We start from the raw sequence: 144,179 nt of genomic DNA, 5'->3' as shown, positions 1-144,179 counted from the left end.
CACGATTCTTGTATGCTCTACAGAACCACTCATATTTTTAGGCCATCGAGGCCACACAGAGAGAGCTGTTGTGGTCTGGAACACCTCGTATATCCCTCCAAAAACTGACCCTGGGGCGGTTTGACGGAGGCATAGTGCTCCCGGACATCCGTAAGTACTACTGGGCTGCCCACCTTGCGGCCATCAACCAGGGCACGTACTGCGCTGGCAATGACCCAGGGTACGGCATAGATTGTTGGCAACTGCCGGGGGGAAACTTCGAGGCGGCGCTCTACTCTAGGCCTGGCAGGTACCAACTTACCCGACCCACGCAACACTCGGTACAGCTGTGGCACATTGTGCAGCGAAATTTGGGATTGGCTGACACCCTTACAATGGCTACTCCCCTATGGGTCGCAGAGAAGTTGGGAATGCTGAGCCGCACCAAGGGGTTCCGGAACTGGGACCTCATAGGCATCTCCCACATTCGGGACCTATGGGGCCCAGAAAGCGTGGTGTCCTTCGCCTCGCTCCAACGCACTTATGAGCTGGCCCACACAGAATACTTCAGATACTTACAGGTTAGGCACTCCCTCCAGGCGAACATCCCTGCGGATACACAACCCCCTGACTACTCCCCCCTGGAGGTCAGACTCCTAGACGGCCACCTCCTTGAACATGCCATATCGCTTACATATAAAAAAAATCAACTCCCCAGACCTCCTGCTCCCCCTCAAAGGGAAATGGAAAGTGGATGGGCTGAAAATAGATGAGGAAGAATGGGGGAATGCACTGGCCTCCCCTAAGGAGGTGGCCATATCAGCAAGGGTCCGGCTGATTCAGCTGAAAATCTTGCACCGAGCATACTTCTCAGAAACTAGACTGCAACGCATGGGCCAGAGTGAGGATGGGCTTTGTAGGAGGGGATGCGGGGAGGTAGGGACATACTTCCATATACTGTGGGAATGCCTGCTGATTAGAAATTACTGGGCCCGAGTGACCCGCTGTATGCAGGAGGTATGGGGGGTGGAGCTCCGAGTGGAAGCAAGGAGGTGCCTCCTAAACATTTGGGAACCCACAGATTTATCAGCCCGAGGGAAGCTATGGGCGACACTAGGTTTTGCCATCGCCAAACGTAATATAGCCAGACAATGGGGGGCAACCAGACCTCCTAGATTGGGTCACTGGAAGACAGATATTGATTGGTGCATGCTCCGGGAAAAAATGGTGTATATGGCCCGTGGATGCCCGCGGAAATAGATAGAAGTATTGCACTAAGTATGTAATGTCTCTTTTGTGATTACCCGAGATGCACATGTAAATGATATTTGCCTTAACTGTGATGACCACCACCTATTTATGTTTATAAAACAATAAAAAAAGTTAACAAAAAAAGCACTAGAGTCATCATGATATTTTTATTGTTGCCGAAAATTGCTGGAGACCAGGAAGGAGGTAGCAAGCGCTTTTAAATCCTTAATATACTTGCAAACATAATGCCTCCACCCAAAGTCAGCACCGGGTGCGGTCACACTGGTTGCACTGCCCTAGAGCTGGCCCTTCTCAAGGGTCCAGTGACCACAGTGACAGAATCACTGTTGTTCTGGCTGTGCTGTTTCATAGGCCTGCCTGCAGGACTGGAGGTGAACTTCAGTATGGATTGTGGTGGACAAACCTTGAAGGTTAAACCCACACTTGCCAATGCTAGAGTGCATCTGCTGGTGCTAAGACGCCAGGGCTTCTAAGGTCTGGTGAAGCCTTCTAAGGTCTAGCATGGGATTGTGCTCTCTCAGGAGAGTGGTCAGGTGGACTGATTATTAAGGCTGAACCTGGTTCCCCAGTTCCAAATTCAGCAGTTCTGGCCATAGTGCCACATCCTCTCCCCCACTGAGCACCATGCTGCCCCACTGAGAAAAACTCACACTGCCTTCAACTACAACCCAATTGCTGCCGGCTATAAACACCTGGATGCAGCTCAATTTAAATGACACACTAGACAAGAGCAATATGTAGCCTAAAAAAAAAAGTAACAACATGCTGGAAAAAGCAAACACTCCTAGGGAATGCAAAATTTAGCAAACCATGTGCAATGTAAGCAGGAACAACATGGTTACCTTAGCACTTTTACACTCACTATTCAGAAATCAGTGAGTGCTTTTGCCTGGAAAGTTAAGGGCATGACTACAGGGCCCTGAATGGACCCATTTTAATGTCCATTGCTTATATTCTGACAAAACGTAAGCAGTATGGTAAAAAGACCACATCCCTGGATGCAGAGCAGAGGTACACATTTTGTTTTCCAATCCACACTGTGCAGTACCTCCAGGATTGGTGCACTAGTTGCAACCCTGGGAAAACAAAAACAAGAAAACAAAAATAGCGCTTCACTGGCAAACTCTGTAAAAGTGGCGCTAATGTGTCTGGGTGTGAATAAAATCAATCTGGCCAGTTTGCTACCACTATGTCTTCCTTTATTTAGTTATTTTTCATATTTTTAACCTTTTATTCCAGATGCTGCACTTTGGAATTAAAATACATTTGTTGCAAAAAAAAATTTCTTTTTTGGATCCATTTCACAGGGGAGCAAATAAAAGGGGCGAAAAGAGAGTGAGAACCCCGTCTTGAAGTCACGGTTTTCAGTAAGAGAAGAACTGCTAGATAGAAAGAGAAGAAAGAAGGAAAGAGTGGGGGGTGGGGAGTGCCAGCTGAGGCAGCAGAGCAGAAGTGGACACTGTATTTTTCTTCTCTGGACAAGAAGGAAAAGACATTTATGGTGCTTGCGTATCACGAAGAAATAGCAACAAATCCATGTGCGGGAGACAAGCCTTGTGCCAGTCTGGTTTCCCCCTCATTATTTATATAGTAGTTAGAGTGTAAAAGATGGCGACCTTGAGCGCTGCAGAAACTCGGGAGGGCTATCTGCACAATGGGAAGGTCATGATGGATCAATAATATAGGTTTGCAATGACTGTCCTGGGTCCCCCCCTTGGGGAACAGGCTTTTTTTTATTTATTCATGGCCTTTCGCTGCTTGGCACACTCGGCCTACCCTACGCAATTATTCTCACAGGATTCAGCTTTTTCTGGGGTCAGTGGATCTAAGGCATGTTATCCATAAACAGGGTGCAGAAGTGTGAGATTCCTATTTTGGGTCAGATAAACTCGTATATATGTTGGAATGCTGCACGAGGCCGATGTGTATAAAAAGCAGAATCCCAGTATATATGCAAAGGGATACAGTTAACAAGCAGCGGGCAAATGTATTCAACAACTACATTTAATGCAGGGATGACTCAGAATGTGTTGCAGAATGTAACATTCTACCCTGAGGGGGGTTGATTGTGTTTAACATGTCACTGACAAAAGCAATTGGTAATGGGATCCTTAAAAGTGGCATGCGTAAAGTTAGCAGTACAAGCAAGTTCATTGACAGGAATTAAATAATGCAGCCCTCATCCTCCTGGACCTCTCCGCAGCATTCGACACTGTCTGCCACCGCACCCTAGCACAGTGCCTCAGCAACATCGGAATCCAATAGAAGGCACTGGAGTAGATCATCTCGTTCCTCGCCGGAAGAACGCAGAGAGTCCGCCTCCCCCCTTTCAGATCCGAGGCCACCGAAGTCCTCTGCGGCGTACCACAAGGATCATCACTCAGCCCAACCCTTTTCAACGTCTACATGAGCCCTCTCGCAGCCATCGCACGCAAACACAACCTCAACATCATCTCCTACGGCGAGGACACCCAGCTAATCCTCTCCCTCACCAACGACCCCACCACCGCCAGAACCAGCCTACACAAAGGGATGAAAGACGTCGCCGAACGGATGAAGAACAGCTGCCTGAAACTGAACTCAGACAAGACGGAAATCCTCATCCTGGGATCATCACCCTCTGCCTGGGACGACTCCTGGTGGCACCCTGCCCTGGGCACCACTCCCAAACCAACGGACCACGCACGCAACCTGGGTTTCATCCTGGACTCCTCCCTCTCGATGACCAGACAAGTCAACACCGTCTCTTCATCATGCTTCAACACCCTGCGCATGCTCCGTAAGATGTTCAGATGGATCCCCACCGAAACCAGGAAGACGATCACCCAGGCACTCGTCACCAGCCGACTGGACTATGGAAACACCCTCTATGCCGGAACCACAGCCAAACTTCAGAAAAGACTCCAGCGCATCTAGAACGCCTCCGCACGACTCGTCCTGGACATCCCCGACAAAGCCACATCTCTGGCCACCTGAGAGACCTGCAGTGGCTCCCCGTCAGCAAGAGGATCACGTTCAGGCTCCTCACCCACGCACACAAGGCCCTCCACGAGCGGGGCCCCAAGTACCTCAACAACCGCCTGACCTTCTACGCGCCCACCCGCCAGCTATGATCAACCTGCCTCGCCCTCGCCGCCGTACCACGCATCCGCAGAGCCACCGCCGAGGGAAGATTCTTCTCCTACCTGGCAGCCAAGACATGGAACTCCCTCCCGATCCACCTCCGGCTGACCCAGGATCATCTCTCCTTCAGGAAGCTCCTCAAAACCTGGCTCTTCGAGCAGTAGCGGACCTCTCCCCCCAGCGCCTTGAGACCCTTCCGGGTGAGTTGCGCGCTATCCAAATGTCCATGATTGATTGATTGAAATAATGCAATCATAGGATCCATGGTATTGAAAGTCTGTTTGAATTCCCACGAGGAAACAAGATTGAACCTTCTTTACATTTTACATTAATGGTGGCGGCTGTCACATCATACAGAACTAGAGTATCAGACATGCTAAAGGCCGAACATGTTAACAGCATTGTATTCGGACTCAGCCATTAGGCTTGCGAGCCAGATTATATGGAAGAAGTAGTTTCCGTGGCACAATGCCCGGCGGCGCAGTCATTTGTAGACCACCTAGAGTGGCGACAAGAGGTGGCAGGCATAAGTCAATTTTGGATTCTAGGATTCTGGATTCTGGAATACATGATCCAGAAAGTATGGGAGGATATGAGATAACTAACCCCCTGTACTACACGGTTAGTATAGTGTAATCCAACAGGGAGTTTCTGTGTCCACCCAAAGGAATGTTGCTGAATTCAGAAGTTTCCCGATCCAAGATCATTGGTAGGGATACATCTACATGGCATTTCTATAATAGGAGTATTCCCTAAAAGGCAGTAACAAGATGTGCATGATGCACGCCTCGTGTAGTGGTGCTTAGTTTTTTTCAGTTAGACCATCCAATTTGTCAGAAAGTGATGAAGACAAACTTGTGGATCCAGGCTTTGCCGATCATGCCAATGGGCCAGACACAACATTCTCAGTGCCTGAGATTTCCTTTAACGAAGGTGTACATGGTAAGAGCTGAGCTGCTGGCCAGTTGGATTAACACACTAACCAAGTGGGTAATGATTTGTAACAAGAAAACCTGGAAATAGTTAGAGGAGGTTATTTCAATGATAAATTGTGATGCACCAGCACTTGCACAGGGCAAAGAGCACTAAAGGGGTGCAGCGTTTCCAACGCCCCAACCAGGCACCAAATCATCGTGGGCATTTTTGGCAACGGATTAAGGGCTTTGGGAAGGGTGTGCAGATCCGATTCTGGGGATTAGCACTCAGGGCAGCTGGTTTTGGACCCATACAAATTTGGTACCCAAAGTACTTTAGGGTTGGGACCACTACTGAGGCCACTGCAAGAGGCATGTCAGGGGCATGCAGTTCAGAAGAGAGGTCGTGGTCTTCTAATGGTAACAATCGATATGTGGGCCTATGAGTGCTCTGCATACGGCCAGCCTTAGAGACTGTTGGTTTTGGGTTCCAGCAGTTTTCTAATGTCCTGTGCTGCAGGAAGGAAGCTTGCCACCAACTCGACCAGCCCAGGTACCGGCCTGGGGGCCAGGTGAGGTGAGGCATGGATAGTTGGTAATTCATGTGTGAACAGGTTACGGGCCACAAGGCACCGGTGGTCCACTTTTCATTTGTTGGCATTCTGACGTTTACAAACTACATGTGCATTATACCTGCTCTAAATATTATTGCCTAATGGATGGTTGGTTATTTGTTTCAATATTTCACAGTTTCCACGCCCTGTGCTGCAGGAGAGGAGCTAGCCATTGTCTGGCTGTCATCGGAGCCTCGCACACTCCAGGTCCCTGCCTGGGAGCCAGGCCGAAGAGAATTCTGGAACATAGGTCACTCGTATGTGAGCAGGTTGAAGCACTATAATTTCCACCTGTGATAGTTTCCGAGGTGATATATGGAGGATTGCGACTGTGCAGTTGCATAATGTTCTTGATGCTTTGTTTGCTAGGAATCCAGCGCCAACCGCCATAGTAATAGTGCATCTGGGAGGTAATGACCTAGTCTGTCTGGGCAGAAAGAGAGTTATCGAGGCACTGCCCACGGAAATGGGGTGGTTAGCCATGAAATGCCCACGGGCAGTTATAGGTGTGGCCCCACATGATCCAGATGTTTCAACAGCGGGGGGAGCCGGTATGAGTATGGTCTTACATGATCCTGAGGTTCCAAAGGCAGGGGGGGAGTTTGTTTGGGCTTTGAATCACTCCGTAAAGAGGATTAATAACAGGATTGATAGACTTTTCAGGACTCCTAAACTGAGGACAATTCCACATGGGTGCATCCAAGCCTGCTAGTTACTCCGGTCTATCCTCAGCAGAGTATTCTCCAGCGCCAGGAAGCCTGCAAGGTATCAGCCGCGCTTTATAAATACTCAAAATAAAATAAATAAAACAAGGGGCGTGATTCTTTTACCGTACAGTGTTCACCTTTCTAAACTGGGTAATGACTTATTCCTAAATAATGTACTAGCCTAGATGGTAAGGGCAACTTACAGGGCATGACCTTTGCATCAGTGGTGATGGGGGGCCAGATAGTCGGTTAACTATACAGGCCTGTGGCAGTAAGGTCATGATTGCTAGGTCAAATTTAACATCTCTTAGTAGGCATCCCATTGTTTAATGGGGACGCCTGGGGTGGGGACATTGGTCCCTAATCACACTCCAAGGGGTTCTTACAGCCGGTAGGGTGAAGGGTGCGGGGATAGGAAGTTACGCTTTTGGTAGGCCGCTTGGGCCAACCCCTGCACAGGCGTATTGGGCACCAACGAGGCATAACATCAGCCCCTGGGAGGTAGGATGGAAGGGCGTAGGGGGAACCCATGAAAAGGAATCTGGTGAGCACAAGGGCCTCCTGAGCAAGGTCACTCTGGTAAAAAAGGACCTGGCAAGTCATTGGGAACAGTCATGACCTTGCACGTAGGTTCATCCAGGATATATGGGAAACAAATTGAACATATTCCAGTTTTAGGTTAGGATTGGCTATATATTAGACCTATGTTAAGGTTAGCCATGAAATGTGTTAAACATCTGTTTTCAAAATGTGATCGAATATGTTCGGGTTTTCTGCGTATATGTAAAAAATGTATTGTGTTATGAATTCTTAATTATATTTCATTAATTTGGAAAAAATACTGCCTGGGTTATACGACCCCTAATCCAAAGAGTTGTGTTTGGATGTTTCATTATCCATGCCTCTGGGAAGAAATGGTTTGGTGGTAAGGGTAAACTGGTCTTTTCATGAGGGAACTCGACAATACCAGGCCATATGCATTATGACTGCTACAGTCTTGATTATTGTCTTATGAGAGAATTGACATTGTGAGGAATAAAAATACCTTTACAGTCTAGGGTTTATGCCTGGTCTGCGGACCGTTATAGTCTTGTCCATCGTGTTAATGAAAGCTCAATACCAATATGACCACAGTCTGTTGTCCATATCTATGATGAATACAAAAGATACGTGTTTATTATTAGGATATGAAGTCCCTTTATTCTAATGCTACTGTGAAGTCCAGAATTTTCCCAGTGAATTAAATCAACATATATGTTTTACATGATTGCAAGTAAGATGATAAAACAGTTCTGCATTGATGCTTTCACTATTTGGATGATTACACAGACTTGAACTGCAGTCTGATTAACTTTTTAGTGAATGTTTATTTATATGGTACACAAATCTGAGCCCAATCATGTGATCAAGACGAGTTGGCATTAAAATGCGTCAAGTATGTCCTGTATCACACAGAGGATTGAAACATCCATTTTGCAACTATATGTATCTATATATATTTACATATATATATATATATATATATATATATATATATATATATATATATATATATATATATATATATATATATATATATATATATATATATATATATACATACATACATATATATATATATATATATATATATATATACATATATATATATATATATATACATATATATGTATATATATATAGATATATATGATATATTATGATATCAAAGCAATGTTTGCCACAGTTTAATAAATCTTCAATAAGCTTTCCGAAAACAAGTGCATCCACCTGAACTCCTTCCTGGAAAGTGTCAGGGTGATCAATCAAGTGGGGGTCAAGGAAAAGGGGGATTCTAAAATATTTATTTGTCATGTTAATTCACATAGGGAATTTTGGAAAAGTGAAACAAAAAAATTACTGAACAAAATTACATCACATTTGGCAGAAAGTGTGCTTTTTGTTATTTAGTGTAAATCCGTTCATCTGTTTTTGAGAAGCTTCTATTTCTACGGTGGTCATGTAAAAGTTGTGTATTTCTGGATGGTCGGTCCAGTGGTAGGGAAAAACGTAAATAATAGGGCCCTCTGATTTGCGGAGAGGCCTGTTTCTCCTCTCACTCTTTTTGGTATTGCAGGACTGATACTGGCCCAATGTACAGAGAGATCTGATTAGCTGGGTGTGACTAGAGGAAAATGTTACTGCCACCTTTCATCACAGAACATGGTAATTTGGATCTACATGAGTAGAGTACCGGAAACCCTTACCCTCTGCCACTGGTCGGGGAACTCACAGGGAATCTCAAGGCTTGAGCTACTACTCAAGATTTACCCCTATAGTACCAAGCAACCATGCAAGTGTCATTGGATGATGCTTGAACTGTACCATGGTAGCAAGGGGGTGAACCTTGAGGGGTGGCTCCCATGGGAGTATCACAGTATGGCAAAAAAAAAGACTATACGGGGTGAGAGTATGCTGAGTGACTGGTGTCTGTGGAGGATTGGGCACAAGGCCTGGACAAAGGCCAGCTGGTGGAGTTAGCCAAATGGAGCAGGGAATTGAGTGCAGGGACTGGACATCAAACTCCCCACTGCACTTGGGCAAAGGTCATGCACAGTTAACAGTTCCGCCAATGTGGTGTTGCACACATTTAGGAGGGGAGGGGTGTAGGGCCCTTCTGCAGACTAGGCCCTGTGGGCAACCTCCAGCTGCACATGGCATATGGGTGAGTGCAGTGTCATTAGGCTAATAACTTGTGGGGGTTTGGAAGCAGTGCCTTTCCAGAGACCAGGCCATAGGACCATCACTTCACTGTGCATGGCCAAAGGCTGTGGGGATTCGTTGCCTTTGGGGGGTACAGTATACTGTGGTAGAGCCAACACACCTGATTTCACTCACAAAGACCCCGTCTATATCTAGGTTGTGAGTTGCAAAGGAATAAAATGTAACTCATGTAAGAGTTGGGCCAAGTACTTCTTCTGATGAGCTCAATTTTACAGTCTGGAGTGTTTATTTCCTAAAATATGTTCACATTCCTTTATCAATCAAACAAACAGGATTTGTATAAAGTGGCTGATCATCCATGAGGGTATCCAGGCACTGAGAACCCTGGCGCATAGTGCTCACTTGAAAAATCAGGGCTTGAGTCCTATCCTGAATACCAGCAGGGAGGATGAGGTTCAGAAGTGGAGGGGGAGAGGGTTCCAGGATTTTGCAGTGAGGTATGAGAAGGAGCTACCTTCACTGTTGCTTTGGCAGATGAGGGCGCTGTGAGCGAGGGAGGCAGAGCGCAGGTGTCTGGAGGGTTGGTGAAAATTCATGCAGTGCTTGATGAAAGCTGGGGCTTGGTTGAGTAGGGCATCATAGGTGTGGATCAGCATCTTGAATTGACATCTCTTATGGATGAGGAGGCAGTGGAACTTATTGAGGTGAAGAGTAATGTGGGTCCACTTTACAAGGTCGAGGATGGCTGTTGCACCTGAATTCTGTATGGCCCAAATCTCTTCAGGAGGTGCGTGTTGACCCCTACGTAGAGGATGTTGGCATAGTCCAGATAGCTGGTGATTAAAGTGGAGTGACGGTGTGTCTGGTGTTGATGGTGAGCCACTTGAAGATCTTCCGGAGCATTTGAAGAGTGTGGAATCAGACAGATGAGACTGCGTTGTTCTGGCTTTTCATGGTGAGCTTGTAGTCCAAGATGATGCCAAGGTCACGGGCATGGTCTGTCGGAGTGGGTGAAGGTCTTAGTTTGCAAGGCCACCAGGAGTCATTCCATGGGAAGGAGTTGTTTCCGAAAATCCACACTTCGTTTTGCCTGTTGTGAGTTTTAGGCAGTTGTCTTTCATAGAGTCTACACCACTCGTCATGAAGCTGAGGAAGTTCTCCATTGTTGTGGAGGCATCTTCTGATAACGAGAGGATGAGCTGGGTGTTTTTAGCTTAGGATATGAGGTTTAGTCCATGGGTTCTGACAATTTTGGCCAAGGGGGTCCTGTAGGTTTTGAACAGTGTAGGGCTGAGGCACGAACCTTGAGGGGTGCCGCAGATCATGTTCTAAGGTTCTGGGGTAAAAGGAGGTAGGCAGATTCTCTGGGTTCGTCTGGTGAGGAAGGTGGTGATCCATTTGAGGGTGTCACCTTGGATCCCAGTGTGGTGGAGCCTCTTGATAAGGGTGTGCTGGAATATGGTGTCAAATGCTGCTGAGAGGTCAAGGAGGATCAGGGCCTCTGTTTCTTCTCAGTGGAGGAGGGTTCTGATGTCATCTGTGGCAGTGATCATGGTGGTGTTGGTGCTTTGGTTGGTTTGGAATCCAGAAGCAACTCCGTCAGCGCAATTGGGGACCCAAACTGAGAAGTTCTAAGTTGGTTGCGGTGTCAGGATAGGAGGTGTTGAGGGCCTCTTTCCACTGGCACTGTGACACTTTGTTTGAGCAGCGGTGTTGGGTGCTGGGTGGCTTGGAGGTGGTGCCAGGGAATCCTGAGATAGTGACGTGTACCATTTATTTCTAAACACAGTGGTCCCTAGACAAGGGTTAATGTGAGTAAACAATAAATACAGACCCAATTAGTACTATACTTAGCTATCCAGCCTGACAGGGTTTTAAAAAAATATTTATTTGCTTAAATATATACAAAATAAAGCAAGTGGGACAAAAGCCTGTATCAAACTTAGTGGAAAGGTCGTACAACATAAAAACAGAAAGGCTCATGCAGAGTAAATTGTTTGAATGGGGCACATTTCGATATGACAAGCAAATAATAGTGGAGACACCATTACACAAAATGAGTATTAAATAAAGAAGTGTATATGGCGCACAAAAAGTCAACGCCGTTTCAATCCTTACAAAAGTTATAGGATCATCATCAAGACCTTATCAATGGTATTTAGGGGGATAGTGAGTGTGTTTACAACAGTTCTTTGTATCATCAGGCTGAATCCTTACTCATATAGATTGAGTCAAAAGTCAATTTTTATGTAGAAAAAGGATCCTTATTGATTCTAGTAAAAACATGAACAGCCGACACGTGTTTCGCCCCCTATGGCGATTCGCGCCAGGGCTTTTTCAAGGCTATTTACATATCAGTCTGCTCATTGCAGTTCTTCATCATTATTGTGCTGTTTTCCAACAATCATCCGGCCTTTCAAAATATAAATTTGTGAGGGGAAATCCCTAAGTTTCGAAGTCGGGAGCCTGTAGGTCGTTCCTTCCGCTTTCGCGTATGCGAAATTATTTATTTTATATTTATTTATATGGTACACAAATCTGAGCCAAATCATGTGATCAAGACGAGTTGGCATTAAAATGCGTCAAGTATGTCCTGTATCACACAGAGGATTGAAACATCCTTTTTGCAACTATATGTATCTATATATATTTACATATATATATATATATATATATATATATATATATATATATATATATATATATATATATATATATATATATATATATATATATATATATATATATATATATATATATCCAAAACACACCTACACTTTGCTGGGGGCCTCCGGTCCTGCAGGGCGGGCTCATGACCAGGAATGGAGATCCTGGTAAGATACGGGTTCACCACAGCACAAAAATGAGCCCAACAGCGATTTCTGCAGCAACTGACTTTTATTCGTCGTCAACGGGTGCACAACTTGCTCATGTTTCTCCTTACGCGTTTCGGCGTTTCTGACGCCTTGTTCACAGGTGGGCAATATTAAAACCAAGTGGTCATGTGCCTGTCAGGAATACTGCAGGTCCCAGAATGCACCGTCATTGTCTCTTGAAATGCACAGCGATTTCAATTTGTGCTAAGTAGCGTCATTTTCATTTTGCATATTAGTTCATGTTCGGTGCATCAAATTGTTGTCACACGTTGATATTGTTGTTGCTGTTTTGGCGCTGTTACCAGAGAGAGGAGTCGCCCTCTCTCATCACCCTTTCTCCACCGCCTTTGCCGTGTTACTGCGGAAATCCATTCAAGCTGGCAAACGGCGGAGAGCGGTCCATGCCCCCTCAATTCATATCCAAAACACACCTCCACTTTGCTGGGGGCCTCCGGTCCTGCAGGGCGGGCTCATGACCAGGAATGGAGATCCTGGTAAGATACGGGTTCACCACAGCACAAAAATGAGCCCAACAGCGATTTCTGCAGCAACTGACTTTTATTCGTCGTCAACGGGTGCACAACTTGCTCATGTTTCTCCTTACGCGTTTCGGCGTTTCTGACGCCTTGTTCACAGGTGGGCAATATTAAAACCAAGTGGTCACGTGCCTGTCAGGAATACTGCAGGTCCCAGAATGCACCGTCATTGTCTCTTGAAATGCACAGCGATTTCAATTTGTGCTAAGTAGCGTCATTTTCATTTTGCATATTAGTTCATGTTCGGTGCATCAAATTGTTGTCACACGTTGATATTGTTGTTGCTGTTTTGGCGCTGTTACCAGAGAGAGGAGTCGCCCTCTCTCATCACCCTTTCTCCACCGCCTTTGCCGTGTTACTGCGGAGGTCCATTCAAGCTGGCAAACGGCGGAGAGCGGTCAATGCCCCCTCAATTCATATCCAAAACACACCTCCACTTTGCTGGGGGCCTCCGGTCCTGCAGGGCGGGCTCATGACCATGAATGGAGATCCTGGTAAGATACGGGTTCACCACAGCACAAAAATGAGCCCAACAGCGATTTCTGCAGCAACTGACTTTTATTCGTCGTCAACGGGTGCACAACTTGCTCATGTTTCTCCTTACGCGTTTCGGCGTTTCTGACGCCTTGTTCACAGGTGGGCAATATTAAAACCAAGTGGTCACGTGCCTGTCAGGAATACTGCAGGTCCCAGAATGCACCGTCATTGTCTCTTGAAATGCACAAAGATTTCAATTTGTGCTAAGTAGCGTCATTTTCATTTTGCATATTAGTTCATATATATATATATATATATATATATATATATATATATATATATATATATATTCCCTCTCGAACCCCCTGAAACAGTGAGAGGACACTCTGCAACATCCCGCCCTCCGGCTCTGTTTAGCAGTCCGCATTAACAGCCTCACTTATTCTCCATGCCGACGCGTTTCGAAGCATTGCAGCTTCTTCTTCCTGGGCTGCCATAAATTTCACACTTGAATCGCATTACTCAATTTGAAGCGTTTTATTTAAACAGTACCTCCCTCAGGGGCGTGTCCTTTCTTACTCGCACATGATGACTTGTGGGGCATGTAGTCTTCTAATGCGATAATGTTCATAACTTTGAGTAAGTTCAAATGGTGAGATTCTGTTGTGGCAATATTAACGGTATTTGTTTATCCTTTAGTAGGTGGTGGGGATGTAGTTGCGGACTCACGTGCTGTATGGATGTTGCGCTGTAAACGCTCCATTTTCCTTTGTAGTTGGAACTGCAGCCCCATTCAGCCAGCGATGTGTTTGTCTCCAGCCAATGGTGGTGCCACTCTCCGCGGCCGGGGCGACCGCGTGCAATATTCCCTCTCGAACCCCCTGAAACAGTGAGAGGACACTCTGCAACATCCCGCCCTCCGGCTCTGTTTAGCAGTCTGCATTAACAGCCTCACTTATTCTCCATGCCGACGCGTTTTGAAGCATTGCAGCTTCTTCTTCCTGGGCTGCCATAAATTTCACACTTGAATCGCATTACTCAATTTGAAGCGTTTTATTTAAACAGTACCTCCCTCAGGGGCGTGTCCTTTCTTACACGCACATGATGACTTGTGGGGCATGTAGTCTTCTAATGCGATAATGTTCATAACTTTGAGTAAGTTCAAATGGTGAGATTCTGTTGTGGCAATATTAACGGTATTTGTTTATCCTTTAGTAGGTGGTGGGGATGTAGTTGCGGACTCACGTGCTGTATGGATGTTGCGCTGTAAACGCTCCATTTTCCTTTGTAGTTGGAACTGCAGCCCCATTCAGCCAGCGATGTGTTTGTCTCCAGCCAATGGTGGTGCCACTCTCCGCGGCCGGGGCGACCGCGTGCAATATTCCCTCTCGAACCCCCTGAAACAGTGAGAGGACACTCTGCAACATCCCGCCCTCCGGCTCTGTTTAGCAGTCCGCATTAACAGCCTCACTTATTCTCCATGCCGACGCGTTTCGAAGCATTGCAGCTTCTTCTTCCTGGGCTGCCATAAATTTCACACTTGAATCGCATTACTCAATTTGAAGCGTTTTATTTAAACAGTACCTCCCTCAGGGGCGTGTCCTTTCTTACACGCACATGATGACTTGTGGGGCATGTAGTCTTCTAATGCGATAATGTTCATAACTTTGAGTAAGTTCAAATGGTGAGATTCTGTTGTGGCAATATTAACGGTATTTGTTTATCCTTTAGTAGGTGGTGGGGATGTAGTTGCGGACTCACGTGCTGTATGGATGTTGCGCTGTAAACGCTCCATTTTCCTTTGTAGTTGGAACTGCAGCCTAATTCAGCCAGCGATGTGTTTGTCTCCAGCCAATGGTGGTGCCACTCTCCGCGGCCGGGGCGACCGCGTGCAATATTCCCTCTCGAACCCCCTGAAACAGTGAGAGGACACTCTGCAACATCCCGCCCTCCGGCTCTGTTTAGCAGTCCGCATTAACAGCCTAACTTATTCTCCATGCCGACGCGTTTCGAAGCATTGCAGCTTCTTCTTCCTGGGCTGCCATAAATTTCACACTTGAATCGCATTACTCAATTTGAAGCGTTTTATTTAAACAGTACCTCCCTCAGGGGCGTGTCCTTTCTTACACGCACATGATGACTTGTGGGGCATGTAGTCTTCTAATGCGATAATGTTCATAACTTTGAGTAAGTTCAAATGGTGAGATTCTGTTGTGGCAATATTAACGGTATTTGTTTATCCTTTAGTAGGTGGTGGGGATGTAGTTGCAGACTCACGTGCTGTATGGATGTTGCGCTGTAAACGCTCCATTTTCCTTTGTAGTTGGAACTGCAGCCCCATTCAGCCAGCGATGTGTTTGTCTCCAGAGTGTCCTCTCACTGTTTCAGGGGGTTCGAGAGGGAATATTGCACGCGGTCGCCCGGGCCGCGGAGAGTGGCACCCCCATTGGCTGGAGACAAACACATCGCTGGCTGAATGGGGCTGCAGTTCCAACTACAAAGGAAAATGGAGCGTTTACAGCGCAACATCCATACAGCACGTGAGTCCGCAACTACATCCCCACCACCTACTAAAGGATAAACAAATACCGTTAATATTGCCACAACAGAATCTCACCATTTGAACTTACTCAAAGTTATGAACATTATCGCATTAGAAGACTACATGCCCCACAAGTCATCATGTGCGTGTAAGAAAGGACACGCCCCTGAGGGAGGTACTGTTTAAATAAAACGCTTCAAATTGAGTAATGCGATTCAAGTGTGAAATTTATGGCAGCCCAGGAAGAAGAAGCTGCAATGCTTCGAAACGCGTCGGCATGGAGAATAAGTGAGGCTGTTAATGCGGACTGCTAAACAGAGCCGGAGGGCGGGATGTTGCAGAGTGTCCTCTCACTGTTTCAGGGGGTTCAAGAGGGAATATTGCACGCTGTCGCCCCGGCCGCGGAGAGTGGCACCACCATTGGCTGGAGTCAAACACATCGCTGGCTGAATGGGGCTGCAGTTCCAACTACAAAGGAAAATGGAGCGTTTACAGCGCAACATCCATACAGCACGTGAGTCCGCAACTACATCCCCACCACCTACTAAAGGATAAACAAATACCGTTAATATTGCCACAACAGAATCTCACCATTTGAACTTACTCAAAGTTATGAACATTATCGCATTAGAAGACTACATACCCCACAAGTCATCATGTGCGTGTAAGAAAGGACACGCCCCTGAGGGAGGTACTGTTTAAATAAAACGCTTCAAATTGAGTAATGCGATTCAAGTGTGAAATTTATGGCAGCCCAGGAAGAAGAAGCTGCAATGCTTCGAAACGCGTCGGCATGGAGAATAAGTGAGGCTGTTAATGCGGACTGCTAAACAGAGCCGGAGGGCGGGATGTTGCAGAGTGTCCTCTCACTGTTTCAGGGGGTTCGAGAGGGAATATTGCACGCGGTAGCCCCGGCCGCGGAGAGTGGCACCACCATTGGCTGGAGACAAACACATCGCTGGCTGAATGGGGCTGCAGTTCCAACTAAAAAGGAAAATGGAGCGTTTACAGCGCAACATCCATACAGCACGTGAGTCCGCAACTACATCCCCACCACCTACTAAAGGATAAACAAATACCGTTAATATTGCCACAACAGAATCTCACCATTTGAACTTACTCAAAGTTATGAACATTATCGCATTAGAAGACTACATGCCCCACAAGTCATCATGTGCGTGTAAGAAAGGACACGCCCCTGAGGGAGGTACTGTTTAAATAAAACGCTTCAAATTGAGTAATGCGATTCAAGTGTGAAATTTATGGCAGCCCAGGAAGAAGAAGCTGCAATGCTTCAAAACGCGTCGGCATGGAGAATAAGTGAGGCTGTTAATGCGGACTGCTAAACAGAGCCGGAGGGCGGGATGTTGCAGAGTGTCCTCTCACTGTTTCAGGGGGTTCGAGAGGGAATATTGGACGCGGTCGCCCCGGCCGCGGAGAGTGGCACCACCATTGGCTGGAGACAAACACATCGCTGGCTGAATGGGGCTGCAGTTCCAACTACAAAGGAAAATGGAGCGTTTACAGTGCAACATCCATACAGCACGTGAGTCCGCAACTACATCCCCACCACCTACTAAAGGATAAACAAATACCGTTAATATTGCCACAACAGAATCTCACCATTTGAACTTACTCAAAGTTATGAACATTATCGCATTAGAAGACTACATGCCCCACAAGTCATCATGTGCGTGTAAGAAAGGACACGCCCCTGAGGGAGGTACTGTTTAAATAAAACGCTTCAAATTGAGTAATGCGATTCAAGTGTGAAATTTATGGCAGCCCAGGAAGAAGAGCCTGCAATGCTTCGAAACGCGTCGGCATGGAGAATAAGTGAGGCTGTTAATGCGGACTGCTAAACAGAGCCGGAGGGCGGGATGTTGCAGAGTGTCCTCTCACTGTTTCAGGGGGTTCGAGAGGGAATATTGGACGCGGTCGCCCCGGCCGCTGAGAGTGGCACCACCATTGGCTGGAGACAAACACATCGCTGGCTGAATGGGGCTGCAGTTCCAACTACAAAGGAAAATGGAGCGTTTACAGCGCAACATCCATACAGCACGTGAGTCCGCAACTACATCCCCACCACCTACTAAAGGATAAACAAATACCGTTAATATTGCCACAACAGAATCTCACCATTTGAACTTACTCAAAGTTATGAACATTATCGCATTAGAAGACTACATGCCCCACAAGTCATCATGTGCGTGTAAGAAAGGACACGCCCCTGAGGGAGGTACTGTTTAAATAAAACGCTTCAAATTGAGTAATGCGATTCAAGTGTGAAATTTATGGCAGCCCAGGAAGAAGAAGCTGCAATGCTTCGAAACGCGTCGGCATGGAGAATAAGTGAGGCTGTGAATGCGGACTGCTAAACAGAGCCGGAGGGCGGGATGTTGCAGAGCGTCCTCTCACTGTTTCAGGGGGTTCGAGAGGGAATATTGCACGCGGTCGCCCCGGCCGCGGAGAGTGGCACCACCATTGGCTGGAGACAAACACATCGCTGGCTGAATGGGGCTGCAGTTCCAACTACAAAGGAAAATGGAGCGTTTACAGCGCAACATCCATACAGCACGTGAGTCCGCAACTACATCCCCACCACCTACTAAAGGATAAACAAATACCGTTAATATTGCCACAACAGAATCTCACCATTTGAACTTACTCAAAGTTATGAACATTATCGCATTAGAAGACTACATGCCCCACAAGTCATCATGTGCGTGTAAGAAAGGACACGCCCCTGAGGGAGGTACTGTTTAAATAAAACGCTTCAAATTGAGTAATGCGATTCAAGTGTGAAATTTATGGCAGCCCAGGAAGAAGAAGCTGCAATGCTTCGAAACGCGTCGGCATGGAGAATAAGTGAGGCTGTGAATGCGGACTGCTATTCAGAGCCGGAGGGCGGGATGTTGCAGAGCGTCCTCTCACTGTTTCAGGGGGTTCGAGAGGGAATATTGCACGCGGTCGCCCCGGCCGCGGAGAGTGGCACCACCATTGGCTGGAGACAAACACATCGCTGGCTGAATGGGGCTGCAGTTCCAACTACAAAGGAAAATGGAGCGTTTACAGCGCAACATCCATACAGCACGTGAGTCTGCAACTACATCCCCACCACCTACTAAAGGATAAACAAATACCGTTAATATTGCCACAACAGAATCTCACCATTTGAACTTACTCAAAGTTATGAACATTATCGCATTAGAAGACTACATGCCCCACAAGTCATCATGTGCGTGTAAGAAAGGACACGCCCCTGAGGGAGGTACTGTTTAAATAAAACGCTTCAAATTGAGTAATGCGATTCAAGTGTGAAATTTATGGCAGCCCAGGAAGAAGAAGCTGCAATGCTTCGAAACGCGTCGGCATGGAGAATAAGTGAGGCTGTTAATGCGGACTGCTAAACAGAGCCGGAGGGCGGGATGTTGCAGAGTGTCCTCTCACTGTTTCAGGGGGTTCGAGAGGGAATATTGCACGCGGTCGCCCCGGCCGCGGAGAGTGGCACCACCATTGGCTGGAGACAAACACATCGCTGGCTGAATGGGGCTGCAGTTCCAACTACAAAGGAACTTGGAGCGTTTACAGCGCAACATCCATACAGCACGTGAGTCTGCAACTACATCCCCACCACCTACTAAAGGATAAACAAATACCGTTAATATTGCCACAACAGAATCTCACCATTTGAACTTACTCAAAGTTATGAACATTATCGCATTAGAAGACTACATGCCCCACAAGTCATCATGTGCGTGTAAGAAAGGACACGCCCCTGAGGGAGGTACTGTTTAAATAAAACGCTTCAAATTGAGTAATGCGATTCAAGTGTGAAATTTATGGCAGCCCAGGAAGAAGAAGCTGCAATGCTTCGAAACGCGTCGGCATGGAGAATAAGTGAGGCTGTGAATGCGGACTGCTAAACAGAGCCGGAGGGCGGGATGTTGCAGAGCGTCCTCTCACTGTTTCAGGGGGTTCGAGAGGAAATATTGCACGCGGTCGCCCCGGCCGGGGAGAGTGGCACCACCATTGGCTGGAGACAAACACATCGCTGGCTGAATGGGGCTGCAGTTCCAACTACAAAGGAAAATGGAGCGTTTACAGCGCAACATCCATACAGCACGTGAGTCCGCAACTACATCCCCACCACCTACTAAAGGATAAACAAATACCGTTAATATTGCCACAACAGAATCTCACCATTTGAACTTACTCAAAGTTATGAACATTATCGCATTAAAAGACTACATGCCCCACAAGTCATCATGTGCGTGTAAGAAAGGACACGCCCCTGAGGGAGGTACTGTTTAAATAAAACGCTTCAAATTGAGTAATGCGATTCAAGTGTGAAATTTATGGCAGCCCAGGAAGAAGAAGCTGCAATGCTTCGAAACGCGTCGGCATGGAGAATAAGTGAGGCTGTGAATGCGGACTGCTAAACAGAGCCGGAGGGCGGGATGTTGCAGAGCGTCCTCTCACTGTTTCAGGGGGTTCGAGAGGGAATATTGCACGCGGTCGCCCCGGCCGCGGAGAGTGGCACCACCATTGGCTGGAGACAAACACATCGCTGGCTGAATGGGGCTGCAGTTCCAACTACAAAGGAAAATGGAGCGTTTACAGCGCAACATCCATACAGCACGTGAGTCCGCAACTACATCCCCACCACCTACTAAAGGATAAACAAATACCGTTAATATTGCCACAACAGAATCTCACCATTTGAACTTACTCAAAGTTATGAACATTATCGCATTAGAAGACTACATGCCCCACAAGTCATCATGTGCGTGTAAGAAAGGACACGCCCCTGAGGGAGGTACTGTTTAAATAAAACGCTTCAAATTGAGTAATGCGATTCAAGTGTGAAATTTATGGCAGCCCAGGAAGAAGAAGCTGCAATGCTTCGAAACGCGTCGGCATGGAGAATAAGTGAGGCTGTTAATGCGGACTGCTAAACAGAGCCGGAGGGCGGGATGTTGCAGAGTGTCCTCTCACTGTTTCAGGGGGTTCGAGAGGGAATATTGCACGCGGTTGCCCCGGCCGCGGAGAGTGGCACCACCATTGGCTGGAGACAAACACATCGCTGGCTGAATGGGGCTGCAGTTCCAACTACAAAGGAAAATGGAGCGTTTACAGCGCAACATCCATACAGCACGTGAGTCCGCAACTACATCCCCACCACCTACTAAAGGATAAACAAATACCGTTAATATTGCCACAACAGAATCTCACCATTTGAACTTACTCAAAGTTATGAACATTATCGCATTAGAAGACTACATGCCCCACAAGTCATCATGTGCGTGTAAGAAAGGACACGCCCCTGAGGGAGGTACTGTTTAAATAAAACGCTTCAAATTGAGTAATGCGATTCAAGTGTGAAATTTATGGCAGCCCAGGAAGAAGAGCCTGCAATGCTTCGAAACGCGTCGGCATGGAGAATAAGTGAGGCTGTTAATGCGGACTGCTAAACAGAGCCGGAGGGCGGGATGTTGCAGAGTGTCCTCTCACTGTTTCAGGGGGTTCGAGAGGGAATATTGGACGCGGTCGCCCCGGCCGCGGAGAGTGGCACCACCATTGGCTGGAGACAAACACATCGCTGGCTGAATGGGGCTGCAGTTCCAACTACAAAGGAAAATGGAGCGTTTACAGCGCAACATCCATACAGCACGTGAGTCCGCAACTACATCCCCACCCCCTACTAAAGGATAAACAAATACCGTTAATATTGCCACAACAGAATCTCACCATTTGAACTTACTCAAAGTTATGAACATTATCGCATTAGAAGACTACATGCCCCACAAGTCATCATGTGCGTGTAAGAAAGGACACGCCCCTGAGGGAGGTACTGTTTAAATAAAACGCTTCAAATTGAGTAATGCGATTCAAGTGTGAAATTTATGGCAGCCCAGGAAGAAGAAGCTGCAATGCTTCGAAACGCGTCGGCATGGAGAATAAGTGAGGCTGTTAATGCGGACTGCTAAACAGAGCCGGAGGGCGGGATGTTGCAGAGTGTCCTCTCACTGTTTCAGGGGGTTCGAGAGGGAATATTGCACGCGGTCGCCCCGGCCGCGGAGAGTGGCACCACCATTGGCTGGAGACAAACACATCGCTGGCTGAATGGGGCTGCAGTTCCAACTACAAAGGAAAATGGAGCGTTTACAGCGCAACATCCATACAGCACGTGAGTCTGCAACTACATCCCCACCACCTACTAAAGGATAAACAAATACCGTTAATATTGCCACAACAGAATCTCACCATTTGAACTTACTCAAAGTTATGAACATTATCGCATTAGAAGACTACATGCCCCACAAGTCATCATGTGCGTGTAAGAAAGGACACGCCCCTGAGGGAGGTACTGTTTAAATAAAACGCTTCAAATTGAGTAATGCGATTCAAGTGTGAAATTTATGGCAGCCCAGGAAGAAGAAGCTGCAATGCTTCGAAACGCATCGGCATGGAGAATAAGTGAGGCTGTGAATGCGGACTGCTAAACAGAGCCGGAGGGCGGGATGTTGCAGAGCGTCCTCTCACTGTTTCAGGGGGTTCGAGAGGGAATATTGCACGCGGTCGCCCCGGCCGCGGAGAGTGGCACCACCATTGGCTGGAGACAAACACATCGCTGGCTGAATGGGGCTGCAGTTCCAACTACAAAGGAAAATGGAGCGTTTACAGCGCAACATCCATACAGCACGTGAGTCCGCAACTACATCCCCACCACCTACTAAAGGATAAACAAATACCATTAATATTGCCACAACAGAATCTCACCATTTGAACTTACTCAAAGTTATGAACATTATCGCATTAGAAGACTACATGCCCCACAAGTCATCATGTGCGTGTAAGAAAGGACACGCCCCTGAGGGAGGTACTGTTTAAATAAAACGCTTCAAATTGAGTAATGCGATTCAAGTGTGAAATTTATGGCAGCCCAGGAAGAAGAAGCTGCAATGCTTCGAAACGCGTCGGCATGGAGAATAAGTGAGGCTGTGAATGCGGACTGCTAAACAGAGCCGGAGGGCGGGATGTTGCAGAGCGTCCTCTCACTGTTTCAGGGGGTTCGAGAGGGAATATTGCACGCGGTCGCCCCGGCCGCGGAGAGTGGCACCACCATTGGCTGGAGACAAACACATCGCTGGCTGAATGGGGCTGCAGTTCCAACTACAAAGGAAAATGGAGCGTTTACAGCGCAACATCCATACAGCACGTGAGTCTGCAACTACATCCCCACCACCTACTAAAGGATAAACAAATACCGTTAATATTGCCACAACAGAATCTCACCATTTGAACTTACTCAAAGTTATGAACATTATCGCATTAGAAGACTACATGCCCCACAAGTCATCATGTGCGTGTAAGAAAGGACACGCCCCTGAGGGAGGTACTGTTTAAATAAAACGCTTCAAATTGAGTAATGCGATTCAAGTGTGAAATTTATGGCAGCCCAGGAAGAAGAAGCTGCAATGCTTCGAAACGCGTCGGCATGGAGAATAAGTGAAGCTGTTAATGCGGACTGCTAAACAGAGCCGGAGGGCGGGATGTTGCAGAGTGTCCTCTCACTGTTTCAGGGGGTTCGAGAGGGAATATTGCACGCGGTCGCCCCGGCCGCGGAGAGTGGCACCACCATTGGCTGGAGACAAACACATCGCTGGCTGAATGGGGCTGCAGTTCCAACTACAAAGGAAAATGGAGCGTTTACAGCGCAACATCCATACAGCACGTGAGTCTGCAACTACATCCCCACCACCTACTAAAGGATAAACAAATACCGTTAATATTGCCACAACAGAATCTCACCATTTGAACTTACTCAAAGTTATGAACATTATCGCATTAGAAGACTACATGCCCCACAAGTCATCATGTGCGTGTAAGAAAGGACACGCCCCTGAGGGAGGTACTGTTTAAATAAAACGCTTCAAATTGAGTAATGCGATTCAAGTGTGAAATTTATGGCAGCCCAGGAAGAAGAAGCTGCAATGCTTCGAAACGCGTCGGCATGGAGAATAAGTGAGGCTGTGAATGCGGACTGCTAAACAGAGCCGGAGGGCGGGATGTTGCAGAGCGTCCTCTCACTGTTTCAGGGGGTTCGAGAGGGAATATTGCACGCGGTCGCCCCGGCCGCGGAGAGTGGCACCACCATTGGCTGGAGACAAACACATCGCTGGCTGAATGGGGCTGCAGTTCCAACTACAAAGGAAAATGGAGCGTTTACAGCGCAACATCCATACAGCACGTGAGTCCGCAACTACATCCCCACCACCTACTAAAGGATAAACAAATACCGTTAATATTGCCACAACAGAATCTCACCATTTGAACTTACTCAAAGTTATGAACATTATCGCATTAGAAGACTACATGCCCCACAAGTCATCATGTGCGTGTAAGAAAGGACACGCCCCTGAGGGAGGTACTGTTTAAATAAAACGCTTCAAATTGAGTAATGCGATTCAAGTGTGAAATTTATGGCAGCACAGGAAGAAGAAGCTGCAATGCTTCGAAACGCGTCGGCATGGAGAATAAGTGAGGCTGTGAATGCGGACTGCTAAACAGAGCCGGAGGGCGGGATGTTGCAGAGCGTCCTCTCACTGTTTCAGGGGGTTCGAGAGGGAATATTGCACGCGGTCGCCCCGGCCGCGGAGAGTGGCACCACCATTGGCTGGAGACAAACACATCGCTGGCTGAATGGGGCTGCAGTTCCAACTACAAAGGAAAATGGAGCGTTTACAGCGCAACATCCATACAGCACGTGAGTCCGCAACTACATCCCCACCACCTACTAAAGGATAAACAAATACCGTTAATATTGCCACAACAGAATCTCACCATTTGAACTTACTCAAAGTTATGAACATTATCGCATTAGAAGACTACATGCCCCACAAGTCATCATATGCGTGTAAGAAAGGACACGCCCCTGAGGGAGGTACTGTTTAAATAAAACGCTTCAAATTGAGTAATGCGATTCAAGTGTGAAATTTATGGCAGCCCAGGAAGAAGAAGCTGCAATGCTTCGAAACGCGTCGGCATGGAGAATAAGTGAGGCTGTTAATGCGGACTGCTAAACAGAGCCGGAGGGCGGGATGTTGCAGAGTGTCCTCTCACTGTTTCAGGGGGTTCGAGAGGGAATATTGCACGCGGTCGCCCCGGCCGCGGAGAGTGGCACCACCATTGGCTGGAGACAAACACATCGCTGGCTGAATGGGGCTGCAGTTCCAACTACAAAGGAAAATGGAGCGTTTACAGCGCAACATCTATACAGCACGTGAGTCCGCAACTACATCCCCACCACCTACTAAAGGATAAACAAATACCCTTAATATTGCCACAACAGAATCTCACCATTTGAACTTACTCAAAGTTATGAACATTATCGCATTAGAAGACTACATGCCCCACGAGTCATCATGTGCGTGTAAGAAAGGACACGCCCCTGAGGGAGGTACTGTTTAAATAAAACGCTTCAAATTGAGTAATGCGATTCAAGTGTGAAATTTATGGCAGCCCAGGAAGAAGAAGCTGCAATGCTTCGAAACGCGTCGGCATGGAGAATAAGTGAGGCTGTTAATGCGGACTGCTAAACAGAGCCGGAGGGCGGGATGTTGCAGAGTGTCCTCTCACTGTTTCAGGGGGTTAGAGAGGGAATATTGCACGCGGTCGCCCCGGCCGCTGAGAGTGGCACCACCATTGGCTGGAGACAAACACATCGCTGGCTGAATGGGGCTGCAGTTCCAACTACAAAGGAAAATGGAGCGTTTACAGCGCAACATCCATACAGCACGTGAGTCCACAACTACATCCCCACCACCTACTAAAGGATAAACAAATACCGTTAATATTGCCACAACAGAATCTCACCATTTGAACTTACTCAAAGTTATGAACATTATCGCATTAGAAGACTACATGCCCCACAAGTCATCATGTGCGTGTAAGAAAGGACACGCCCCTGAGGGAGGTACTGTTTAAATAAAACGCTTCAAATTGAGTAATGCGAGTCAAGTGTGAAATTTATGGCAGCCCAGGAAGAAGAAGCTGCAATGCTTCGAAACGCGTCGGCATGGAGAATAAGTGAGGCTGTTAATGCGGACTGCTAAACAGAGCCGGAGGGCGGGATGTTGCAGAGTGTCCTCTCACTGTTTCAGGGGGTTGGAGAGGGAATATTGCACGCGGTCGCCCCGGCCGCGGAGAGTGGCACCACCATTGGCTGGAGACAAACACATCGCTGGCTGAATGGGGCTGCAGTTCCAACTACAAAGGAAAATGGAGCGTTTACAACGCAACATCCATACAGCACGTGAGTCCGCAACTACATCCCCACCACCTACTAAAGGATAAACAAATACCGTTAATATTGCCACAACAGAATCTCACCATTTGAACTTACTCAAAGTTATGAACATTATCGTATTAGAAGACTACATGCCCCACAAGTCATCATGTGCGTGTAAGAAAGGACACGCCCCTGAGGGAGGTACTGTTTAAATAAAACGCTTCAAATTGAGTAATGCGATTCAAGTGTGAAATTTATGGCAGCCCAGGAAGAAGAAGCTGCAATGCTTCGAAACGCGTCGGCATGGAGAATAAGTGAGGCTGTTAATGCGGACTGCTAAACAGAGCCGGAGGGCGGGATGTTGCAGAGTGTCCTCTCACTGTTTCAGGGGGTTCGAGAGGGTATATATATATATATATATATATATATATATATATATATATATATATATATATATATATATATATATATATATATATCCATATATACGTATATATATATATATATAGATATATATGATATATTATGATATCAAAGCAATGTTTGCCACAGTTTAATAAATCTTCAATAAGCTTTCCGAAAACAAGTGCATCCACCTGAACTCCTTCCTGGAAAGTGTCAGGGTGATCAATCAAGTGGGGGTCAAGGAAAAGGGGGATTCTAAAATATTTATTTGTCATGTTAATTAACATAGGGAATTTTGGAAAAGTGAAACAAAAAAAATTACTGAACAAAATTACATCACATTTGGCAGAAAGTGTGCTTTTTGTTATTTAGTGTAAATCCGTTCATCTGTTTTTGAGAAGCTTCTATTTCTACCGTGGTCATGTAAAAGTTGTGTATTTCTGGATGGTTGGTTCAGTGGTAGGGAAAAACGCAAATAATAGGGCCCTCTGATTTGCGGAGAGGCCTATTTCTCCTCTCACTCTTTTTGGTATTGCAGGACTGATACTGGCCCAATGTACAGAGAGATCTGATTAGCTGGGTGTGACTAGAGGAAAATGTTACTGCCACCGTCATCACAGAACATGGTAATTTTGATCTACATGAGTAGAGTACCGGAAACCCTTACCCTCTGCCACTGGTCGGGGAACTCACAGGGAATCTCAAGGCTTGAGCTACTACTCAAGATTTACCCCTATAGTACCAAGCAACCATGCAAGTGTCATTGGATGATGCTTGAACTGTACCATGGTAGCAAGGGGGTGAACCTTGAGGGGTGGCTCCCATGGGAGTATCACAGTATGGCAAAAAAAAAGACTATACGGGGTGAGAGTATGCTGAGTGACTGGTGTCTGTGGAGGATTGGGCACAAGGCCTGGACAAAGGCCAGCTGGTGGAGTTAGCCAAATGGAGCAGGGAATTGAGTGCAGGGACTGGACATCAAACTCCCCACTGCACTTGGGCAAAGGTCATGCACAGTTAACAGTTCCGCCAATGTGGTGTTGCACACATTTAGGAGGGGAGGGGTGTAGGGCCCTTCTGCAGATTAGGCCCTGTGGGCAACCTCCAGCTGCACATGGCATATGGGTGAGTGCAGTGTCATTAGGATGATAACTTGTGGGGGTTTGGAAGCAGTGCCTTTCCAGAGACCAGGCCATAGGACCATCACTTCACTGTGCATGGCCAAAGGCTGTGGGGATTCGTTGCCTTTGGGGGGTACAGTACACTTTGGTAGAGCCAACACACCTGATTTTACTCACAAAGACCCCTTCTATATCTAGGTTGTGAGTTGCAATGGAATAAAATGTAACTCATGTAAGAGTTGGGCCAAGTACTTCTTCTGATGAGCTCAATTTTACAGTCTGGAGTGTTTATTTCCCAAATATGTTCACATTCCTTTATCATTCAAACAAACAGGATTTGTATAAAGTGGCTGATCATCCATGAGGGTATCCAGGCACTGAGAACCCTGGCGCATAGTGCTCACTTGAAAAATCAGGGCTTGAGTCCTATCCTGAATACCAGCAGGGAGGATGAGGTTCAGAAGTGGAGGGGGAGAGGGTTCCAGGATTTTGCAGTGAGGTATGAGAAGGAGCTACCTTCACTGTTGCTTTGGCAGATGAGGGCGCTGTGAGCGAGGGAGGCAGAGCGCAGGTGTCTGGAGGGTTGGTGGAAATTCATGCAGTGCTTGATGAATGCTGGGGCTTGGTTGAGTAGGGCATCGTAGGTGTGGATCAGCATCTTGAATTGACATCTCTTATGGATGAGGAGGCAGTGGAACTTATTGAGGTTAAGAGTAATGTGGGTCCACTTTACAAGGTCGAGGATGGCTGTTGCACCTGAATTCTGTATGGCCCAAATCTCTTCAGGAGGTGCGTGTTGACCCCTACGTAGAGGATGTTGTCATAGTCCAGATAGCTGGTGATTAAAGTTGAGATACGGTGTGTCTGGTGTTGATGGTGAGCCACTTGAAGATCTTCCGGAGCATTTGAAGAGTGTGGAATCAGACAGATGAGACTGCGTTGTTCTGGCTTTTCATGGTGAGCTTGTAGTCCAAGATGATGCCAAGGTCACGGGCATGGTCTGTCGGAGTGGGTGAAGGTCTTAGTTTGCAAGGCCACCAGGAGTCATTCCATGGGAAGGAGTTGTTTCCGAAAATCCACACTTCGTTTTGCCTGTTGTGAGTTTTAGGCAGTTGTCTTTCATAGAGTCTACACCACTCGTCATGAAGCTGAGGAAGTTCTCCATCGTTGTGGAGGGATCTTCTGATAACGAGAGGATGAGCTGGGTGTTTTTAGCTTAGGATATGAGGTTTAGTCCATGGGTTCTGACAATTTTGGCCAAGGGGGTCCTGTAGGTTTTGAACAGTGTAGGGCTGAGGCACGAACCTTGAGGGGTGCCGCAGATCATGTTCTAAGGTTCTGGGGTAAAAGGAGGTAGGCAGATTCTCTGGGTTCGTCTGGTGAGGAAGGTGGTGATCCATTTGAGGGTGTCACCTTGGATCCCAGTGTGGTGGAGCCTCTTGATAAGGGTGTGCTGGAATATGGTGTCAAATGCTGCTGAGAGGTCAAGGAGGATCAGGGCCTCTGTTTCTTCTCAGTGGAGGAGGGTTCTGATGTCATCTGTGGCAGTGATCATGGTGGTGTTGGTGCTTTGGTTGGTTTGGAATCCAGAAGCAACTCCGTCAGCGCAATTGGGGACCCAAACTGAGAAGTTCTAAGTTGGTTGCAGTGTCAGGATAGGAGGTGTTGAGGGCCTCTTTCCACTGGCACTGTGACACTTGTTCGAGCAGCGGTGTTGGGTGCTGGGTGGCTTGGAGGTGGTGCCAGGGAATCCTGTGATAGTGAGGTGTACCATTTATTTCTAAACACAGTGGTCCCTAGACAAGGGTTAATGTGAGTAAACAATAAATACAGACCCAATTAGTACTATATTTAGCTATCCAGTCTGACAGGGTTTTAAAAAAATATTTATTTGCCTAAATATATACAAAATAAAGCAAGTGGGACAAAAGCCTGTATCAAACTTAGTGGAAAGGTCGTACAACATAAAAACAGAAAGGCTCATGCAGAGTAAATTGTTTGAATGGGGCACATTTCGATATGACAAGCAAATAATAGTGGAGACACCATTACACAAAATGAGTATTAAATAAAGAAGCGTATATGGCGCACAAAAAGTCAACGCCGTTTCAATCCTTACAAACGTTATAGGATCATCATCAAGACATTATCAATGGTATTTAGGGGGATAGTGAGTGTGTTTACAACAGTTCTTTGTATCATCAGGCTGAATCCTTACTCATATAGATTGAGTCAAAAGTCAATTTTTATGTAGAAAAAGGATCCTTATTGATTCTAGTAAAAACATGAACAGCCGACACGTGTTTCCCCCCCTATGGCGATTCGCGCCAGGGCTTTTTCAAGGCTATTTACATATCAGTCTGCTCATTGCAGTTCTTCATCATTATTGTGCTGTTTTCCAACAATCATCCGGTGTTTCAAAATATAAATGTGTGAGGGGAAATCCCTAAGTTTCGAAGTCGGGAGCCTGTAGGTCATTCCTTCAGCTTTCGCGTATGTGGAAGGAACGACCTACAGGCTCCCGACTTCGAAACTTAGGGATTTCCCCTCACAAATTTATATTTTGAAAGACCGGATGATTGTTGGAAAACAGCACAATAATGATGAAGAACTGCAATGAGCAGACTGATATGTAAATAGCCTTGAAAAAGCCCTGGGGCGAATCGCCATAGGTGGCGAAACACGTGTCGGCTGTTCATGTTTTTACTAGAATCAATAAAGATCCTTTTTCTACATAAAGATGGACTTTTGACTCAATCCATATGAGTAAGGATTCAGCCTGATGATACAAAGAACTGTTGTAAACAGACTCACTATCCCCCTAAAGACTTTACTGTTTAAAACTCAAGAGGTCCAGAGTTTTTTTGAGTGTGTGCCTCTTACACAAAACTACGTGAAGACTGATATAGCCTTGGATTCTCCTTTGGACCCTCCCTCCTTTCTAGAAACATTATCAATGGTATGCCTGTGTACATTTTGCCTGTAATAAATAGGTCCAGGTCAGAAGGACTTGAGGAGCAGGCGAAGACCGATTAGAAGTCCAGCAGAGTAAGAAAGATGCAGAGAGCCACAGGTGTGGTCTGTACAAGTAGAGGCTGGATCAGAGTCAACCTAATTAGAAGGGTTGTAACAGCTTAATTTAGCTACTGGATGGCGTCCAGTGTATTTTGGAGGCTGGGAGGTTATTGCTGCATAGCATTCTAGGAATCAGGGTCCAGGAAGACCTATTTTAGATGGCTGCAGTATATCTGGGACAGTAACCCAGTGAGCTGTAAGCCGTCTCCGCGGGCTCAAGTATCAAGGGATTTTATGATTAGCCGCTGTTACAGCATGTCTTGCCTGTAAGAATCTCCACGATTTGATTACCCAAGGTCCCTGACCAATTATATTTGGGTTTCCCTTGTCCTTTATAACAGATCAAGTGTACCATGGCATTGTCTGTCCAAGTCAGCCTGGTGACTCTTTTCCTGGCTGCAAAGATGGGGTCACATGTGTGTCCTGCGATGTGGGTGGAGTTGGTGGCTAGTTGGGTGAGACCGATGTTGTTCATGCTCCCAAGAAGTTTGACGATGTTGGTGTCATTAAGGTTGTCAAGGTGAAAGTTGAGGTATCCAAGGAATATGTAGTGTTAGGACTGAATGGCGATCTGGGTGATGAATTTAGGGATGGTGCCATTGAAGCTGGGGCATGGTTCTGGAGTTTTGTAGGTGAGGATCATTTATGTTACCATAAAGATTACATTTAGCATTATCACAATCATACATGATTGAACAGTTCCTTAGGGTGTAGATTTTACCAGTCCATGCAAGGGTCTTCAATCCTTATGGCGTTTCATGGAATTGTCTTGCTGTAGGTCTTTGTGGTATGATTTACATTGATCCAAATACAGCCAACACATGTTTCGTCCACCCTACAGCTGGCAAGCCAGGTGATTTTTCAGGGCTGAAATATTGAGAGACATTATGATGACTTTCTAAGTTCAAATATCTTCTTGCATAAGTGCCCACACTAAGGGCCTGATTCACAAAGGTAAACGTACACTTTAGAGTAAGTTATGATTTTTTTTGCAATTTACAAAGAAAATTTAAGAGTACTAACTTTACCACTGTGTTCTTTTTTATGTGAGGAGTCTACAAAACTCCACATTTGGAAATATTCTACTAGTAAAATTCCTTTGTGAATTGGAAACAATTGTAAACTTGCACTAAAGTGTTTGGGCAGGTCCTTAAAATGAAAACACAGCAATCTTGTGAAAACACTGCACGTGTGCTCCTTGTTACCTTAATTCAGGTGGGAGAGAGTGAGTTGTGAGTGTAATGGTATCAATCGTCCCTTTGTCAGCTTGGTATGTATACTACTTCATATCTATTGCAAACAGATGCGGTGGCAGGGTATGTCTTGCTGCACTTATACTGCTCTATGAATGGACAGCCACTACAGTGGGCCATAGATTGAATAATTTCAGGTATGCTGATACACCTATGTGAGATCAGGATGTGTTGTTGAACCTAGGGTCTATTTTGGCGTTCTTAATGCGCACAATGGTATTTGCAGGGCATCTGTCCTTGTCTGAATCTTGTGCATTTTCGTGTACAGGTTCTTTGTCTGAAGGCCCATGAGTGACCGTGGTACATTACATTGGTCCTTGAAGAGGTTGGTTACCACAGAATTTCACGGATTGAATATCTCAAGGATTGAATACTTTTACAGGTACACTGTTAACCGCTATTTCCCAAAGCGACTACATTAGAATTACACATCTTTTGAAGTTGTTAATGAGCATGTATTCTACCTCCCTCTAGGCTTCGTTGTGTCATTAATGACATTTTGAGTTCATGGTGGATTGACCTGGGACAACTCCCGGAGGAATATCCCCACTCCTTCTATGAACTATGTGGTCCAATAATTTTTGATGGGTAACATTCTGTCTAATAAGGAGATCTTCCTTCTCCCATCTGTTGTTTTCTTATTTTTTCTCCTCTTTGCTATTTCCTTTTCTCCTCCCTCTCAGTCCACCACTTCTTGATTCCTAGTGGCTCAGTATACTTATGACTGTACTATGGAATGATTTTATGTAGGTTACTGATATTAAGGAAGAATATTATTACATACCTCGCTTTTGTTAGAGAGTTTTGGCTTCTGCATAGACCCAGTTAATGATTACTCTAATTCACAACTGTAAATAATTGTTTTGTGATCCTTGCTCCAGAGATATGCTCTTAGTCTCTTAACTCACTACATTCAGGATTTGGATTTTGTGTATATATGATTTAGGTCTGTTTAGGGATTAATGCATGTACACTTTAGTATAATATTTATTGTAATCATGTTTTTATTTGTACAATATGTTTGATATTTGTTTGCATTGATATTTGCAGCCCTGAAGAAGCCTGTGTGGGTGAAACACGTTGGCAGCTGTGTTTTAATATATTGAATAAAAAGAATCTAAAACAACATAATTATGAAAGAACTACTATTTCTGTTATCACAGTCTTCTTCTTGCGTGGGACTTGAACCCTATGATACTTTGCCTGGGATCCAATGCTTCTCCCACCTTTTGTGCTTATGTATACTACTTTGGCTCTCCTGGCTTAGTCTTGAATTTGAGTGAACTGGCATATGGAAAACTAATATAGGGGTCGATTAGGATCGCAGATTTTCCGGAGGATGCGGAAAATCCGCTGCGGACCCACCAAAGACCCACTGCCACATTAGGATGGCTGGTGGGTCTTGGTTTCAGTCCGCCGCTTTTCCGCTGCGGTCGGCTTACTACCGCGGCGGAAAAGCTATAATATGGTGGCGGTGTCTCCAGACACGCCAGACATATTAGGGTGGCTTCCTAGACATGCTTTTCCACGGCGGGTTCTCCGCCGTGGAAAAGCATATGGATCTTCACTTCAGGGGGCCCGTTGCGGGCCCCCTGGGTGAAGGTGGGCCCGCAACGGGTGAAGGTGGAGTGGGGGGTGCACATGGGGGGTACCTATGGTACCCCCCTGCATTTACATGCAGAAAGTGGCAGGCACCACGCGGTGCCTGACGCTTTCTGCATGTAAATGCAATACATGCGTTTTTAACATTGCGGCGGGTGCAGCTTGAAGCCGCACCTGCCGCAATGTTAAAAAGAGAGGATGTGACCGCCAGGGTGGCGGTCACATCCTAATTGCACCGAAGGGAACACCGCAGCACATGCAGACGTTCCCTCCTACTCAGGGCTCGTGGACGGATGGAAGTCCGTCCTCGATCGTAATGTGCCCCATAGTTGGCTAAAATACCTTAGAATATCCTCGTCCCTACAGTTGTTGTTTTATGAGTGGTCTGTGGGTAGCCCTAAAGTACTCTGTCCTAAAATAAAGGTAAGTAATTACATGAAATTAGTGTCAAATAGTTTTGTAGCCTCAAAGGAAAGCTCATTCTAAAACTGCAAAACCTTAATCCATTGGTATTATAGGCTCTTCGTAATATCTGTAATCTGTAAGAAGGTGAGAACAGAAAACAGTGTTATTATTCATTGGAGAATTTTTGAAGTAAACTGAAAAAACAAAATGTGATGTGGTTCTCTGTATGAGACAGGAGATATTTGCAAGTCATGTTTTAAGAGTGATATTTAGTGATGACTCCTTAATGCTCAGGATCCATTTTTAGCTTATTGTATTATGTGGGGTAAAAAAAAAGGGTAAATAAAGTGATAAGAAATGGTCTGTAAAATAGATCCAGTGAACTAAAGCAACTGGACACATTTTGTCTCTCCATATGTGTATTATTAGGAATTAAAAGATTGTAAGGATAATCCCCGTTCTAGTTTGTTATCAACAATGGGTATGCCCAACTCCTGTCAGCCTCCTGTACTCTGTGTGTTTGCAACCTTCTGCCCGCCACAGTCTGTTGTGCTACCATTGCCCTTGCTGCCTACCCTCCCTGTTCACCTTGATGCTCCTGCCATTGCCCCCCGCCCACATTTCCCCATGTTTCTGCCACTGTCCCTACCTCCTGCACTTCATGGTCTCTTGTACTGTCACTGCCCTTGCCACCTGCTCTCACTGATCAGCATGCTGCTCTATGTCCCTCCTCACATCCTGATTGTGATTTATTTTCCATTTGCATGCTTCTGCTCTAACCCTCATGCCCTCTGTTGTTTGCTGCCTATGCTCATAACACCCCATTCTCTGTGTGTATACACCATCCCTCCTTTCCTCTGTTGTGCCGCTATACGTACAGCTTGCCCACCCTCGTCAATGGGCTGCCCCTGCTCTCCTCTTCAGGCCTTTGTGCACAGCTTGCTGTTTTGCCCATTCGGCCTGTCCGTGTGGCCAGTTTGCTTCTCTTGCCCCTACCCACTTCTAACTTGTCCTCCATTCTCCTTTTGAGAGCTCATTCCCTTATCCTTCTGCACTCCGTTGTCTATTATACTGCCCCTGCCCCTGCCCCTGCCACCTCGCCTCCATGTTCAGCTTTCTGTCCCTGTTGCCCCCTGCCCTCTTTTCCATATGTGCACACCCCTGTACCCTTCCTCATACCCTCTGTGGTCCATTGTGCTTCCACTGCCCCTGCTGCTTGCCCTTCCTGGTCAGTTTGCTGCTCCTACCTTTGCCTTTCTAACCCCTGACCTTTGATCCCGGTGTTTATGCCCCTGTGTCCTAACTTCTGCCCTCATGGTTCCTGGTGATGCCCCTGCCGCCTGCCCTCACTGGTCAGCTTGATTACCCTGCTCCCTCACCCTCCCATGCTTTCTGTTCTCTGCATGCCCGCTCGTGCCCGCTCCTTCCTGGCCTCCTTCGTCTGTTGTGCTGACACTGTCCCTGCCACCGGCCTAGCCAGGTCAGCTTGCTGTCCCTGCCCCCTCAACCCCTGACCTCCATTCTCAATGAGCATAATCCTGCCCCCTTCTCTATGTGAATAACTCTTCTCTCTTCTCCCTATCCTGCATTTTCAGATTGCTGCCCATGCCCCTGCCCCTATCCACCCGCTGCCTGTCTTCTCTTCTCTGTGTGTGATTCCCCCTCCCCATCCTCCTGCCCTCTGTGGTCCTTTGTGCTGCTGCTGCCTTATCCTCCTTGTCAGTTTAAGGCCCCTACCCACCTCCTACCTGCCATCTGTTCCCCATGTGCATGCCCCTGCCTCTTTCTGGTCAGCATGCTGCACTTGCCTCTGCCTCCTTCCCCTGCCCTCTCTTCTCCATGTGAATGATCCTGCATCCTGCCCTCTGTGCTCAGCTGTAGCTGTGCTGCCCCTGTCCTTATCCACCATTCTCTGTCGGAGTGCCCTTTCCTTCCTTCTCTCCGTGTTCCACAGTGGTGCCACTGCTCCTGTCCTCCCTGGTCAGCTTCCTGCCTCTGCTATAGATTCACAGGTTAAATTACTTTGATTAAATGTTTGGCTCCAAGTTACTGAGCTTTGTGAAGTTTCCATACCATAAATTAAGTGTACATTTTTCAGAGTGATGCCTATAGAAAACGGTGATACCATCATATTAAATATATATTGCTCGATTTATTATTAGTCATTGCTTTACAGACGATTACTGCTGAATAGAAAAAATGGAGGGAATTTCTCCTTTGAAGTATGAAGAAATGTGGTGTGCCACAGCCGTAGACTAGAAAGAAAAGAATAATAGAGCAGCATATGCGGCCATTAAGTGGAACGCTTTGGTTACTTGACTATTTTTTTGTCTAGAGCCTTGATGTTGTTTTAAAATATCCATAGACTGATGTACTTGCATGGTTGAAATGTACAATGGTAATTTTTTGAATGATTGTTAGGTTCTGAATAACAGGTACTATTATCTTTGAAATCAATCTTTCTTCTGATATAATAGTGGTTATATTTTATTCTAATTTATGGTTAGGAAAAATTGAGCTTTCTGGTTTCTGCTCCCTTTTATTTGCTTTTTCTTTTCTTTCCTTCCTTTATACTCTCCTAATTCCTTCTTCTAAGACATAAAAACAAAAGGTTATTTATATATTTATAGTCTACATTCTGTTTATACAAAGGATGATGTTTTGTAGCAATGTGCAATAATGTACTTTTTTATAAGGACTCTCTTTCCTTCTAAAATGTACTACTTTTTATTCTGTGCCTTTGAATATGTTGCTCTATCGTATTTTTATTTTACTAGCAATGTTTCACAAATAAAGCTGTATACTTATTAATTCATTTGAGAATGTTCAAGATTGACTTTCTGTTGACACCCAGAGCCTTTCATCAGGAATATCTTATGTGTGTTGTGTGGATATTTGTCCTTGGCATCTCAGACATCTGCAGAATTGACACAGACTTCTCTTTTACTAAGAGGTAACCAAGGCACATTACTAAGAGATGTATTTGCAATGAAAAAAACATAGGAGCACTGTGGACGTCAGTCTTTTTAGAACATACTGAATGAATCACGTAATTAGTGAAAGACATTCAAGAATGAAATTTAAGATATTTGATGGAATATGGAGCATAATGTTACCTTTCCCTTTGTCCCATTTTTCTCTCTTTCTCCTTATTTCTGCTTTCAGAAATGGAAATAAGAGTAATAGCTTTTATGTGTTCACATTTGTTTCATTTAGTTCTTAAAATATCTCGGAGAATTAAAATGAATTAAGTACATTCCATTGTGCTTGTAGTGACACAATCACATTCCAAGCAGGGATTTTATATATACAAAACATATTTCAGGAGCCAAGGAGGGCATTCATAAGGACTTATTTACTGGGTCAGAAAAAGCCTGAAAGCAGTTCAGGTTGTGAAAATGCTCTCATGCCTCTTATATAAAGCAACTTTTTTGGTAAAGTTTTGTATCCAGCTTTGGCTTACAATTTTGTCCTTAATTGACTTTTGTCCCGGAATGCATGTATTTGTTTGCATGAAGTTATTCCATAGCTATATATTACATTTGAGAAGGTTGTGTTCTTTTGCACCATTACCTTTCTTTGTTTTACAGTGTTCAATACTATTATAATTTTGAATTTGCATTATTATAATTTAGCAGCTGGAGCTAAATAGGGACAGTGATATTTGGTTGTGTGAAGTTTGGAGGTCTTAGCTAGCAATTTTAAGGTACTGAGAGGGTGTATATTTAGTCAAGATTTCATAGAAATAGCATGGGGCTATATTATTCAAAGCGTTATAGACTTTATGCAAGGGATTTTTTTGGTGCATGTTAGTGGCAGAAATCCAGCTGACCAGGTGATGATTGTGAGATGTGCGGTTTGCCTAGTAAATTATATACCTTAATCACAAGTGAGGGAAGAGGAGTGAAGTCCATTCAGTTCCCCTATATAGATACTCAACAATCAAAATTGGAATGGACACTGGTATCTACTGTAACCATTGGTTATATTTGAAAACCCTCATAGACGCTCTGATCTTTATGATGCGGTGTATATCTATTATCTGCCCCTTATCCAGCGTCATGGCATAGTCATCGGCTAATCAAATAACGTGCTATATGCCTGCCTCACCCGAGGCAACCTCTGGTAAATGTAGAAGTGTCCAGAAATTTCAGGGACATCCACAGAGGGAAGGTGTATAGAGCAGATAGAAAATAAAAAACAGTGTCTCACCAAAAAGGAAATTTATTTTAAAGAGGTGGGCACTATTGGTTAAAAGATGCTGTGATATATAGGGTAACCGAGTAACTAGATTACCATATGTCTCTATGAGTAGGTCGACATGTTTCAGCTCCCTCTGGCCCAGCCGGGTCTGTGGAGCATTCGACAGGACAAATAAGACAAAGACAGTAGTGGTACTCATACAGCTTGTGTAGTTTCCAAATTTTAGTATGAAATTCTCATACTCAATTTCCTGCAATGTGGAAACATAAACAAACATCATCCATTCCATGAGTAGATATAAACTGCATATAGCACAGATTAAATGCTCATTTTATATTGCATAGAGCTTTTTTACGTGCAAACTATTGTGAGCACTAAAACAGTATTGAGGTAAGAAGAGAAGAACAGGTGGGTCTGAGTCAAGAACACTGTATGTCGCATTTAAACAAAATCTAGATATTAGCCTGGGTTACAGGTAACTGGTCTCACCGGCAAGTTATGTGAGTTATTGTAGTAAGCGCTATAGATGTATGTGCTCTCACATCGTATAGCCTGCTGAAATATGCAACTGTGTCAGTGGTTAGAGCTGTTAAAATGGTTATCACGACTATGCTTTAGGTCGATGGTTATTACTCAACAGTTCTATATTCCAGATGGGTTTTCAGTGATATTAGTAAGAAGAATGTGGAAACACTGGAGTAATTCCGCTACTCTGTGTTGGCCTCATGAGATGCCTTATTCTTTTTTTGTATTTCGACAACGTGTGGAAATAGGAATGGCAGTCTTACCCTCCGAAGTTAGTCTAGAGTAAAGATATCGACATTGTGTGTAAAATATTAGGCAAAATGCCCTTCATGCATACCATAATTAGCCGGTCACGCTGGGGCCACAATGCATACACTGAAACAGTGAACAATTAATCACGTGTATTATAAACACATACCCAGTTTTAAATACCTTTTGTTGGAGTAAAGTTCTCCTCATCAGGGTGCTTTGGGTCGCATTATATGGTCCATGCTAGGGTAGTAAAGACATAGAATATTGTTAGCAGGGCCCCGCTTAGCATATTAGTCGAGAAATCTTACAGGCAGTCTTCAGACTTAAAACGCCATTCTTACCCACGTGAGGGAGATCGCTATGCTCCCTGTGCTGACTCTGCCCCTGGTTGAGGCGGGCCCCTCTTCCCGGCCTTTAGCTAGTGGCATGGAAATAGACGAGGGACTAGTTTTGAGCAAAAATTGTACCTCAAAGATGGTTGCTAATAAAGTAAAAACTGAAAACTTTATTGATACCATCCCCAAGCGTAGCGCCCAATGGTCTTTTTTATCATCTTATAATCGTTTTATGCCCAAATGTTTGCCAAAGTGATGTTGCTCTCATAGATCGTTTTAGATAGGTCATTCTAATGTTACTATAAAACATTGTCAGCAAAATGAGTAAAATCTAATTTACATAAATTAAATGTTGTCTGACTGTCGATAGTACTATAATTGCAAAATTCCAGCAAGCTATTTTGGGTGATCGCCAGTATCTAAAAGACGGTGTGTGATAAAATGTATTGCCATTCGAATCAAGCTTTACCAAGTGTCTGAGGTGGGTACATGAAATCTGCACACGTGAGCCTATCGCACTTATGCTAATCTTAAACACAGAGATAAGTTTGGGCACATGATCCTGTGGGTATACTATCTACAGAAGCAGGATGTGCCGTTTGCACATTTTTTGAGTAGTCATACTCACCATGGAATGTATCAACTGGGTGAAAAGATCGTGCATCCTCCCCTTCACGTTGACAGGGTGAGCAAGTGCAAGGCTAAATTAATAGAACTGATGCCATGGGATGTTATCGTTCATCCCTGTTATGTGGGTTCTGAGACGATTCACCCACCTTTGTTCCTTTTCGAACAATATCTGTTCTGCATTGTTGTTTTTATCATGGAGCATTTCCAAGATAGTCCATCTTAGTTCATCGCATGTGTGTCCTGCTTCAACAAAATGAGTACAAAGCTTCGTTGTGTTTTTCTTAAGTCTAATGTTACTCCTGTGTTCTCCTATTCGCAATTTCACCTTTCTACAGGTCATCCCTACGTATTTTTGTTGGCAGGGGCAGGTGACTAAGTATACCACATGCATGGAATTACAGTTAGTATGTTGTCTTTGAGTCCAAACCAAGGTATCAGTGAGTTGTAAGGTTTTTGTAGTGTTGGTGAATTTACATACTCCACACGTCCCACAGGGATAATGGCCGGTTACGGGGACCATATTCACATCTCTGATGGTGGACTTGATTAACTTTTTCCTTGGACGTGTGTGTACTAGCACATCTCTTAGATTCTTAGTCCTCCTATTCGCGAATCTTGGTTTAGGCCAGTTGTCTTTGCCCGATGTAATAATCCGCCAGTTCTTCCTTATCAATTTTTGGATATCATAGGTTGCTGGACAGTAGGTGGTAACACAGGTTACAAGGTCTTTAATTGGTTCCTTATGGTTGCTTTGTAGAAGACATTCTCGAGGCTGATGTTTAGCCCGTTTCTTGCACTTGGAGATTACTGAAGGTGTATAATCTCTAGCTCGTAGTTTGTGGCTTAGATCTTTCGCTTGTAGTCTATAATCACTGTCTTTGCTGCAGTTGCGTTTGTGTCGTAAAAACTGACTGTATGGTAGGTTGTCTCGGGGTGGTCGTGGGTGGTAGCTCTGATATGATAGGAGACTATTCTTAGCCGTCGGTTTTGTGAAGGTCTTAGTCTCTAGTTTGCCCTTTTCAGGAAAGATTGTTAGGTCTAGGAAATCAATGTGTTGGTTGCTTGAAGTGAAGGTGCACTTAAGCCATCGGTCTCTTCCATTTAACCACTCCATGAACGTGGTCAGGTCTTTGTTGACATCCCAAATAAGCAAAATATCATCGATATAGCGTTTCCAGTATAATATACTGGAAACGTATGGGTTGTTATCATTTAGAACACATTTTTGCTCAAACTGGCTTACGTACAAACCAGCTACCGATGGAGCGAAGGCGCTGCCCATGGAAGTTCCATGACACTGTAAAAAGAGTTGACCGTTGTATTCAAAATAGTTCTCTTTTAAGGCAAATCGGCAGCATTCCAGAATGAAATGACGTGGGGTCTTGTGTGGCCAGTCTTCCATGAAGAGGAGATCTTCAAGCATTTGCATGGTGTCATCGTGGGGCAGACTTTTGTATAGGGACTCAACATCTAGTCCAACTAGCAGCATAGTATTAGGGTCGAAATCCTTATCTGCTATCTGAATCAGGAGTTCTCGGGTGTCCTTCAGATAAGTCGGAGTCTTCTAGACTAGTGGTTTTAAATACTCATCGGCAAACTTGGATAGGGGTTCAAGCAGCGAACCAATACCCGAAACTATCGGGCGTCCCGGTGGGGGGGGACTTGTTTTTATGAGTTTTTGGTAATGAGTAAAAGAATGGTACTTTGGGTCCTTTAGGTGTCAAATAGTCAGCTTCCTTCTTTGATATCCATCCATTGACCTCTGCCTCATGTGTCATTATCGCGATGGTATTAGTCAATCTTTCAGTGGGGTCTGATTCCAGTCTTTTGTAAAAGTTCACATCTGACAATAAAACCAGGCATTGTTGGTTATATCCTTCTTTTGTCAGAATAACCATCCCTCCCCCCTTGTCTGCTGGTTTTATGACTATATTGTCATTGTCTCTTAGTTCCTCAAGGGCTCCTCGATCCTTATTACTAAGATTTTGATAAGTTTTTTTCTTGTTTTCCAAATTATCAATCCCTTTCAAAAGGGCCTGTTCAAACGTTTGTATTTCTATAGGAACAGCATTAGTAGGTAGGGAAAATTTTGAATTTCTTCTCAGTGTAGTGTCTCCCTCGTTAGGTTGAGGTAGAGACCCATCCAAAAAAAAAAAGCCTCAACTTCAAGGTTCGGCAAAATACCGAAACCTCGCATTTGAGTTTGAAGGGATCCAAAGTTGGAGTTGGTACAAAACCGAGACCCTTATTAAGGATGGTCGTTTGATCTTTAGTCAGGATAATTTCTGATAGATTCACAATTAGTGATTCTTCTTGCTCGTGCCCGGCTGAGCTGATGCCATTCTGCGTGTTTGGACATTGGGTTGTTGGTCCTGCCAGGTTACATTTTTCTTTCTGCCCCGTGATTGATTTTGGCCTCTTCCTAAAAAAGTTTGTTGTGGTTGGTGTAAGTTAGTTGTGTTAGCATCTGGTGATTCCCCATTTGTGGCTGCTGCTGTATGCCTGGATTATAGGGGTTCATCCACCCACCATATAATTTGAGATGTCATCAGTGATGTCACTGACCATGTCATGAATGATCTAATATGTGACATCATCAGCAGTGGATTGCGGGGTGCGCGAAATATAGTTAGTACAACTAACTAAATAGGAGCAATTTCAATGTTTTTTTAAATGCTAATTCCTAACTATATAAGGCCTGAAACCTATGGTTTTTTAAGTGAATATATATATATATATATATATATATATATATATATATATATATATATATATATATATATATATATATATATATATATATATATAATGTGTGTGTGTATATATATATATATATATATATATATATATATATATATATATATATATATATATATATATATATATATATATATATATTCACTGAAAAAACATAGGTTTTGGGATGTTATAGTTAGTTGGATACAAAACCATGGAAATTCCCCCATGATTGTTAGTTCAGCTAACTTTAACTAGTGCTCCAGCAATGCACTGCTGATGACGTCACATATTACGTCATTCATGACATGGTCAGTTGCATCACTGATGACATCTCAAATGACATTACTGATGATGAAATATGTATTATATATACAGTAGGTAGTTATAGTTAGGACCTAGTTTCCGCAACATACTATTGGGAATAACATTGGCGCCAGTGGATTATTCTTTGTGAATTTCTCAAAGAAGATGGCCCGCTCCGCTCCGCTCCTTCCCTGAAAGCCTCGGGAAGATTCGTCAAGCGGGGGCTGAGAAAAAAGAGGGGTCCTAAAACGTGTTTTCCCCATGTTATTTTCCATAGGACGATTAGACACGGCAACAGCCCGAACAGGTGAAAGGAATTACAAGAAATTTGGCAAAATGTTAGAGTCTGATTCGCAGATCGCCCTTTTGTTTAAATGGTGTAAATCCCTCCAGTAGTTGTTGAGAAAATTAAATTTGATAACACTTATATATCTATAAGCGCGCACCGTACGTGCACCCGTGCACGCACCTTTGTGCGCAAGGGGAATTCTGATTTGCTGTTAGACGTCTGTCAACATTCTAATCGGTGGAAACCAGGAAGTGTTTGTCCCCATTTTGTTAGTGCTAGGCAGCAAAGAGGGCAAAATTTAGGTGTAGAACATGAAAAGGGGGCAGGGTAGAGAGTCCCTGACCCCCTAGGCTTTCTCAGGGGGTCCCTGTAGGACCCCGAAGGCCCAAAATATATATATTTTTTTTTAAACGCGAGGTGCGCACACGGTGCTCGCACCTGCCGAGGCAAAATAGAGTGAAAATTAATAGTGGAGAATGTGAAAAGGGGGTATGGTAGAGTCTCCCTGACCCTCTAGGTCTTCTCAGGGGGTCCCTGAAGGACCATGAAGGGCAAAAAAAGCATTTAAAAAAAAAAAGTTGCGAGGTACGCGCACAGTGCTCGCACCTGCCGAGGCAAAATAGAGTGAAAATTAATAGTGGAGAATGTGAAAAGGGGGTATGGTAGAGTCTCCCTGACCCTCTAGGTCTTCTCAGGGGGTCCCTGAAGGACCATGAAGGGCAAAAAAAGCATTTTTTTAAAAAAAATAAGTCGCAAGGTGCGCGCACGGTGCTCGCACCCTTCAGCCGCCATTTTGTGTAGTTTCAGGAAAGAGTGAAAAACGTGAAAAGGGGGCAAGGTAGAGTCCACCTCACCCCCCAGGCCTTCTCAGGGGGTCCCTAAAGGACCCCAAAGGTTAAAAAAAACTTAAAAAAAAAAAAGGGGTGCGCTCATGGTGCTCGCACCCTCCAGCCGCCATTTTGTGTAGTTTCAGAAAAGAGTGAAAGACGTGAAAAGAGGGCAAGGTAGAGTCTCCCTGACCCCCTAGGCCTTCTCAGGGGGTCCCTAAAGGACCCCAAAGGAAAAAAAACCTTCTTTTGAAAAAAAAAAACGTGAGGTGCGCGCACGGTGGAAAAAAAGAAAACAACAAGAAGAGCTAAATAATAAGTTTTAGTTTTTAGATGTTGGTTGGCTCTAAAAAGAGCTGTTGTATTCAATCTTTTTGATTGTGTTTTTTTTGCCTGCTTTCATATGATGAGTAGTATTGAACTCACTTTTTTTTGTGAAATTCAATATATTCTGAGAACAGCAAGATAAAACTTATAACATATTGTACAAATTATTTTGTAGTTTGTATTGTGAAATATATATTATAACTCAATTGTTTCTTGTCTTTCACAGATATTATATTTATAAGGTAAGTACGACAAACAAAATATACTTTTTCATCACTTTCTTAATTCTCTTTCTTTCTATCCTTTCTTCACTCTATCTCTTACTCCTTTACCTTTCCTCATCTTACTCCTCTTCCCTCATTCTACTTACTCCCCTTTATTCACCTTTACACTCCTTCTCTCACCATCAGTACTCTTCCTTCACTCTCACTCATCTTGTCCAACTCCCTCTTTCCCCTTTCTGTCCCTCACTTGTCTTTTCTATCTTCCTCCATCACTACCCTTGTCTTGCTGTATCGATCAGTCTCTTCTCACTGCCCCCTTACTCTCTTTCCTTCACATAATTCCTCAGTGACCTTCACTCATTTCACTTCTTTCACTTCGTCACTCCCTTTTGGTCACTCCCCTTTCTTCCATCCGTCTCTAAGTCTGTTCCTCTGTGTCAGTCAGTATAACTGATTTACTCCCTTACAGTCTGTCACTCTCTTTATGTTTCTCTCTTTTACTATCTCCCTCTCTCTCCACCAGTCTTCCTTTTCTTTTCTCTCTCTGTCCATAAATCCTTCTCTTTCACTTACTTATTTTTTCTTTATCTTAATATGCTTCTTTTTCCTTCACTTCTCTTCCCTCACCCTTATATCCCTTCACTCACTGTGACTGTCCTTCATTCAATCTAAGTCCTCGTCCCCCACTTCATGTTCTCGTCACTGTGCATCAGTCCTATTCCCTTTCTCTTGCTTCTATTCTCTCACTCACCCTTACTCTCTTTCACTTACTCCATCTGACAATATCCTTCCCTTATTCCCCTTTCACTCAGTCTAACCACTTCACTCCCTGTTAGTTATTTGTTCTCCCTCTCTTTCTCTCTTACTCTCTTCCCCTCTCTCTCTCCTTCACCCTTCCCTTCTTTCCCTTTCTGTTTCCTTCACTCCTACTTTTTTTGTATTGTGAAATATATATTATAACTAAGTTTTTTCTTGTCTTCCACAGATACTAATTTTTTTTAAAAAAGTTTTTACATCTTGTCATTATTTATAAGGTAAGTATGACAAACAAAAAATACCTTTTCATTACTCTAATATTTCTCTTTCTCTCATTCCCTTTCTTCGCTCTCTCTTTTACTTACCTTCCTTTTCTTCATGTTACTCCTCTTCGCTCATTCTCCTTACTCCCCTTCACTCAACCTTTACACTCCTTCTCTCACCATCAGTACTCTTCCTTCATTCTCACTCACCTTGTCCAACTCCCTCTTTCCCCTCTCTGTCCCTCACTTCTCTTTCCTATCTTCCTCCATCACTACCCTTGTCTTGCTGTATCGCACAGTCTCTTCTCACTCTCCCCTTACTCTCTTTCTTTCACATCATCCCTCACTCTCTTCCATTCCCATTCCTTTAGTCCCACACTCCCCTTCACTCCATTCCTCTCTCCCTCTCTTCCTCTGTCTCACTCAGCCTAACCACCTCACTCCCTGTTAGTCACTTGCTCTCCCTCTCTTCCTCTCTCACTCTCTCTCTCTGTCTTTCCCTCACCCTTTCTGTCTTTCTCTTTCTCTTTCTTTCACTTCTACTTTCTTTTGTATTATGAATTATATATTATAACTCAATTTTTTCTTGTCTTCCACAGATGCTATGTTTATAATAAAAAGTAATGAAAAAAGTATGAAAAACTTGTCATTATTAATAAAGGGAGTATGGCACACAGTAAATACCTTTTCGTCACTCTATTATTTCTCTTTCTCTCATTCTCTTTCTTCACTCTCTCTCTTACTCACCTTCCTTTTCTTCATGTTACTGCCCTTCCCTCATTCTCTTTACTCCCCTTCCTTCACCTTACACTCCTTCTCTCACCATCAGTAGTCTTCCTTCACCCTCACTCACCTTGTTCAACTCCCTCTTTCCCCTCTCTGTCCCGCACTTCTCTTTCCTATCTTCCTCCATCACTACCCTTGTGTTGCTGTATCACGCAGTCTCTTCTCACCCTCCCATTACTCTCTTTCTTTCACATCATCCCTCACTCTCTTTCACTCACTCCACTTGTCTCACTCCCCTCACTCTTTTTCCCTCACTCCATCTGTCAGTCCCCTTCCCTTACGCCCCTTTCCGCATTCACACATGCTAACTCCCATTCCTTTAGTCCCACACTCCCCTTCACTCCATTTCTCTCTCCCTCTCTCCCTCTGTCTCACTCAGTCTAACCACCTCACTCTCTATCAGTCACTTGCTCTCTCTCTCTTCCTCTCTCACTCTCTCTCTCTCTGTCTTTCTCTCACCCTTTCTGTCTTTCTGTTTCTGTTTCCTTCACATCTACTTTATCCCTCAGTCCCCTTTCCTCTCTCTTAATCTCCTTCCTTCTCTCTCATTCCCCTTTCGTCACTCTTATACTCATTCTCTCACTGTTAGTGCCTTTCACTCAGTACTTTTCCCTCACTCCCCTTCCACCACTCTAATTCCTTCACTCCTCTTTTCTCACTCCCACACTCAATCTCATTTACTCCCCTTCGTTTATTCCTCCCCTCACTTTTTTTTCTTCCATGTTTCTCTCCCTGTCTCCCTTTCTCTCACTCATTCTAACTGCCTCACTCCTTCTCAGTTGCTTGCTCTCCCTTTCTCCCATTGTGTCTAACTGTCACTGCTCTTCATTCACCATCACTCCCCTTCTCCCACTCCACTTCCTTCTGTCTGTAATTCTCACCCTTTCACTCCCCCTTGCTCTCCTTCTCCTTCTCTCACTTACATTTTCTAACTCCCTCCATCCCCTCACTCCACTTCTCTCTCCCTCACTCCACATCTCTCACTTTCTCTTACCCCCCTTTTCTCAAACTCATACTTTTCTCTCCCATTCCTTTAGTCTCTCACTCGTCTTCTCTACATTTTTCTCTCCCTCTCTCCCTGTGTCTCACTTAGTCTAACCGCTTCACTCACTGTCAGTCACTCATTCTACCTCTTTTTTTCTCTACTGTCTTCGTCTCTCTCTCTCGCACTCATTCTTCCTCCCTTTCCTTTTCTGTTTCCTTCACTCCTCCTATATCTCTCAGTCCCTTTTCCACTCTTATATCTCTTTCTTTTTCTGTCATTTCACTTTTGTCACCCTCTAACCCTTTCTTTCACTGTTACTGCCATTCACTATTCTTCACTCCCTCACTCCCCTTGCGTCACTTTCTTTCCTTCACTACTTTTTCATGACTCCCTCACTCGATCTCACTTACTCCGTTTCGTTCACTCCTTCTCTCTCTTTTTTTCTGTATGTTTCTCTTCCTTTCTCCCTCTGTCTCATTTATTCTAACTGCCTTACTCCTTCTCAGTCCCTTGGTCTCCCTCTCTGTTACTCTTTCCCTCTCTCTTCTTTACTCTTAATCTCCTTTCTTTTGTTTTTCTACCATTCCCCTACTCACTCTCACTCACTTTCCTTCTCTCTCAATTTAATTTTTTCTCCCTCATTCTCCTTCCCTCACCCTCATACTCATTCTCTAACTGTCACTGCCCTTCACTCACCGTCACTCCCTTCTCCCACTACATTTCCTCCTGTCTGTATCTCACCCCTCTTGTCTTTTCCGCTCTCTTTCCCTTACTCTCCCTTACTCTCCTTCACTCATTTAAATCCTCAGTCCCCTTCCCTCACTACGCATTCCTAAGTCCCTCCATTCCCTCACTCAATGTTTCTCTCCCCTACTCCCCACTTCTCACTTTCACTTACCTCTCTTTTATCATCCTCATACCCCTTCCATCACCATCACTCCACTTGTCTTACCTTCAATCCCCTTACCCTACTCTATTTCCCCCTCTCCTTCCCTTACTCCCCTTCCCTGTCTCCGCCCCGCTCCACTTCTCTCACTCCCCCCTCACTCTCCTTTCCTTACTGCCCTTCCCTTACTTTTTCACTCCCCTTAACTCACTCCCCTACCCTTAGTCCCCTTCTTTCAGCCACTCTTTGATTCCCCTTTCCTCACTCACCATACTCCCCTTTCCTCACTCATTCCCTTAGTCCCTTCCTCCCCTTCACTCAGTCATTTCAGTCATTCATTTATACACCACACATTCATTAAAAAAATGAATGACACAGTGTGTAAGAAATACAGCTCTTTTTGGAGAAGTGAGTACGTTCTGAAAAGAACTTTTTTTTGGTTTTGTTGTTTCATATTTTTTTTTTCTTTTTTGAAAGTTTATATATATATATATATATATATATATATATATATATATATATATATATATATATATATATATATATATGTATATATATATATATATATATATATATATATATATTTCAAACAGGAACAGGAAACTGGAACAGCAAAACTGTTCAACAGGAACAATGTAAATGAAAAATAAAAAAAATCATCTCCTCTGGGAGCATTGGTGGACTCGAATTCTACGTTCAATCAGATTGAGGCTCTGCGCCCCGTAGACGATTATTTCACTGCACATGTTGCATCTCATGTGCACGGAACTCAGGAATGGCCTTATATCCAATTGTGAGGTGGATGGTGAGGCATATGGTGGTGCTGTTGATGTGCTGGCCACAGCAGGTGGAATTTGCGATGCAAGGGCTCTTGTTGAAGCCTATGCAAACTGCACAGGGTGCACATTCTTGAGGTGCCGTATCATTGTGTAGATTGAGAATGAATATTTCTTTTGAGGGTTTCCCATCGAGAGGACAGATCCACAAATGTTGCATTTCACTTTTGGGGCATTAACTTTTTTATGCCCTTTAGGAAAAGTGAAAAGTTGCCAAATAAACGATTCCTTCCCCTTCTTAGCAGGTACCTAATGTTCTTGGTCATCTGATTCGGAAGAGGAATCCTGTCTTTGTGCCATGTTTTCAAATCTCTGTGGAAAGCTGAAAAGATTCTTCTGCCAAGAGAGTGAAACAGATAGTGAGGGAAGTGGGTGGGGTTTTTGAAGATTCTCGAACAGAAACTACTATGAACCAATGAAAAGTGTTGTTTTCAAGTCACATGACATGACGTGCGCGACCGTCGCATAAAAATGGCGTTTTACTCAATTTTTATAAAAGTTTCAAAACGTGAAAAGGAGGCAAGGAAGAGACTTCCTGACCCCCTAGGCCATCTCAGGGGGTCCCTGAAGAGCCCCGACGGGCAAAAAAAAACATTTTTTGTTTGCAAAAAACTCATGAGGTGCACGCACGGTGTTCGCACCCTCGAGGCACGAGGCACTCAAAAACAGTAGTGCAGAACGTGAAAATGAGGCAGGTTACAGGGTCCCTGACCCCCGAGACCTTCTCAGGGGGTCCCTAAAGAACCTTGCCGGGCAAATTTTTTTTTTCTTTTTTGCCAAAAACGTGCGAGGTGCACGCACTGTACTTGCACCCTCGAGGCACAAGGCACTCAAAAACAGTAGTGCAGAACGTGAAATTGAGGCAAGTTACAGACTCCCTGACATCCTAGGCCTTCTCAGGGGGTCCCTGAAGGATCCCATGGGGCAAACAAAAACATTATTGTTTTTAAAAAAAAATTGCAAGGTGCGAGCACGGTGCGCGCACGTCTGAAAAAAACCAAAGAAAAAAAAACCTATGGGTTATTCAGTGAATATATATATATATATATATATATATATATATATATATATATATATATATATATATATATATATATATATATATATTCACTGAAAAAACCATAGGTTTCACACACGTTATAGTTAGGAATTAGTATTTAAAAAACCTTTGAAATTCACTAAAAAACCATAGGCTTCACACCAGTTATAGTTAGCTCGACATTTCACTCATGCAAAACCATAGAAATTCCCCCGTTATAGTTAGTTCAGCTAACTATAACTCGCGCGCCTGCAATGCACTACTGATGACGTCACATATTACATCACTCATGTCATGGTCAGTGGCATCACTGATGACATCACTGATGACATCTCAAATGCCATCACTGATGACATCACTGATGACATCATCCTTGTGAAAGAGTAGCAGACCTCCTCTCAGCGTAATATAACCTTCGATACACACATTCAAAATTACAATCTAACATTTTCAAAAAAATGGAGATACCAATACCTGTTACAACAACCTATTCCACCATCTCCATACACATATGCACTCATTCACCAACAGTTCTATATAGTCTCTCATACATGTACTCATTCATCATATGTACTCATACACCTATACATCCTGTTGCACACCGACACTCATCCATAGAGTTACTCACACATGCAAATAAACTATCAAACATCCATTCATTTGCATATACAGGTATACACACACCACTACACTTACTTTTACAAAAATGAACACTTACATACTCTCTTAAACAATCCCTTATAGAAACACATAATTATTTATACAGGAACTCTTCCAATCTCTCACTCTCACATATTATCACTTATATACATCAATACTCACATATACTAGATTAAAACATATGTTATTACCCATGAAGATACTATTGAGACAGTCATTAACTCACAAACACAGCCATACACATACTCATCCACCCATACAGCCTGCACACATACTGTCTTCAAAACACATAGAAACAGTGAGTCACTCATTCATGCCTCTATGTGCTAAGTAATATCCCCCACCGTACCAGACAGACACTCATACTGATACTCAAAAAAACAACTAATAACCCATATACACACTCATATAGCTACTCACCAACCCATGCAGTCACTTATACACAAAGTGAGCGACTGATACAGATATTGACATGTTTAAATATTACTCACTAACCTATGTATTTGCTAAGATACACTTAATCAATTAGTTATACAATCAATTTTACACAAACAAAATCATCCATTTAGACACTTATATACCCATTTATTTTTCCATCGACCTTGCGATACACATATTTAAATTTCAGAAAAAAATATTCACGTGATGATGTCATCAGTGGTGTCATGAGTGATGTCACTGACCATGACATGAGGGATGTAATATGTGACGTCATCAGTAGTGCATTGTGGACGCGCGTGTTATAGTTAGCTGTATAGGTCAGTAAATGGAAGTGTGATTTATTCTTTGCATGACTGACTAGGTGTGTGAGTAACTCTGGGTGAGTGGTGGTGTGTGAATGTCTGTATAGGTATATGAGTGCTTATGATAGTGTTGTATTGATGAGTGACTGTAGTTTATGAGTGATTGCATGGGTGAATGAATGGATGTGTGTGTAGACCTAGGAATTAATGAGTGTGTATGTAGTAACTGGCATTGGTGTGTCGATGGTTTCGAAAATGGTAGTCTGTATTTTACAGTAGGTGTATCAAAGGTTTTTGTGATTGTATTGACTGTGTTTTTACTTGCCTACCTCCCGCTCCTGGGCTCTTCATAATCGTTATTGACATCTTGGGCATTTCCCGCGCAGCAGATTACATAGCTGCAGCGGGCTACACCTTTTTTGCCGTCATCCCCTTGAGGCCACTGGCCATGCCCACCGTCTATCGGCCACGCCCCCACCTGCCTCTCTCCCTACAAACAGTGTGCCTTTTCTGTACGCGCAGCGGACGGGCGCAGCGGACGCGTCGTCAGCGTGCCGAAGGCGCGCGAAAGGCAAGCCCGTCTGCGCCCGTCCGCGACCGACAGGGACCAAGGCCACGGAGCCTGCCCCAGCCATCACCTACACCTCAGTTCAACTCCTTACAATACAATAGTGCAATACATATTGTAGCCTTGGGCATTTCTGGTCCTTCCATTCCCTTGTCTGAACCTGTATTGCACTCTTCCCGGTCACAGACTCCCCCTCTCCCTGTCTCCCTCTCTTCCTCTCCGCCTACTATGGCCACTGCCTGCCTGCTAAATACTAGATCAGCAGGCAAGCACCAGCACGAGCTCTTTAACCTACTGGACACCGATGCTCCAGACTTCTTGTTTCTCACGGAGACCTGGTTTGCCGCTGACTCTCTCCCTGATTTGTTGTCCGCCCTCCCCAATTCGTATTATGCCCTTAGGGCGGACCAGCCTGCTGGTAGGGCCGGTGGGGGAGTGGCGATGATTATCCGCTCCCATTTGCAGTTTCAGCTTCTCCCCCATTCTCCCATACCCGGTATAGATTTTATGGTTGCTCGCTCAGTCAACCTTCTAGCTCCTATCACAATAGTTCTAATGTATCGTCCCCCTCAGAATATGCCTAGTTTTGTGCCCATCTTACAAGAACTACTGGCCACACTTGTGGTTAATAACTCCTCAGTGCTCCTTCTTGGAGATTTCAATTATTGGCCAGGTGATCCTAAAGAGGACCCGTCCTCAAAAGATTTCTCAGCTACTCTCCAATGTCTCAACTTTCTCCTTCACCTCCACTCCCCCACCCATATTCACGGCCATACCTTAGATCAGGTGTGGTCAGCCAATTGCACTATTCTTTCCCCTACAGCTGTCCCCTGCAACTGGTCTGATCATTTTTTGGTTTCATTTTTCATTGATCTTGGAGCCCAAAAAAAACCCTTTTATCTAAGAATATCACAGCTCGCAATTGGAATCGGGTTGATCTCAACCTTCTCCGTTCTTCTCTAACTGTTTCTCCTCCTGATCTAGGGACTTTCTCTCTTGATCTTCAATTAGACGCAGTGAATCAGTGGCTGTCCTCCGCCTGTGATTGCGTTGCCCCCCTTAGAAAAGTCAAGATCTGCCGCCCGCATGACGCCCAAAAATGGTTCACAGATGACTGAACGCCATTGGAGACTGCCCTTCTTTGCGAGCCAAATACAAGCTTCTTTTGATGAACTACAAGAAGGCTATTCTCTCGGCCAAAACTACATATTTCTCGGAGAGAATATCCTTATCAGCAAATAAACCTAAGGAAATCTTTTCAATAGTCCGCAACTTAGTTGCTTTGGACAGAGTCAACTCCAATCCTGTTCCCACTCAAGCTCTCTGTTTGTCTCTTAACGACTTCTTTCTAGAGAAGATCGTGAAGATCAAATCCAATATTCCTCCAACAATTTCACCTCCTCTCTCCCCTCCTTTCCCCCTGTTGCCTCTGCCCCTTTTGCTCTTTGAGCAGTTCCCTCCCATTTCTCTAAATACCTTTCTGGCTCTTCTCCGGAAAGTAAAGTCAGGCTCTCTGGCTGACTGTGCTCCAGCTCATATTTTAAGGGAGCTTCTTACTCACTGTGCTGACCCTTTTCTATCTCTCCTCAACTCTTCTATTTCCTCAGGCCTAGTCCCGCAATTTTTCAAAGCTGCAATAGTTCGCCCCATTCTTAAAAAGCCTGGTGCAGACCTTTCCCTTCCTTCCAATTTCAGACCCATCTCACTTCTCCCCTACCTTGGAAAGATATTGGAGAGCTATACCACTTCCTGTCTCTCAGCCTTTATTGAGGATAACCATCTCTTGGCCTCCCACCAAGCGGGTTTCCGCCCAGTCCACTCTACAGAGTCAGTTGTCCTGTCCGTCCTAGACGAGCTCAAGAGTAAGGCGGATTCCAACCTGCCCCGAGCCTTGGTGCTCCATGATTTGTCCGCTGCGTTTTACACGGTCGACCATTCCATCCTTCTCGACCGTGTCGGCGCGGCGGGCGTTCGGGGCACCGCTCTCTCTTGGCTCGCCTCCTTTTTAAACAGGTGGACACAGGCTGTCCATCTCTCTGGCCATATTGCACCTACCCACCTGGTCCCTTGTGGGGTCCCCCAAGGTTCTTCCCTGTCCCCTCTTCTTTTTAATCTTTATATTCGCCCCCTTATTCTTTCTCTCCTTGACATGGGGGTCTCCGTATATAACTATGCGGATGACCTCCAGCTTGTCTTCGACCTCTCTTCCCCCCTGCACTCTCTACCTAAATTTCATTCCACTCTTGTTTTTATCTCGGAGTGGATGAACCGCAACCAACTTAAGCTCAATCTGGACAAGACGAAGTTGGTCCTGACCGGTCATTCCACCTCCCCTTGGTCGTCAGCCATCTGGCCCTCTACCTTTGGCCCTCCGCCCATACCAGCGGCTTCTGTCAAGACCGTGGGCATTAAAGTTAGTGGGGACCTAACCATGCATGCCCAGATTGGCTTTGTTGTCTCCTCATGTTTCCTTTCCCTCCGTATTATTCGGAGAGTGTCCCGTTTCATTTCCACCGAAGCCCTCAAACTGATCATGCTTGCAATGATTCTGTCCCGTCTTGATTACGGGAATAGTCTCTACGCAGGCATTCCGGCTTACGAACTTCGCCGATTGCAAGCCATTCAGAACCAGGCTGCCCGAATTGTTCACCGGTTGCCCAAATCTTCTCACATTACGCCTGTCTTGAAATCTCTTCATTGGCTTCCCATCTGCCAGAGATCTTTTTTTAAAATGGGATGCTTGGCCTTTCTGGCCCGCACTCGTATTGCCCCAGCGTTCATCAATTCACTCATCATCCCCTATACTCCCATCCGTGCCCTCTGTTCTTCCAACCAATTTCTTCTTAATGTCCCCGATTTCGCAAATCCAAAACAGGAGGCACCAGGTTTTCGGTACTAGCCCCCCATTTCTGGAACAGCCTCCCCCTGTCAATCAGATCTATCCCAACCTTTCTTCAATTTCGTTAAGCCCTCAAGACACATTTATTTTCCATAGCGTACCCCAGCTGATCACCTCCTGGCAGCTGTTATCCCTCTCTTTAGCTTCTATCCCCAGCGCCAGGAAGCCGCATGGTCGCAGTGCTCTTTATTAAGAATTTTCTTTATTTCATTTCATTTCAAAGGTTATATTAGAGTGTGAGGAGGTGGATCAGATTTTAACGTGGATGATGCCATCAGTGATGTCATCAGTGATGTAATTTGAGATATCATCAGTGATGTTACTAACCATGTCAAGAATGATGTAATATGTGATGTCATCAGCAGTGCATTGCGGGGGCGCGAGGTAAAGTTAGCTGAACTAACTATAACGGGGAATTTCTATGTTTTTGTATGAGAGAAATGTCCAACTAACTATAACGTCCCTGAAACCTATGGTTTTTTCAGTAAATTTCAAAGGTTTTTAAATGCTAATTTCGAACTATAATGTTTATTAAACCTATGATTTTTTCAGTAATTTTGAAATTTTTTGTGTGATATTTTGTAACTTTAATATCCTAAAAATAGTTTTTTTAATTTTTTTGTTTGTTATTAAAATAATATAATGTCTTCTGTTTTCTTAAATATTAATATATATGTATTTTTTTTGTTGAGAAAAAAGTAGAGTTGCGCACCCATCGCGGACCAATCTCGGTGGGTGTGCGGATTCAAACTGCCATATTGTAAAATCGTGAAGTAAGCACGTTTCAGCCAGCCCACTCCGCTTATAGGAAGGGAACTACAACGCTACATGTCCCAGGTAATCCCTGTAGTTATCTGCTGATCACAGGTCTGGTATCAGCATGCCACAGCCACTTCCTCACGGCTGTTTTACACCCACACCACACCCATGCAGCACAGGTGTCACAGGACATGTGACCCTGCCAATAAAAAGGGTCGGTCGCACGTGCTCGATGCCATTTCCACTCTATCTGGGGGTTTCGGTGTGGTTATTATGTTGGTGGCAGCCGAGGCACTATGGCCGACACAGGCCTCCCGCTACGTGGCCATGACTTGAGCTGCACTGAGTTAGTGCCACTAGAGCTGATCGGGTGTGCAGCCTGTGATGATGGGTAGGCCTTGATACACCATCCTGGCAATAAAGACCAGATTTGAATTGTGAGCTCGGCTGGACCGCATGTATGCCAAAGGCAGCTGACTGTACAGACATGATTCCTTGGCGCAGTGCAGCAGGATGCCCTGGGGGCCTGTGCAGCGGAATCCAGTGAAGGCTGAGGAGATTGCTCCAGCACGTGGTGGGCCCTCTTGGAGACACGCCAGTGGTGGCAGGTGAGCATTGAGGTATGGGTGCGCAGGGTCGGCAGTCATTGCTGGGCGGCGGACTGGTCTGGGGGCCATTGCTGGGATGCTTGCGAAATATGTCAGAATCATGTACACTGCCTGAGAAGTTTGTGACAACATTAGTGTACAGGCCCCAGTGGTACAGATTTGCCTGCACATTGTTGGAATGCGTGTGGTTTCCAGCTGTTCCTGCACAGTATGGGTTAAGTGAACATGGTGGAGTATTAAGCTGAAACGAACCATGATGCTTACAGGTATGATAAATCCTGCATAATGAGATGGTAACAGAAGTTCATGTGGTTATAACGTTCCTTTTCTTTCCTACGAAGGTTGCGACCACACAAACTTTTGTTACGGTCATTTTGTACAGGATTGATCATACCTGCAAGTGCAATACATTGTACCATATTATGTTTGTGACCAAACTAACCATTGTCTTCATTTATCCAACAGCGTTCTGAATACGGAGTTTTGGGAATTCCAGGACGTTCTACAGTTATTTCGGTGCACAAGTTGATGTTCCCCATTGGGAATGTCACTTGTTGTTTGATGTTTTTGTGTTGTTAATTTATGTTTTTCTAATAAAGTACTGTTTTTCCACTACTGTTAACTACTAGACTTCATGACGTGGTGTGCCCCCATTTCAGTGACTACAATCTTGGATCTGGAGCACAGGGCATCGAGCAACAGCTGGGGTTGGTTGTGCAGGAATACTACGAATTGGGATGAGCGGGTGGTGCGGATAGAGGGGCCCTACGTTGCTTTTGTGGACATGCATCAAAAACGTGTAAGGGAGTTTAATAGGGCTGTCTGTGAGACTCCTCCGACTCTGGCAGTTGTTAGTTGGAAGATACCAGAGGCCAACAGGGGCAGCACAGTCAGCACTTTATCTGCAGAAGAATGTTGATTGTCCGCTGTGTTGGTTCTGTCAGCCTCTGGGCAATGTGGCAGTGTGCAGCTTGAGAATGGGGTGATAATTCTTTCACCACTTTTGCTGCGCTAAAGTGCTGATAACTCGGCTATAAGTCCCCACTGTTGGGTTATAGGGTGATTCTAAAATGAGCCCTTGTGTTTATTATGACTTCGTTGTACCTACATGTGAATCACAAGAAAAAAGATGAAAAAACAAGAAAAGTGGGCAGGGTACAAACACCCTGACCCCTACTCAGGGTATCCCACAAAACCCCCTAGGGACCAAAAATTATTATTATTAATATTTTTTTTAAAGCGGCTGGGTGCGCGAATCTGGAAAAAAAAAAAAAAAAAACAATGGGGCGTATTCTCAAGAGTTATTGGCACTTTAGCGCAGCAACAGTGGCGAAAGAATTATCATCTCATTCTCAGCCTTGTGCAAACTGCTGATATCACCAGTTTTCCAGCGATAGGTTCCGCAAAAAACATTGCCACGAATGAGAGCGATAAACTAATGCTAATGATATGCGGAGCAGGCGTTCCCGTGAAAAAAAAAAACACCACTTCCCGATATTGTCAACGACCAGCAAAATCTGCGATGCAATCCAAAAACAGCCGATAAGCTGCTTTAGAAGTAAGACTTTAACATCTACCTTTTACTGGTGTAAAGCAGGATGACTACCTACAGTATGAAGGGGAGCCCAGCCCAGAGCCACATCTGAAGACCAAGACATCTCATAAAGCTACTGATCATGCAGCCCTGACACCCAAGAAGGCCACAACACCCCCGGCCACTACCCCTAGGACCTCCCCCCAGACCAACTCCCTACTACCATCAAGGCAGCGCAGAACCGGACAGCGGACCTTCCCAAAATGGCATGGCCACACAATAGCTGAATGTTGGGAGAGGTGGGAACCAAGTATGTGTGAAGGAGGCAAATCACCCATCAATAGCAATGCACACAATACCAAGAGTAGCGGTGATGTGCTGGACAGACCTCACTATGCAGAGCACAGACATGTCCATGTGGACATATACTGCTGGTGCTTGTAGTGTTGTGGACAGTGGATGCAACCATGTTACCTCAGGCAGTGGGAAAGATCTCGGTCATGTAGCTCAGTCATGTAGTTGTGTCGTCCCCCCTGTAATCGGAGTGGGCTGGTCCAACGTATGTCACTCCAGCGTAGGAGTATGAATAAATAGGCCAGGTCTCTGGGTGTGGTTCACTTCTGGGAAGGCCAACGCGTCTGCCAGAGCAGCGGCCCTCACCCTGCCGCAAGTCCGCCGCCATGACCGCCGGCCTCCTCAACACAAGCCCCCTGCGAACCCAGTGGCACAGCACTGCAGAGTTAGGTCTGTACATACTACTGCCTTCGATGTACACTGCAGACAGAAAGGCTCACAATTCAGATTGAGTCGCAATTGAAGATGACGCAGTCCAGTAGGCCATTACATGTAATGGGGTGACCCTGTAACCCTCAGAACCTGGGTGGGTAATACAATAAATAATAATGGTTCTGTCGGACAGAAATACACAATGATATAGTATTCCAATTGTATTATTTGTATACTTCGTCCCTAATTAGGATACAAAGACAATGGTACCTATACCAATATAATCAACCACACTGACCACAAAGCAAAAGTGAAAGTAAATTTTTACTTATACACTTTCATATTCTCTGAATTTGAATCAAAAGTATTCAATTTGCTGTCCATAAAACAAACATAAAACATACAAAGCACATATATTCTGTGCAAGACTGGTACACAATTAAAACAACAAGTAAAATTGTCAATTCATATACTTATTGGCAACGACAACTATATATACAATAATCCAGTAGGTACATCAATTAATTTCTGGGTCCTAAAAGATTTTTGATAGTTGGTTCGTGCAAGAAGGGAATGCGTTGACGTTTCGACCCTGGGGAGCGATGCGCTGATTTTGCGCATCAGAGACTGGTCTTCATCACTTTCACTTTTGCATTGTGGTCAGTGTGGTTGATTATATTGGTATAGGTACCATTGTCTTTGTATCCTAATTAGGGATGAAGTATACAAATAATACAATTGGAATACTATATCATTGAGTATTTCTGTCTGACAGAACCATTATTATTTATTGCAGTCCAGTAGGCAGCAGACATTGCTACCAGTGCGGCCCGCCCGGAGCACGCATCATCTCTGGCTGGGCACACGCTGAATGCTTCTGGTGCCTCTAACTGTGCAGCTCAAGTTACCGCCACATGGCTGTGGGCCCTTGCTGACCACTGCCTTCAGCCATCACTGTGGTCAGCAGGGCTGACAATTCAGATGGAATCGCAATTGTAGATGACGCAGTCCAGTAGCCAATAGACATTGCTCCTCCGGCCTACACTGCGGTCATCAGGGCTCACAATTAAAATTGAGTCTTGATTCATTAATTGCAGAGTGCAGTAGGCAACAGACATTGCTTCATCATCGCTGGCTGTGCACACGCTGAGTGCTTAGGTGCCACTAACTGTGCAGCTCAACTGAATGCCACATACCTGTGGGCCCTTGCTGGCCACTGCCTCTGGCCTACACTGCGGTCAGCAGAGCTCACAATTCAAATTCAGTCTTGATTCATTCATTTCAGTCCAGTAGGCAACTAACTATAACGTCCCTGAAACCTACATATTTCGACAATGTATTCCAAACATGTTTCATCTTTTGTTCCATCCGCCTACACTGCGGTCAGCAGGGCTCACAATTCAAATTCAGTCTTGATTTATTAATTGCAGAGTGAATTATACTCTATGTCCTCAGATTTTGTCAAGAGGAAGTGACAAAAAGCATTCCTCGATGTCTGTGCTGACTACTGCCTTCCATCTACACTGCAGACAGCAGGGCTCAAAATTCAGATCGAGTCGCGAATGCAGATGACACAGTCCAGTACATTTACAGTATGCAACAGTCATTGCTCTCGGTGCGGCCCACCCGCACCACACATCATCGCTGGCTGCGCACACGCTGAATGCTTCTGATGCCACTAACCCAGTACACCACAAGTCACAGCCATGTAGCCTTATTGAGGCAGAATTCATTAGGCAAAAGACATTACTCCCAATGCGGCTTGCCAGAACCACTTATCATCATTGGCTGCGCACACGCTGAGAGCCACTGTTGCCACTAACTAAGTGCACCACAAGTCAACACCACGTGTTTGCGGGCACTTGCTGGCCACTGCCTCTGGCCTACACTGCGGTCAGCAGGACTTACACATATCCAATCCAATCCTGTCCTGCAAGGACACGCCATCATCGCTGGCTGCGCACACACTGAGCTCTTCAGGTGCCACTAACTATGTGCATCACAACTCATGGACCCTTTATAATTGACTTTTGTTCTGTAGACACCGGACGCAACAATGTCACCTCAGGCTGCAGGAATATCCTGCAGGGACATTAACAATTTCTTTACATGAACATGCTCATCTCTGGTGCCCCTACCTCAGTTAACCACAAGTCATGGACCCTTTACTATGCAATCTTTTGTGTGTGATTTAAGATGTGGTGCACCACAAGTCATGAACCCTCCCTTTATGATTGAATCTCTGTGTGATCCAATGATCACTGTTGCAGTTGTTGCCAGCACCAACCATTCCCTGAGGGCTGGCTTAAACTCACCCCACACACATCCAGCACAGACGTCACTGGACATGTGACCCTGGAAATAAAGAGGCCGAGCACACGTGCCGGTAGCCAGTTCCACTATCTATCTAACTGTGTCCGTGTGTTCATTATGTATCCATGATGGCCCTGGGCCCTACCACATTACATTGTGCTGTTGACTACGCACGCAACCATGTTACCTCTGGCAGTGGGGAAGACCTTGGTTATGTAACTTTGTCTGGGTCATCCTATGAGTACATGAGTAGAGACTGGATGATTAGAGTATTGCAAGGAGAGTGTATGATGAATTTATGAGTGCTTGGGGATTGGGGGAGTGATTGGATAAGTACATATGTTGGTGGAGCCTAACCACCGAGCAAGGGTTTGGCTTTAATTTGCTGCTAACCAGCGTCAACCCCGGCGGAGCGTCAGGATTGCAAACCAAGCCTTGAGAGAGCCAACGCTACAAATGGAGCGTGAGTAGGCACTGCGTCGGTCCCTGAGGCATCTGCCTTCTTTGCTACGGGATCCCCACAGCCTTTGCTCTAGTACCCTGGGTTACCACCCACTAAAATCTTGGCCACTGGCTAGCGGTAATATCGCATGGATGCCTGAATAACCGAGTCCAGGAGCTTGGAATTCTCATTATGGTATACTGCATTCTCGTTCAGAGGATACCCTCGCAGGTCGTTTATCTCTGTATCAAGGAATTCTGACTGTTGGATCCCCGGAGTCCCTTCCACTGGATCTCCTAAAGCGAGATGCAGAATCCGTGGAGCACCAGTAATAAAAGGTCCCAAATCCTGTCTGCAAGATTTTACCAGCCCCACAGCTGGATTATTGACATATGGTGGAGAGAATCTATGGAATTCTGTAAGCATAAGCGGAATAGGCAGAGCCAGCGTGCGTCAGTTAGGAGGGCAACTAGAGCCAAATTTCAGGGGAGGCTGATAAAAATTTCAGTTATAGGCAGAGTGGAGATGCAGGGGTGAAAACATAACAAAGCCTGTGGAGTACTCGGGGGCCGCGCTGAGAGTCAGGCACCCAGCATATTCACACTAGGGAAAATGATTACAATTTTCTCTGTGCTGTACAGATGCCACCAACAAGCCAGTGAAGGTCTAAGTGCTATTTTTCACTGTCGATGGGCCTCTCTTAAATTTCTTTTACAAACGACGTGAGAAGAGCCGTTAGAGAGCAGGAGGAAGGAGGGGGGCTAAAGGGATGTGTCATTGCCTGTTACTCGATCAGCCACCCCTGTGATGTACGCAGGTTCAGCACGAGCAGGAAGCTTGACAAAACCTTAACCGTTTATTCACATGTGCGTCACAAGTGTGCACAAACCAATGCAAGAAGCGTGCAAACAACATTTCATTAATAAAGCATGTCGGTGTTAAAGCAATCCAGTATTTTCCCACAAGCTTCAATCTGCAGAACACCATTTCATGTTTATTACCCTGGCCGATTTTGGACCCCAACTCATCCCTGTACCTTAGACACAAGAACATGTAACCTTTGCAACATCGCACACTGCACTTGTGTACCACTGAAACCTATTGCAACTTTTTCTGCGTTGTACAAATTGCCACCAAGGCAGTGAAGGTCTAAGTGCTATTTTTCAGGGTACGGGTCTCTCTTTCCTTGCTTTTACAAATGATGGGAGACAACCCGCTAGGGAGTGGGAGGAAGGAGAGGTGCTCAAGGGACATGTCATTCCTAGTCTCTCGATCTGCCACCCCTGTGATGTACGCAGGTTCAGAGCGAGCAGGAAGCTTGACAATACCTTAACTTATATTCACATGTGCTTCACAAGTGTGCACAAACCAATGTACTAAGTGTGCAAACAACATTTCCTTTTTTTCATCTCACTGAAGTTGATAAAACATGTCCTTGATAAAGCCCCACCCCCAGTATTTTTCTTAAAGCTTCAATCTGCAGAAGGCATTTCTTCTACATTACAGCGGCCGATTTTGGACCCCAATTCATCCCTGTACCTTAGACACAAGACCATGTAACCCTTGCAACATCACACACTGCACTTGTGTCCCACTGAAACCAATTGCAACTTTCTCTGCACTGTACAGATGCCACCAACAAGCCAGTGAAGGTCTAAGTGCTATTTTCCAGGGTACATGGGACTCTATTACCTTCATTTTACAAACGGATGGACACAAACCATTAGAGAGCCGGAAGAAGGAGGGGGTCTCAAGGCATGTGTAATTGCCAGTTTGTTGATCTGCCGCCCCTGTGATGTACGCAGGTTCAACACGAGCAGGAAGCTTGACAATACCTTAATTTATATTCATGTGCGCTTCACAAGTGTTCACAAACCAATGCACTAAGTGTGCATTTGCAAACAACATTTCCTTTTTTTATCCCACTGAAGTTAATAAACCATGTCCTTGTTAAAGCCCACAAGATTCAATTTGCAGAAGGCATTTCTTCTACATTACCGTGGCTGATTTTGGACCTCAATTCATCCCTGTACCTTAGACACAAGACCATGTAACCCTTGCAACATCACACACTGCACTCGTGTACCACTGAAACCGATTGCAACTTTCTCTGCGCTGTACACATACCACCAAACTAGTGAAGGTCTAAGTGCTATTTTTCAGGGGACATGGGCCTAGCTTACCTTCCTTCTACAAACGTCGGGAGACAAACCGTTAGACAGCGGGAGGAAGGAGGGAAGCTCAAGGGACGTGTCCTTCCCAGTCTCTCCATCTGCCACCCCTGTGATGTACACAGGTTCAGCACGAGCAGGAAGCTTGATAATATCATAACTTATATTCACGTGTGCTTCACAAGTGTGCACAAACTAATGCATGAAGTGTGTAAACAATGTTTTATTTTTTTCATCTCACTGAAGTTAATAAAGGATGTCCATGTTAAAATCCCCCATTATTTTCCCAAAAGCTTCAATCTGCAGAAGGCCAATTCTTGTACATTACCCGCCCGATTTTGGACCCCAATTCATCCCTGTACCTTAGACAGATGACCATGTAACCCTTGCAAATTCACACACTGTACTCGTACTCGTATAGAGCTGAAACCGATTGCAACTTTCTCTGCAATGCACAGATGCCACCAACAAGCCAGTGAAGGTCTAAGTATTATTTTTCAGGGTACATGGGCCTATCTTACCTTCCTTCTACAAACATCCAGAGCTAAACTGTTAGAGTACAGGAGGAAGAAGGGGGGGGGGGGGTTAAAGGGACGTGCCATTGCCAGTTTTTCGATCTGCTGTCCCTGTGATGTACGCAGATTCAGCACGAGTAGGAAGCTTGACAATACCTTAACTTAGATTCATGTGCGCTTCACAAGTGTGAACAAACCGATGCAGGAAGTGTGCAAAGAATATTTCATTTTTTTTCATCTCACTGAAGTTAATAAAGCATGTCCATGTTAAAGCCCCACCCTGTGTTTTCCCACATGCTTCAATCTGCAGAAGGCAATTTCTTGGACATTACCCCGGACAATTTTAGACCCCAATTCATCCCTGTACCTTAGACAGAAGACCATGTAATCACACACTGCACTCGTGTACAACTGAAACCGATTACAACTTTCTCTGCGCTGCACAGATGCTACCAACAAGCCAGTGAAGGTCTAAGTGCTGTTTTTTAGGGTACATGGGCCTCTCTTACCTTCCTTCTACAAACATAGGAGACAAATCATTAGAGAGCTAGATGAAGGAGGGGGAGGGGTCAAGGGACGTGTCATTCCCAAACTCTTGATCTGCCGGCCCAGTAACATATGCAGATTCAGCACAGTGAAAAAACCACACAATTCCCTCCATTTATATTCACATGTACATCACCAGTGTGAACACATTTGCACACAGAATATGCTTGGACCATTTCCATTTCTTTTTTATCTCTTACACATTTATAAAACATATCTCTTGTAAACAAACGCCCCTCCACCTGTATTTTCCAACAAGGCACAATCTACAAACATCCCTATTTCTCTTACATTGACCGGGCCAGTTTTCGATATTAATTCAACCCTGTACCTTACTCGCAACACCTTGCAGACCTTTCAACATAAGAGATTGCATTCCTCATTTTGTTAGGATCCTGCCCCGTAGTCCTCTTTCTCTTGCCATGTACACAGAGCCCATGTGATGCTAGGTGGGGTTAAAAGGCTGATTTTCCCTGTTCCCGGTGCTCGTTATCTTGATTTGTGGTTCCTGGTTTTTGCTGGGAGCTGTATTAGTACCTTGGGAACTTTGCAGCAATCACGGGCTCGTGATATTTCCCGTTTCGTTTTTGACCCTTGATAATTCCTTGATATCCCTTGTCCCCCCTTCTTTTTTGAATTCCCTTGATCCCTTTTCATTGTTTGTTTGCTCCTGGGTTTTGATATTGTGTACTTTTGTTTTGTCTCGTTTTGTGTTTGTGTTTACCTTCTGTGTGGTTGGAGTCATTTTATCCCGGCTGGGATCAAGGAGTGTCTGGGGCTCCGGCGCTTCTTGCGGGAATCGGTGGTCCGGCTGGATTACCCGGTGGTTCCTGGTGTTGTTTTGTCTTTTTGACGCTGCCCCGCACTTCCGCCTCTTGTGCATTCTATCCATCTCGTTGTGCGGAGGCGGAGTGCCGGTTTGGGCGTTTCCGGGTTCTGGCTAGTGCACAACGAAGCCTGTGTTGTGCTGTGATTATTTCCCCGTGTTGACCTGGTTTGGTCTCCTTTTTGGCGGTACGCAAGGAAGACTCATAGCGGACCACTAAACGGAGGTTTTTTCAGTTGTTTTTACGACTTTTTCCTCCTTTTCCCTTTGACCCCCATTGGTCCCAAGTTTCCTTTAGCGTGATTCCCCCCCCTGCCGCCTAGCCCTTACTTCCCCTAATTTTGCCCTCTTGCCCCCTGCCTGCCTGTTGGACATCGTATATACTCCAGGACGGAGTACTCCACCCGGCGATTATCACAGTGTTTAGTGGTAAGGAGGAGTGTTATGGGGTGGTATGTGGGTGCATGAGATGAGAAAGAGGACTGATGTATTTAAACTGCTGACATCTGTTGTTTTTTCTGTGTGGCAGATGGTGATTTAGCCAGTCCCCTGTGATACAGTCCGTGGAGTAACGTGGTCCCGGCAGAAGGACCCTTCCCCTAGGAAAGAAGACCTAGGATCCCTTGTCTGTCTTTCCCTCATTCCCGCCCCCTGTCCCTTGCTAGTCCGTTGGCCCATGTTACTATATATGGTGTGAGCCACGGAGTGGTAGGTTCAGAGGAACGGGGCTTTCTTCGCTCCTGCAGTGCATGGGCATAGTCGGGCAGGAGCCAACAGAATAACGAGCCCACGTAATAATTGCACTGCCTGAGCGACGATGGATGAGGACGTGGGGGCTGCGGCCGGTACGACTCCCACTTTACAGGATGTCATGGGTGCTTTGACTGCCCTCCAGAGCCAGATCCATGATTTGCGACAAGAGAATGTGGCTATGAAGCAAGAGGTTGGGGCACTGCTTAGTAGGGAAAGGGTGCAGCTTAGGACTCCTCAGGCTCAGGTGATACAGCCAGCCACTTTCCAATATTCTGGTGGGCAAGGGCAGGGAGCTAGTGGGGGGGTACCGGTAGCAGTTACTGTTAACACTCCTGTTCCTGTCCCATTGGCACCACCTGAGAGGTTTGCAGGGGATAGCGCCAGATTTGGCACATTTATGAATCAATGCCAACTGCACTTTATATGCAAACCAACTGCTTTTCCCAATGATTCGGCCAAAGTGGCGTTCACAATATCATACTTGGCTGGTACAGCGGCACAGTGGGCTATACCCCTAGTAGATAGGGATGACCCGGTACTCACCAACTATCCTGCATTTAAAGAACTGATGCGTGGCTTGTTTGCAAAACACGCCTTTATGCAGGCAAGTGACGCAGAATTATTGAAATTGCGGCAAGGACGTCAGGACTTATTAACATACATTTCTACCTTCAATCGCTTGGTGTCGGAGACACATTGGCCCGAAGATAAGAGGACTTCTTTATTTTATCAGGGATTGTCCGAAGATTTGAAGGACATAGTCTCACAGGTAGTAGATCCCCCAACTGACTGTGCGGCTTTTATCGATCTCGTAGTCAAGTTGAACCATCGCCTAGCGGAGAGACGAGGGGAGAAGAGTCGTTATCAGGCGCCACGGGGAGGGTTTGTGAAGCCCGAGAATAAGTCCCTGGGAGCTGGAGAGACAAAGGGAGTGTCTGAGCCAATGGAGATAGGTGGAGTAAGGGGGCCTTTGTCTGATGAGGAGAAGAAACGAAGGAGAGAGATGGGTCTGTGTTTGTATTGTGGCCAGGGTGGGCATTTTGCAAGGGAATGTCCCGTGAAACCCTCTGGATCCTCTTATGGAAAGAGGGTGGCCTGTTTGTACCATGAAAGGAAGGAGCGGCAGTATGAGGTGCTTGGAGCAGTAGACAGGGCCCCTAGGCACTTCATTATTAATGCTCATCTGGTATTGTGTGGAGAGAGTAGAGTGCCGGTATCGGTATTATTAGATTCGGGGGCTACAGGGAACTTCCTTGACATCACGCTGGCTAAGAAATTGAATGTTCCATGTTGCGTAAAAGACCAGCCTGAACCTGTGCGGGCGATCGATGGCACCGAATTGACATCGGGCTCTATTACAAAGCGGACGGTGCCTTTATGTCTGGTGTGTGAGAACGGACACTCAGAGATGGTGTGTTTTGACCTTATTGATGCTCCCTCTTTTGGGATGGTCTTGGGTGTGCCATGGTTGCAGGAGCACAATCCCAGGATAGATTGGGTACAAAGGCTAGTGTCTCTTGATTCCTCGTATTGTTTAAAGCACTGCTATAAGGTTGCAGGTGAAAAGGAGTTGTCATTGTCCTGTGCTGCCACTGACATGGACTCAGTACCTTTGCAATATCAGGAGTTCAGGGAGGTATTCGACGCAGAAGAAGCGCAGGGTTTGCCCCCACACAGATCGTTTGATTGCAAGATCGATCTTATTCCCGGGGCGCCTCTTCCTTGTAGTAGGGTGTATGCTCTCTCTGAGCCGGAGGAGTTGCACCTGAAGGTGTATCTCGATGAGATGTTGCGTCTGGGGTTTATCCGTCCATCGTGTTCGCCTGTTTCTTCGTCTATCTTTTTTATTCCGAAGAAGGAAGGTACTTTACGGGCGTGTGTGGACTATCGCACGCTAAACAAGGCTACTGTCAAGAACAAATACCCGCTTCCACTCATCCCCGTGTTACTAGATCAGCTTCGCAGCGCAAAGGTGTTCACCAAGTTGGACTTGCGGGGCGCCTATCATCTGGTGCGCGTGCGAACTGGGGATGAGTGGAAAACAGCGTTTAAGACAAAGCATGGCCTTTATGAATACTGTGTAATGCCGTTCGGTCTATGCAATGCGCCGGCGGCATTCCAGTATTTCATAAATGAGGTACTTCGGGAGTTCCTGGATCGGAGCGTGATTGTGTATCTGGATGATATCCTGATCTTTTCTGAGACAGGGATCGAGCATCAGCAACACGTGATCCAGGTTCTGCGCAAGTTGCGGGAGCACCATCTTTATGCTAAACTGGAAAAATGCCAGTTTGGCACCACGCAGGTGGAGTTCCTAGGGTTTGTGGTGTCTGCCGGAGGGGTTCGGATGGATCCAAGAAAGATCGAGGCCATCATCACCTGGCCTGTTCCAACGTCCGTAAAGCATATACAGGTGTTGTTGGGATTCGCCAATTTTTATAGGCGTTTTATCTCACATTTCTCGGACATTGTGGCTCCCCTGACTCAGCTGCTGCGAAAGGGGGTGTCCTTTGAGTGGTCTGCAGAGGCGCAGGGGGCTTTTCAACGGTTGTTGGGGGCGTTTACATCGGCACCAGTGTTAATCCATCCTGACCCGGCTCTACCCTTTTTTGTGGAGACGGATGCATCATTGTGTGCAGTTGGTGGAGTGCTGTCCCAGAGAGTGGCCGAGACAGGTTATATGCATCCTATTGCTTATTTCTCCAAAACCTTGCTGCCTGCAGAGCGCAATTATACCGTGGCTGAGAGGGAGCTGTTAGCAGTTAAGTTGTCTTTTGAGGAATGGAGACATTATTTGTGGGGAGCACGACACACAGTTACCATCTATACGGACCATAAAAATCTGGAGTTTTTCCGCTCTGCGCGAGCTTTGACGCCACGCCAAATGCGGTGGGTTCTCTTTTTTAATGAGTTCGATTTTATCATTACGTACAGACCAGCAGCACAGCAAGTTAAATCTGACGCTTTGTCCCGTATCCATGTAGATCCCAAAGAGCAGGGCCAGGGGAAGGAGAGTAGGCCTATGATATCTGAAGACAGAATTGTTGGGGCAGTGGAAAGGGAGGTGTTTACTGCATCGGTAAAGAACCAACTGCGTAAGATGGATCTTACTCCATGGTTGTCCTTGCCCCAGGCAACAGTTCAGGATGGATTGATGTATTATGAGGATCGGTTGTTTGTACCCCCTACATTGAGAGATCAGGTCATGGAGTGGTGTCATTCATCTGCTTTGGTGGCACATCCTGGGATCCCTAAGACAAAGGAGATGTGTACAAGATGGTTTTGGTGGGATTCCTTGGCCAAGGATGTTCAGGGGTATGTTGCGGCCTGTCCGGTATGCGCCATCAGTAAACCTTCTCATAGTAAGCCATCGGGTCTGTTGCAACCTTTGGAGGTGCCTCCTTCTCCTTGGCACACCATTAGTATGGATTTTGTGACCGACCTTCCTTCTGTTTCTGGGTTCACTGCTATTCTGGTGGTGGTTGATTTGTTTACCAAGATGGCTCATTTTGTCCCTCTTCCGAAGATTCCTACAGCCAGAGAGATGGCTTTGGTTTTCATGTCTTCTATAGTGCGGATTCATGGGTTGCCTTCTGCAGTGGTGACGGACAGGGGGGCTCAGTTTGTTTCCCATTTTTGGAAGGAATTGTGTTCAGTGTTGCGGGTGGACGTCAGATTGTCATCTGCATACCATCCACAATCTGACGGCCAGACCGAACGTACCAATCAGACTATGGAACAGTATCTTCGGTGTTTAACATCATCGCTGTCTTGCGATTGGGTTATGGCTCTTCCCATTGCCGAGTTTGCGTATAATAACAGTCAGCACTCAGCTTTAGGCATGACACCCTTCTACTGTTCTTTAGGTTATCATCCTAGAGCGGTGGCTATTCAACCCACGGGACATGTGCCAGCCATAGATGATGTGTGTAACCGTCTGGGCAAGATATGGGAGATCGCCCGGGAGCAGTTGTTGACAGCTAAGGCTGCTATGAAGTTGCAGGCGGACAAACATCGTGTCCCCGCACCTGGTTATCAAGTTGGAGACCAGGTATGGTTGGCTACGAAGAACTTGAGGCTTGGGGGATCCCGTAAATTACAACCTAGGTACGCGGGACCATTCCCGATAACACAGATCATAAATCCCGTGGCTATGAAATTGGATCTGCCCGGAGACTATCGGGTTCATCCCGTATTTCATACATCCCTATTGAAGCCCTATGTACCATCTTCACAGGTCTTACCGCCTCCTCCCCCTATAATTGTGGATGGACAGAAGGAGTATGAGGTCCGGGCTATCCTGGATTCGGAAAGACGTAAGGGTCGTCTTTTCTATTTGATAGACTGGAAAGGATATGCCCCTGAGGACCGTACATGGGAGCCTGCTGGGGGAGTGCACTCCCCTCGTCTGGTCCGTATGTTCCATCGTCAACATCCGTCTAAACCCTGCCCTGTGGGGAGGATCGTTGGGAGGGGGTACTGTTAGGATCCTGCCCCGTAGTCCTCTTTCTCTTGCCATGTACACAGAGCCCATGTGATGCTAGGTGGGGTTAAAAGGCTGATTTTCCCTGTTCCCGGTGCTCGTTATCTTGAATTGTGGTTCCTGGTTTTTGCTGGGAGCTGTATTAGTACCTTGGGAACTTTGCAGCAATCACGGGCTCGTGATATTTCCCGTTTCGTTTTTGACCCTTGATAATTCCTTGATATCCCTTGTCCCCCCTTCTTTTTTGAATTCCCTTGATCCCTTTTCATTGTTTGTTTGCTCCTGGGTTTTGATATTGTGTACTTTTGTTTTGTCTCGTTTTGTGTTTGTGTTTACCTTCTGTGTGGTTGGAGTCATTTTATCCCGGCTGGGATCAAGGAGTGTCTGGGGCTCCGGCGCTTCTTGCGGGAATCGGTGGTCCGGCTGGATTACCCGGTGGTTCCTGGTGTTGTTTTGTCTTTTTGACGCTGCCCCGCACTTCCGCCTCTTGTGCATTCTATCCATCTCGTTGTGCGGAGGCGGAGTGCCGGTTTGGGCGTTTCCGGGTTCTGGCTAGTGCACAACGAAGCCTGTGTTGTGCTGTGATTATTTCCCCGTGTTGACCTGGTTTGGTCTCCTTTTTGGCGGTACGCAAGGAAGACTCATAGCGGACCACTAAACGGAGGTTTTTTCAGTTGTTTTTACGACTTTTTCCTCCTTTTCCCTTTGACCCCCATTGGTCCCAAGTTTCCTTTAGCGTGATTCCCCCCCCTGCCGCCTAGCCCTTACTTCCCCTAATTTTGCCCTCTTGCCCCCTGCCTGCCTGTTGGACATCGTATATACTCCAGGACGGAGTACTCCACCCGGCGATTATCACAGTGTTTAGTGGTAAGGAGGAGTGTTATGGGGTGGTATGTGGGTGCATGAGATGAGAAAGAGGACTGATGTATTTAAACTGCTGACATCTGTTGTTTTTTCTGTGTGGCAGATGGTGATTTAGCCAGTCCCCTGTGATACAGTCCGTGGAGTAACGTGGTCCCGGCAGAAGGACCCTTCCCCTAGGAAAGAAGACCTAGGATCCCTTGTCTGTCTTTCCCTCATTCCCGCCCCCTGTCCCTTGCTAGTCCGTTGGCCCATGTTACTATATATGGTGTGAGCCACGGAGTGGTAGGTTCAGAGGAACGGGGCTTTCTTCGCTCCTGCAGTGCATGGGCATAGTCGGGCAGGAGCCAACACATTTCAAGAAAACTCTTAAATATGTATGCTGCACTTCAACAATACCTTCCCAAACACTCATATGAAGTACAATATTCACTCCATGCATTTCACCTCATCTGTCTTTTCATTCTTCACTACTCAGCAACTACCAACAGTGTTGACTCTATCCAAATGTAAAGCAGAAACCCTTTTCATATCACAGTTGAGAGTGTCACCATGTCACTGAAAGCATGTGTACATGGAGCTGTATGTTTTCCTATTAGCACATACTTAAAAGAAAAAGACAAACAGATATATACCGCTGTTATACAGTTATCAAATCTTCCTATGCATAACACGTGTAAAAATACATCTAGAAAGGGACGTATCATTCTTAGTCTTTTAATCTGTCGGCCTTCTAATGTCTGCACATTCTGCATGGCCAGAGACAGTGACAGTTGCCTAAACTTATATACAAATATAGCTCACCAGAGTCAAATGTCTGATCACAACATCTGCACGCAACATTTCTTTTTTTTGTTACTTCCCTCAAGTTAATAAAATCTGCCTCTTCTAACTCCCCCACTATTTTTCGACAAGTAACAACGTGCAAACGTGCATCATATTCTTTATGTTGCCCAAATCCATTTTGGAACCCAAATTAACCCTGTACCTCACTTTCAAAACCCTATACTCCTTTAAACATGACAAACTACACTTCTTCCTCGAAAACTCCTAAATATATATGGGGTAGTTGTTCAGCAACTACTCACTCTCTATGCACATTTTGTAACAAATGAGAAACAGCACACATTACGGCAATGCTATATTATTTTAAAAGAATATTTTCAAACTTGAAAATATCGCTTCAAAGACTTAAATACTACTACACAATATATAACACATATTATTAATTTGTAACTCACCTCTGTAGTGGTATGCAGATTTCAAATTTCACAAACGCATGCAATATTTTTTTTCTCAGACAATAAATGTCATTCTAGACTCTCGTCAAGGATAGAACCAGTAATGGCAAATTTTCCCTCTCATTCCGCACATAAATACATGTACATAACAAATCAAAATCCTTCATTCAATATTTCAAATTGCAAAACACATTCCTATTGGCTACTCAGATTAACCCTCTCTAACTCTCGTCTAAAACTCCCCAAACTGGTTCTCTTATTTTGTGGATTGGACACTCCTCCACACTGCCGCATCGCCATACAGCCCGAAGCCTTACAAAAATTCAGAAGCCTATATCTAATAATACTACTGCAAATTTTAAAGAACACACTACTCATTTGCAAAAATTAACTTTAATAGCTTACCAGCTGTAATTGATTTTACATTTCATATTTTAATACCACAGTTATGTCTACTCTTCCCCCAATCACCTTTTTGCCAATTCCCATACCAACAGTTTGTACAACATTCAAAGGAAGGATGCAGGTCACAAGTTCACCAAATTTCACCCCAACAGTTTCTGCAACATTCAATGCCACATGCAGGTCATAAGTTCACCATACTTCATCCTAACAGTTTCTGGAACATTCAACAGCAGGTGCAGGTCACAAGTTCACAATTTTTTTAAGTTCAGAACAGTTTCTTTCAAAGGAAAGTAGTAGGTGTAGTTGTGCTCTGCAAGTATGATCGTACCCTATGTAGTGTACGTTTCAAACATTTGTTATTAAAAAATAAGAAACATACTTTTTCACTAAAGTAACACGCACCGTAGTTTTCATTACATAATGTTCTTCATCACCCAATCATTTATCGTTTTCTCAAAAAAAAACTTATTTTCCACCTTTCAACATATCTCTCATTCTACCAATGGACTACACAAGCTAGAAACATCTTTTGATTCCTTCCAGACATACTTTCAAAATGCTAGTATGGATCGTAGGACACAGATTTGTTTTCTGGTGCAAAAGGTATGCTGAACACAGACAAATTGACAAAGACCTAGGTTTACAAAATGTGAACATTAAATGGTTTACACAGAGAGGATTAAAGTGGCACCAAGTGTAGCCTTTGGTTAAAACCTCTTTGCATCTCCAACCCCCTGACCTCATGATTGTGCACTGTGGTGGCAATCACAAAGGCGCATTGACTGCGTGCTAGAAATGGGATTTCTGGCTAGCTGAGACTTGTGTCAAAGCGAGGCAAAACCCCCCACACTAGTCAGGATAAGGGAGTTACACTCCTAAAATAACCCTAGCTCAGTCCCTTAGTAGCTTGGCATGAGCAGTCAGGCTTATCTTAGAGGCTGTGTGTAAAGCATTGGCACATAACCAACAGTAATACAGTGTAAATGTAAAAATGTAAATGTAAATGTAAATGTCAAGGTACTTATAGAGCGCACTGTCACCAGACGGTCACCTTGCGGTGTCGCCTATGCGGTTTCCTGGCGCTGATACTCATACCGCTGTGGAACCCATCCTGGCTTTCCCTGTGAAGTGTCCACTCCTGAGCACTCCCAGGGTGAAGCCAGGCATCCTTAGCGCTGTTGGGGCCGGGGTGGAGGATAAGCAAGCTATTGCCCAGAGTTGCAGCGTGGGGCCCGTGATTAGAATAGGCACTGAGGCAAGAATTGACAGGTCCGAGGAAATTGAGCCCAAGACCCGCCGAGGCGGGAATCGAACCCTGGTCCCTGGCCAGAACTCTGCATCAAGGTCTGCCGCTCTACCCATTGAGCTACACTCCTCCACAGCATTACAAACGTACACCAAAACCAGTTTAGAATAATATCCAATATTTTTATATACATAAAACAAGACCAAATACGATAAAAATCCACAATACAGTACTTTAAAAATAGTTAATTCGCAAGATGTGTTTAAATTGCAAAAATACGTTGAAAACACAGTTTGTTTGGATGTACGTCAGTACAACGAGATCAAAATGATCGCGGTACTTTACGACGCAGCCATTACAACGCAAGTCGTTACAACGACTTGCGTTGGAGGGCGCTGGATTGTGGATTAGTTTAATTTTAAATTCCAACTCCAGCCCACGTACGGAAGGTGTTGGAATAGAAAATCAAACTATTCCTTTACCAAGAGGGCCGTCCAGCACAAGTCGTAGTAACGACTTGCGTTGTAATGGCCGCCAAGTAAAGGACTCGCAGTGTAAACACAGCGTCGTAAAGGATGTTTACTGTTTGTTCGAGTCTGTAGCTCTGTCTGAGCCTACGGCGAAGCTGAAAACAACAGAGTCTCACAGTTCCCATTGGTACAGGCCAGAAACAGCGTGAAGAGACTCCCATCACAGTTGCGATGCAAAGTGGAAGCTGTGCAAGGCGCAGTGTCCTCTCGATGCGGTGCGAGCGGCGGCTCGGTGACGGTCATCCAGATGGCGTCGGTGACATCAAGGCAGGCGGTGCAGGGTGAGACGGTGCTCGATGCAGTGCTGGCAGGTTGCGGTACAGTTGACAGAGCCGGTCGTGACGTCCGATGCAGTTACAATGCAACGTGGAAGCAGTGCTGGGTGCAGTGTCATCTAGATGCGGTCCAGGCAGCGGCTCAGTGACGATTGGGCAGATGGCGTCGGTGAGACCAAGGCTTGCAGTGCAGGGCGAGCCGGTGCTCGATGCAATACTAGCAGGTTGCGATGCAAGCGACAGAGCCCGTTGGTGGGAATTGGTGCTGGCCGAGCCAGACAGCTGTGGGTGACGAGGCGGTCACGAGTGTCGAGCCAGCAGCGTCCTTGTCTGGGAGACCAGGCCAGCGAAGCGAGGCGGTGCAGACTGCGGTGTCCTCTCGTTGCGGTGCAGGTGTGTCTGTGAGACCAAGGCTTGTGGTGCAGGATGAGACGGTGCGGCCTGCAGTGCCTTCAGGACACAAGGCCAGTGACGGAGTCGGTTGAGGATCCCTCTTCTCTGTGGCAACTGAAACAGTGGTTCCAGGAGCGGTACCCAGAGGTTGGTAAAGTTTTTGCAGTCCCTGAGACTTCTTAACAGGAAGCCAGCTTGGTTTCAGGCCCTTGGAGATACTCAGCACAAGTAGGGAAAGTTCAGTCCAGTCCTTTACCTACCCAAGGCATAAGCAGCAGCTACAGTCCAACCCAACAAAGCAACAACACAGCAAAGGGGCAGTACTCCTCCTGGCAGGTTTTCCAGCTCTTCTTCTTGGCAGGTTCCTTGATTCCAGCGAGTTCTAAAGTCTTGGGGTCTGGGCCTCAATATTTTTTACCAGCAATTCCTTTGTCCTCTGAAGGCAGAGGAGCCTGGACCTAGTTCCAGCCAGTTTTGGGTCCATCCTGCCAGTGGGCACCTTCTTCCTTTGTCAGTGTGGGCCTAGGTCCTCAGACACACCACAGGAGGTGAAGCCAGCATTGTGGAAGGCAGGCACAGTTCTATTCCGGCCCAGGTGCTACTACTCCCACCCATCTATGTGCAGATAGGTCTATTCAGTCCTGTGCTGACTCACCCTGTCTCCTGGAGTCTCCCCCAGCCCCTGTCACTCACAAACCAGACATACAATGCACAAGCTAGCAGAGGTAGGCTGGATGGTTAGGTCAGAAAATACGCACTTTCTAAAAGTGGTATTTTCAAACACAGAATGTTAAAACTAACTTCACTAAAATATATATTTTGAGTTCAGGCATACTAAACTCGAATTTCTACCATGTTCCCTGGGTCAATTAGGATTATTGGATTTTATAATCAACTGCACACTCTGGCCTATGGGGAACAGGGAGCCTAGCAATAGTGAAAAACAAAGTAGGCTGTAATTCATTAGCAGGACATGCCACACACACACGGGCATGTCCTACCTTTCTCATACAGGGGGTACCTTGGGCCTACCTTAGGGGTGACTCACATGTAGAATAGGGAAGATTTTTTGACTTTCAAGTGTGGGCACTGTCAAAATCTACAACGCAGCCCCAGGCTGCACACAGGCTCTGCAATGGTAGGCCAGAGTTACCCTTTACAGCTGTCTGCATGGAGGGCACAATACAGTGCTGCAGCCCACCAACCAAAAGAACAGCACAACTGCCAGTACTGGAAGTCACTAATTTGTATTTGTACTAACCTTTATGAATAAAACATAACGGTCCGTTTTTTAATTTCCGTCACTTGTTTAATATTTCATTTTGTCACTAGTGGGATATTGTTAGTTCATCAACAATTCAAAAAAACCTTTTTTTGTGCATATACAAACAACTATACATATAAAACATTACAGTTTTCCATAACAAAATGTTCACTATACAGTGGAATTACAGGTTTCCAACACATCCAACTTGCATTCTGGCCAGCACATTCATCCTACTCTCATACACCAAAACAAACACTTTTGGTCCTATTGTCCACAATCCATTGTCTGTCCATATAGATGGTATTTAGATTTCTAAATTCCCAGTTTTTTATTTTGTCAGGACAATCCTTTGGAAACAGAACCAAGTTTTCAAGACACAAAACTCCCTTTGTATTCCATTTGAGAAAAGACAATGGGCACCAAACCAGTTCGACGTATTTCGAACCCCCTATTGCGGGGTTCTCTTCAGGACCGACAGTCTCTTATTTGCATGGAGCACAGTCCTTTGGTGAAGGTAATGCTGAGGAGACACAGGACATGAGACACTCTCTTTGGGTGTGCGGGTGTATTTCGCATCTGGGTATAACAGCAATCAATGCCCAGGTTTAAATAATTAGCAGCGGCGCGAAATTTCTTACTTCACGCCCTCTGCTTCGTTCCGTCGCTCCTCTCACAGTGTTGGGGGACAGCATTTGATTTATAAGCCCTGGCACTCTCAGGGCACTTTACTAGGGACTGTCAGAAAGCAAAAACTCAGGGGAAACACGCCAAAAGATGCCAAGTCTAACACTGGCTTAGGTCTGGAAATGTTCATGAAGGATACCTTTGCACAATTGATGTTGCTTTTGCCTGAAACTGTCTTTGTATACTCCAATATATACGAAAGACAGAAGTGGAAATGGTCAAATCAATTCTGTCCTCAGATTGAGAAAGCTAGGAAGAATGTCAATAAAGCTGTATCTGCATATTTAATTTTGATGTATACCTCCAAACATGTGCTGCTCCTCAGAGCGGAGAGGGAGGGAAGATGCGTACCCCCCCCCATATTGGTATATGTCCTCCAAGGAAGTGCCGGTCCCCATGACAGAAGTAAACCCTGCATCATAACTAAAAATTGCTCCCGCGAACTGGCCCATCCGGGGTCTTAATTATATGAAGCACTGGACACCACGCTTCATTTTTCTTTTTTCCGCTGTGATTACCCGTCCCCACGCGAATCCTGCTGAAAACCTATAAAAATGTTTCTTTACGTTCCAACTCCCTGTGACACCCCCTGAGCACCCTAGGAAGGTCACAGTGTTCCTTCCTACCTTCTCCCCCCTACTTGTTTCAGCCGACTCGCAAAATGGCTGCCAATGCTTCCTAGTTTGAAGTGATGGCAGCCAATCCCACGCAAGCTTGTGCTCGGAACGCCTCATCCAATCAGATTCTCAAATATTGATATTTCTTAAATCTTTAAATATCTCAAAAACTGCTGAATGGATTTACACCATTTAAACAAAAGCGTGCTTTCTGGACCAAATTTTCTGTAATTCTGTTCAGCAATTCGGGCTGCATCTGTGTCCAAAGTTTTCAATAGAAATTAACATGGAGCAAACACCTTTAGGGACCCCGCCTTTTTTCTCGGTCCCCCTTCACGATCACCCCCAAACTTTCAAGACAGAATCTAACCTAAATTGGCCTTGGAAAATTTGTGGAGATTCCTCAAACGTTATTGGCAAAACAAAAAACGCTTTTCGTATGGAAACTAGGTTCTAACTAAAACATCCTACTGGAGAATGCCAGTAGGTATTATATATATATATATATATATATATATATATATATATATTTATATCTATCTTTCTCTCTCTCTCTCTATATATATATATATATATATATATATATATATATATAGATAGATAGATAGATAGATAGATATATATATATATATATATATATATATATATATATATATATATATATATATATATTTATATTACCTACTGGCGGTCGGCAGTAGGTAGTTATAGTTAGGACCTAGCTACCATAGGAAATCCGCAACATTCACTTACAATAACTTAACAATAACTTTGGCGCTGGTTGAGGAATTTGCGTGTAATTTTCAAAAATTTAGGCTGGCTCCGCTCCGCTCCTTCCCTGAAACTTTCGGGGGGATTCGTGAAGTGGTGGCCGAGAAAAAAGGGGGGTCCCAAAACGTGTTTTCCCCATGTTAATTTCCAAAGGACGAATTGACAAGGCTACAGCCCGAACTGCTGTATAGAATTACACCAAACTTTGCAAAATTTTAGAGACTGGTACGCAGATGTGCCTTTACTATATTTGGTGAAAATTGCTCCAGTGGTTTTTTTTACAATTAACTTCGAAAACATTTATATCTATAGGCGCGCTCCAAGCGCTCACTCGTACGCGTACCGGGGAGCGCACCCGGCACGCCACGGGAGTGCGCGAGTAGAAAAGTGATTGGCTCTCAGGTGTCTGTCATCATTCTAAACAGTCCGGAGAGTCCTCCATCTTGTGTCTCGGTAGAATCGAGACACAAGTGGTGAAAATAAAAAGGGGGAAATGATTATAAGGGGGCAGGGTAGACCCTCCCTGACCCCCTAGGTTTTTTGAGGGGGCCTAGAAGGACCCTGAAGGGCAAAAAAACTTTTTTTTTGTTGAAATTTTTGCAGGGTAAGCGCTGGGTGAGTTCCCATGTACGCTTCCCGGTATGCGTACCCAGAGCGTACCACAGGGAAACACAGTGAAAGAAAATAGTGTAAAATAAGAATTTGGATTGCTTAGAGGTAGGGAAGCTCTAAAAAGAGCTGTTGTGTTATGTGGGTGATTTAAGTACCTATGAGTAGGTTGAGGTTCCGTGGCAATTGTAACGATGTTTTCGACTCGTTCGAATATGGACGAGTTTGGTATCTATGAACCGCAAATGACGAGTTTAGTGGGTGTACGCGTTTTCGCTACGCTGGCCTGAACCGTTTGTCTTATTCGTGGGTTTCTTCATCTGAACCCATGGGTTCCATTTTAGATACCGCATCCATTTTGTTTCTTGCCCTCAAGTAGCCAGCGAACGGACACTGTCCGCTTCGTGACCCTGGGATTCCCAAGCTCTTGCGGAAGACACGTGTTCCTTTGAGGGTGTCTTTATGATGAGGGGGATGACACTGCAAAGGCATCTTGCCGTGCCGGTCTATTGTTTCAGCCGTGCATGCATTAGGCACGAGTCCTTTGATCCTGCAATCGTGCTTCCGATATTGCCCCTACACTCTTTTGCTAGCTGTTTCTGTCTTCCTTGCACCTGTTTCTGTCTCTTCCTTAAACTCGTTTACAGCCTGAATGGAATGTACGTAATGGTGGGATACCGTACTTTTACAGTTGGGAACCGGCGATGTTACTGTAATTATGTTCCGGGCTCCTGAATACATGAAAGCGACCCTTCAGAAGTTTACTGTGGGAACTGAATTGTAACCTTTTGTTCACCATGTTGTGTTATGACTGAAAACTGTATAAAAGGAGCGATCCACTTTAGCAATTTGAAGCAGTCTCCTAGAACCTACATGCGTTGTACTTCTTGTGACTTCTGTGTTCCCTGCAGTAAATAAACCTCGATCTTTGACGCCGAAGGAAGTGTCCCGTGTCTCTGTCATTTGTACGCCGGAACAGGTAACCCACGAAGGTTTCAGGTGTTGCCCCTGGCACCGCTGGGCCTTAGAATAGCCCAGTCCTTCAGTTGGCGCCCAACGTGGGGCGACATCAGCGGTACCGGTCCAAAGCCCGACGATCGTGAGGAACTTCATGTGAAATCTCCGAGGGAAGGTGCACCCCGCTTCATCGATCCTGTTGTCGAAATAAGTGGCCCGAAGACTTTTCCCGCGAAGATTCCCGCCTCCTGACGGCTGCGACGGACTGATGCCCTGACTGTCGACCTGTTTTGGCGCCTGGCGTAGTCCTTTGTACAGCGAGACGATAGACGGGCCTTCCTGGTGACGCCATTGATCTTTCAGTTAAGTATTTGGTGGGTCGCTCCCAGTCCTTAGTTGTTGGTTCCTTTTTGGGACCTTTTGCTTTGTTGGTGAGACTTGGTTGCTTGCATGGTTCCATTGCATTTGTGGTTCTTAGTTGTTGGTTCTTAGTGTTGGGTTTTATTTGACGATTGCAATTGCCAAAAACCGAGGGTTTTGCATTTTTGCGAGGACATCTTAATCCGATAACCCTTGAAGTTTGTGAAACTCGGTTAGTGTGCACGATGCCTGGCCGTAGTACTTTGTTTAGTTGCTTTAAAAGTTGCGGTGCGGATTCCCGATTCGAGGACTCATGTCCGATACCTCCAGTTGGAACTCCGATATATGAGCTCTATAGTCGCCACGGAGTGGGTCCTATCATTTATAATGATTATTGGATCCGCTACACTAAAGATGATGGTGTCCTTAGTTGGCCACCTCATGGTAGTTTCGAAACAGCAATTTTGGATAATCTCGAAGCAAAATTGTTCAAAAAGAAGTCTAGGCCGGCCATGTTTGATTCCTTTCGGTTATGGCGCAAAGAGTCCAAGCAGAAAGAAATCAAACAGCTTAAGAAAAATAAGAGGGAAGGTATTGTTACAACGATGAGAAATGCAGAGCAGTTTCAGCGAGACAAAGAAGAGAAGGAAAAGGAAGTTTTTGACAGATTACAACGTATGGCGGTGGATAAATGTTATCCAGTTTTACCGTCGAGTTCCGATAAGAAGGGAGAGGAAGTAGTAGAGGACCCTTTGTTGTCCTATCTATTGAAATCACCACCTCCATATGCACAGGATACTACAGTGCCTGTGATTCCTCCTGTTCCTCAACCTGTCGTTCCGGCAGCTGCTGGTCAGCCCGTCGCTGGTCCTGTTCTTCCGAATCCTCTTGTTCCTCAAGTCGTTCCTACTGCCTTACCCGTTTCTGTTCCTACTGCTTCACTGCCTATACCTGCTCAGTCTGCTATTCCCGCTACTTCTGCTCTCTTATCTACTCCTACTGCTCCTACTGCTCCTGTGTTTAGTCCCTGTGTTGTTGCTCCCTTGCTTCTCTCCTCTTCTCCGTCTGTTCGTAGTCGCATACCTAATGCTGTTGCTAATCTTTACTCTTCATTTGGACCTATCCTCGGGTCCGATGTTTCCGATGTCCCTCAACGTCGAAGTCAAATTCCTGGTGGTAGGGAGAGTGATACGTTAATGAAAATGGCGCGTAATTGGATTAGGTATCCCGTTAAAAACACCCCGCGCATAATTTTTGAGACCTTCTCTCAGTTTAATGAGCCCACACAGAGATTTGTGTTTGAGGAAATGTGTAAATGTTTACGAGACGTGATGGATAATGATGAGGTAGATACTGTGCCGTCCGAAGTGACTGAACTTCAGCATCAGTCTTCGAGTGGTATGATTGTGGGTAGTAATGTTCGACGTGCAGTAGAACATCTTCTATCTTTTCGGCCTACAGTACTACCTCGAGCACTGTTTAAGGACGAAAATGAGGAATGGATGGTAACACTTGGGCAGTATCCTATGCGAGAAGTCCCCCCAGTGTGGATGCCAGGTGAAGCTGCTCACGTTCCACCTATTTTGCCACACTTTCAGAGAGTTTGGATACACCTCCCATGGAAGCGATCGGAAGTTTTGCAGGTGAAACAATCTCTACCTGACCCCCGTAAAAATCCAGCTGGTTATTATAAAGAGTTATCCCAATTAGTGGATGCTACTATTATGAACCTTGCCGACATTAATATGTTGTTTGGTAACGTAGTTCCGCAACCGGTTTGGGCGAAAATACGTCAAGAGAATCACGCAGCTGAGTTAGGCGGTGATTGGGCTGCACTTGTAGCGGCTGATGCATTACAGGTTGGTGGGGCTAAGCCTGAGCAGTTAATTACGGCTCTGCCTCAAAGAATCATTACACTTATGAAGACACTTATGCCAGCAATGAAAGTTAACTGGGATAAATTGTCCGCGTGTAAGCAAAAGAAGGACGAGAGTGTCTCCGATTTCTTTACGAGATTTGAGGAGGCATTCATCGATCACAGTGGTCAGGATATGAGCACTGAGGGAGGTCAGCGATTATTTGTAGATACATTTGTATCGAATCTGTTGCCTGAACTCAGCAATAAGTTGAAAAACTCTGAAAGTTCATGGGCTGTTTCTACGTCTGCTCAAATATTAGCTACGGCTCAATATTACGAAAATAGGGAGAAGGAGGAAAATGATCGTGCGGATAAGAAAATAAAAGATCTCAAAACTAAAGTTTTGTTACAGCAAGCGTATCCTCCGCGCTCGAATCAAAATGACTCTCAGCAACGAAATAGATCGCAATCACAATTTTCTAGGTCACAGTCGCGTAATGATTCCTTCACACCTAGATCTATGCTTGGCTATAATCAATGCGCATACTGTAGAGAGGAGGGCCATTTGAAGTTTAATTGTCCGGTTTTGCGCGACCGAAATAATGGAGGTTCGGCTCGAGGAGGTCGTAGTGGTCCTCAACAGGCCACACGTGGTAGAGGTCGCGGTGCTACTCAAACTCAGAATGAGCGTTCTAATTCTTCATCAGATTCAAATAATTGTTTTGATCAGCTTGGTTCTTCGTCGGGTAGATCTGCACAGTATCATGTGGACGACTGTTACGTCGAGCATGATATTGATGACGGTAATTACTAGGACAGCCACAGACAACGAGAGGGAGTAGTATCAGTTCCGGTGGATCAGAGAGGGCCTTACGTCGCAGTTGCCACATCGGGCGTAGTTGAGCCTTTTCTGTTGGACACTGGTGCAGCGAAAAGTTCCATCATGCATTCGAAACTCCCCGGCGCACCTTTGTCTGGCTTAACGAATGTTTCCGTTGGATTCTCTGGCGCCCCCGTTAGCAATCCGGTTTCTAGCCCTTTGCCCCTTACAATTGGGCCTCGTAGGCTGGAAGCTCCTTTGATTTTGACTACTGGTTGTGGTGAGAATCTTTTGGGCCTGGATTTGCTGAAACGGTTATATGCGACCTTGTACTGCTCTCCTTCGGGAGTGGAGCTTACCTTGGGTCAGAGGGTGATCTCTCCTATGTACTTGTCAACTGATAAGCTCCCACCGGAATTGTGTTCTCTTCCTAAGTCTTTGTGGGCTACGGGTCCCAATGATGTGGGCCTGCTGGACATATCACCCTATGTTGTTCAATTGAAATCGAATGTGCGATTACCACGTATTCCCCAGTATCGTATCTCCCTCGATGGTGAACGCGCATAGTTAGCGATCATCTATGACTTGATCGAGAAAGATGTTATCGAGGAAACTCGGGGAAATGTGTGTAATAGCCCTGTGTTACCTATTTTGAAGCGAACTGATCCATCTAAGCCTCCTGTGTATCGTTTTGTCATTGATTTACGGGAGGTGGACAACATTGTGATTCCACAATTTCCTGTGGTGCCTGACATTACGGCTTTACTGACTCTGATTCCAGCCTCCGCTTCTTGGTTCTCAGTGATCGATCTGAAGAATGCTTTCTTTAGCATTCCGATTGCTGAGGAAAGCAGAGATCTCTTTGGCTTCTCATTAGGAGGTCGCAGCTTTAGATTTAAACGCGCTCCTCAGGGCTACTGTGAGAGTCCATCGATCTACAGCCAAGCTCTGAAGGGTCAACTTGATGCGTTTGTGTTACCGGCTGGTGCGGCTTTGATTCAATACGTTGATGACTTGTTAGTGGCTGCTGATACTAGAGAGATCTGCAAAACTGCTACAGTATCGTTGTTACAGCATCTCTGTGATTTACATCACAAGGTGTCACCTTCTAAACTGCAATATTGTTGTCAAGAAGTTACCTATCTAGGTCACTTATTGTCAAAGGAGGGAAGAAGGTTGACCCCAGAACGAATTGCAGCGATCGCTCGAATGACTGTGCCAACAACTCAGAGAGATGTGCGTGCCTTTCTAGGTATCATGTCGTACTGCAGGCAATGGATTCCAAATTTTTCATTGCTAGCGAAACCATTGGTTGCCCTCACGTGCAAGGATGTTTCGACTCCTTTGCCATGGACTGAAGAGTGTCAGAAAAGTTTTTCTGAATTACGTGATGCGTTGTGTTCGGCTCCTGTGTTAGGTACTCCTGACTACAGTAAGCCGTTTACATTATACGTTCACGAGAGAGAGGGTTGTGCGTTGAGTGTTTTGACGCAACAATTTGGTGGTAAACAGCGTCCATGTGCATATTTTTCCTCGTCCTTGGACCCAGTAGCTAGAGCATTGCCGAGTTGTCTAAGAGCGACAGTGGCAGCTGCGGTGTCCATCTGGCAATCTGCAGGATTGGTCATGGATAATATGCTTACGGTTATGGTTCCGCATGCAGTTGACACTCTCCTAAATCGTACAAAAACTCAACACTTGACGAGCGCAAGGTTGTCCGGTTATGAGTTGACGCTTTTGGCAAGTCATATCCAAATAAAGCGCTGTAATGTACTGAACCCGGCAACGTTGTTGCCAACTAATATGGAATCAGATGATGTACCACCACATGATTGTTATTTGCGAACTGAGGAAGAAACGAAGGGTCGTGTTGACCTAAAAAACACTCCATTGGCAGATCCTGATGGTACTCTGTATGTTGATGGTTCGTGTTTCAAGTTGCCAAATGGTGATGTGACGACTGCGTATGCTGTGGTGACATTGAGTACGGTTGTGGAAACTGCGAGATTGAGTCAGAATTCCGCGCAGGCGGCAGAGTTGGTTGCGTTGACGAGAGCGTGTGTTTTGTCTAAAGGAAAGCGAGTGAATGTGTTTACAGATAGCCAATATGCTTTTGGCGTTGCACATAGCTTTGGTCGATTGTGGAGAGAAAGAGGGTTTATGACATCGCATGGCACGAAGATCCAACACGGACAGCTCGTGAACGATCTTTTAGATGCGCTTACATTGCCTAAGCAGGTGGCGATTATTAAATGCAGCGCGCACCGAAAAGTGACGGATGATGTTGGTCGTGGTAACGCGTTTGCGGATGAGATTGCTAAAGAGACAGCTAAAAATCTCGCAACCCGAATGTACGTTATGAGTTCAGTAAGGTGGCCTGCGGAGACTGGTATGTGTGAGGACACTGTTGAAAGTGTGAAAGCGATTCAGAATGAGGCCACTGAAACTGAAAAGGCTAAGTGGAAAGAAAGCACGGGAAAGTTAGATGCGCACGGATGTTGGATTGATTTGTCGGAAAGTCAGAGATGGATGTTGCCGGATGCATATCTGCTAGCCGTTGTGAATATGGCTTACGGCTTGTCACATATTAGCGCGAAAGGTATTTGCAAGTTGTTGTCCCCTGTATGGAAGAATGATGGTATCGCTAAGTGTGCTGAGAGAGTGGTTAAGAATTGTATGGTATGTATGATGTACAATCCCGGCAAAGGCACCCCTACCCCACCTGGCCATTTTGCTCCTCCTACATGTCCCTTTGAGGTTATCCAACTGGACTTCATCCATATGGAGAGATGCAATAACCTGAAGTATGTGTTAGTTGTGGTTTGCGCATTCTCTAGATGGATTGAGGCCTACCCTTTGAAAGACAATACTGCTTTGTCCACAGCGAAAGTCCTACTGAAGGACTACTTTCCTCGGTATGGAATGCCACGGATTGTATGGTCAGATAACGGAAGTGAGTTTGTGGGGAGTGTGATGCAGAGTGTGTGTAAGGGCCTTGGAATTCGACAAAAATTCCATAGCGCCAATCATCCCCAGTCAGCGGGTTTAGTTGAAGGGTACAAAGGTACTCTGAAACGGAAACTTGCTAAGATTCAAGCTACGACTGGTCTTTCATGGCCTGATGCCTTGCCTTTGGCTCTCTTGTCGACCAGGGCGACTGTACACTCTCGAGTAGGGCTTAGCCCATATGAGATTGTGTTCGGCCGTCCTGCGAACATTTGGGGGGTTCCGAGGCCTAGGGCCTTTGATAGTCTTGAATACCCAGTGTTAATCGATTATCTTCATGATCTGACTGCTAAACTGAGGTTAATTCATCAACAGGTCTTTGAAGCTCTACCGGCACAGACTGAGGGTCCTGGAAATCGGCTCCAACCGGGTGACTGGGTTGTCACCCGCAACTTCGGCAGGAAGCGCAATTTAGAGCCGAGATTTGTGGGACCGTTCCAGGTCCTTCTTGCCACAAGGACTGCAGTTCGTCTGGAAGGCCGGAAAAATTGGGTGCATGCCACCCACACCAAGAAGGTGCCTATTCCTCTACCAGCAGATTCTTGGGTGAGGACAGGAATCGCCGCGACGGAGACCGAGACCCCAATAAAATTTGTGCCGTTTAGCGATGCTCAACCTGTAGGAGACACTACATTGCAGTCAGATACATTTATTAAACCATTGGTATTGGAGAATTCAGGGCTTGAACAGTCATCTGATCGATTGGACGCTGTCGCACAATCTGAACAATTATTCGAAGAACAGACTCGTCCTGGAAGAAGCAGATATTTTCTTCGTTCTCATAACAAAGACTAATAAACAGAACCCCCTTTTTGTTTTTTTCCCTTTTTTTTCAATTCATATTACCCCCTTATTGTGTTTTTGAGCATTATGAACAATTGCATCTTCTATTAATTCTTGAGTTCTTTTTCACATGTGTTTTTCCACAGCTAGGAGATTTTGTATTGACATTGAATGTTTGATTAAAGAAAACCTAACATCCGGGTTGACCGTAGGGCCGTGCGGGTACTTCCTTCTGTTTAGCAGGTTCCTGACACTAGGTCGGTACTTTTGTCGATTCCTGGGAACTCCTGGGAATTGATAATCGCTACTCAGAACGAAGTGCGTCAAGAACGTTGCGGACGGTTTTTAGAGGATGGAATTCTCAAAGTTGTCGGAAGCGGAGAAGACTTTAGCGCAAAGATCTAAACTGCATAGGGTTATACGAACTAAATGCTTTCTGTTTCAGGTGTTCCTGCTGTTCTTGACTGTTTCCATGTTATTGGTGGGTGGAGTGTATTTTGGACTACAGTCGTTATTACCTTCTGCTTTACCTACTTCTTCTTCTGTACCAAAATCTACTCCCACTGTTTCTCCACATTCCTTTCATCCTCTACCCCAACACGAACAGGTTAGACGTGCGGAAGTCGTGAATAACTCCTTTGTCCAGCTCCTTCATCAACACCAGTTGGTGATGAACACTACTAACTGTTGGGTGTGTGGTTTGATGCCACATACCATGGATAGGGGAATTCCCTATTTGGTCCTTCCTTATAGTTCCCAGGGGTCAGCTCGAGCAATCCAAACCATGTTCCGTAGCGCACTAGATTCCTACCCCCATCGAGAGCCACGCACTGCAGATCATGGTCCTGGCCCGTACCATAAGCCTTTGGCAAGAGCGATTGCTGATTTAGATAGAGATATTTTTGACGCATCGCTTATTCCAGAGGAAGAGGTGCGAGCATACAGGGATCTGAGTGAGGCTGAGTATAGCATGTCAGTGGGTGATCGGCAGCTTAAAAGCTCGTCTCCGATCTGGATCGCACCCCATCTCGGTAATTTCTGCTTGAAGGGTCTTGGCCGAAATCCGCGAGCTCAGCTTGGGAAGAGTGCTTGCACTGAAACGTATGTTTTACCAACGCTCTCTTCCCCTGTTCTTTTGACTGCCAAGGGTACATACTTTGTATGTTATGACCGCGCATATACATGGTTGCCTCGTGACTTCTCGGGCACCTGTTATATTGCGAATCTGTTGCCACCGACCTTTACGGTTGGGTCCGACTATTACAAGACTAGAGTTGTGAAAGGCGTTATTAGCGAAGAGGACACTGCCGGTCAAGAAGCAGGAGACTTCTTTAAGGGTTTCCTGCCGTTTTGGGGACCTATGATCAATAGTAGGAACCTGAGACAGTTGACTCGTGTGGTCGAATCGACTGCTAATATAACTGCAAGTACTCTTGGTAATCTGACAGCAGAGCTTCACGCGGATAGGCGTATGACGTTGCAAAACCGTATGGTTTTAGACGTTGTTCTTGCAGATAGAGGTGGTGTGTGTAAGGTGATCCATTCGAGTTGCTGCATTTTCATCCCTGATAACGCTCTAACTGTCTATTAAGCCATCTCGAAGTTGCATAAGATCTCCGAGTCCATACACGTGGACGTAGGTGATTGGACGCTACTAGGATGGTTTTGGGGCCTAATGTCGACGTGGGGTTGGAAGATTCTGATGATCATTGGGGTTGTTGTAACATTTCTGTTCACGTGTTGTCTTTGTGTGCAGTGTGGTCCTGCCTTTTGTGGCCTCTGTGCTACAACGTGTATAAGACGGCCATCTGTTACCAAGGAAGCATTGATGGATAGAATAATGTTGCAGCAGCATCTGAATGATCTGATGAATATCGAGATCGATTCTGATATCGACTAGTGCTTGCCTACATGAGGGCAAAAGGAGCGTCTGAGGTTCCGTGGCAATTGTAACGATGTTTTCGACTCGTTCGAATATGGACGAGTTTGGTATCTATGAACCGCAAATGACGAGTTTAGTGGGTGTACGCGTTTTCGCTACCCTGGCCTGAACCGTTTGTCTTATTCGTGGGTTTCTTCATCTGAACCCACGGGTTCCATTTTAGATACCGCATCCATTTTGTTTCTTGCCCTCAAGTAGCCAGCGAACGGACACTGTCCGCTTCGTGACCCTGGGATTCCCAAGCTCTTGCGGAAGACACGTGTTCCTTTGAGGGTGTCATTATGATGAGGGGGATGACACTGCAAAGGCAGATGGCCTCGCTCGAGGCTCATCTTGCCGTGCCGGTCTATTGTTTCAGCCGTGCATGCATTAGGCACGAGTCCTTTGATCCTGCAATCGTGCTTCCGATATTGCCCCTACACTCTTTTGCTAGCTGTTTCTGTCTTCCTTGCACCTGTTTCTGTCTCTTCCTTAAACTCGTTTACAGCCTGAATGGAATGTACGTAACGGTGGGATACCATACTTTTACAGTTGGGAACCGGCGATGTTACTGTAATTATGTTCCGGGCTCCTGAATACATGAAAGCGACCCTTCCGAAGTTTACTGTGGGAACTGAATTGTAACCTTTTGTTCACCATGTTGTGTTATGACTGAAAACTGTATAAAAGGAGCGATCCACTTTAGCAATTTGAAGCAGTCTCCTAGAACCTACATGCGTTGTACTTCTTGTGACTTCTGTGTTCCCTGCAGTAAATAAACCTCGATCTTTGACGCCGAAGGAAGTGTCCCGTGTCTCTGTCAATTGTACGCTGGAACAGGTAACCCACGAAGGTTTCAGGTGTTGTCCCCTGGCACCGCTGGGCCTTAGAATAGCCCAGTCCTTCAAGGTACCGATGCAGAGTCTAAAATTCAAGAGAAAGACTCTGTTCCCCTCATCTGAGAAATGTACACCGTCTCCTCTGTAGATATCTTTCATGTTGTAATGCAAGTTATTGTGGTATTTGGAACTCATACCATAGTCTCCCAGGAAAGCAGACACAGATCCTTTTGAGACCCCCTGAGAAGGTCTAGAGGGTGAGGGGCACTCTACCCTGCTCCCTTTTCATGTTTTGAACTATTATATTTCACTCTCTTCTGTAACTACACAAAATGACGGCTATAGGGTGCATCAGAGACAGACAGTTAGAGAAAGGAGGCAGGAGATGAAGAAGAGATGTCAAATACACATTGGAGAAAATATAGTGGGAAAAGGGAAGTAAATATGAGTAATCTTACTATGTAACATAAAAATGTTGCACTCTATGCTATAAGTTTCACATTATACTACAATCACTTTGCTACTACCTCATGAATTAGAAATAAAAATGAATAATATGTCAACTAATTTTTAATTTGTAAATATTCATTTATTGTTCAGAATTTTCATAATTTAATAGAACTTGTAGCATGTCCTCATCTGGAATTTCCTCTTCAATCATATGATCAGGAATCTCCTCATGAAAAGTGTGCAATGATAATTGTTGGAATTCTATTGTATCATTCCATAAATTCTTCGTCAAGAGATTCATCAAAAAAATCATTTATGTCATCTCCTCCTTGTGGTAAAATGTCATTATTGGTGCTGTCAATATCCATGACAGTTTGAATTTCAATAAATGTAGTTGAAATTTCAAAAGAAATTTCCTTGGTCTCCTCATTCTGATCCATTTTAATTTCGAATTTCTTGCTGTAAATTGCAGAAAAAAGTAATCACTTTCATTCATCGTTTTTAGTAATACATAATATAAAAGTAGCTTAATCAAGTATTTAATTCTTTTAAATTAATTGGTAGTGTATAGTATCAGGCAGGAACTAGAAATTTAAAGCACTGCATGTAATGAAGCCTATCTTAATCCATAATTATAACAGAATGACTGTAAATAGCTAACAGAAAACATTTTCCAAATTATCTTAAAGTGTACAACATAGTTCCCCTAACAAATTAACAACTCACCTTTTTGAAAGTAGGAGAAGAGTTAGTACTGTGTAATTCAAACTCCAGAAATTGAGCACCCAAAATTCCTCTCAAAAGTACCTCAGACAGGAGTATCACAAAATGGCTGTGTTTTCCTCTCATTTAAGATATATACATAACCAATCATACTTCATCACACACAAATTAAAAACGAAAGTAACATTTTGATTGGTTCTAAATTTCAATACTTTCAAATGTGTTTCCCCATGCAATTTTCCATAGGACATTTAGACACGGCTACAGCCCGAACGGCTGAATGGAATTACACCAAACTTGGCAAAATGGTAGGGACTGGTACATAGTAGGGCCTTTTCCATATTTGTTTAAAATTGCTCAGGTTGTTTTTATGAAAAGCAACTTCCAAAATACATATATATCTATAGGCGCGCTCTGAGCGCTCACCGCTACGCGTACCGGGAAGTGCACCCGGAGCGCCACGGAAGTGCGCGAGCGGAAAGCTGATTGGCTCTCGGGTGTCTGACAACATTCTAAACAGTCCGGAGAGTACGCCATCTTGTGTCTCGGTAAAATCGAGACACCTGAGGTGAAAAAAAAAGGGGAAATTATTAAAAGGGAGCAGGGTAGATACCCCCTGACCCCCTAGGTTTTCTGAGGGGGTCTAGAAGGACCCTGAAGGGCAAACAAACTATTTCTTTTTTCTTTAAATTTCGCGGGGTAAGCGCTGGGTGCGTTCCCATGTGCGCGTCCCAGTACGCGCACCCTGAGCGCACTACAGGGAAAAACTGTGTAAAAAATTATAGTAAAAAATAATTTAGAGTGCTTAGAGGTAGGGTAGCTCTGAAAAGAGCTGTTGTGTTATGTGGGTGTTTATTGTACCTACAAGTAGGCACCAATGCAGAGTCTCAAATTCAAGAGGAAGACTCTATTCCCCTCATCTGTAAAATGTACACCATCTCTCCTATAGATGCCTTGCATGTTGTAACGCAAGTTGTTGTGATATATGGAACCCATACCATAGTCTCTGAGGAAAGCAGAAACAGATTGTTTCACATGTTTCCTTGCTTTCTCAATCTGTGGACAAAATTGGTTGGACCAGTTCCATTTTTGCCTTTGGCATATATTAGAAAATACCAAGGCAGTTTTTAGAAAAAGTGACATCAATTGCCCAAAGATGTCCTTTAAAAGAATTTCCAGACCTACCCCAGTCAAAGTGCCCAGGTCATTGCCACCACAGTGCACAATTATGAGGACAGGGTGTAGGAGATGCATAAAGGATTTTACCAATGGTATCAATTGGTGACTTCTCAATCCTTTCTGTCCAATCCACACAATGTCCACATTTGGTAAATCAAAGTTGCAAATAGCTCTGTTACTTGCATATTCTTCACTCCAGTGAACAAAGCTATGACCCACAAACCAAACCTTAGCATCTTGAAGGTATATGTGCTTGTGTTCAGATGAGTTGTGGAAATGAAATGGTAGGAGTTATGAAAAAGAAAGTGGTTGAGATTCAGTGCACTTGAAAAACAAGAAATGATTGGTGGTTTCTTAACATTCTCCACTGAAAGTTAGGGTGTATGCATCTGTTTTTTGAAATAAGTAATTGTAAAGGTTGAGAAAAAGTCATTGAAAGAAACATTGCACATGACTAGCTAGTACATTGAGAGGTCAAACATCCTTGCTGGATTCTTTTGCAACATAGTATGATGAACTTTTCAACTGTGTGCTGAGTTAGGTGGGAGTTACCATGGTAACAGGGTGAATGAGCACTGGGGGGATGGGTGAATATTATAAAATGTTAGTTTGGTTTTGAAATAATGTGGGAAGAATTTTATTTGGTTAAGTCCAGGAATATGTCTGAAGAATTACAGGGAATCAGAGCCATTTCTGGTTGCAGTGTTTGAGGTGCATTTCAGGGATTCTGCTTAAGAAACTTTGCTGTGTGTGACTGACACTGTTCTAAATCGTTCAAAGCATTTTTAAAGGTGAGTAATGATTCTTTTAATAAAGATAGACTGCTGTATGCACTATGGGAAAGATTAAGAAGCATATTGTGCTTCTTTTTTCTTGTATTGTGTGTCATGTTTTTTTGTAATACTGTTAAAAAATGTAATGGTGCATATGTTAATGTTAATGTTAATGTTAATGTTATGGTGACTTGTATAGCGCACGGCTGCCCCAGCCAAGGGGCGTCCCGGCGCTGCAAAAAGACCAATTGCAGAGAAAAAGTGGCGCAAAGAAATGGAAGCGATTATTGAAAAAGATGAGTTTTGATGGCCTTTCTGAAGGCCAAAAGGTCCTGCATGCCACGGATAGATTCCGGAAGACTATTCCATAACTTGGCAGCTAGGAAGCTAAAGGATCGGCCGCCTACTCTGGCCAGTCTGATGCGAGGGATGATCGTGAGATGTTGTCCCTCTGAGCGAAGCGACCTCCTAGGAGTATACTCCGACAAGAGGGGGCACAGCATTGGGGGAGAGGCGGTTTTAAGGATTTTAAAGGCTAAACAAAGTGCCTTAAACTGGATCCTTTTACCCAATGGGAGCCAGTGCAATTTTTTCAAGGCTCCGGCCACCGAGGAGTGGCGAGGGAGACCTACCAGCGCCCTGGCAGCCGCATTCTGGACTCTCTGTAGTCTGGAGGTTTCGGCAAGGTTCGCCCCCAATAAAAGAGAACTGGCATAATCCAGTCTTGAAAGGATGGTCGCCTGAACAATTAACTGGCGGGTGCGGCAGTCGAAGAACCTCAAAATAGGTCTGAGGTTACGTAAAATGCCGAAGCAGGTGGCCGCCACCTTTTTAGTATGGTGAGTGAACCTCAGTGCTGAGTCCACCCAGACTCCCAGATTTTTAACGCATTCCTTAGGCTTAGGAGGTTGGCCCAAGACATCAGGCCACCAGCTATCTCCCCAGGACGCAGTATTTTTCCCCAGGAGCAGTATCTCTGTTTTCCCCGCGTTAAGTTGGAGAAAATTTGCCGTCATCCAGTTGGTGATGTCAGTGAGTGTCTGTTTGAAGTGATGAGCCTCCAGACCACTGTTGTTATTAGGAGCCACCACCAACTGGGTATCGTCAGCGTAGGATACCAATGCTAGTCCGCTCCTTCTAGCCACCTCTGCAAGAGGGCGGACATAGACATTGAACAGGGTGGGGCTCAGGGAAGAACCTTGCGGCACTCCCTGTCCCGCAAGGGAAATGTATTTTGTAAAATGAGTTAGGTTTCTGCCTTGTTTTGTAGTGGTCATTTAAATGGGCTGTGCTCTGTGTCAAAAACGATTTACTATGGAAAATGTTTTCTGGTAAAAAATTTCTGGCTTTTAAATTTTGGTCAAGGATTACACTGAGTGTTTGTGTGAAATAAGGAATTACATTTTCACATTTGTCAATAATGTCACCTGTGTCTGCTGACAGTTTGCCTCTCTTAGCTATATATATGTGGTCTGTTTTTTGCCAGTAGAGACAGTGAAATAGTATGAGCAGAGACACACATATTGTATGCAGAGACAGACATGGTAGATTACATGTAACATCCTGGTCATGTGCCTAAGATCACACTGTGAGTCAAGCTTGATTTTAAATGGATCTGGGTGAATAATTTGCTTAGTTGATGTGTTTAAAAGTATGGCAATACGTGTATTTTTGAAGTCAGTTAGGCTTTAGGATATGTACTAGTAGGGAATCTTAGGCAGCATGTCTGTTAGGCCTCTTACTTTACAAATAGGCTCTAAGCTGTGCAATTAAGATCCAGGGTGTGTTGTGGAAATGAAAAAGGAATGTAATGTCTTGCTTATATATATGTGGTCTGTTTTTTTGCCAGTAGAGACAGTGAAATAGTATGAGCAGAGACTAACATATTGTATGCAGAGACAGACATGGTAGATTACATGTAACATCCTGGTCATGTGTCTAAGATCACACTGTGAGTCAAGCTTGATTTTTAAATGGATCTGGGTGAATAATTTGCTTAGTTGATTTTATATTTTTTTGTATTTTTTTCAGGGGAAAAACAAAACCAGGGATTCCAAAACTGCTCAACAGGAGCAGAAAAAAGGTGAAAAATTAGGGACGGGGAGGGCAGCGGTGATCCTGTCTCCTCCGAGCAATCAGTTCAATACTCTGTTCCCCAAAACAGAGCAGTTCATCACAGTCCATGCATAGTATTTTTCTGCGTGCAAACACTGGCTGCACGTTCGGGATCATTCTTACACCTCTTCCAGAAGCTGTTGCACCACCAGTCGAGGTGCTGGCCCCATCCCTCGGTGCATTCCGTGCCAGGTCCCTGACACTCTCCCGGGCATAGTTATGGGGGTGCCTTCTTTGCACATGCCTAATCATGGTGGAGTTCCCAAAACTATATTTTTTCTGGGGTCACCACGAGAAAGAATAGTGTGGCATATCTTGCATTCCACCTTTGGAGCATTTACTTTCTTTTCTCCTTCTGGAATGCTGAAAAACTTCCAGATGAAGTGCTCCTTAATTTTTGGTTGAGGAGGGTCCTCATTGAGAAACTCATCAGAGTCACTGCTGCTTGATGGTCTTGCAGCCATTCTTTCCAAAGAATTGAAGAGGAGAAAAAGGAAGCAGGTCTTGCTCTCTCCAAAGTAAAAGAGGTAGTGAAGGAAATGAGTGGGGTTTTCATTAGTTCTAAAAAATACTGTTAACAACCAATGAAAAGTTTTATTTTAGGGTCACATGACTTGACGCGCTTACGCTCCGCAGCACTTACGGGGGCGCTTACGCGGCACGTACATAGGCGCTCCCGGGGGCGCTTATGCGGCACGTACGTAGGCGCTTCCGGGGGCGCTTATGCGCCGCGCCTGAATGACGTTTTGTTAGATTTAAGGAAATGCGTTTAAAGTTAAAATACGGTTATTTAAAATCAAAAATACTACTTTTATAAGTATGCCACTGAATGTCTTGCATTATTATTTACTTTAAATACATACTTATATTTTTTTCGCACGCGGGAATAGCGCTCTAGCTACGTTTACGGGTGCGTTCACGGGTGCGCGCACCCTGAGCGCTCCAAGGTAAAATGATTAAAAAAAACACTGGAAAAATACATTGAAAAATTAATGTTAGAAAAAATATAATAATTAATAGTTATAAAAACAGTTATAAAAAAACGTAATAATTCACTTTAAAAACCGTAGGTTACAAACTCGTTATAGTAAGGAATTAGCTTTTAAAAAACCTTTGAAATTCACTGAAAAACCATAGGTTTAACACTTGTTATAGTTAGGAATTAGCATTTAAAAAACCTTTGAAATTCACTGAAAAAACCATAGGTTTCACACCAGTTATAGTTAGCTGAACATTTTACTCATACAAAACCATTGAAATTCCCACGTTATAGTTAGTTGGACACACTATAACTCACGCGCCCGCAATCCACTGCTGATGATGTCACATATTACATCATTCATGACATCACTGATGACATCTCAAATGACATCACTGATGACATCATCTAGTGAATGTGGTTTGCTTCGTTCTTTGAATATGCATTATATATATAGCAATTTGCATTGAAGAATGAGTGGATGTATAAGTGTCTGGATGAAGGATTTAGTTAGTGCGTGATTGACTGTATGAGTGAGTGATTAAATGTGTCTTACTGAATGCATGGGTTAGTGACTAAACTGTCTGAATGTGTGCATCAGTATGTCTGTTGTTGTGTAAGCATGCAATTTTCCATAGGGACATTTAGCCGCGGCTACAGCCCGAATTGCTGAACGGAATTACACCAAATTTGGCAAAAAAGTAGAGTTTGGTTCACAGTTCACGCTTTTTGTTAAATGGTGTAAATCCGTGCAGAAGTTCCTAAGAAAATCAAAAGTAAAATCATACATATATCTATGGCCGCGTAGGGTGCGCGTATCCTCCGTGTACCCTTACGAGCACAAGCTGCATGCCAATTGTCTGTCAACTGTCTGTCAACTCTCCAAACCAGGAAGTGTTGGCAGCCATCTTGTTTCTCGGTAGAACCGAGGCACAAGAAAACTGAAAAACAAGTGCTCAAAAGACGCAAAGGGGGCAGAGTAGAAACACAATGACCCCCTAGGCCTGCTCAGGGGGTACCACAAAGACCCCCAAGGCCCCCCAATTATTATTTTTTTAAATCACGGGATACTCGTAGGATATGCGTAGGATACGCATATCTGTGAGAAAAAAAAAGAAATCCGAAGCCCGCATTATGGTTATTAGCCCCGGGGGGCCAAGTCCCGAGGCAATGTGATTTATTTTAAGGGGGGGGCCCAGAGGGGCCCAAGCCCAGGGGACCGCCACCCCCGGGGCTTAAACATTATGTATGCAGGGGGCTCATGGCTCCCCGCAGCCCCGGGGACCACCACCCCAGAGCTTCTTTTTTTATAAAAAAACCCTGTGTGGGGGCTCAAGCCCCCCACACGCCAGAGGACCGCCACCTCCCCGGGGCACTACATTTTTAATTTGGGGGGTCTGTGACCGACCTCCTAGCCCTGGAGACCACCACCCCCGGGGCTTTTAAATGTTGGGAGGGGGGACACGTGGCCCCCCTCCTGGAGCCTTGCGGTGGCCCTGGGGACCGCCACCCCCCAGGGCCGGCTCCTGCAGTGTCCCGGGGTTCCTACTCCCGGGACACTATAGATTGATATGGTAGGGCGGGAGCCTCACGGCTCCCGCCCTACCATAGCAAACTGCTTTGGTTTTTGAAAGAGATAGCAGGAAACCTGCTCTCTCTTCCAAAAACCAAAGACGATTGCTTTTCTACATGGAGAGCAGCATGTTAGCTGCTCCCCAGGTAGAAAAGCAATGCCGGCCCCCGCAGGAGCCGGCAGGGACCATTGGGGGATTGGGGACCCCCACCGTCCCCAACGGAGTGGGCCAACCGGGGGATGGGGTCCCCGGGGCTACAAGTGGCCCGGGAGGGGGGCCACTAGGCCCCCTCTAAAAAATCAAAATAAATGACTGGCCCCGGGGGATGGGTCCTGGAGTCAAAAGTGGTCACAGGAGGGGGGCAAGGCATCCCCCGCTCTTAATAAAAAAATTCTTTAAAAAAAGTCCCATGCCCGGGGGGATGGGGTCTCCGGGGCAGACTATGTCCTTGGGAGGGGGGCCACTTGGCCCCTTCCTGATTTTTTTTAAATTAAAAATTGGGGGCAGGCCCTGGGGGATCGGGTCCCCAGGGCCCGCAAAATTTAAAAAGCCTTCTTAAAAAAATGCTTTCACCACTCTGCAAACACGCCCCCTCGTGCGTTTGCAGAGGGGGAAAGAATTCCCCTTGAATACTGGGCGTCCCTGGGGGCAAACTAGATCACCAGGAACCTCCAGTATGCACCAGGTGGCTGCATTGCAGATCGGTGTTCTGCGGCCACGCCCTCTTTTTAAACCTCTCTGCAACGCAGCCTTGTGGCACTTACTGGAGGAACCTGGTGGGCTAGTTGTACCCCAGGCACCCCCAGGATTCAAAGGGACCTAATTCCCCAACTTAAAATGCGCCAAGGGCGCGTTTGCACACTGGTGAAGGGAGGGGCAGGCATGAGTTCACATGTGTGCAAACACGCCCTGTGGTGCGGTTTAAGTTGGGGAATTAATTCCTTGTCAATACTGAGGGTCCCTGGGGGCCAATTAGCCCAAAAGGTGCTTCCAGGAAGCGCCACTGAGCTGCGTTGCAGAGTGTTGTAAAAAGGGGCATGGCCTCTGAACACCTCTCTGCAACGCAGCCTCAGGGCCCATACTGGAGGGACCTGGTGGGCTAGTTGGCCCACAGGAACCCACAGGATTGAGGAGGAATTAATTCTCTAACTTAAAACCCGCCACAGGATGTGCTTGCAGACATATCACCATAGGCCACGCCTCCTTTCTATCACCACTGTGTAAACACGCCCTGTGGCGTGTTTTAAGTTGGGGAATTAATTCTCTTTCAATACTGAGGGTCCCTGAGGGCCAAATAGGCCAACAGGTATCTCCAGTATGCCTCAGGGAGCTGCGTTGCAGACAGGTGTTCAGTGGCCACTCCCCTTTTTACACCTTGCTGCAAAGCAGCTCTGTGGCGTTTACTGGAGGTACCTAGTGGGCTAGTTTGGCCCTAGGGACCCTTAGGATTGAAGGGGGCTTAATCTCTCAACTTAGAACGATGACAGGGCGCGTTCACACAGTGGTGAAGGGGGGGGAGGGGCCTGACGTGATGGGTGCAAACACGCCCTGTGTCAGGCTTTCAGTTGGGGAAAAAATTCCACTTCAAACCTGCGCTGCGTTGCAGAGAGGTGGTGCAGGCCGTGCCCCTTTTTACATCTTTCTGCTACGCTAGTCACTCATACATGCACTCACTCATCATATGTACTCATACACCTATACATCCTGTTACACACTGACACTCATCCATAGAGTTACTTACACACATACTGACACATGCAAATAAACTATCAAACATCCATTTACTTGCATATACAGCTATTAACACACCTCTACACTTACTTCTACAGAAACGTACACATACTTACTCTCTTAAACAATCACTTATAGAAACACATGATTATTTATACAGGAACTCTTCCAATCTCTCACTCTGACATATACTCACTCATATACATCGTTACTCACATATACTAGTTTAAAACATATGTAGTTACTCATAAAGATACTATTGAGACTCACTCACTAACACACCCATACACACACTCATTCACCCATACAGTCCTGCACACATGCTGTCTTCAAAACACATACAAACAGTGAGTCAGTCTTTCATGCATCTATGGGATAAGTAATACCCCATACCACACCATACAGACACTCTTACTGATACTCAAAAAAACAAGTAATAACCCATATAGACACTCATGTAGCTACTCACCAACCCATGCAGCCACTTATACACAAAGTGAGGCACTAAATACAGAAATGTATATATATAAACATTACTCGCTAATACATGTATTTACTTAGTAACACTTAATGAGTCAGTTCTACAATCAATTTTACAAAAAAACATCCATTTAGACACTTATTTACCCATTTATTATTCCATCTACCTTTAGATATGCATATATAAAAAAATATTTATTTTTCAGAAAGACACACATTCACTGGATGATGTCATCAGTTGTGTCATATGGAGGCGTGGCTAGTGAGCCATGATGGCGGACGGAGTCTGTTAGAGCTCCAGTGCCGCCGGGGATCTGCCATCCTGTTAAGTGCTTCTGGGGAGACAAAAGCCAACTGAAACAGGCGGCTTCTATGCCGCAGTGACATCCGGAAGGTCCGGGACGTTTTTGGAGGCACGGCGAGTGGCGGCAGCTGGAGTTTGCGCCCGAGGCAATTGCGGCCGTCCCCCTCGTGGGCAGCCGGGGGCTGAAGTTTGGAGCGGAACCGGGAGGCTTCGGCCGCCAACAACCGGAAGTGCCACAGCTGATCCGGGGAGCGCGGTTGGGATACCCAAACCCCCTAATAGACCGCCCAAGAGATCTGCATCGGCGGGACTGCCCCGGGACCTGGCCGTCCCAGCCACAGGGGACGCTCAGAGGAGGCGAAGCTCACATTCAACATGGAGTGAAGCTGGTGGGCCCTGCGCGCTGGAGCGCAATCCTGAAGCAACAACCCCGAAGGTAGGGAGGGGAGGCCGGGGCCACTTGGGGCGACATTGGCTGGCCATATCCTTCGCCTTGCCCCCCCTCCACTCCCTCCTTTCTTCTTCTCTCCTCTCCCCATTATGCTGCGAAGAAGACTGATGCCGCTAGGGGACACCAAGACCATCTCCTACCACCGACCCTAGGGGACCACGAGGCGAGCCCGGGACGTCACGCAGTCATTGAGGCTGCCCGAGACGCGCTGGGACCCCTGACACTGTCACGCACTGGGCCCCGACACGAAGGGCTGACCAGACCTGATGCCCTGAAGGGGGCTCCCCTCAGTACACGGCTGTTGGCACAGAGACGACGGTGACTGAGAGGAGTGGGCCCAGAAGCCGCACACCCAAGCGAGGCCCAGGCAGCCCCAGACACAAATCCGAAGGGCCCCGAACCTTGCGGAGGGCGCAGCAATGAAGAGGATGTGGCTGGCGTAGTCGCCCTGGGACACTGGCCGCATTCTGGTAGGCACTTCCCCAGAGAGGCCGGACACGCTTGGTCTGCGACAGCCATGGTGCGGAAAAGCACTAAACCACTGGACGGCCGGGATGGCCTCGCTATACCAGTGGCCACAAAAGGGAATGCAACGGGAGGAGCCCTTCCGGGAACATTCAGTCAGGACCCTGCCGGGGACCAACAGATGGACAAACTGGACCTGATTTTAAAGGAGATTAGAGACTCTCACCACTTACCTCTCCTTGCTTAAAGCGGACCATACTAAACTGGCCAACAAAGTCAAGGACCAGGGCATGGCGATAGCAGATATGACTCCGACGGTGGCAGACCACACCACCTCCATTCAACAGCTGCAGCAACAGGTGGCAGCTCTGATGGACCACGTGGAAGACGCGGAAGGCCGCAATCGACGGAATAACATCCGCGTCATTGGCCTTCCGGACCGCAGTGAGGGGGCCCACGCGTCAGAATTTATGGGACAGTGGTTCCGCGACCATGTGGCCCCCGAGGGACTATCACCACTCTTTTGCGTGGAGAGGGCACACCGTATCCCCACCGGGCGGCCTAGACCTGGCCAGCCGCCGCGCCCACTGACCGTCCGGATACTCAACTACCGGGATAGAGATATACTACTGCAAAAGGCCCGAGAAAAATCCCTCATAGAGTTCGAAAACCGGCGCATCTCTCTGTATCCGGACTATACCAATGTGGTACAGAAACAACGATCATCTTACTTTGAAGTCAAGAAGAGACTCCAGAAGGCCAAGCTACATTATGCTCTACTGTTCCCGGCCCGCCTCAAGATAGTGTATGACAAAAAGATGCACTTCTTCAAAAGCCCCACCGACGTGGAGGAATGGCAGGAGGTGATGGACATTGAGGGCAGCCAGGCCATGACCCCAGGAGCATCGGCCAGTGAACCCCAGCAGGGCTCGGAACATGCAGATGAATCATCCCTCACCTCGACTACAGGGCCGGGACGGAGGAGACCCTCACGAGAACAACAGAAAGATGGACAGCTGGGAGCTGTTGCCTTGGTAGGACACTTCAGGGAAGATCGGGCAACTATCAATAAGGACACAGATGACAGCACAATCCACTCGGACTCGGAACACAGCATGGTTTTATTCCCGACTGTAACACCCAGAGCCGCGGATGAAATACTGGACAATGGACAAGAGTAACCTCCTGGGGAGGCGTGAACTGCATATCCTGGGGACCACTGATATACTTTTTTCTGTTACTTGCCTGATGCCAATACCTACTCAGCCGGGGAGAGCGATAGGGTGGTCGGGAGGTTAACTGTACAAGGTACCGTACTCATGATGGGCATGGGACAGACTACGCGCACCTAGCTAACGAGAAACTTGCAGAGAATGACACTTACCTTACATAAAGGGTCCTCAGAGAACTTGGCACTCTTAGAGTGGGATCCCCCAGAAGATATATGGAACTAGTTCCCTAATAACCACATCCCTGGTGGTGCCGTCGAGCCGGCAGCACAGAAACAAATGGTTAACTGGACTAGAGCTGTGCCTGGCCACCCCCCCAATGGCGTATGCACAAGTGCTTGGTTGGTTATGTTGCAGACTTTCTCGTTCGGCCCAGCAATGTTTTTAGGCTGCGCCAAGTTAGTTTTGTTTTTTGGTGGGGAGAAGTAAGTTTCCTGGCTGATAATTACACCATGCGCTATGAGGTGCATGGCACCATACAGTGATTTTGCCTGGGTCCGATCATGGCTGAAGCTATAGAGAAGTATAGACTGACAACCTGCAATGTGCGAGGGCTTGGGGCCATTCAGAAAAGGCACAGGATTCATGCATTCTTATTACGCGATCATGCCCAAATCCCTTTCATGCAGGAATCACACCTGACAGTGACCGAAGCACACACTTTAACGAAGAGATGGAGAGGAACAGTAATTTCTACTTCCTACTCCGCCTTCTCCAGAGGGGCTACTATTTGGGTACGTCACGGTACTCCTTTTGTAGAACTAGAACGGAGGGCGGATGACCAGGGGAGATATGTTCTGGTAAAAGGCACACTAGACGGTACCCTGCTGGTCATGGGTAGTATTTATGCCCCGAATTTTGACCAAGATACATTCCTTGCCAAGGTAAGACGAGCTTTAGCGGATTGGATGGATATTCCCTGGATCCTGAGAGGGGACTGGAATATGGTGCTGGATGTAGGACTAGACAGTTCGCACCCCCCTCTGCAACTGACCAGGATACATAGAGTGGCGAAAACGTTCCAGACTTGGCTGGCGTGATGGGGACTGGTAGATGTCTGGCGTGCATTACACCCGACCCACAAAGAATACTCTTACTATTCCCCAGTACACAACCTTCACACACAACTGGATAGATTCCTTTGCACTAAATCTCTGCTGTCCAAGTGTACCTCATCAGAATACCTGGCTAAAACCTTCTCGGACCATAGACCACTCACACTAGACCTGCAGTGGGGTAGGGTGCCGTCCCCGGTGCCCACTTGGAGGCTCAACCCACAGTTGTTAGAAGACGGCCCCTTCCGCACATCGCTGTCAGAGGCCCCGGATAACTGATTCTGGGAGAACTGGGACACTGCAACTTACAATTTGGTGGTGTGGGACGCCGTGAAAGTTGTAATTCGAGGGGCGGCCATAGGTTAATTAGTGGGGGCCCGGCAGGAAATTCATAAGAAGCTGTGCATGGTCGAGAACCGGTTGAAAACCCTGGAAAGGGAGGCAAGCGTTGACCCTGACCGGAAGGGGGAGCTACAGACAAGCAATATCGAACACGCGGAGTTGTTGGAAACACTACTGGTCATAGACCATAAAGAGTATTTACGCCGTCAGCAGGCTGAATCAGACAGATCGGGAGTCCTATTGGCCCGCCTAGTACGGGATTGCGCTGAAACCCCGGTAATCACACAAATCCGAGACGGGTCCGGTAGGGTTGTGCATACACAGTCTAAAATTAACAAGGCATTTCGGGATCACCTGCGGACACTATACGCCCCCTTTCCCACGACCGCCTCTGACGGGATAATAGACTTCCTACAAGACTTATCTTTCCCAGTCCTGACTAGAGATGAGAAAGCTGAGATGGACGGACCCATCACGCAGCAAGAAATTCGAATAGCGACCTGCCTTGACGATGCAGGCCCTTGTTACCTCTATACCTAAACCTGGCAGGGATACTCTTGAGCTGACTAATTATAGACCCCTCTCGATGCTCTCCACAGAGTATAAGATACTCAGTAAGGCCATTGCTCTGAGAATACAGGCCCGACTCCCTGCCCTGATCCACCCAGACCAGTGCGGATTCCTCCCGGGTAGAAGTACTTCCCAAAACACGCAGAGACTCCATTCCCTCATTCGGCCACACCGCCAGAATTTCACCGGGCAGGCTGTATCGCATTGGGTCTCCGACAAGCGTTCGATTCCTTGGCATGGTCGTTCATGTTCGAAGTGCTGTGACGCTTTGGCTTCCCAGAATCATTAATTAAATGGATACAACTACTATATACAGACCCTTCTGCCATGGCAGATACATCTCGGACAGCTACTCCATCCACAGGGGCAACCGTCAAGGCTGCCCACTATCGCCCCTCTTATTTGTTTTGACTTAGAACCCTTAGCTATCGCTCTCAGAGCGCACGCAGATAGAGTGGGCATCTCCATTAGGGGGACACACTACTTGATATCGATCTATGCTGATGATATCTTACTATACTTCCGGGACCTAGAGGGTGACCATTCGCCCATAGCGTCCACACTTGACCGATTTGAAGCCGTGTCGGGATTAGCCGTTAACCCTGCAAAATCTACAGGATTCTACATTGGGGCACTACAGCACCCTCCCTATATTCAATTTGGTGGACACCTGATTCCAATAGCGCAGATTACGTTCAAGTACCTAGGCATTAACGTATATAGATTGCCTGAGGACCAGATCAAGGGAAATGTACGTAGAGCCATTAATGATCTGCGGGGTAGTGTGGGATTCTGGACATCACTGCCCCTGTCCGTCATGGGCAGAATTGCCGTCTCTAGGATGGTCATGCTCCCTCGTATGCTATATTATTTTGTAAACCTACCGGTTCTCCTCCCACGGCAAATCTTTAACACACTGAATATGCTCCTGATCACCCTAATCTGGGGCGCTGGAAGGAGGAGAATTAGTCTCCGGAAACTCCAACTGAGTACCAGAAGGGGAGGTCTTGGGGTACCGGATTTCAGGGGGTACTATTATGCGAGCCAGCTCCAGTGGTTGGCGCGATGGATTGCAGGTAGGGGTCTTCATGAGATTGACCTCACGACAGACCGACTGGCACGCAGCGAACTACACTCCCTACTTCTGCCTGGAGCCAGGACCCCTCGGGACTGCCACCCTCTATTACACACTGCCCTGCTGTGCTGGCGGAAAGCACTAGTGTACACGTCAGAGGAAGGTGAATCTTTCACGAAATGCGCCTGCTAAAAGGAATGAAAGAATGTTTTAAGCAACCTGTCACTGCCTTTTATACTTTTTGGAGCCAAAATCCATATGCGCAAATTCTGCTATCACGCTCACGGAGGCACCCGCCATGAGTTCGGTAGGATTTGGTGGTACCAGAGCTAAAATTTAAAATGTTTTGCTACCAGAACCGCCACTGAAAGAGTATTCCGCCATCTAACAAAGATGTGAATTATAAAAATTCATAGAACTCGGTAATTAGAACGACTCCTGCGGTTTTTCATCTTGGTGTTACATCTTGTGGCAGGCAAGGGGGTTTCAACTCTGAACTCAGTATGATTTTATCATGCATTCCACCACTGAGAAAGGTGAATGTTTTACGCAACCCCGTGAGTGCCCCGTATACTTCTTGGAGTCGAAATTCATATGCGTGAATTCTGCCTTCAAGCTGGTGTACGCATCCTCGGTAGCTTTAGGTGGAATCCGATATGTGGAACAGGAGATAAGAATTTTTAGATTTAAATTAAAATAGCACCAAAAAGTGGTAAGTACTAATGCTGGTTAACTAGTCGCAGTAAAATCGTTACTAAATTGTTGTCACTTCGGTTTAATCGTTATTCAGCACAATTGATACATCTGGATCAGAACGGTTTTATTGCAGAGAGACAACTAGCATCTAATACCCATTATCTGTCGGAGGCGTTAGATTATTTTGAGACTCATGGAATACCCGAGTTAGTCCTGTTGTTAGATGCTGAGAATGCTTTTGACCTTGTTGTTTGGGAAACCCTGTTTTATATTTAAGATCACTTTGGTATTTCCTCTAAGATCACCGCCCTGATTCGTAATTTGTATGATAAGGTAAAAGCGAATGTAATTATTAATAGCTCGGTGGTTGGAAGGGTAAAGTAAAGCGGGGCACAAGGCAAGGGTGCCCCTTTTCACCGGTTTAGTTCGCTTTTTTATCGAACCACTTGCGATAGCTTTAAGAAATTGCTCTGTTATCCGTTCCCCTATCCCTTCCATGGCGAAATTGAAATTATACGCCGACTACATCATGCTTTTCATCAAGCCAGAATTAGAGGTTCAGGCCAAAGTGTTCCAGGTTTTCGAAGACTTTGAGGTGCCTGGGGGTATCATATTAATAAAAAGAAGACCGAAATCTTACAATGCGGTGGTGCAGGTTTGGTGTTACACCCCGATATTTGTGCCTGTGCCAATACCCTTCCTACAAGATATTTGGGAGTACTTTTTTCTGAAAGAGTTTCTGATTTCTATGACCTTAATTTTCCGCCACTTCTCCGGAAAATCCAGGTGCTGATTGCACGCTGGAACTCGCTGCCACTATCAATTTTGGGTCTGGTTGCCTTGATCAAAATGTCTGTTCTCCCTTTGTTTCATTTTTTGTTTTAAACCATCCCTTGTTGTCTGTCAAGTGCTTTTTTCATCCAAGTAGAGTTTATGTTTACATCTTTTCTTTGGGCAAAAAAAACACCATGTATCGCACTGAACACTTTGTATGAAGAACAGGATCAAGGATGCTTAGCCCTCCTGAACCTTAGGGATTATTACTATGCTTATTTTGTTCAGTATTTGTCTAGATTTAAATCTCAGCCTCAGTCTCACTTGTTTATTAACTGCTTTATGGCTTTAATGTGTAAAGAAGCCCAAATTCACTCACCACTCACTATTCATATTTTGATCCCCTAAGCGGGTTCGTTATAAGTGCCTTCATTGTTTTTTCAAAAAACCTCATGATTTTAAAAAAAAATATTCTATCCCAGTGATCAACTCAACTACTTTATTAGCTGATATTTTACCACTATCAGGGATTATACAATCCTCAGACCTCACCTTAAAATGGGCATCGTTAGGATTCTGTGACGTTTTATGCTTCCTGAGGAATGGAAAATGGCTGACTGTACCCGAAATGACACAGTAAATAGCCAAGGATTTCATTCTTTTAGGGTCTTACAATATCCTAATTAAATTCTTCATTGAGTTAGATGCTTCTCAGATTAGCGAACAACTTCCGCTAATTAAAGAACTTCTAGAAGATCCAGTTACGAGGAAACCAGGGGCGTGGAAAAAGAGATTAGCCTTAGTTAGGGCCCTAGATCTCGGGCAGAAGGTGATTAAAAAAATTGAAGGATTGTGAAAACTTAGAAATTTCAGCTAATTTGTGGTCATTTGTTAATAACCTTAATTTTAACACACTTAGAGGTGTGAACTGGCGCAGGATGGTATTTTTCAGTAAATGGCAACTGTATCGAACCCTGGTATCTTTGTCAAAAATGTATCCCAATTATTCACCATATTGCTTTCGTTGTGTTAATTTTTCCTTTGCTAATTGGTCACACATTATGTTTCAATGTCCTATGATACAGAACTTCTGGAAAGATATCTTCAGTTTTTTGGAAGTTGAATGTGGCACTCAAATAGCAGTGAGTGATTTGTTAATCATAATTGGTTACGATCCTGACCTTTGTTTTTCTTACAATATAGTTACATTTGTATATATCGCAATGGCTGTAGCCAGATCGCCTATACTGCAAAGGTGGCGCACCACAGTTATTCCTTCTGTCCTGGAGTGGTCCAACAAAATGAAAGCAGTTTGGAAAAGTGAATGTTCTTATGCATTACGTGTTGGGGGTCTTAAAAAAACTGCGAAAATATGGGCTTCTTACTTTGACTGTGATTGTGAGGGGGGATTATTTTATTCTATGTTATTTATTTCTTGCTTTTTTCATGTGGCCCTCATTTTATTTTATATTGCTTTTTGCATAATTTGGTAGATTTCAGAAAAAATGTTGTTTGCCAAAAGGTATCCTCTGTGGGTTATTGTATTGGCTGTAATGGATCTTTTGTATTTTATTGGTTTTCATGTCCGGACTTCAATAAAAAAATAAAAAATAAAAAAAACTAGTTGCAGTAAATCGGGACCTTGGCTGATTGCAGTGGAGCATAGGTCAACTACACTGACTAGGTTCAAGCCGTTCGGAGGTCTTACTTTTGGACTTAGTTTATTTTCTGTAAACCAAAATATTTCAGCTTGAGCAAGGAAGCAATTTACAAAAAGGGGGTGGTGATGAACAGAGTGTCTGAGTTAAACAGACCACTCTTACCCAGTCCAAAGATCAGGGCTTGATCCATCACCGTTATTTATCTCACTGCCCCATCCCAGCTCAGAACCTGGCTATATGCAAATCAGTCTGTCCCTGGCCCAGTGCATCATGGGAACAGGGCAGACTAAACTACCAAGCCAATTCTTCACCAGAAAGGAGACAAGCTACCGGGGACCGGTTTCTGGCATTTCAGCCTTCTTCGGCCCGGCTTGCTTGAATCCTGATGGAGCAGTGAGAAAGGGACTCATGTCTGAGTATACCCTGCCACACCTATAGTGGCCAAAAACGATTTACAAAAAGGGGGTGGTGATGAACAGAGTGTCTGAGTTAAACAGACCACTCTTACCCAGTCCAAAGATCAGGGCTTGATCCATCACCGTTATTTATCTCACTGCCCCATCCCAGCTCAGAACCTGGCTATATGCAAATCAGTCTGTCCCTGGCCCAGTGCATCATGGGAACAGGGCAGACTAAACTACCAAGCCAATTCTTCACCAGAAAGGAGACAAGCTACCGGGGACCGGTTTCTGGCATTTCAGCCTTCTTCGGCCCGGCTTGCTTGAATCCTGATGGAGCAGTGAGAAAGGGACTCATGTCTGAGTATACCCTGCCACACCTATAGTGGCCAAAAACGATTTACAAAAAGGGGGTGGTGATGAACAGAGTGTCTGAGTTAAACAGACCACTCTTACCCAGTCCAAAGATCAGGGCTTGATCCATCACCGTTATTTATCTCACTGCCCCATCCCAGCTCAGAACCTGGCTATATGCAAATCAGTCTGTCCCTGGCCCAGTGCATCATGGGAACAGGGCAGACTAAACTACCAAGCCAATTCTTCACCAGAAAGGAGACAAGCTACCGGGGACCGGTTTCTGGCATTTCAGCCTTCTTCGGCCCGGCTTGCTTGAATCCTGATGGAGCAGTGAGAAAGGGACTCATGTCTGAGTATACCCTGCCACACCTATAGTGGCCAAAAACGATTTACAAAAAGGGGGTGGTGATGAACAGAGTGTCTGAGTTAAACAGACCACTCTTACCTAGTCCAAAGATCAGGGCTTGATCCATCACCGTTATTTATCTCACTGCCCCATCCCAGCTCAGAACCTGGCTATATGCAAATCAGTCTGTCCCTGGCCCAGTGCATCATGGGAACAGGGCAGACTAAACTACCAAGCCAATTCTTCACCAGAAAGGAGACAAGCTACCGGGGACCGGTTTCTGGCATTTCAGCCTTCTTCGGCCCGGCTTGCTTGAATCCTGATGGAGCAGTGAGAAAGGGACTCATGTCTGAGTATACCCTGCCACACCTATAGTGGCCAAAAACGATTTACAAAAAGGGGGTGGTGATGAACAGAGTGTCTGAGTTAAACAGACCACTCTTACCCAGTCCAAAGATCAGGGCTTGATCCATCACCGTTATTTATCTCACTGCCCCATCCCAGCTCAGAACCTGGCTATATGCAAATCAGTCTGTCCCTGGCCCAGTGCATCATGGGAACAGGGCAGACTAAACTACCAAGCCAATTCTTCACCAGAAAGGAGACAAGCTACCGGGGACCGGTTTCTGGCATTTCAGCCTTCTTCGGCCCGGCTTGCTTGAATCCTGATGGAGCAGTGAGAAAGGGACTCATGTCTGAGTATACCCTGCCACACCTATAGTGGCCAAAAACGATTTACAAAAAGGGGGTGGTGATGAACAGATTGTCTGAGTTAAACAGACCACTCTTACCCGGTCCCCGGTAGCTTGTTTCCTTCCCAGTGTAAGAATTGGCTTTTGTAGTTTGGTTTGCCCTGTTCCCATCATGCACTGGGACAGGAACAGACTAATTTGCATACAGCCAGGTTCTGAAACTGGGATGGTGCAGTGAGCTAAAAAACGGTGTTGGATCTAGCCCTGATCTCTTGACTGGGTGAGAGTATTCTGTTTAATTCAGAGACTCTGTCCCTCACCACCCCTTGTTGTAAATATTTTTGTCCACCCTAAGCGTGGAAGGGTATACTCAGATGTGAGTCCCTTGCTCATTGCACCATCAGGATTCAAGCAAGCCGGGCCGAAGACGGCTGAAATGCCAGAAACCGGTCCCCGGTAGCTTGTTTCCTTCCCAGTGTAAGAATTGGCTTTTGTAGTTTGGTTTGCCCTGTTCCCATCATGCACTGGGACAGGAACAGACTAATTTGCATACAGCCAGGTTCTGAAACTGGGATGGTGCAGTGAGCTAAAAAACGGCGTTGGATCTAGCCCTGATCTCTTGACTGGGTGAGAGTATTCTGTTTAATTCAGAGACTCTGTCCCTCACCACCCCTTGTTGTAAATATTTTTGTCCACCCTAAGCGTGGAAGGGTATACTCAGATGTGAGTCCCTTGCTCATTGCACCATCAGGATTCAAGCAAGCCGGGCCGAAGACGGCTGAAATGCCAGAAACCGGTCCCCGGTAGCTTGTTTCCTTCCCAGTGTAAGAATTGGCTTTTGTAGTTTGGTTTGCCCTGTTCCCATCATGCACTGGGACAGGAACAGACTAATTTGCATACAGCCAGGTTCTGAAACTGGGATGGTGCAGTGAGCTAAAAAACGGTGTTGGATCTAGCCCTGATCTCTTGACTGGGTGAGAGTATTCTGTTTAATTCAGAGACTCTGTCCCTCACCACCCCTTGTTGTAAATATTTTTGTCCACCCTAAGCGTGGAAGGGTATACTCAGATGTGAGTCCCTTGCTCATTGCACCATCAGGATTCAAGCAAGCCGGGCCGAAGACGGCTGAAATGCCAGAAACCGGTCCCCGGTAGCTTGTTTCCTTCCCAGTGTAAGAATTGGCTTTTGTAGTTTGGTTTGCCCTGTTCCCATCATGCACTGGGACAGGAACAGACTAATTTGCATACAGCCAGGTTCTGAAACTGGGATGGTGCAGTGAGCTAAAAAACTGGGTGAGAGTATTCTGTTTAATTCAGAGACTCTGTCCCTCACCACCCCTTGTTGTAAATATGAGCAAGGAAGCAGGCTGTATCTGAGGAGAGCTCCACAACATCCATCGAAGAGGGATTGGTTGAGGTCCCAGAGAAGTCTATGGTGTTTGCTGTAGTGCTCTTCCCTGTCTGTCACTTTTAGTGTCTTTACCCGGTCAAGATTTCAACCTTCAGACTTAGGGCCTGTTTTAGACTTTGGTGCAGAAGGTACTCCATCGCAACATTGATGGAGTACCTTCTCTACCAAAATGAAGTTCTATTCGCCTCATTTAGAGTTGGACAAAACTTCACTAACTAGATGAAAGAGACTACTCCATCTCCACTGCTTATATACACCTCTGATGAATGAAGGTCCATCAGCGATTTGACCCTGTGTTCACCTGCCCTATTTAGAAAGGGCAAACACAAGGCCATTTTTCATTGTTCATCCCTACCAGGTGAAACCTGGCAGTAAAACTGCTAAATGACCCCCAGTCTCTGGGAGAAACTCCCATAGCAAAAGGGTTATTGTTTTCTTATTTTCAAAAACAAAGTTTTACTTTTGGATTTTGTTTTTGAAAAAACAATATTTACATTTTGAGGCATGGTTCCATCATGTTGACAGAGCTGTCTGTCAACGTTTCAATGCATTTGCAAGAACCGTCATTACGGCAGTTACTGTAAATGCAAATGATGGCTGCTGCCCCAGTGGACAGTTCTAAATTTAATGGACAGAGAACCCTCGTCATGCTGGGAATACAGTACTCTGTCATAGTGACCGTACTTAATCTGTTTGCCAAACTATAAATCAGACCCTTAGTCTCTTTTTCAGAGCTCAGAATGCTCTAACAGGGTAAGACTTAAAGCAGAGAGGTTTCCACAAGGTAGGACACTTCCTTCTCAAGATCCAGCTGAAGCACATTTCCTGTTGCAGAGAAGCTCAGAGCAGACAAACCCTATTTCTGCACTCCAGCCAGAGGGCACCGTGGGCTGATCGGCCTTGCAAGTTTGTCCCAGTCCTCCGGAGGCTTTGAAATCCAAAAGGATTCTTTTTTTTGTGTTCAAAATATTTTATTAAGTTTTGTTTTTGCAGAAAGACAAAGACAAAACAGAAAATTACACAGTGTTGGCATATATAACAGATTACTGTGATGTCCAAAAATATCATCATAACAATATCTATATAACAAAAGTTCCCAATTATCATAAAAACTGTGAAAATATAAAAATGAAATACGGAACAATAAAGGCTACTCCTCAGAAATATTAGTCATACAACAATGTCAATAAAAGAAAATTAATGTTAATAAATATTTTATGAATAGGTATCAATAGAATTATCAATTGATTTCCATAACTGTTGGAATGACAATGTATTTTTTAACGGTGTATTATAAGATAATTGGGCGCCAGATCTAATAAAAGTGACATAGGACCACCATGCTTGGATTGATTTATTATCAGCTGATTTCCAATTGGAGGTAATGAATTTAATAGTAATTGAAATAAAAAGATTAAAAAATTTAGAAAGGGACTCTAAAATTGTGCATGGAAAAACATAGGATTTACCAATAAGCATGTTATAGGTAAGGGGCATCAGAGATAGGAAGTATTTTGATAATGATATCCCAAACTTTTTTCCAAAATTTAAATATTACTGTGCATTTAAAAAGCATGTGCTTTAAAGTACCATCATAACATTTGCAATTTTAACAAAGTGATGAATCTATGACATTAACTTTTTATAACTTGTAAGGAGTCCATAGACAACTTAATAAATTAAAAATGTTTGTTTTAGATAATGACACAGGAAACCATCCTGAGATATTTATGGTCCTTATCTGTCTCCATTCATTTAATCAAAAAATTCAAAGAGAGGTCTGCATTTCAAAACATAGATAAAATAGTTAAATTAGTAGAACTTGTACAAATAAGCTGTTTATAAAATTTGGAAACAGTATGTTGAGAGGCAGAAAAACCTTTAATTCATGCTACCGAATCAGGGGTTTTAATTTGGGGAAGCACATTTGGGAAGGTGTTAAGTAGTACATTACAAAGATTTTCATATTTAAGAGCTTCGGTATTGGGTAACATTATTCTAGACTGTAGTTCAGAGAAAGATAACAACACATCTTTTTCATAGATATCCTGAAGGAAGGAGGATTTAAAAAATGTATTTCAATTGGACACAGACAAAAGTGATGGGAGAGGAAATGGTGATACTAGGTTGCATTCTTTCATTAGCCATTTGGGGGAATAGTTAGGGTCCACACATGTAACTCAGAGTGAGCCTTGTTTTAAAATTATGGTATTTGAGAAAATCAGGTATGCTAAATCCCCCATTAAATTACGAAAGTTAGAGTTTATAATAACCAATACGAGGAGGCTTATGATTCCAAACAAATTTCAAAATAAGTTTATCAATTTTTTTGTAGACTGAGAGAGGCAATTGTTTGGGGATCATAGATAAAGTACAGAAGATAATTGGGGCTAGTAGCATTTTAATGGTTTCAAGTTTCCCCCACCAAGATAAATGAAGTGTGGAATTTTAGCTATAATTTTTTTAAATAAAGTATCACAATTGAGAGTAATGGAACGCTTGAAAGGAAGTGAAAAAGTATAATTAAATATTACATTTTCTCCTTTTGCCAAACAATTAGTGTTATCCAATACCCAAAGTGTGCAATGGACATTCAGGGGAAAGAATTCTGTTTTATGAGTATTCAAGGTATAACCTGAAACAGTTGAATATTCATGCAAAACATTTAAAACGGCTGGTTTAGATGTGGCTGGGTTACTAAGGTACAGTAGGACATCATCAGCATAGGCAGACACTTTAAGTTTGACATTGGCTAACACTAATCCTTTAATATCAATGCAAATTTTAATATGGGAGAGAAAAGGTTCAATTGCTAATAAAAAAAGGAAGAGGTGACAATGGACAGCATTGTTCAGTTCCGCTATAGACTGGAAAGGGATTAGAAAATTGACAATTAATAAAGAGTCTAGCAGTAGGGGAACCATATAATGTCGATACCATTTAAAAAAATGATTACCAAAATTAAAAGAAGATAGAGTTTGAAAAAGAAATTGCCAGTGAACTTTATAGAATGCTTTCTCTGTATCTAAAGCAAGAAGACCAGCAGGAGAAGTAAAGGTAGAGGCTTTATCAATAACATGAAAGAGGAGTTGTGTATTATTAACAGAGAATCATTTTAACACAGAACCAGATTGCCCTATGAGAATTAGGGACAACAGAGTCTAAGTTAACCTGGTAGCTAGGATTTTTGCATAGATTTTACAATCTTCATTTATTAGGGAAATAGGACTATAATTTGAAACTTTAGTGTGGTCTTTATCAGGTTTAGGAAAAACTCTTGCCCTATGAGAATTAGGGATGACAGAGTCTGAGTTAACCTGGTAGCTAGGATTTTTGCATAGATTTTACATACTTTAGCATGGTCTTTATGAGGTTTAGGTAAAACTATAATTAAAGCTTCTGTAAAATATCCTCCAAGTAAACCGGATTGGGCCAATTTAGTGAATAAATGATGCAGGTGCGGGGTGAGAATATCAGCAATTTTTTATAAAATTCTCCAGGAATGCCTTCAGGGACAGGAGACTTTTGAGGTTTGAGTGATTGCATAGCACTTAAAATTTCTTCTGTAGGGATAGGGTTGTCTAATTTGGATTTGTCAGCCTGGGAAAGTTGTAGTAAATTAGCAGAAGTTAAAAAAGTGTCACTAACATGAGGGTCTAGAACATTTAGGCTACTATATAATGAAGAATAAAATGTAGGAAACTCATCAATAATATCTGGGGTAGACACAGCAACAGTATCATTGTCCTTGTGTATAGCATGGATTTGATTTTTATCTTTCTTGATACGGAGATAATTAGCTTAACATGTTCCTGACTTATTAGCGTTAAAAGCAAATTTAGCTTTTTGAATACCAGCTCTTTTACTTAGCATTGAATTATATTAATTTCTAAGTTTTTGCAGTATGGTTTTAGCCTCTTACATGCTTGTGATGAGCTGAGCTCGTCATGAGGCACAGTGCAGCTGCACTCATGACGAGCTGAGCTCGTCACGGCCGTTGGAACGTTCACACGCGGGGCTAATTTCCCTGCTGTGCTGAACGTTCCAAAAACGGGTGTGGCTGTGACGAGCTCAGCTCGTCATGAGTGCAGCTCCACTGTGCCTCATGATGAGCTCAGCTCATCACAAGCATGGAAGAGGCTAAAACCATGAGCTCAGCTTGTCACAAGCACAGCGGCGCCGAGCGTGGCCCCCCTTACCCCTGCACAGTGGGGGGTTGGGGGAAACACCCCGCAGTGAAGGGGTTAAAAACAATATTTTGGAAAGGTATAAACAATCCTTCAAATTTTCCAATATGTTTTTCTAAATATAACAATTTCGTGTGAAGAGTCTTGTTATCATGGGCCATTATAGAGATTGCTATCCTTCTTAAATATGCTTTAAAAGCATCCCATTTAAAAATAGGGGTGGTGATACCATCAGGATTATGTAAGAAATATTCTTGAATAGCTTTTAAATATGTGTCTTATGAACATCTTGAACAACAACATCTACATTCATCCACCAATGGGAATGAGAAACAGAAAAAATGTCAGTTTTTAAAAAAGTGAAATTACTGCGTGGTTTGAAATTTCAATGTTTCCAAAGTAGGTTGAGGTATAGACTTCACTAAGGGCCATATGTATCAAGCTAATTTTTAGTCGCAAATGCTGCGAACCGTGAAAAACTGCGTTTGCGGATACAAATTTGGTATTTCCAATGTATGAAGCAAAATTGCATCGCAAAATGAGAAATCGCAAAATTTGCGATTCCTTACATTGCGAGAAGCAGAATTCTGTGAATTACCAGCGATTCCTTATTTTGCGATTTATCAGTTAGCAAAATTTGCAATCGAGAAATCGCAAATTAAGAAATCGCTATGGTATTTATGAAAAAATCATAATTTGCGAATTCACAATTTAGTGAATCGAAATTACCACCAAGTAGGAGCAGGTGGTAGCCAGGTGTAAACTATTTAAGGAGTCCCAGAATGCAACAGACGCTTTCCACAATGGCTGGGCTGTATGTGATAGCCAGGAGGCTGCAACTCAGAGCTGCTGCACAGAGGAGGATACCCCAGGAGAGGATATTCTCTTACCTTGTTCCAGCGCACTGAGGGGGACATCTATTCACGCTACAGACTGGATGAAGAGAGTATCCTTGATTTATTAAGGAACTCAAACCCTTCCTTGAACACCCTACACATAGGACACACTCCATCCCAACCCGCATCCCGGTCCTGTGCACACTGCACCTCTTGCCATCAGGTAATTTCCAGGGGGTGATAGCCTCAGCAGGAGGGGTGTCACAAAGTGCACTTTCGCACTTTTTACATGCATTCCTTGATGACATGGTACAGAGGCTGCATCACTTCCAGAGCACCCCACAGGCACTAGACCAGACCAAGCAGGACTTCTATCACATAGCCCAATTTCCACACATCATTGGATGCATAGATGGGACACATGTTGCAATATCCCCTCCCTCCCAGGGGTACTAAAATACAGCCCCCAGACCGCTTGCAAGATATTGGTAGCATGTGCCATGCTGCACAACATCGCCATGAGGGAAGGCACACCGATGGAGCTCGGTGAATTGGATTTATCAGATGTAGAGGGACCTGCCCCAGGACGTATGCCAGCCGGTGTAGCTGGGGCAACTGCAGGGCGCCAGAGGCGAGATAAGATTACACGCAACAATTTTTAGATAAGAAAATATGACACAATGCTAGATATCATTTGTGAGACTGTGTTTTATTCCTTTACTTCAGGATGAATGATGTCGCACAGTCTGAATGAAACCCAATGTCTCTCCCAATGTCCAGCACATGTTATTGTCACAGTGCAAGTCTTGAACAAAATCAAGTGTAAAAGTAAAGTGGGTAGCTGCACCCATCCAGTGGTCACATTTGGTGCACCTCAAATGCGGCGCTGTCGTGAAGAATCCCCTGTTTGGGGTTGCACAGTGCCCTCCTCACTTGGGCCACTAGGCCTACTGGTACGGCCACTACGGCGCCTAACCATGGTGGGCGGGGGGCTGATGAGGCTCCTTCCTGACTGTGCATCCTCCTCTGTGCGAGTCACAACCCCAGGCCCAGTAGTGCCAACTGCCCGCAGCTCGTCTACTGCTGATGAAATTTGAACCAGTGCCCTTGCAACGTCCTGGCTGTTGTGTGCCACCTAGTGCTGCATGCAGATGCTGCACCTTGATAGAACATTGGTGGCAGAGGACAGGCGGTTCACCGCCCGTGTGTACAGGTCAAGGTGCTGCATCTCTCTGCGCCTAGCAGCACGGTCAGCCTTGAGTTCTGCACAGAGTGACTCCAGGCCACCCGTCATGCCCCTGAAGCTTGCCCTCACTTCCCTCTGTAACGCCTAGATATTTTTTGCTTACAGGCGCTGTACCTCCAACATGTGCATCTCCAGGCCACCAAAGACTGTTTAATCCCCTGGATCTGCAGCACTGCTGGATGTGCGCGACCTGCGCCTAGTTGGGACTGGTGGGATTGGGTCAGCACGTGCACGTTTTTGTCGCTGTAGCTTTGTTGCCTTAGGGCGCACATGGCCATCGCTGTCCTGGTTCTCTTCCTCCGATGGGGGTAGAGGTGGGACTACATGTCTCCTGCGGTGCTTCGGAGGGTTAACTGGGCTGTCCTCCTCCTCTGTGTCCTCCTCTTGCCCTGCTGCTTCTATGTTTGGGGAATCGCCCTGTCTACCACTGCCGGTAGACTGTGTTCCAGATGGTACTGTGGAGGTAAACGCACACATTTATTAACTGTTCCGACTTGCACTTGACAATTATTACATTTCACTGCTTGGGATTACATGTGTCTTGTATTTGCCTTTCCGGAAGTGCACATGCTTTTGGGGACTGGCTGGGTGTAAATGCACCACTGTAATGTGCATGTGACTACATCTCCCATAATGCATTGCAGTGTGTGCTTGTGTACCTGCACTGTACTACTAATTTTATCCTGCCCCTGGGTCGCTGCTTGCGGTGTGGGGGGAGGTTGGGGGTGTAAGGGGTGCGATGGCATGCTTCTTATCTGGTCCTGGTACCGGGTGCTCAGAGCTGTCTAGGTCAGCCATGCCCATTACCCTTTCAGGTAGCAGGGTCCCCTCCACCAGTTCCTCAAGAGATGTGGAGTCAGGGGCTGTGGAGGTCCCTCCACTGGTCTTCCTGGACTGCTCCAACCTGGCAGTCACCTTCTCCTTAAAGCGCTGGCGCATATCATAGCAGCGCTTTCTTAAGTCTTCCACACTACTGTGTGTCACACCAACAGCATTCACTTTCTGCTGGATTTCTGCCCATATGTGCCGCTTGCATGTCTCAGGCACCCTGAGTGATTTTTTTCCAAATAGTTGCTCATGGCTGACCACCATTTCTTGGATTAGCACCTCCAACTCTGCCTCAGAACATTTTTGCTTTCTCTTCCTCTGGCCTTCCCCCTGCTGCTGCTGTGTTTCCTAGCTGGCCATGTCTCCAGGGTCTGCCATTCTGTCACCCACTGCAGAGTTCCCTCTCCACCACTCCTTCTCTCTGACTGTGATTCAGCAACTCAGGTGCAGCATGGGTAGTCACACTTCCTGGTTGTGATGTCATCAAGCTGCACCTGTGTTTGCGATTAGCAGATTAGCAAAAATTCGCAAAATTGTGATTTTTTAATTTAAGGAATTGCAAATTTGCGATTTTTTCCATTAAGAAATCGCTATTGGGGGAATCACTATTTTATTGCGATTTCTTACATACATCCCATTTTGCGATTCTGATTTTGCGATTTGCGGAAAATCATAAATTCAGAATCGCAAAAGGGTAGCTTGATACATATGGCCCTAAGTCTCTAGACACCAAGAAGTGATATAAGCGTGAATGAGAATTATGGGGATTAGAGAAGTAGGTGAATTCTTTCTGAGTAGGGAAATGTAGTCTCCAGATCTCAATCAGCTTTGGGTTCTTTAAACAAAGTTCTAAGGGAATGAAACTCTTTGGGAGGTGTAAATTTGATCAAAGACAGTCTATCCAAAAGGGGGCCTCTAATCAAATTAAAGTCACCCCTATAATTATGGAAACTTTCCCCAGATGAACATTTTCAGAGGTAATACGAGACCAAAAATTAGGGTCATCAGCCGTTGGTCCATATATATTAATTAAATGCAAAATCGTATTATCAATTTTTGCTTTGAGTACAAGAAATCTACCTTCAGAATCAGATTGTTTATTTAAAAAGTAAGTCTCTTGCAAAAACACAAATGTCCGCTCTTTGCCTATGTAAATAATGTAAAATCTTTAATCTTTTAACTGGATGCAGTAAACCTTTGATATTCAAGGAAATATCTTTCTTGATACGGAGATAATTAGCTTAACATTTTCCTGACTTATTAGCGTTAAAAGCAAATTTAGCTTTTTGATTAGCAATTTGAATACCGGCTCTTTTACTTAGCATTGAATTATATTAATTTCTAAGTTTTTGCAGTATGATTTTAGCCTCTTCCATGCTTGTGACGAGCTGAGCTCATCATGAGGCACAGTGCAGCTGCACTCATGACGAGCTGAGCTTGTCACGGCCGTTGGAATGTTCGAACGTGGGGCTAATTTCCCTGCTGTCCTGAACGTTCCAAAAACGGGTGTGGCTGTGATGAACTCAGCTTGTCATGAGTGCAGCTCCACTGTGAATCATGACGAGCTCAGCTTGTCACAAGCACAGCGGCGCCGAGCGTGGCCCCCCTTCCCCCCGCACAGTGTGGGGGGGGGGGGGGGGAAACACCCCGCAGTGAAGGGGTTAAAAACAATATTTTGGAAAGGTATAAACAATCCTTCAAATTATCCAATATGTTTTTCTAAATATAACAATTTTGTGTGAAAAGTCTTGTTATCATGGGCCATTATAGAGATTGCAATCCTTCTTAAATATGCTTTAAAAGCATCCCATTTAATAATAGGGATGGTGATACCATCAGGATTATGTAAGAAATATTATTGAATAGCTTTTAAAATTGTGTCTTATGAACATCTTGAACAACAACATCTACATTCATCCACCAATGGGAATGAGAAACAGAAAAAATGTCAGTTTTTAAACAAAGTGAAATTATTGCGTGGTCCGAAATGTCAATGTTTCCAAAGTAGGTTCAGGTATAGACTTCACTAAGGGCCATATGAATCAAGCTAATTTTTAGTCGCAAATGCTGCGAACCGTGAAAAACTGTGTTTGCGGATACAAATTTGCTATTTCCAATGTGTGAAGCAAAATTACATCGCAAAATGAGAAATCGCTAAATTTGCGATTCCTTACATTGCGAGACCCAGAATTCTGTGAATTACCTAGCGATTCCTTATTTTGCGATTTATCAGTTAGCAAAATTTGCAATCGGGAAATCGCAAATTAAGAAATCGCTATGGTATTTATGAAAAAATCGCAATTTGAGAATTCACAAAAATCGCAATTTAGTGAATGGCAGTTACCACCAAGTAGGAGCAGGTGGTAGCCAGGTGCAAACTATATAAGGAGTCCCAGAATGCAACAGACGATTTCCACAATGGCTGGGCTGTATGTGATAGCCAGGAGGCTGCAACTCAGAGCTGCTGCACAGAGGAGGATATGTCAGGAGAGGATATTCTGTGCACCCATTACCATGTTCCAGCGCACTGAGGAGGACATCTATTCACGCTACAGACTGGATGAAGAGAGTATCCTTGATTTAATTGAGGAACTCAAACCCTTACTTTAACACCCTACATGTAGGACACACTCCATTCCAACCCACGTCCAGGTCCTGTGCACACTGCACCTTCTTTTCCATTCCCAAGAAAATGAATAAACACAGGCAAAAGTTGTCAGTATTAAAGTAGAAATAAAGTTACATATGCCAAACCAGTGCAGTAGCTAAAACTAGCAGTGTAAGGAAACCAACACCAAAGCTGTGCCCTCTCCAAATTCAGAACTCCGCCTCCCTGACAGGACCTTTGGAGCCAAGCTGAAGGACGTCTCTGTGGAGGAGAGCCATAAGCCAGAGGAGGTCCAGAAATCGCCAAAATCAACTGAAAAGCTGGAGAAACACATATTTTTATGGGCAGGTAGGCGTTTCATACAGCAGAAAATGAGTTAATCCTGAATTTTTGGTTTAAAATACCTTGTCGGAACGAAAGCTGAGCCAGAGCCACCATCTTGAATCGCGCACTAACGAGTCTCCCCATCCAAAAGGTTTCTAAGGCCCAGATTTCCAGAGTTGATAGGAGAACTCCTGTTAGACATAGTGAAGAGTCCTAGAAGCTCTGAAACAGTACTTGTAAGTAAGTCAAGACCCAACCGTCAGAGGCCACCAGCAGGGTTCAGGTCAGGAGCTTTGTACCCCTGTAGCCAAACAGGAGGACAGACACCTGACCCTTGGAGTCCACCTCTTTGTCTTGGGTTCAGGGTGCAGGTCCTATACATAAGTGTTCCTCTCAGGTCACAGACAGCAGGTCAAGCCCTCACCTGGTCATTCGCAGTTCCAGCAGTGTGCTGAAGAATGTGTCTTGGAGTGCCACATTTATGCCTGGCACTAGCCTGTGTTCCCTAATGTGAGCAATCCCACAGTGCCCACATTCATTAAATCCCCAATGGAGAAACCCTTCTGCAGAACTTGTGTGCCCACCCAGAGGTGGGCTCAGGGTAATGCGCATCTCCTCCTCTGTGGTAACTCCAAACCAGTCCACTGGGTAGCTTCCCCCCACTTGGTCTGTTCCTTGCAGACTGTGAGGACACATGAAGGGGTCTGTTAAAGTGTTATCTGACATCTGTATGTGAATAAGGAGGCCATTTGAGGTAAATATTGTCCTGGGCACAGTCACTGGTCTTCCTGCCACGGGAACAAAAACAAAAACACCTCCCCACGCCCATACCATTATCTTTGCTCTGGGAGAAGTATATGATGGTATACATGATGGTATACTTACACACCCACTGCTGAGATATACAGTAATCTGCATGTGACAGGTTCGAAACCCAGCAAGGCCAAGTCTGAGATTAGGAAATTTGGTTCCATGAAATTGGATAATAGTAATATTTTATTAAGAGTGCTTACGAATGTAAGAAGTGGGGTATGAGGCACCGTGCAAAAGGCAAGTTGATATTAATTGATATTATGAGGGTGTTTTAAATGTACACTCACCTGTGATATGATGGACCACATGTAATCAGAAAATGGGATAAGTGAGTATATTTAGAAGAAAGTGTTGTAAAGCCTAATGCTTGATTTTAACCAATTCTTTTAAATAAAATGTCCTCAAAAGACAATCCCCAGATCTCTATGACGTGGTTGTGCTTATGTGCTCGACATATTTTGGGGCATGTCTGACAAACCTTTCCAGGACTGCTTTTGGTACCCAATCCCTCCTCAAGGGAGAAACACGAGAGCATCCAGCCATGTGACACAAAATTGATGCGCCAAGATTCTCCTGCTTTGTTTATAAAATATTGCTTCGTGAGAACTTAATGTAGTTTATGCTGCAGCCGGCAACAATGCAAGCTTTCTAGCTCTTAAAGAGTGACCAAAGTCGAATGAGTCATTTAAGTGCATTAAAAATTGAAGGACCTCGAGGTGTTCATGAATAAAACTCAATCATGGTTCGCTCATATTTTCAAAAAAATTCGTTCTGATTGATATCTTTGAAGACTAACAAAATATGGCCCGTGATGGCGATCTGAAAGCAGCAGGAAAGGCTGTCCAATTATCGAAAGCATTGCTAATTGCAACATGTCCTTTTGCCCGCAGATGCATTCCAATTGGCCTGTACTTTTCAAGGTAGTTAGAGTTGAACCTAAAAGCATTGAAGCCATCATAATGTAATTGAACTAGTGTGCCATTTGAAGTAATGCCTGCCAAAGCAAGGGGCAAAGAGTTCAGGAATAGTCACTAAATTAGCATCAACCATTTCCTACAATCCTCTGTTAGAGAAATGGGAAAGAATATCCCTCCAATCTTCCCATGAATGGGAGTTTGGAGCTGTTTTGGCTATTTTAAGGCATCCTATTTGTGTGTTTATTTCGTCTCTCGTTGTGCATTGGTGTTTTATTTTATTTGATTTCAACACATTTCCATACTCATGGGGGGCGCATTCTTACAGCTAGAGAGCTATTCACTAGAGATGGACGATAGAGCTGTGCTTAATGCAGGCCTGTGAATGGTCCAGTCTGCCCTGTTGTCAGAATACAATTCGGGCACAGATCACGTGGAAATCTGCACACGGGCACATTTAAAATAAAAACCAGAGAGTAAAATCATTTGTTTTATAATTGCTCACAGCTGCATATGCACAATGAAATAGCTCCACCTCTCTGTGGCCTGATTAACTAACATTGCAAATTGTATTTGATCTAACAGCCTTTAATTCCTGCACAATAGTAATAAAGGAGGGTTCCAATGAATCTACCATTTTTGATTCACATGTGGAAGAGAAACTGTCTGTTTACACTTATTTGCTGCAGACTTACTTTCCTTTCTCAAGAAAATGAATAAACACAGGTAAAAGTTGTCAGTATTACAATAGAATTAAAGTTAAATATGCCAAACCAATGCAGCAGCTAAAACTAGCAGTGGGAGGAAACCAAGGCCAAAGCTGATGCCCTCTCCTAATGCAGAACTCCGCATCCCTGACAGGAACTTTGGAGCCAAGCTGAGGGAAGTCTCGGTGGAGGTGAGCCGGAAGTCAGAGGAGGTCGAGAAGTCACCAATATTGCTGGCAAAATTGGAGAAACACATATTTTTATGGACAGGAAGGCGTTTCTTACAGCAGGAAATGAGTTAATCCTGCATTTTCAATTTAAAATACCTTGTCCTAAGGACAGGTGAGCCAGAGCTGCCATCTTGAATCGCGCATTCACGCGTATCTCCATCCAAAAGGTTTCTAAGTCCCAGACTTCCTGAGTTGTTAGGAGAACTCCTGTTAGACACAGCCAAGAGTCTTAGGAGCTCTGGAACAGTACTTGTGGGTCAAGACCCAACAGGCAGAGGCCACCAGCAGGGTTCAGGTCAGGAGCAGTTGATACTTGTAATTTGTAAGATGCGGTTAAAGGCATCCCCAAGCTTTTTGTATCCCTGTAGCCAAACAGGAGGACAGACGCCTGACCCTTGGAGTCCACCTCTTTGTCTTGGGTTCAGGGTGCAGGTTCTGTACTTCGGGTTCCTCTCAGGTCACAGACAGCAGGTCAAGCCCTCACCTGTTCATTCTCATTTCTAGCAGTGTTCTGAAGAATGTGTCTTGGGGTGCCACACTTTTGCCTGGCACTAGCTTGTGTTCCCTAATGCCAACAATCCCACAGAGCCCTCGTTCATTGAATCCCAAATGGAGAAACCCTTCTCCCCTTGCTTGGGCAGAGCATGTGTGCCCAGCTAGAGGTGTTTTCAGGGTAATGAGCAGCTCCTCCTATGTGGTAACTTCAAACCAGTCCACTGGGTAGCTTCCCCCTGTGAGAAGTTGGCCTGGCATATGCTGTCCACTATTCTACTGGGCACCTTGCACCAGTCCAAATGACCCTATTGATGGTAGATTAAAGACAACCTTTATAGATAGCTATCCTAGTGGTAGCTTTGGAGAGCAGCCTTCAGGTTAAGTCTTGGAGGAATGTAAAGCCGCTTGTTTTACCAGTCTATAATCTTGTGAACGATCAAATGAAAGGAGAACCACACCAGGTATATATATAAAATATATGTATTTATTCTAAACACATTCCATTAGTCTCTTTATGAGGCTAGAGGCAAAAGTTCATTCGATAAACTTAATAGCACACAGTAAACTAGCTCAATATACGTTGAGCGCTAGGGGTGAACCAAAGCATATATCAATAAAGTGGTATAAGAACCACAACTTGCATAGATACAAGGCCTATAGCCTTTAGAACCGCTGTGGCCACCAGGAACCACCCAAGTTACTGACCCACTGGGGACGCATGCAGTGTCCAGACACAACCGCAAATCACTATTAACTACTATGGGGAAAGTCACAGTTGGAATTTTAAGGATAAAGGACACTTAGAAGAGGACTTGGAACAAACCCCTTTAGATCTAGGAGGTTCTAGAGTCAACACCCACGTGAGCACCTGAGTACTCGAGTTACCTCACCCAGGGAAGCCGGGTGAATAGGTGTCTTTTAATGTCAGGGTTCGTCGTTTCAGGGTTTCAATGGCGATCTGCTGCAAAAGTGCAGCTGGCGTCCAAGTTGAGAGTGGCAGGAGTGATCCAAGCCTGGATCAAAGATAAGAAGAACCTGAAAGCAGAGGGGACAGAGTCTGGGTCACTAGCCAGTTACCAGGAAGACGATGAGCGGATGCCCACTGATGTCGGGTGCTTGCAGGTGAAGAAGGTGCAGCTTGACTCTTCAGCCACGAGGACCATGAGGCGTCGACGACAACCAGGCACTGGATTCAAGCTATCCCACACAGGATGTCAAGTGCTGCGGTGTCGGTGCCTAGATCGGACCCAACAAGCCTTGGCAACAGCAACCCAAACAGACAGCAGAGATTGGCTTTGGTGCAGACCAGCAAGGTCTGATGGACTCACCACACAGTGGGGATTCAGGGCACATCTGGAGTAACCAGAAAAGCCCAAAGGAAATTAGAGTTACCTTCGTGGGGACCCACCAGTAGACGGACCAGGGATCGGGAAGGGGCCTTGAGCAGTAATGCTAGAAGCGGGCTCACGGAACACTCATGGAGTGTAGGCCCACAATCATCAATGCAAATGGTGCTTGGGGCTTGGACTACAAGTAGCCTAATGCACAACTTCAGAAAAGCTTAGGAAGTTGATGCACTAGTAAATGTGCATGGTGTCCAGAAGTTCCGGTCCCACATCACTCAGGAGGGCTGCGGGTCTCAACTTTGCTGGGATCTCGTTTTGGCCTCTAAGAAATCTGGAAGTCCAAGTCCTGAGCCGCAAATACTTCAGGGTCCAGCGGGAGCCTCAGAAATGCAGACTGTTAGATGCTTCTTTGATGCCTTTTTAAACAGGGGAGTCACTCCTTGACCCCAAGGCAGATTATTCCGTCCTCTAGTCTTAAGTAGAGCATCGAAGTTCCAGTATTCAGTATCAGAGTTTCGTCCACATGTATTCTAAAGTCCTGTTGCCAGGGGTCCCTTACTTATACTAAGAAAGGGCGTTGGACATACTCTGGGGATCCACCTGTGGGAGTGTATGGGAAGAAGGGTGGCTACACTCCTTTTCCTTTGTCCAGTTTCGTGCCACAGCAGGGGCTGAGTGCCTCTGAAACCGGTTTGAACTGTAGTATGCATAGGAACACCAAGTGTGTCCCCAGCACTGTATGAAAAGCGTTCTCTGAATGCACCCACCCAGTCCGAATACACTAAAGCCTGTCTGGGAGGTGGGTACACCTCCCTGTGACAGGAAACCTATTGTCCAGGCCTCCCCTGCCAGAGTTTCATCCAGCAGCAGGAGGTCAGACTCGTGTCCATTTTGTGATACCAGGGCTAATTTAAACTATTACAGGGTTGACCAGTGCGTATATGTCTTCTCCTTCCAGAAGGGTGGAATTCTACCCCCGCCACCAGTACTGGCAGGTGTTAGGATTCCAAAGTGTTTCACACCAAACACAACATGTTTCCATGCAGTCATTCCAAAGTTAGCATTTACCGCAAGGTTATAATGCACTTAAGAGTATATGGTCTGGCTATATCCCAGAACAGCTTCAGAGAATAGATTCTGAAAGCTGCAGAGGGGTCCTGCTCATGCATGGGCACCCTGACACACAAAATCAAGCACTCTGCCTTCAGGATTGATAAGGCCTGCCGTAGGAGAGACTGATAGGTGTATATGTGTCAGTGATATAAGGTAGATATAGGTAACCTATATCTTAATGAGGGTTGCATGCACCACCGTACCCAGGCTGCAGTAGCAGTACTGTGGTGCCATTTTGGAAGGCTTCCCAGGGGTGGCATAATACATGCATCAGCCCCTGGTAGGCCTCTGGGATACCTATGCTATTAGTACCTAAGGTATACCCTTATACTAGGGACTCACAAGGGTACCCCAGTAACCAATCTGGAGTGTACCTAAAGTACATGCAATCATTTTAGAGAGGAAGCAGCTAGGCTGGGGTGCTGGATAGCAGGGTCCCAGCCAGACTAAAGTCGAGAAACAGTGAAACACCAGCAAAAAGAGGGGGTAACCATAGTAAGCAGATCCTACTCTCCTACACGCTTGGTCTGTTCCTTGCAGACTGGGAGGACACAAGAAGGGGTCTGTTAAGGTGTCATCTGACATTTGTCATTTGTATGTGGATAAGGAGGCTCATTTGAGGTAAATATTTTCCTAGGCACAGTCAGGGGTCTTCCTGCCACACGAACACAAACAAAAACAAACACAAACAAACAAACAAAAACACCTCCCCACACCCATACCATTATCTTTGCTCTGGGAGAAGTATATGATGGTATACATGATGATATGCTTACACACCCACTGCTGAGATATACAGTGATTTGCATGTGACAGGTTTGAAACCCAGCAAGGCCCAGTCTGAGTTTAGGACATTTGGTTCCATGAAAGTGGGTAATAGTAATATCTAATTTAGAGTGCTTAGGAATGTAAGTAGTGGGGTATGAGGCACTATGCATAAGGCAAGTTGATATTAATTAATATTAAGAAAATGACAGCTACGGCGCTTCCCGCTAGCGTGTAGGTGAGGTGATGCTCCTCCCCCTCATTCGGATGGCGCTCGAGCCCCAGGTGTGTGGAAATGCTGAGCCAGGGCGCTGAAGGCAGCTTTTCTCTCTCGTTCCTGATTTTTGCTGTTTGGTGTTGTAACTCTGCAGTCAGTGAACGGAGTAAATTCAAGGGGAGCACTGTGGAGTTTTGCTTTTCATGATGGCCTCGCTGATTAGCTGGAGGCAGCAAGCCTGGAAGTCTGCCTTTTTTTATCTAATATGCTAGATTCCTCGGGTGGCTCCCTCTGCATCCGGTGATTTCTCCGACGGTGCGATGTATGCAGACTTTTGTTTTGCTGGTTTGAGGAGCCTGGGGGCTTCACCTCTGCAGGACTGGATCGTCTGGACCGGGTATCTTAGCGGAATGCCATGAAAGGACTATTTTTAAGAAAATACAAGATACGAGAGCTATTAAAATTGATATACTGCTCCCTTTGAACCCCATTAGGTAAACGCCAGGGTAAAAGACTTGCAAAGGGTAAAAATGTGGTTTTTTTTTGGCATACACAGTAGAGCCTCGGAGATAAAAGGGGAAAAAAGAAAAAAGGAGGAGAAGCTGCTACTTGTCAAAAATAACCTTTTAAACAACAGTAAACCCTTAGGAGGAATAGGAAGAAGTATGATGAGGAAGCAACACAAGCTGGCGGTCGCAGCGGTGAAAGCGGATGCCATAATTGCAGCCAAAAATAAAGCGCGTTCTGTGACAGCAAAACTAATTCAGTATAAAGAGAGCAATAAACTACAGACTGCAGAGTCTTCTTTTAGCTCGCAAAGCTCTGGGAATGAGGACTCACCATTAAAAACGACAAGAATAACGGTATCTGCAGAAGCCGCTCTTACAGATCAGAATCCTCAGTTAGGGTCTTCGGATGCCCGGTTGAGCCAGGAGGTAAAAAATGCTAAAGATTTCCCTCTCTTTGTGAAAAAGACGGCGCCTCTCACTATCTCAACAAGTAACATGGGAAAGGATGCTCCTCTGCAGGACGCTGTGCAAGTGACCTTGGTGGGCATAGGGGATGTAACATCAGAGCACTCCCTAGAGGTTATCACCCCGCCTCAAGGGTCGGTTTCTTCATTATTGATTCAAATGCAAGACCCAGTTCCTGACATTCTGATTCCATCCCTTCATAATGAAGCAACAATGGCAGTGGCAATTGCAACCTTTCTTCCTCTGCCTCCCCCCTCTGCTTCCCAAACTGGGTCAGACGCTATTCAATTTCAATCAAATGATACTATAGCGATTGAGGCCCTGGCCCGGGTCCAGGATCAGGTAGACAAATCAGGTCAGTAGCCCTCGGCAGAACAATTAACACTCTTAACTGATTTAGGGCAGCAGATTTCTCAGGCAAACAGCTCCAATTTATTCATCGCTGAGACTAATTCCGAGGAAAGTGGACATGAAGCAGAGTTCAAAGCACCAGTCCTTATAATCCAGGAAGAGAGGGAAATCTCATGCCAGATGGATATTAAAACGATGTTAAATATGATCTTGGAGGAGATCAGAGACATGAAGAAATTGCAGATACTAGAGATCCAGTCAATCCAGCAACGTTTTGGGAAGATAGAGGAGGCAGTTTCAAGTCTTCATGGCCGTCTTCTTGAGGCTGAGTCAAGGATTTCCACTTTGGAGGACCAAATGATTGGTTTTCTCCAACAGGTGGAGTCAGTGACATTGGAAAAATCAATCATGGAGACAAAGATCGAGGAACTTGAGAATTTTTCCTATCGTTCGAACTTGCGGATAGTTGGTGTTCCCGAACGGCTTGAGGGGGTAACACTCTTAAGTGGGTGGAAACATTCATAAAAAAGGCTGTGCTACCGGATTTTGTGGGAGACCTAACCTTAACCAGTGCTCATCAGGTTCCCGCTCACCTTCCTCCAAATGAGAAATTTGGAATAGAAAGATTGCTAGAGTGAGGCTTCCGATTCTGCAATTAGATACCAAGTTAGGTGGGCTTGCACTCCCGAATATTCAATTATACTATGAAGCAGTACTATTTGATTATATAGCATGTCTGTTGTCTAAACCTTATCAGGCAGATATTTTTTTCATCAAGATGATCCAAGAAGCCGTAACTCAACTCCCGACTTTTTTAAAGACTTCGAAATTTCCCCCCAAAACTCGCTATAAGACGCTGGTAGAATTTTCCAATCGTTTGCGTGTGGTTTTTAAACAAAAAGCTTTCTCTGGTTTGTTTGCGTTAAAATTAATCGAGTGTTGTGATTTAGGATTATATATTCACTGTGCTCAATTGAAAAAATTGAATGACTTAGGTTTAGGGGTTCTGAGTCACCTAGGTATCCATGGCAGGGTGATTACTTGGCAGGAAGTTCAAGCTAGATGCAGGAGGACGAATATATATATATATATATTTTTTTTTAATTTCTTCAAATTATTAATTTTCTGAAAAAGTATAATTTCATTTTTAGCATCCTTTCTGGTAAAATTGCTTCTGCACTATATGTTGCGAGATTAACAGGAGTGGGTAACTGGTACCTCTTACTGAACCATCAGGATGGATCTCCTTTGGTACTAAAGATGTTGGAGAAAGTTGAAGCGCATACACAATGTGCTTTTTCATATCAGGAATGGCAAAAGATCCTCATCTTTAGGTAATAAGGTTTTGAGAGCTGCTAATTATAAAAGAATGGATTTTGTTTGCTAATTGGATGGTGTATTACACTCCAGAAGCACGAAATAAAATGTATCCAAAGGTGCTTAATAGTTGTTTTCGTTGCGGAACTTTAGCAGCAGGGGGATGACGACATATTTTCTTTTCCTGCCCCAAGCTTCAAACTTTTTGGGTACGAAAATTTGTATATTTTAGTGCCGTGATTAGGAAATCTTACAAATCTTCTCCAGAAGCAGTTATGTTTGGTATAAGCAGCAAGGATGTGATACTTTCTGAATCTCAGAGGTGCTACCATGCTATGGCGATGTTAGTTGCCCGTTCATTGATCTTACAGAACTGGAGATCAGTGACAATACCTTCGTTTGGGAAATGGATGAGTAAAATGCAACATACTAAATGTTTTGAAGAGGCTTATGCTAAGCGGGTAGGGGCAACAAAGCAACTTGCAAGGGTCTAGGATCATTTTTCCTGATTGACTAATTTTTGTTTACCATATGTGTTTATTCAGGATGGGATCTGCCTTCAGTGTAAAATGTTTTGTTTTTCCTTGTTTCTCTTATAATGTGAAAATACTAGATGCATCCTTATGGCACTGCTCAATAAAAAAAATTGGAAAAAAATATGGCATAAGTGAGTATATTTGGAAGAATGTGTTGTAAAGCCCAATGCTTGATTTTAACTCATTTAAAAAAAAAAAATGTTCTCAAAAGACAGTCCCCAGATCTCTATGACGTGGTTGTGCTTATTTGCTCACCACAATGTGTGACACGTCTGACAAACCTTTCCAGGACTGCTTGTGGTTCCCAGTCCCTCCTCAAAGGGGAAACACGAGAGCATCCAGTCATGTGACATAGAATTGATGTCAAGATTCTCCTGCTTTGGTTATAAAATATTGCTTCGTGAGAAATGAATGTAGTTAATGCTGTAGCCGGCAACAATGCAAGCTTTCTAGCTCTTAAAGAGTGACCAAAGTTTAATGAGTCATTTAAGTGTATGAAAAATTGAAGGCCCTCGAGGTGTTCATGAATAAAACTCAATTAGGATTCGCTCATTTTTTCAAAAAAATTCGATCTGATTGATATCTTTGAAGACTAACAAAATATGGGCCGAGATGGCGATCTGAAAGCAGCAGAAAAGGCTGTCCAATTATCGAAAGCATTGCTAATTGCAACATGTCCTTTTGCCCGCAGATGCATTCCAATTGGCCTGTACTTTTCAAGGTAGTTAGACTTGAACCTAAAAGCATTGAAGCCATCATCATGTAATTGAACTAGTGTGCCATTTGAAGTAATGCCTGCCAAAGCAAGGGGCAAAGAGTTCAGGAATAGTCACTAAATTAGCATCAACCATTTCCTACAATCCTCTGTTAGAGAAATGGAAAAGAATATCCCTCCAATCTTCCCCTGAATGGGAGTTTGGAGCGGATTTGGCTATTTTAAGGCATCCTGTTTGTGTGTTTATTTCGTCTCGCGTTGTGCATTGGTGTTTTATTTTATTGCTTATCATGTGGCCGGACCTTCTAAGTGTTTTATTTAATAAAGTTCAGGTGGAGATGGCTAGTGAGGCAGAAAACATAATTACAACGCAAGAGAATTATTAATATATAAACGTGAAAGTCCCAGAAGCTGTTTTAGTTAAAGAGCTGCTGTGCTTTCCAGTTGCCAAATGCGGTCAGTTAAGGGTTCTCAGCTACATTGCCTGCCCCGCCAATGGAACAGAGTCTTTCACCTGGAATACATTTATTAAATGTATGGATATGATTTCAACACATTTCCATACTCATGGGGGGCGCATTCTTACAGCTAGAGAGCTATTCACTAGAGATGGACGATAGAGCTGTGCTTAATACAGGCCTGCGAATGGTCGAGTCTGTCCTGTTGCCAGAATACAATTTGGGCACAGATCACGTGGAAATCTGCACATGGGCACATTTAAAATAAAAACCAGAAAGTAAAAACATTTATTTTATAGTTGCTGAAAGCTGCATTCTGCAACAGTCTCTACATGAACAATGAAATAGCTCCACCTCTATTGGGCCTGATTAACTAACATTGCAAATTGTGGTTTGAAAATTACGGCGAGCGACAACTTGCAAATACCAATCCACGAATTACAATGTCCACATAAGCAGGAAGTAAAAATAGCGAATTAGTGAATTGTCTCTATTGCTGCCATTGACTGGTGACCTCACAAGCAGAAAGTGAATCACCATCCGCTTCCGACGCCAGAAAGGAGCATAGACGAGTGACTGAGTGGCAGTGACGTTTAAATACTCCCAGAAATGACATTCAAAGAACCTTAACGTCAGGAAAGAGGGCAGCCAACCCCAGCAGAAGTTCAGCGAGGAGGAGATGGCCATGTGAAGAGTGTGTGTCACAAACCACCAGATTTTTGGCAAGTCCTTATTCACAATGACACTTGCATGCTAATTAGTTCCACTATGAGAGAGATGTGGATCGAAATACAGGGATGCATGAATGCCATGGTGTCCCCTCAAGAACTCAGCAAAAAGTGATGTTGGCAATTCAGTTAATTGCCCTAGAATCAGGACTGATCTAAAGGATGTGTTCACTGTTCTCTTGGGAGGACAGAACAGAAATAAACAGGAAATATGGTTCTGCCGACTTCCTATCTGTCTGTGACATTATTTTGTTATGACATTTCTAAGACTGATCTGTACCTTTGGACATTTATAACTGATTTCACAGCCCCCCCTTCTGACTCTTAATTGGAAAATATAATGAGCTTTCTGTTTCTAAAAATCCCTACTAATTGGGTTACAGGTCTGAAACATCGAGGGTAGACAAAAGCAAATTTAGATTTTTAGACCTGTCAGCCTTAAGGTGCTCTTACCCCAAACTTTTTGTCTCCACTCCTCCATTTTGTTATTCTTCTAAGCTTGTTTTGTTGGTTTGAGAACTCTGTGCATTTTACCACTGCTAACCAGTGATAAAGTGCTTTTGAAAATGGTGCCAAGAAGCAGAAAGCACCACTTGCGGTTATGAGGTGTCGCTGGGCCGATAGCGATGGAGTGCGGGCCGGATATAGTGACCAGGGGGCATATTATCAAGGGGGTTTATCTCCGCTTTCTTGGCTTTAAAATTATCTCCCTATTACCTAGCTGCCGCTAACACCAGTTAGCGACAGCTAGTAGGAGATAGCGACCATCTTGGGCCCCACTTTGCATGTCAGTGATATTTATCACTAATGAGATGCAAAGTGGGCGTGCCAAGATGTTAGAGACTGAAAACAGTCGCTAACATCGCTATCTCCTATTACCAACTTTTGGAGATATTCGCGCTAAGCGGGAATATCTCCAAAAGCTAACACCTGCCCTGAGCAGTTCTTAGCCATGTTATCCAATGGGAGGTGGATAACATGGCTAAGAGCATTAGCTCGGTAATGCATGAATATCGCTGACTTATCAGCGATATTTATGCTTTGCGGCGATTTTTACCGCATTTGCGTTAAACCTTGGTAATACCAAGGTTTATTTGCGGTAAAAATCGCCGCAGCGCTGCGGTAAATGTTTGTCTCTAACCAAGCAATAGCGATAATTATCGCTATTGCTTGGTAATATGCCCCCAGGTTAGTCCAGCTGAAGTAGTGTCCAGCAGAGCATAGGCAGTCTAGGCAGATCCATTTGGTGTTGGTCAGCTGGGTAGTTGCATGGAGTTCTCTAGAAGCCTGTTGTGTACCTGTATCTCAAACAAGAGGTCAGCCAAATGGCCCTTGGAATCACTCGGGGTAGCCTGGGATCAAGGGAATCAGATCCAGGCTTCCTTTTTCAGACAGCAGGGCAGTCCTTCCAGCCACAGGGCAGTCATTCCAGCCACGGGGCAGTTCTCCTTCTGAATCTTCAATTGGTCCAGGACTGTTCAGATGAGTGATTCTGAACTTGCCAACCACACACGAAAAACATGAACGAGATGGCACTATCAATTATGAATTACATATTGAATAAATAAAGTTCATAAGGATATGTATATGTAAAAGCCATAAACTAATATAATCATCTTTTATTAATTGATTCTTTGGGTACCTGTACCATACTATTATACTCATTAAAAAGCCTTGTTGATATCATCCTATACAGCCACAATGCACCTCTGTGACTGGTGGGGTATATAACTGCATAGAATACTACTGCAGAAGAATGAAACATATTGTTTAATGAGAATGCAGATTGCGATGTCGAGACAAATTAAAAAAGATATGTGCAGCAACAGCTGCCATCGACAACACTGATCTTGGATTGACAAAGAATTACTGTGCATAATAATATTAGTAGCCGAATAGTATAGCCTATAAGGATAAAAAGAATCCTCATTGAAGAAGAAATTAATGAGTTTTGATTCACTTTCAAACACACCTTTCTACAGAATTACATTCTTCTAGGAGCCACACCGTGTAACAGTTGTCATGTCAACCAGTCCTGCAGTTCGCATGCTGGTGTTTTTTATAACCAGGGCTGGTAATGTAAAAGATGAAACTACAAGTCCCAAAATAAAAAAGTGCTGCTGTCTGGACTTGCTAACAGTGTCATACATGGCATGGGGCAAGTTGAGAGCTATAATGGAATGGAAAGCGCAAAGAGCATCAATGATGCATGAGGATAGCACCTTCTGGGCTGGAGAGCCCTTCTATTTCATCGGGAATTTCCCTTGCAGTCTAGAGCCATTGGAAGCCGGATTTGAAAGCCCAGGGCCACTCCAGGTGCCTCTGTTACTTTCCCCAGTTCCCTGGGGTTAATCGCAGCAGTCACTAGGAGTCTTGAAGAGAAAGCGATAGAGAGGGATGAAGGGAAAAATAAAGAGATTAGAGAGAGAGAGAGAGAGAGAGGAGAAAGGGAGAAACAACAAACGGATGAAAAAGAGAGTGCGCAAGAAGAGGAAGGGAGTATTTTTGCCAGGGTTGCTTTCAGTTTCCCAGTCCAACCCTGAGCACCCTGCAGTTCGCTTAATTTGGTGTTCACAGTGGCTGGTGTTAGCTCTTATTCCTGTGGCCTCCAAACACACCAAAGAATACCTTCCCCTGCAGCACAGATGAAGTAATAAACACTGCGAACTGGTGCATTGTATTTCTCTTACCAGCAGAAAAAGCGAGCATTACAGCAAGGTTAGAGAATGTATGTGCCTGCTAGTAGTGCAAAGTTAGGTGCTGTTTTCTCAACCCATCTGATAGATCACTGCGAGGCACAGCTCCTAGAGAAGCTCCTGCACCAATAAGGCCAGCGCACTGCGAGGGCCCGCCAAGTGTTTAATACAAATACAGTGATTGCAACAAGTTGCTGTCATGGTATTAAATCAATCAATCAATCAATCAATCAATCAATCTATCAATCAATCAATCAGAGTACTTGTAGAGCGCGCTACTTACCCATGAGGGTCCCAAGGCGCTGAGGGGAGGGAAGGGGGTGCTGCTACTGCTCGAAGAGCCAGGTCTTGAGGAGTCTTCTGAAGGTGAGTAGGTCTTGGGTCTGCCGTATGTGGGTAGGGAGGGTGTTCCAGGCCTTGGCGGCAAGGTAGGAGAAGGATCTGCCACTGGAGGTCGTTCGTTGGATGTGGGGGACAGCGGCGAGGGCGAGGCTGGTGGAGCGGAGTTGGCGGATGGGGGTGTGGAAGCTGAGTATGCTGTTCAATAGGCAGGTCCGGCATTGTGGAGTGCTTTGTGTGCATGGGTGAGGAGCTTGAAGGTGATCCTCTTGTCGACGGGGAGCCAGTGTAGGTCTCTCAGGTGGGGGGTGATGTGGCTGAGGTAGGGGGCATTGACGATCAGTCAGGCGGAGGCGTTTTGTATGCGTTGTAGTAGTCGTAGGTGTTTGGCTGGGATTCCTGCGTAGAGTGCGTTTCCGTAGTCCAGTCTGCTGCTGACGAGGGCCTGTGTCACCGTTCTTCTTGTTTCGGTCGGGATCCACTTGTAGATCCAGCAGTGCATGCGGAGGGTGTTGTAGCAGGAGGAGGAGATGGCGTTGACCTGTTTCGACATGGAGAGGGAGGAGACGAGGGTGAATCCTAGATTCCATGGTTGGTGGGTAATGGTGCTGTTCCTAGTGCAGTCGGCAAACAGAAGTCATCCCAGGCTGAGGGGGTGGATCCGAGGATGAGGACCTCTGTCTTGTCTGAGTTCAGCTTCAGATGGCTGCTCCTCATCCAGTCGGTGACAGCCTTCATTCCCTCGTGGAGTTTGGCTTTGGCTGTGTGTGGGTCCTTGGTGAGGGAGAGGATGAGCTGGGTGTCGTCGGTGTAGGAGATGATGTTGAGGTCGTGATGGCGGGCCACTAGTGCGAGGGGGGCCATGTAGACGTTGAACAGCGTTGGGCTGAGGAATGAGCCCTGGGGGACGCCGCAGATGATGTCGGTGGCTTCGGATCGGAAGGGTGGGAGGCGGACGCTCTGGGTTCTGCCGGTGAGGAAGAACGTGGTCCAGTCGAGGGGCTTCTCTTGGATTCCAGGTTCTAGGAGGCGTGTTTTTAGAGTGCGATGGCAGACCATGTCGAAGGCGTCTGACAGGTCCAGGAGGATGAGGGCTGATGTTTTGCCATTGTCTAGATGGCGCCTGATGTCATGTGTGGCGGCGATGAGGGCTGTCTCGGTGCTGTGGTTTCATCTGAATCCGGACTGGGACGGGTCCAAGATGTTGTTGTCTTCCAGGTGGCGGGTCAGTTGCATGTTGACAATTTTCTCGATGACCTTTGCCGGGAACGGGAGCAGGGAGATGGGCCGGAAGTTCTTGCGTTCCTTGGGGTCTGCTTTGGGCTTCTTGAGGAGGATGTTGATTTCGGCATGCTTCCAGCTTTCTGGGAATGTCGCTGTTTCAAAGGAGAGGTTGTTGACCTTCCTTAGTTGGGGTGCAATGGCTGCGTCTGCTTTGTTGAATACGTGGTGTGGGCACGGGTCAGACAGAGATCCTGAGTGGATGGAGTTCATGACCTTGCGTGTCTCGTCGTTGTTGACGTTGGACTAGGAGGTCAGGCGGTTGGCGCTGGTGGTGATCACAGGGGAGGTGGAGTCTGGCGTAGTCGGGCGGTCGTGGTGTTGAAGCTGTTGTGGATGTCAGCGATCTTGCGGCGGAAGAAGATGGCTAGTGATTCACACAGTTCTTGTGAAGGCGGGATGTCGTTGGCGTTGGCACTGGGGTTGGAGAGTTCCTTTACGATGCCGAAGAGCTCCTTGCTGTTGTGCGCGTTGTTGTCCAAGTGGTCTTTGAAGGAGGATCTCTTGGCTAGTCTGATGAGGTGGTGGTGTCTGCGGGTGGCGTCCTTGTGGCCTGCGTGGTTGTCCATTTTGCGTTCCTGTAGCCAAGTCTTCTCCAGATTTTGGCATGCACGTTTGGAGGCCTGGAGCTCGTTGGTGAACCATGTGGCTCTCTTTTTGGAGCAGCTGTTGGAGGGTTTCTTGAGCGGTTGAGGGTGTTGGTGCAGTTGTCGATCCACTGTCTGAGGTTGTGGGCTGCGGCGTCAGAGTTGGTGGGGTCAGTGGGTGGGTTCTTGGCGAGGGAGGAGAGCAGCTGGTCTTCGATGACTTTGCTCCAGCAGCAGCGAGGCAGCTGTTGGGTGCGATGGTGCGTGGTTGGTTTCTTGAAGGTGAAGTGGATGCAGCAGTGATCGGTCCAGTGGAGTTCGGTGGTGGGGTCGAAGGCGACATGGGAGCCTGTGGAGAAGATAGGGTCAAGCGTGTGGCCGGCGTTGTGGGTGGGTGTGGTGACGAGTTGTCTGAGGCCGAGGTTGGCGAGGGGTGTCAATCAGGGTGGCGGAGTTGGCGTCGTTGTTGTTCTCGAGGTGGAAGTTCAGGTCCCCGAGAAGGATGTAGTCTGTGGAGGCGAGTGCGTGGATGCTGGCGAGGTCAGCGATAAAGTCGCTGAACTGAGCCCGGGTCCGGGGGGTCTGTAGATGAGTGTTCCTCTGAGGGTGGTGTTGGGGTCGATGTGGATCCGGAAGTGCAAGTGTTCGGCGGTGTTGAGGGTGTCGTCTGCGTGGGTGGCGACTTTCAGGGTAGACTTGTGGATGATGGCTATTCCTCCTCCGATTCCGTTGGCCCGATCCCTGCCGGTGATCTTGTAGCCGTCTGGGATGGCTATGGCGATGTCGGGCACCAAGAAGTCGTTCCACCAGGTCTCGGTCAGGAAGGCCACGTCTGGGGCTTAGGTGTTGAGCAGATCCACAATCTTCCACGATGAGCAGAACATGTTGGCGCAAAACGTGCCCAAATTAAAGTGATCTCTGCCAAGTTCTCGTCACTCTATGCTTTCTCCAGACCCAGCATATCAAGAGGGCGGGGAGCATGAGACCTGCAGGACGAAAATGGAAACTGGAACTCTGAAAAAAAGAAGGTCTCCGCGGCCTGGGTCATCTTGGGGAAATCTGAGCTAATTCATCTTGGCCGAATATACAATCAGAGACTGACCGTCGGACCAGAGCACTGGTCAATAACTATAATACATGTTAATATTTGGTGAAATTATGCCAACAATTACCCTAGCACCAGACTACTAAGTTTGAGCGCTCTCTATAAGGCGCCCGTTTTCAGCATCCAGATCTTTTTCACTGATGAAGGAAAAACAGATAAAAACCTCCAACGTAGCATCCTACAATTTGCACATGTAGGAATGCAACTGTCTGCAGCACACTGTGTCTGTGAGCTGAAAAAAAAAACATAATGTGCGGAGCCTGTTTCAGTAGCACTACGCTCAAAGTTAAATTATGTTCCAGGGCGACCTGCTTTGCACAAAAAAAGAGAGGTGCAGCCGCTATACTTTACATTCAAGCCAAATGCAAGTGTATGCGTTTGGGGGTGAGAGGGATTACTGCCTCTGGGCACAGCTTGTAGAGTGCACTTCTCTTTTGCATATGGAAAGCACTCACTTTTTAAAGTACAATCGAAGGTGAGCTGCGCTGTACTTTGAGCCTCCCAATCCACACATGTAGGAATGTGACTGCCTGGAACACATCGTGTCCTTAAGCTGCAAGTAAAAGATAAAGCATTGCACCTGTTTGAAGAGCGCCACTCTAAAAGTATGTTTTAAAGCGAGCCGCGCCATGCACAACAAGAGAAATGCGTGGCTGCCATATTTTAAAATAATGCTCCATATGCCATGCTGCAATCTATACCACTATTATAAAGAGAGAACTGTGTCCTTTGAGCCAGGTAAACCCGAAAAGTACACCACCAATCGTAACACCCAATACAGCGTTGGAAAGGGGAGGTCCTGTAGATGGACATAGGCTATAAAAAAATAAAAATAAACGTTATTTAAAAAATAAACAATAAAAAAAGTAGTCCCTAAGAAGTAGCGCCAGCCGTGTGTGCTAACAATGTGGACTTGCGTGCTGACATCTAGCGCGGGGAGGAGCGGCGGACAGCAGCGGTGAAGTCGGGCTGAGATACATGAAGCGCGGGGAGGAGCGGAACGTCTGCGGCTCAGAGAAGCGATGGGAGGAGGCGGAACAAGGAGCGGTGAAGTCGGACTGATGGGAGGAGGCGGAACGAGGAGCGGTGAAGTCGGGTGGATGGGAGGAGGCGGAACGAGGAGCGGTGAAGTCGTGCTGAGGTAGGTGAAGTGCGGGAGCACTGGGAGGAGGCGGAACGTGTGCGGCTCAGTGAAGTGCTGGGAGGAGGCGGAACGTGTGCGGCTGAGTGAAGCGCGGGGAGGAGTGGAAATGTCGTGGCGGGCAGGGGCCGAGGCAGGAGTGCAAGCAAGCCTGAGATGCTGCCCCCAGCCCCCTTCTGCCCCAGGCAACGCTGGGCCGGGCTGCTAGTAATTAGATAAAATAGTTCTCCAAAACAACAGAAAAACAATTGAAGCAGAAGAAAACTGAACTTAGGCAGTGCTCCTCTGCAAAAAACGGAGGTGACAAAATGCTGCTTTAACCACATATGAAGTACAAACGGAGAGTGACACTGCACTGAACCAATGGCAAAGAGCTGTTGAAGATTAGATTGCAAACGTCAACATTATCGGCGCCATCTTGCCCCTTTCAAGCTCATTCGTGCGCGTAGGCGACAGCCATTTCAAGCACCATGGCCCCTCTGCCCCTCGCTGATAGCCAGCGCATCTCTCACTCTCTTTCTTAGCCTCGCAGGCATCCCCCGCACGCTGGCAACCCCCTCGCTCTCCTTGGGTCATAAACCCCTCTTCAGCGCAGATCTGCCTCAGAATCCCATCCTGTTCCCAGCGCGACACCTCCCTTCATTCCTTTCATAGTCTCAGGCCCTTTGATGCAAACCTCCCTTTTCTGTGTGCCCGTCTGTCTTCCTTGTTCCCAAGCCACCACCTGGCCCTGCGGATACTGTTTATTACCCCATACAGTAGGAAGCCTCCCCTCCCCATCAAAAGACCCTCGAGCCGATCAAAGCCCCCACCCTACGAGATCCGATCAAACTTCACACATTCCGTGAATCGGCGGAATGTCCTGCTGCGCGATAATCATCACCTGTTGCGACCGTGGTGGGGAATTCAACTGTAAATGTATGTGGGAACGGGCCTGAAGGGGAGATTCCGAGGATGTTCTTTCACATATCAAAGTGTTGCAAGAATGTGTTACGTGCAATAAAGATCATAAACCTGAGTATAAGAGGCCAGGCCTCAGAGATGTGGCTAGAGCACCTCGTGACGATACTTGCTGTCTGAATTGATGTGTTCTCCTCCGGAGAGAATAAACCCTCGTTTCCTGCCTTTCAGTCTCCAGCGCCTGCTTCTTCATTGATTAAATATTGGTGGGTCATAGAGGCGACACCGCCGGGCAACACAAAAAGGGTCTTTGGTCACTGGTTGTCTACAACCCCTTTTACAATTGGCGTCCCAAGCGTGGGGCCCATCAGCGACTCGTGGATCCAGTGGGAGAGGTCCTGACGACAGAGTGAACGACTGCAACGATCGGAAGGTACCCTGTCCGATAGACCCTCGTCTGACAGCCGATCATCCGAACTTCACTGGTTCCGAACGGACCTCTCTTGAGTGATCTACGGTCCTGACTGGGAACCATCAGGAGTGCCACGAGGAGTACGAAGAGAAGAGGACGATCGGGCGCTGGATTCGGAAGACAAGAAACTGTCCATGCGGTCCGGGTAAGGTCGTGTAAACACGACAAATCGCGAAATAATTGATAATTGATGGAAAATACTAGTATTACTTTTTGTTAATTTATTTGGAGATTCGCTGTCTGCAAACGGAGAAACAACAGGCTCTCCCTTTACAAACAGTGAAGGATAGGTACGCGTCCGTTGGACCTATCTTTCTCCCCCACTGATCAATTGCCCCTCCCCATTGATTAACTGTTACAGATTGTTTTCTGGAGATTCTCTGTCTGCAAACAGGAAAGAATAGGCCCCCCTCTTTGCAGATAGTGAAAGGGTAGGTGACGCAGACCTTTGCGGGCCTACTTATTCTCCCCATTGACCATTTTTTATTTTTTTATTTATTGACCAAACACTGATTGCCCGATATTGGTTCTTGAGGTATTCACTGCCTGCAAACAACGTAGAATAGAAATATTCTGTCTAGTCTTTGCACACAGTGATAAGATAGGTAGTGCTGACTATTATCCCCATTGCGATCCGTCATGCCTGTCTTCTCCCCACTGGTTAGTAGCCTGTTTAGCCCGGACCGCTTATTAGAGATGAACCATCCGGCTCCGCTGGAAGGCACCCCTAATAAGGACATGTTCATGAAGCATGGATTGATCGCTATAGCCTATAGCAAGCTGTGGCATAAATATACGAAAAAGGATCGAGAAAGTCAGTGGCCACTGATAGGATCCTTCGATGATGATAAAATAAACGCACTAGAAACAGCCCTTGGTAAAAACAAGACGACGCCCACTATGCTTGATAGTTTCGGCATGTGGCGCAAAGAAACTGAACAACGTAAAAAGAGAACTGAGAGTAGGTTGGGAAAGGAACTGCGGAAAGCAGCCCACCTAGCGGCTCAGAAATTAGAAGAAGAGATAAAAGAAAGAGAGGAAGCCAAACTGAAACTAGAAATAGAAATGTCAAGCCAGTGTCCGGTTAGAACATCCTCCACGCTCTACCCTGAATTACCCTCGAAACAACGAGCCAACGATGATCTGCTGCTAGGTCCTCCGATCATCTACATGCCCCCTCCATATGCCCCTTCCCAACCCTTAGCTCAACACCCACCACCCCCAGGTACAAGCGAGAGTAGCGCAACAGCTTCGGCCCCCAGGGCCTCTGTGCCGGCCGGACCCCTTGCATTAGATACTACGCAAACAACAACGTTAGGCGACCCCGAGGCCCGAAGGGTTGGTTCTGTAAGAACAAACAGACTAAGCAAAGATGAGCGAGCAGGGGTTGATAAGATAGCAAGGACACTGGTAGAAAGGAGGGAAGATGAAGAATACATCACGGATGTGTTCAACTCGTATGCAGGGAGTTACAGACGACACTTTACTGTACAACTGTGTTACCATGTCTTGAACGCGTACGAGGACCGGTATCGAGACAAAGGTCCCCAGAGCCTAACGACTCTGTACCGGAAGGTCGATATCGGAGCTGAGGGTGAGTGTGATGTGACGGACCTCCTTACGCGTACGCTTGAGGTTTTCCGCCACCTCACTGAACAAAAACCGACGACTGAACCTACGGCGCCTGTAGTGACCGAACCTCAGACTGAACAATCTAACGCCATGATGCCGATACGAGAGGCTGCCCCTTACTGGGTCCCTCCACGAGGTGAAGGGACTCACGATGATGCAAACAACAAAGATGCAAAAGGGAGGGTAGTGTACAACTGGGTCTACCAGCCCTGGGACCGGCAAGAGATTCTGACATTCCGGAAATCTCTGCCTGACCTACGTAAAAACCCCACTGCCTTCTATACTGAGTTGGGTACAGCCCTAGGATCAACGATTATGACCCTGGCTGACATCGACTTGTTTTTCGGGTTATGCCTACCAGCTGATGTGTGGAAGCAAATCCGGAAAGTCAACCACG

This window comes from Lissotriton vulgaris, chromosome 4_1 (assembly GCF_964263255.1).
Source record: "Lissotriton vulgaris chromosome 4_1, aLisVul1.2, whole genome shotgun sequence".
NCBI lineage: Eukaryota > Metazoa > Chordata > Amphibia > Caudata > Salamandridae > Lissotriton > Lissotriton vulgaris.
The sequence above is the reverse complement of the archived record's forward strand: the minus strand, read 5'-3'. Positions refer to the sequence as shown.